This window comes from Pseudopodoces humilis, chromosome 3 (assembly GCF_049639895.1).
Source record: "Pseudopodoces humilis isolate 2021_Gansu_Grassland_sample_001 chromosome 3, ASM4963989v1, whole genome shotgun sequence".
NCBI classification, from domain to species: domain Eukaryota; kingdom Metazoa; phylum Chordata; class Aves; order Passeriformes; family Paridae; genus Pseudopodoces; species Pseudopodoces humilis.
In genome coordinates this window covers 18916957-19061135 of record NC_142202.1, presented here as the reverse complement: position 1 = coordinate 19061135, position 144179 = coordinate 18916957, and the positions used below count along the sequence as shown (strand labels likewise).

Here is a 144179-nt window from a genome sequence, read left to right as displayed (position 1 = left end):
ATTTAAAACATACTGTACTTAGTTAAAATAACAGATAAATGTCAGTTTATCTTTCTGTATAGAAATATCTTTAACCTGCAAAACACTTCAGAAATATTTTGTCTTTAGTATAGGGAACTATATTAACTCTATTTTGTGAAAGGAGAAAAAAAGAGATTTTTAATTAACAGCTGGAAATTTCTTATTAACCTCAAAATAAATTAATTTCTTTATCTGTCCATAGCCCACAACTCTGAGATGGCAATAGTAATTAAAAAACAGACAAACTGTTAAAAAAGTCTATAACTTAATGCACACAGGTAACCTGAGTTGTTAAGTGTGCAGCGATAGAGATATTAAAAACCATCACACTGATAAGATTCTGCTTTAAAGATGAGACCTCATATGCCAACTTTCAACAGAGAGTGATTTCTTAAAGTCAAGCCATAAACCCTAAAACTGGGATTTCATGGCGACACTATAATTTATAATACTTCTGCAGTTTTCAATTATTCAGATGCTCATGGCCCAACAAATTGAATAATGAATGGAGTAATGAATTGAACCCTGACAAGATGATAACAGAGAATATTATGAGTAGTCAATACACAGTGGAAACCACTTACAGAAAGATCCCTCAAAGAAACAACTTGTTTGAAGGACACATTTTCTCTTAAAATACAAAAGACTTGCGGGAAAATGTGTGCAGGAGTTGCCATTAACAAATAACCACTGAAGGCATAAACCTGCAGAACTGTAGTATATTTCTAGTGACCGAACTGTGAATCATAATCATAAATAGACCAGTTATATTTTCTGTGGATGTAGGTTATGCATTTCATTATTGCTTTTTTTTTTTCTTCCCTCTAATGCCACAGAGAGAGAAAAAGAATGGCCATATAAATTCTTAAACACTTTAGCTGCAGGCTTAGCCTTGGAGGTGTGATGATATTCCACAGATGCTAAAGCACACAGGTCTTAACAGCATTTAATACATTTGCATCCACACTGCAAGCCAGAAACATAAATAATAAAAATGATAAATATACTGTTCAGAAATGGCAAAGGTAATGCACGTTTGTATCTCCCAGCTAGTATTTAAAGGAGAAGTGCAGGCAGCCAGCAAATACCATGTAAAAAAAAAATCCCCAGCTTTTAAAAAAATTAAATTAAATAAAATCAACACAACAGAACCCCCCACCCTAAAGCTAGAATCAAAAAAAAGCACTATTCTGCATTAGCAAAGAGATAGGTAGCTTATCCCATGTATTGAAATTTTATGAGATATTGATGGTTTCAAACAAAGGCAAACAACACCACCTTCCAAAAAGTGCCCCCAAACTTCATTCCAAAAAATCAAAATAAGCCTTTTATGGAAGACTGGAAAATACTGGACTAACTATAACAGAAAAAAATACTGACTCCATTTAGAGTTAGGTCCAAGCACAAGGCCAGTTATTTGTGGCATGTTTTGCTTGAATCCCCGCTTGGTCTTCAGTGCTGGGTCAACACTTTTACTGGGCTCACCCACAGACACAAATAGCTGTAAATAAAAGCTGGAAATTATCTTAACAGCTCCAGACCCTTTGTGACTGTACCTGTGTATTACCTAAATTGATTCAGTAAAGAAAACTAGAAGGTTTCAAAACCCTGTGAGCTTAGTTGATTTGGTTTTAAAGAAAGAAAGAAGAAAAAAAAAAGATAAAAAGGAAATTCAGAAGCCTGCATGTTTTATATTCAACACTCAAATATTATAGCGGGGAAAGAGGTGTCCTTATTTCTGTCAAGTAATGGAAGTGCCTATTTCCAACATTCTGAAGAAAAATCCCATAACCCAGGAAACAGTAGCCAGGTGTCACAGCCCACCTTTCAGTAACTCCTCCAGGTGCTGTGTTCCTGTATGGACACCCCTAATGTGCAGTGGCAGGTCATCAAAAAGCTGCATCAATTGGGAAAAATAGATCTACACCTCAGTCTCCAGCATGGGCAGAGCTCCCATCACGTGCAGTTTCCAGCTCACAGCCCTTTCAGAAGCTCCCATGCCCTCACATTTTTATGAACTCACCCCAGACCACCTCGGTCGTGGGTTGTGGCTGGGTTACAGTGTACACTCAGTCCAGACCACACATGCAAACCCATCCCAGCTTATTGACTTAAAAGGAGGATTTAGTCAGCTCTCAGCACCTAGAAGATCCTGTTCTTAGGTCATGGAGAAATCCAGATCTCTGCTGTAATACTGTAAATCCATAATTAACTGCATGGATGGAAGAAATAAGCATATATAAATATGTGAATTGTGTGTATATGATTTTTCTTTATTGTTTTCCTCTCGTAATAGAGGGAAAATCTGTTATATCTGGAAGTTTGGACTAGTGCAAACACTGAAAAGGCAAGCCTGTGTTAAGAATGAATGGGCTTTGAAAATGAGATGCTGTGATGAAATCACTGTAACTATGCTTAAAAAATCACTTACATTCTTATTTCAGAATTTGCAGCACCCTGCTGATATTAAGTGACCTCCAATCATATTATAAACATTAAGTTACACCTTTGCCTTTCCATTTTTCTTCAAAAATTTGTTTTTAACAGGTCTGTCATTGTTCTTTTTCCATGAGCATTTTTTTCCTAGCATTTAACTCATCAGCTGTGGCAGCTTGCATTGCTTATCAAATCCAATATCCCATTATTGAAATCATTACCTAGCCATAAAAACACATTGATTTGTGTTTACTGTTAATATTTTACAGCTTAAAGCACATTTTCCTCGCCAGAAGCATGATTTGCTGGTCAATTCTGTCATCCTAGCTCATCCTGAGCTGCTGCAATGAAGCCAATGGAATGGCAAGACTTAGTGTAGCACAGAGGTACGATTCTTAACCAAAGACAGAAACTTTTGAAGAAGTTTATTTGAATTATTGCTGTCATTCTTAAGCTCAACTGCTACTGAAGGCAGTGGAAACTGCTCTAGAGAAAGCCTAGTAACTAGTTTTATACAGGCTCAAATTGTGCTCACCTTCCTTCATTTTCCTTCCTCACAAGGCAGCTGTGAACAGGAGTGCTACAGGGAAAGACGTGCAGAGCTCTTGCAAAGGATATGGGAAAGCTCTTTGCAAAAAGTCTGATCTGGAAATAGTCTGTCTCACTTTAAAATGAGTCTCCTGAACAGATATTCAGCTGTTCTCAAAGGGATGCTTCAATAAAGATATCTAAATTTCATCCTGGTACCACCAGTATAGTTTTGGTATGGTGGAGCCCTGCCCCCACAAGCTGGAGACTTTTAGGAAAGATTTAAAGTCAGGGACATAACATTTGGAAAATGTCAGCCAGCTACTAACAGAGAAAAATCACCTAAAATATGTATTTCTGAAGCAATTGTACTGCTAGAACTTTTTTACAGTGGTATTTCCTTCAGCTGGGGCTGTGATATTCTTTAGATTCTTTGGCTTTTTTTAATAGATTGCTTTTCTTCCATAGGAAAAACACCTCTATATCTTCATTACTGGTTTTATTCCTCACCCTCTGTCTGGTGTCTTTAAGAAACTAATTTCCTTTATGGAAAAAACACCAGTCCTATGTGGAGGGTGAGGAGCCCTGGGCGAGGCTCTTGTCTTTATTTACTCCGAAACACTGGAGTACCTCCCTTACAGAGACAGGCTAAGAACGCTGGGGCTGTTCAGCCTGGAGAAGAGAAGGTTGTGTGGAAACCTTATAGCAGCCTTCCAGTATCTGAAGGGGCTACAGGGAATCTGGAGAGGGACTCTTGATCTCTAGACATAGGACAAGAGGGAATGGCTTCAAACTGAGGGATAGGAAACTTAGTTTAGATATACAGAAGAAATTCCTTACTGTGAGTGCAGTAAGATATCGGAACAAGTTGCCCAAGGAGGTTGTGGATTCCCCATCCTTGGGAGTGTCCAAGGCCAGGTTGGATGGGGCTTTGAGCAACCTGGTCTAGTGGAAGGTGTTCCTGCCCACAGCAGTGGGCTTGGAACTAGATGTTGTTTAAGGTCCCTCCCAACCCAGACCATTCTATGATTCTACCTGTATAGCCTGTGGTGCCTGGGCTTCCATTAAACAGTTTGAGTTGGAAATTACTCAAAATTTCAATGTAAAGGTAATTTTTCCTATGCCTTAGCCCACACACTAGCAGTAATATGGAAGGCACTAAAACAGGATTAATATTTAAATTCCGTTAAGACCAGAACTCCAATATTCCACAAACATGTTGGGCTCTCCAGACAAAAGACATCTTGTTATAGTTCCAGTACAATAAATCTGTACAACAAATCTTCATCACAAAACCTCAGCTCCTCTAGGGCCTAGCACAACTTGCTGCTTGTGTTTCAGGACACATATCCTGGAGCAACATCAGTTTCTCCAATTGTGCATTGTTCAGTGGTTCTCACCTCCCTACAGAGAAACATTTATGCTAGCAGCTTATGAAGATGCTAATATATGGGTTTTCAGCATAAATCCACTGCTCAGAATGGGAAAAACCTCTAATTCACTTACCAGGTTTCTAAAAGCTCAAAATTGAAACTATTTCTGATATTGCCACCCTATCCAGAAGCTCTGACTTCCCCAAGATCTAAAACATTAGATGAGCCCAACAAATCAGACAAAGGCAGCACTGCTGTCAAATCCTAGCTATGTGAATTCCATGTTTCCCACTTAAAAGCATTGCCTAATCCAGCTAGTTTAGGCATAAAACTCTTCTCAGCTGGCCCCAGGATGCTGCACCATGGAGCCGGGCATAGTTGTGCTGAAAAAGCAAATACCTCCTTCTCTTATTTGATGGGGAAGTGCTGCAAAGCACGTAGGGATCAATGAAAATAAAAGGCTTGTTAAAATCAGATGTTATTTAGCACCCCTTTCAACATGTTGATTTTTAAATTTCTGTGAGGAGAGGTAACAACAGCTGTGCTGAGAAAGGAGGGGTTTGCTGCACGTACTGAAGAAGGATACGTGTCCTTGCTCAGAGCCAAACGCTGAGGGAGCACCAGCGGTGACTCCAGACTTGTGTAGGCAGAGACTAAGGAGCTCACTTTGTTTGGTTGAGCTCAACTTTCCTTTGGCCACTGTTTAATCACCCCTATTAACTATTTTTCTATTACTTCAAGAGCTTCTGAAGATAATCCAAAGGGCATAGGTCATGTTGCTATTCTCTGAACACACACACACATTGATACTCCCACAAGAGATACAAAAAAATCAACAACAGCAACAAACTTTTGATGCAAAACAAGTGGAAACACACAGAGTGACGATTAGACATGAGGTAAAGATTCACTGTCTCTTCTACAGATCCACTCTCAAACCAAGTATGTTCTTTATCCTACGCTTCTCTCTTCCAACAGTCTTCCACACTTACTGTGAATAACAGTTCCAGTAGCCTTCAAAACAACAGTGCTTGTATGGCAAGCCAAATTCACTTATGCAAAAATACTGGATTGTTGGGGCTTTTTTTTTTTGGTTTGGTCTTGGTTTCAGGGGATAGATACAAAAAGATGCTTTCTGTAAATACTGAAAGTGACTCTAAGTAGATTGTTTTTAGCTGTCTACAGACCTAATATGATTCAGCGCACCAAAAGTCCACTTATTGGCCAGACCAGACCTTGGGGTCCTTGCCCTCCAATGGTGAGAAGATATGCCACTGTCCCAGTCTACTCTCCTGGAAGTTGCCTAAACTTCATTCAAGCTTAAATGTCAAATATACCTGCTACTGGTATTTTTTGCACAAATATTAACATCATCAGCATCTAACAACCTGATGTATGTAATTTATCACAAATTTTAAACATTTCTGCAGGAGCTTCTGCTTTATATTATTGACACATCTCTGGCAAAACTTGTTGCTTACACAGTAGAATTAAAAAAATGAAAACTCCAGAAACAAAAAGCAAGCATTACTTAAAACAGAAAAAAATATTAGAAACATTGTGTTAATGCCTTTCTAATAGCTAAGGAAAAATGAAATGCTAAATCATGTTTTATTATACCATAGCTTCTATGATAACTTCTCTTCCATGAGATTGTCTCATATTTTGTTTTACTAACTCTTGAAACACCGCTGGACTTAAATATGAAATAAGAAGCAGTTTGGATTTTTTAAATCATGCTTCACAGTTAAATTTACTAATCCAGTTAAAACTGCACCATTTCAAAGTCTAATGTATAAAACATTTTTATCTCACATGCTAAGAAAGAGCAGGTTGAAGAACACTTTTGACTTAAAGAGCACACTAACTTGATCTACTAAACACAATTCTAATCAGTGACAGCCTGGTTTGGAACAGATTCCTTTATTTTTGGAAATCTACAGTGTCACTCAAAAAATACTTTAAAAGTGTGTACATACCAAGTCAAATGTGTGTATACAGTCCTGCTGGACTCAGTGGAATTCAATGTATTTAAACCACTGCACCTATGGAGCATTTTGCTGGATGAGAGCTGTACAAAAATATCAACATCTGGATTAAACAATAAGAATCCATGAAATTCATATCTAAATCAAAACTTTAGCATGGTTCTAACTGCTTTAAGCACTTAGATAACATTATGCTTGGACAATCATGCATGTGGAACACATACCTAGCATTTAGCAGTATTTGTGGTTGGAATCTGCCTGACTGGGAGGGGGACATGGAAATCTGATGGACAACAAACAGTGTTAGTTTTGGAGACGGGGATCAAAAGGAAATGTGAGTGCCTCCAGGTTCACTGAACACCACATGCAGATTCTGAACACCATCCACAGAATTCTGTCCTCTCTCTGCAAACAGACTATCGAGACAAGGAAAATATCCTGACTGGAGTCTTAAAAGTCACTCTCCTGTAGCCGAAAGCTCTCTGTGTGGCAGAGCAAGTATTTTGCCTTTTGCTCTTTACCTGTCATTTCACACACCTGTGTCCATCAAGGCCTTCTCTTGTCATGGAGACAAAGCCCAGAGCTGAAGGAGTCCAGCTTGAAGAGAGAAACCATCATGATTTCTGTAGGACTTGGTTCTGAACACTTAATATCTTCCCTTGCTGCTCTCCAGGAGGTCAGGCTTCAGGAGAAGTCAACACAACACACAGAAGCGTTTGCATATTTGAGAGGTATTTTTATAATAGTAAAATAAACAAGAAAGGTGGGGGAAAGCAGAGGAAAAGCTTCCTCTCTGATCATTAGTGTAAACCTAGTTCTTGGCACACTGTGGGAAATTAGTAGCTTTTAAGAAAGGGCTTTTAATTGCTTAATCTAAGTAATGTGGACAATGGCATACGTGTTTTATTTTAGGGTCTATCTAGCCCACTCAGAAAATGTAATGGACCTAATTTTCATTTAATATAGGTCTGTGCAGTTCCTAAAACATCTAAATGGCTATTAATTTAATCAGGTAATTTAACTATAGCTCTAGAAAAGGCCACTAGCTAGTTGTCACGCAATGATTATGAGGATGACATTTCTATCCCATGATGCCAGAGGCAGACTTTGATACATCATTTTCTTTTTGAAGGTTAAACTCAGATAACCTGCCTTTGGCATTTAATTAGCTACATATTAAACACTCTTTTAATAATAAAATGATTAAAAATTTTATTGCTTCTCAAATGAGGCCCTTTTAGATAGATTTAATGACTTGGTTAGAGCACTGTAGTTTGTGAACCAAACCTTAGTTAGACCAGTATATAGTATAATGATATGCTTTACAGCTTGCAAAATCTGTATTTTATTCAAATGACTGCCATAATCATTTTGGGTAAAACTTATAATGCATTCTTCTGTATTTTTAAGTCTAACTGTTAAATGTCATTGAAAAGTAACCGAGAACCAACTGATTTCAAGATTTAAAGAAATGATCAAATTCAGGTAGTTACATTAAGCTGCAGCAGGATTAATGTACTGTATTTTATACAGAAATTGTTTATCCTTTTAAAAATCTTTTTTTTCACAGTTCAGTATCTGTAAAAAAAACCCTCATGTTCACCTAGCAATGATAAAAAACAAGCAGGAAGTGGCTGACAGTCTCCACTCTTTATTTGGTATAAAAATGTTAGCAATTTAATGAAAACTGACACAAAAAAAGGATAATATTTTTCCCATTCCTGCATGGTAATAACAGTTCATGACTGCAAAATAGCTGTAAAGATAATAATTCCATGGGCTGTGTCCACAGAGCAAATAGTACTATAAGGCAAAGCAAGTACATGGCATTTAAGAATATATATGTGTATATATATATTTATATATGTTTTATGTCTGTGTGAATATAGATTTCTCTCTATACTTAAACCAAAGAAGCACCTTATCTACAGATTAAGGTAATTATTAAAGCTCAAATTTTTGTGGCCAGAGGTTTGGCCTGCCAAAATCTCATCACCTTCACAGCCAGAACTAGGTCATCTCCTCACAGGCAGTTAGCAACTGGCAGAGACATATAATGTAGGAATCAACCTACCATCCAGTCCCCTTAAAAGTGGTCCCTCAGGGAAGAAGTACATTGTCAGGACAGCTGGACAAAGAGGGAATTTCATCTCCAACTCTGTCAACCTAGCACTTTTCATGGGCATAAAAATGAAGGAGAAAAAACAAGAGCAAACCTAATGAGGAACTGAAAAGTGATACCTTTTAAGCTGTACTGCCTTGTTTCCAAGTCTTTGAAAGATTTCTCATGGTTAAGACTCTGCTGGAAAAAATAGTCTGTACTCAACATCTACTCAACCCTGTCGTGACAAAGCTGGAGCCTTTTTAAACCTGCCCTTTAGAAGCAGGAAGGACAGATTATATCCTTTGCCAAGATCTATTTAAGAAAGGAAAAGTGGAGGCCATTAGGATTGTGGTTATTCCCTTTCCATTTTCAAACTGCCTTTGTCCCCATCCAGATGTAAATTAGGACAAGCTACAAGCTAGTCTGCTTACAGACTCAGCTGAGATGCCACTGGAAGTAGAGATCTACTCCTCCCTGCTCTTCAAAGCTCTCCTGTGCCAGAGCAGGCATGCACCAGTGTCCTTCTCATCACTGACATCCACACAGTTTAACACCTCAGTTTGACAGAAGACACCACAAATCTATAGATCAGGGTGGGTGTTTGTGCCAGGAGCATGAGCACGTCACCAGCACCCCGAGCAGCCTCTCAGGCAGAGGGTACATGCCTTTCTGCCTTGGTGGTGCATTGCCTGTGTGTCCTTGGAATTTGTAACCACCAGCCTGCCTGGGCTGTTGGTTGACCCTGGTTGCTCTTGTTGGACTCCATCTGCTCCTCTTATGTGACTGAGAAATTTCTGCCTGAGCATTTCTCTCTCTGTTTCCCTTGCAGCTGCTGTCATCAGCCCTTGGGAAGCAGCCTGCTACTGCTGCTTCTGAGCAGGTTGCTCGTCAGTACAAAATGTTGGGCTTTGGTTTTGTGGCTTGTTGAGGTTTTTTGGTAGGTTTTGGTGGTGGGTTTTGTTTTGGTTTGTTTTCTTTACATTTGGCCAGTCTGACTCCTGGTAACTGTCAAGAGTTTCTGCCGACAGCTTCATGCTGATGTATGGATATTCACAGCATGCACCCTTACAGCTTTTGTAGGCCAGACCTCATTTCAGTGTTTAAGATGCCTGCATGCCCAAGCATATGAAATCTGTAAAAGTGTAAGAGGTGCTCTGCACCTCACTTTGATGTTTGTAGCACCTAACCCTTGAGATGAGATAAAACTTAAGAAGTGCTGTCCTGATAACCCAAAAGTAGTACTGTATAGTGCATTTACATTTTATAACACAGACAAAAGAGTTGCCACAGAGGACCATCACAGAAATGTTTCTAGTAAAAATCATAGTGGATCAAAGAAATAAGAACAGATTATTTGCTCTTGGGCATCCTTACAAAGGCAAATGGAGAACATGTAAAATACCACCATTTCACTTCACCCACACATTAGTAAAATCCTGTTAAGCCACTGGGAAGCAGAGCCATGTACCAGGTAAAGGTTTTAGAAGCTATTTCTTCTCATACATAGCAGACATGGTGCTTCAAGAGATGGTTTATCACTGGTGAGATGACACTCACGTTGTTGCCTTTGCACCACCCTTTTGTGAAGGGCGGGAGAAAACAATCTCTCAGTTTGCCTTCAAGCAGGTACAGATTCCCACTCCAGGAGAATGACAGGCCAAGGATTTTCTGAAGTACTAGATCTACAAGCATGTCAGGACAAAAAAAATATAGTCTTTCTAGACCTTTTTTCCCAGTATTATCCATTTGAAGCATGCCTTCCAATACTGCTACTCTTTACAAGACGACTTCAGTTTTCTTCGGTTTTTGTTGTGGAAGTTGAATCTTTTCAAACCACCTAACTCTGCAAGTTATTGTTACTTGAAAGCAGAGCAATAAAATAAGCAGCAAATCTGCCTTAAAACGCGAATTCCCTCTTCCAGTCATGCATGTGCCTGCTCTAGGATCATGCCTGCCTTCTGAAAAAATTCCTAGGCATATCAGCTTCTATATTCTCATTTTTCTTTGTGAATAATGGCTATCCCTCTTCTTATGTTACACTTCTGTGCCCAACTATTCAGCTGCTGCTTTTTCACAGGAGAAAAAGATATGATCTTAACATCATAGGATGATACTCCAGTGTATTATTTTGCTATGCATTTATGCTGCAGGTGAACTAGTGAGTGAAGAAGGTTCAGGCAGCAGTCTCTCTTTTTACTCCTGTTTTAAAACTACACAGAATTTTCAGTCTTTGAGTTCTACAAAAGAACTTTCTAATGTAGTGGATTACATGGCCAAGGACTAAATCTATGCTGAAATGCAAATATTTAGCCCTTCTGTGCCTGTTGTAGTGCCCATCAGGAGTAGTCAACATGAAAACTGGTCAGAAGCTGTCCTCCAGCAATGCCACCAAGCAGGTACTTGAGTAAAAGCCTGAGTGCAGGAAAATGTCTCCCTGCAGTGCTGGTCATTTTTCACCCAATTTATTCAAATATATCAGTTATAGCTAAGCCAAATGATTGTATTAAGGGTGCCATATTAATGGGTAAGCCAAGCTAGCCACTTGCAATGAAATAAAACTTTTTGCTTTCTCCTGGGCATGTAATCCCACTCTCCTCTACACCCTACAGAGTCAGTTTGTAACACTAATAAACATCTAACTTGGCAAGGAAGAAGTTTTCTGAGTGCACAATCAGCAGAGTTGGCTCAATCAGGGATCTGACAAACTCCAGAGCTGGCCTAAGGGAACAAAACTGTGGCTGCGACAAGGACGGTCTCCTTCAACAACAGTGAGACTTTTGCTGTCATTAAATGATGTCCTAAACAGGAAATAAAACATAAAAACATCTCTCCAGCACTCCTTCAATAGAAAGATAAAACACAACTGTAATTTGTTGAGAAAAGGCAGTGATCCAACTTCGTAAAAATCATAGGGTCATCACATAACAAGACTAAAAGCACCCCAGCCTCATCACATGATATTTGATGACACAAAGAGATTTGGACCTGTGCCTTATACTTTAACTCCAAGTTACCTGCAAAGTAATAGCAAATACAAAGTGGATCTGAAAATAAAGTATACTGCACTCAGAAACTGCAAGAATTTCAAATATTCAAAACCACATTCCTAATTATTATTTAAAAGCACACATGAAAACAAAATCCAAAGCTCTGCATGTGATGTTATAAGCTCATCCCCTGACTAAGAACTGGCAAATTAACTATTTGTAAGAGAAAGGCACTAATAGCACTGTGCCAACAAGTACAACACTTAAAAAAAGGATGATGAGATGCTTCCATAGAAAAGCTTGATGCAAAATATCATGGCATAAATTAATCTTTCCTTTGACTTCAAATGCCTTTCTGAGAGGAGTGAAGTGTCTGAATTTAAGAGATAGGTTTTTGCTAAGATAATTAGAAACAGAAAATAAAACTATTAGGATTCCAAAAAACATATGAATTTAAGAAACATATGAATTTTAAAAAAAATATTAATTTTTTTAGAAGAAGTAGTCTTTGAAATCTCAGGATTGGTACCCCATCATTTTCAGAAGAGTATCTGGTTTTCTATGGATAGAAATATCCCCTTCCTACTCTCACAACACTTATCAAATTTATATTTGCTTATGTTTTTTTTAAGGAAGTAGAAGGTGGTGAAAGCCACTATGAACTTGATATACCTACTTATGAGGAAGAAGTTCAGTTAATAAATGAATAAAACTATTCATATAGTTTTATTCTTCATTTGGAACCTAAACAAATATGAAACACATAGCTATAAAGAAAATTAGACAATTAAGAAGCCTTTTATATTCAGAAAGATACATGGTTACACCAATAAAAGTTTGACATAATTGTTTTAAAAATATTTATTGTTTAAAAACTTAAAATCACACTATTAGTTTAACATCAATTTTTGTGACTTGAAATACCAGAAGTCAAGAAAAGATAGTACAAATAGGTAGCATTTTCACATTTCAGTATTCTTTAGCCCTGAAACTAACAGTGAAGTTTAGTGGTTTTCAATCTCTGGGCTTTTTTAGGTACATTTTGGTAAGCTGTTTTGCAATTTATTTTGCTTTGCTTTTAGAGAATGGTTTTGTGGCCAGAGTTGGAAAGCAGCTGACTGATAGTTCTGAGATCAGACGACAAATACTAGTTTGGAGTTCCAAATATTTATAGCACTTCTGGCAGAGTGAAAACAAACCCAAGAAAGCATAAGGTTATTAAGCTTTTGTCATTTTTTAACCCCAGCCAGCACTCAAGTCCCACAGAGCTGCTCACTCACTCCCCCGCCAGTGGGATCAGGGAGAAAATCAGAAGGGTAAAAGCTGGAAAATCCATGGGTTGAAATAAAGACAGTTTAAGAGGGAAAGCACACAAGCAAAGAAAAAGCAAGGAATGAATTCACTGCTTCCCATGGGCAGGCCATGTCCAGAAAAGCAGGGCACATCCCATCCCACTCCAAAGGTATCTGAAAAACAGAGCATCCCTTTTATACCAAGTTCTGGTTCAGTCCCTGATGACCACAAGAGCTTCTATGAGTTAAAGGATCACAATGAAGATAGGAATCAGGATATGTTTTCTCGGCATGACTCTATTTAACCCCAAAATTACCTTTTCTCTTCAAACTGGGTGGATAGATTCTACTGAATATTGCTTTATTTCCAAATGAAAACTAATTTCTCCATAAAGATTCATATTTAAATTCATATTACTTTTTCTATTATTCTGTGTATGAACTCAGAATTATGTGTACAATTTGTTCCTGAACCCAAAACCTCCTGACCAGAGACAATGGAGCAATATACTCTTCCAGCATGTGCTTTGGCCTGTGCCAGAAAACATCTGAACCTTTTGTTTTATCCCTGGCTTAATGTTCAAAATAGTAAAGAAGTGTAAGTGTTTTAAATTATTAGGCATATTTTGATCAGTCATTTGTCTCATACAGAGTGATAAAAGACGAAAGTTGACTGCCTTTGCAGCAATAATGACTTGGGAACATCAAAGAAGTGATTCACCTTCTGCTGATAACCCTATTGACCAGTCTTAATATCCCTTTACCTCCAATAGTAACTCCAAAGAGGAAAGCTTTCCTTGCAGGTTACACATTCTCAGTAGGAGTCTACTGCGCTCAGCTGCTGTGTTCAGCCACACCTACAGGATGCAACACTGCACTCTCATTACTGAAAATTCTTTGCCTGTAGGAGTCCCTGCTGCAGAAGAAAAGTTCAGTGTGCTCAGTAGAAGGGAGCATTTGTACCACTGTGGAATAAATTACTGGTGCAGAAGGCCAAAACAGAAATTGCTGCATTTATATATATATATATATATATATATATATATAAACTTCCCACAGACATGTGCAGCTCGTCTTGTGTAGGGTAACATCAAGGATTTTTGCTTTTACAGAAACAAGTAAAATCCAGCTCTGCCTGACAACTACTACCTGCAAAACACAGGAGCTTTCCTTTCCTTATGTGAAGTACATGAAGCGTTACTCCCTGCCCACACAACCCCAAAACCCAAAGCTGTTGTTTCTGTGCACACTTGCTGCTTTGCTGTCTCCCCTCAAGGGCAGAATCTTGGGGGTTTCATGTAATTTGTATGAAAATGTAATGCTTTCCAGCTCTTTCATTTATGTTATGCAAAGTCAGTATTCTCCTTTCCAGAATTTAAAGCATACCCAGTGAAACTTGACAGGTAAGGGAGGGTAGGTGGAGGAAGGTCTTAGAGGTTTGAGAAAGAGAATATAATTTACAATGCCTAAACCCATAAAACCTCATTAAATATGTAAAGGCAGCATACCTACCAGGAGAGGAAACTGGGTAGGGCTGGCCCCAAGCACAGAGGACATGCTCCACAGAGACTCCCCCGTGACCTTCAGTGGGGAGACAACTGTGTGTCAGGGAGCTTTCCTGCACTGTGGCTCAAGTCTTGTGGGATGTTCTCCAGCAAGGCAAGCTGCTGGGAAACCTCTCCACTCACCCTCCCCCTGCATCAGTAGGGGTGAAGTGTGGGGTCTGTGTGTATACTCGTCCATTGTGCCACTCCTCTGCTGGCAGGGATTTCTGAGGTGAATGAGAAATCGTTACACTGCTGCACTACATCTAAAAACCATTTCAGTGAAGTGTCCATGATTTTTTTGGAATTTATGCTATAGATCTGATTATCTAGTGTTTTGAGCATATAGGTAGAGTATAGGAAATTGTCGTGGTTTTAAACCAATAACTAAAAAAATTACTTATTTTTTGCTGTGAGATATGGATTAGAACAAGAGCAAAACAGGCTTAAAACTTAAAAGGAATAAAGACAGTTTATTAACAAACTACAAGAATAAGAACACTAGAACAAACTTCCAGAAAACCCTTTTATCTCCCACCACTTGACCATTTCTTTGTACACATGACAACATAGAGATAAAAAACTTTAGAACTTGGGTGGTCAAAAAAACTATTCCCTGTCATGGGAATGTAGCTGTCCTGTGAACTATGATCCACCACAGCCCAGGAAAGCCCATCACTAGGCAGAATTTACCCTTGTCTCTCATTAAATTCTTCCCCAAGTCTTCTCAAACCAATTATAAGAAGAGCATTATTAAAATGCCAAGTCTAGGAAATGCTCAATATTAACAAATAATTTTTTTCAGACAAACGCCAGTTTGGGACTTTACCAAGTATGTCACAGGCTACAGATGGGGCCCATTTCTATGGTCTCAGTAGGAACAGAGTGTCTTTAGAGACCCCACACAGACAGGTACAGAGCCAGATCCTATACTTCATGTGTTAAGTCATACATCCATTGGTCAAAAAAAGAGAACCATTTCCAAAGATTTTAAAAAATCCAGGGTTCTCTAAAAGGAGGGCTAAACATATTTCATTTACTATGATACCAACTGAAATCCATCATTCTCCTTCTAGTTCCTTACCTTCTTTTTTCCCTTCTCTCTCCTTTTTGTTTCAGTGAAAAAAGTGAAATATTCCATCTTAAGCATGACACTCAGCCACTCAGCTTTACTGTGAATATGAAAAACAAATGCTCAAAAGAAATGTACCTGGCTCTATGCAGGTCTCTAAAACACAAGATGCAGTGAAAGAGCTATCACAAATCTTACTGCAAGTATAAAAAAACTCCAGGGTTTTTCCTTTGCATGCTTCACATCTAATCAATTTACAGCCTGACAGTATTCCTAGAAAACCTTCTTTCTCACTGTATAAAGGCCTGGTATTCAAGCATTTTTGAGTGATAATTCAATAGGATTAAATTACACTCATGTGACAGCTCAACCTCACTAATGAGGTACATTTCAGTAAACTGTTGACAGAACTGTCTGGAAGGCTTCTTTAATTTACCAACATGTAACAACATGGGAAAAGCATTAGTCAACTAGATGAAGATGAATAAGCACTGGGGTCTGGGGGCATTTTGCATTAACACATGACAACCTAAAAGTGTTTTTGTCATTTGCTCTTTTTAGCCCAAGGCAGTCGCTGAATAACTGGTACCTGTTAGTGTGATTGACTTACCAAAGCAACAGAAGGGATTATATTTACAAATGTCTGTACGGAAAACAAGCCAGAGAAATGTCTTTCTTTTTTCTTAAAAGATAACAGTTGTTCTGTGGGAAGATGTCTTACAGCTACAGGCAGGCTGAAAGAACATTTAAATCTCCTCAGCCTGCCAGCGTGCTACATCCATTATTTCATTTCAGAGGTTCTTTTAAGACTAGAATTTTTTTAAACTTGTTTAAAATATATAATTCCACAGAGCTGTTGACTTTCAATAGTATATACAACTTTAACTAAGCAGAAAATGTAAGAGGAAGAGTAAAGGATGAAGAGACAAACTCTATGGCTTCAAGTGATACAAAACTCTTTACGTACATCAGTTTCTGCACATATTCTGCTATTAGCAGGCTTAAATAGAAGCTGGGGGGTACTTAATGAACTGATGACATCGTTAAACTAAGGAGAGACTTAGGGAGACTAAAATGCATGTGAAAGCAAACACAAAACAATGCCAGTAATTTTAAATGTGCAGCCTCCTGTAGGTGTAAATCAGTGCAGGTGATTTTAAAGATGTGATGAAGTCTCTCGTCTGATGCACTCAACTAATGTATCTGCTGCATTTTTAAAACTAGGAAGACTAAATACTTGCAAATAGCATAAGATCTAAGCAAAAAAGGTTGCACCATGACTGATGGGAAGTGGTGCACTGAAAGAAAAGTCTGCATTTCTATTTAACCAGGTTGCATATTGAGCATGTGTGTGCTTGTGTGTATTTTATTCTGTTCTTCCTTGGTATCACCTGGTGCAATGCTCACAGTTCTAGAGGTTTACATCCTCAACAGGGACTGCTTGTTTCAGAAGAATTATTTTTTTTTCTTGATGGAGGGAGAAAAAAAGACAACTGTACCAGAACACAAGTTTTCCAATGTAAAGAGACAAGATAAGCATTCTAAAATAAGACTGTGGTAGAGGAAAGAGGGGCAGCAGGAGATTTTGTAGGCTTACCAAAAGAGAAAAATTCAAACGTCGAATTCACTTGAACAGGAATCAGACCCCAAAACCACACAGCTGTCTGATTGTATTGAATTTGAAGAGTATGAAGAGAAACAAAACAGAATGAATCCTGCCATGAGTAAAGTTGATGAGGTTAAGTGATAGACAACCACTGAGCCTTTTAAAAGATTCATCTTTTCCCATTTGGATTTGTGCTAGTCTGCAGCTGAGTGCCTTAATTTTTTCCATTTGTACTGGCTGTACTACCTGAAGTCACCACTTCTTTCATCTGTTCCTTATTAAAACTAGACTTTATCTCACCAAGGTAGCCCTATTGTCTGTGACCACAAAATGAAAAATCCCAAGTTTTAACACCAGTGAGCAGCCCTCCCCAGTCTCTTCAGCATTTCAGACTGGTAAATATGACTGATGAGAACAAAAAGGGCTACATGGGTAACACCTGGGAGCAACATAACTGCTGTGGTCTCATGCTGAGTGAGGTCCCTGTCACTGACACACCAACACCCCTGCCTCTATACAGCAGCAGGTACACAGAACAACTCAGGCACAATATTAAGGTCAACCTTAAAAGTATGGAGTAACCCACATTTTGGTCTCTTCATACAAGTTACTTCCTACAGGAATAAAAATAGTGAAGGTCTGGTGATGGCAGGTGCTTCCATCTCCTCTGACAGCAATCCTCTGCACTCCTTCCCCTGTGACCCCCTCTATTTCCAGCTGTGGTTCTGGTGTTTTGTACGGGCTGTGCTCTCCTTCACAGCAAGTAGTGGGGAGCTAAGGACTTTTGACAGCATTTGCAAAACTGTTTTGAAAATGTATGGAGAAATGTCTCAGATGACAAATATCCAGAAGAAGGAAGGGGAGAGGGGAAAAGTGATCCTCATATATATAAGAACTCACTTAAAATTGTTTCTGAAGAACCTTGCCCCTTGCAATCCCAGTGATGGCTGATTGAAAGCACTGATGCCACAAAAGAAGAGTAGGAAAATAGATGCGTGCTCTGCCGATAATGTATCTTTTTTAACAGTCTGAGTCTCTGGGGCTAAAAAGGGCTGGTGCGTGACTTTGTCTCTTCCTTTTTTCTTCAACTGAGATGCAAGTGTATTTATTGAGCAGCAAGCTGAAACCTTTTTGTTACAAAAAGTTAACATTTTTTTCCATTGAGTTTTACTATTTACTGGAAAAGGGAAGTACATGCACTGTTTTCATGACAGCAGTGCCAGAGTAGCTCACAGCCCTGGTGCATTCATCGTCACAGAATTACTTGAAGGACACTATTACCTACTCTTTGTGTATGGCAGAACTTGAGCTCAGTGTGTTCAAACTCAGTGACTTGCCCAACATTACATAAACTTCTCTGGCACAACGAGGCCTAGAACTTGGACCACCCAAGGTTGTCTATATGGAAAAATCAGCAATTTAAAGAGTTTTCTTTTCGGACAAAGCAGCTTCTGAAAAAACCCAATTCCCCTCTTAATTGCTTCTTAGGTCTACCAAATGTCTACAGCTACCACATAACACCTTGAATAAAGCTCAGGATGATATGATCAGGCATACTATTAAGTCTGTTGATGGCTTTAAGTGTTTTTTCGTGTTCTGCTATTTTATTATTAATCATTTTTAACTACAGTGTGATTGGTGAGACTGAAAAGGCTGGTGTGCATTGGTGAAACGGAAAGGCTAAGAACCCTAGTATCCAAAATACCAAGAAATGTAATTGTCTCTCTTGTTGGAAACACAGGGATTAATTTTTTTTAAAAAGCACAAAACTTTCCCAGATAGTACCTACGGATACCAGTATCCTTAGGAATAATTTCAACTTGCTTCTAGGGGAAACAGGCAGGAATCTTGTAAGTTTGTTCCTGACCATGAATACCTGACCCCTTACAGAAACAGATCTAAAGTTATAAGGAGCAGTGCTCTTTCAGCCTGGAGGTCATAGGTTACCTCCCTTTTCCCTTCTAGCAAAAACACTCGGAATTAGTAGGACTTTAGAAACCACTCTGATCCTCTGTAATGAAAAGCAGCTTTTTTTGAGTCCATCTCCTGCATTGACAAAAATACGTAAAAAGGAGGGAAAGTTAAAACACTCACTGCACTCTCATTTACTTTTGGATGACAGAGGGTGGCTTCAGAGCATACATGAACCTAAATCATTTCTCTTCCTTCATGAGGCATGAAGACAATCGGGACACCCATGGATTGTGAACTGTGTTTTCTCTCACACCCCATGACTTTCTCAGGCACAGCAGATGATGATGGGGAAGGGAATGTAGCTGAATGAGCACAAAGATCTAATCCCATGTAAGCTCTGGAAGTACAGACAACCACAGAATATTCTGAGCTGGAAGGGATCCACAAGAATCATCAAGTCCAACTCTTAAGTGAATGGCCCATACTAGGATCAAACCCACAACCTTAGCATTATTCACTCTAAGCAGTCACATCACAGACATCCAGCAGAGAATTCACCAGTGGGTCAAATTGACACTCCTCTGGCCCATGTACAGAATGACTGTTTGTACTCAATACAGAGGAAGAAACCTGTCAGTGCAGACCTTGAAATAGGACACTGGGGTGCCATAAAATCTGTTTCCGAGTGCTACTTCCCTAAAAGCACCTACATGCTCATAGCCTGAGCTTGCTTTGCACTGCTCAACTTCCCCAGCACCCTCAGCAAACTCCACAGAGCATGCAGAGCAGAGCTCGGCAGCCTCCCTTGCTCTATCCCATAAGGGAAGGACAGCAAGGCTATCACATCTTCCTGACAGTTTTAATGTGCAGTTCCAGAGCTGGATCTTGGGGCAATTTTCTCTCTGTGTTGAAACATCTCTGAGTTATTAATTTACTGTATTCCCATCACTGACTTCATTCTTTCATTTGGTCAAGAGTGTCGTAAGTCAGTGTCCTTTTTTCAGGACTGTAAGACAAGCACTTTACTGGTGGCAATGCCTCGGGCAGCAGTATCTGCAAATCCTGCACTTTCCAGTTCACAGGCAGTGCAGGCAACTGTCAGAGATGGCAGTCTACTCCATCCTGTCCTCCTTGGCTCCAGTTCCTGGAACACAAGTCCCATTCCTATCTCTGCTGACCAAAGGTAACCTCTGGGGCGGGATGGGCTGGGCTGGAGATGCAGCATCTGTGCATGAGTCCACAGCCCAGGGTAGCTCCTGCCTGCAGGTGTGGGCCTGAACAGCAGTGGAGTAATGACCACAGGTAATACCCACCTGGAGGCATCTCACAGCCAGCAAACAACTGAGCAAATAGCTCAGGTCCCACCTTCTCCTTCAAAACATGTCCTTATTCATGTTTGTGCAGCACCACCTAACACAAGACAGAAAAGAGGCACCATCCCCAAAAACTGTAGTTGTTCTAACGAGTACAGCACCTGTCCCAAAAAATCCACATAGCTTTTTTGCAATCCATGGCCTTGAGCTGTCCCAAGAGAGTAGTTGGGTGGGCAGTGTGGATATCCTGCTCAGTCTTTTCAGCTCAGGGAGAAAAGCACACCCTAAGCTGCTACTGCTGCTATCACTCTGCTCCTGCAGCTTGGAGCACTGACAATTCCAGGTCTGCTGCCCTTTATCTGCTACAAGATCTGCCAGCCAAAAGATGACACACATGTCTTGTTATGACAAATTGCTTAATTACAAGTTTGGCAATATGTAATACTTTGTATTTGCTGCTATCGTTAAAGCCGAAGAAAATGAAAAAAAACATCCATTACCCTGAGAAAAAAAGTCCACTCTTACCATAAATTTCTGATAAAGAAATGAAGTAGGTTCAAGTTTAATCACACCAGCAGTAAATCAAATATCAAATTTAAAACAACGAATTACAAAGAGCCTCCTCACAGTCACTTAGCATTGATAAATTAGTAATGTAATATTAAATTATTCATATCTTTTTTTTTTCCTTAGGACTATAATGATATACTGTACACAGCACTGATAATTTACTTAGACTGAGTCCATTCATTTAATTATGCTGCTAAACTTGGTAGGCCAATTGGTCATCATGAGAGTTTCCAGGCAAGCTAATCACAAATATATAGAACATGTCCCTTATTGTCCCCAGCGGCTAAGTGCTAAAATGCTATTTAGTGCTCAGAAGGTTAATGTCCTGCTTATGTAAATTGTCCAATTTAACATTCAGCAGCAGTATCATAAATTCTGGCTCCAGGATTTCATTAAACGTATGTTCAAACTAGTTGACCTTAAAGGTTAACAAGCACAAGTTAAACAGGACAATTATTTAACTCGCTTCTTATCAAGAGACTGAAGTGCTCTAGCCATTTAATAGTTATGCATACTTCACAATTAGAATTCTTAAAAGGTCTCTGATAAAGCAGCAGGTCATGAATTTTCATAAGGATGTCAGATAATAACTATTTATCTGCACTTGTTTTTCTTTCTTATAAACTTAAACTTTGATCTTAACATTCAATTAGAAATGATTCCACCAAGAAAGACTAGGTGACTCAAGGAGCTTGTCTTCACATTAATTTGAATCTAAATTAAGCTTTAAAAACATTGCATCCATATTGTCTCCTACAGAAATTAATTCAGAAGTTAGCAACCTATTCTTCATGCAAAAACCACTTCAGCCTTTCAGTGTTAGGCGATTCAAAACCACTGAATGCCAAATTATTACATCAGGTTAACAGCCACATTTTAATGCAAATCATAGGAAGAAAACTCTCCCTATACATCATGAAATAATTTGTATCATACACAATCAACTTGCCTCGTACTATGTTAACCAAAGATGAAGACAGATTAGCTGAGATCATTCCTTTTTTATGCTGCACAATTTCTCACACAGCCTCTTTTCCGGAGGCTTTGGTGAAATATGAACAGCAGCAGCTCCTGGAAGTGACTGCCACAGCCACCACTACCTATGGCAGTGGTGATGCATTGAGAGCAGCTCCTCTGCTGACATTTCAAATCCCAAACTCAAGTTCTAAATGCAACAGGATCAAGTCATAGCTTCAGGGATGCATTAAAACAGTAAACATACATGGGAAATCTCTGGGGCTGACAGTAACTATATCCAAGGAAGTCATAAGAAACCTTTTTTATTTTTTTCCAAGCTCAAAGGTAAAGGTGATTTCACTTTCAGATAAAACAGTAGTTTTATACAGTTCTACATTTAAAAATCATGCAATTACCACAGTATTTTAGAAAGAAAGGAAATGCAAGAGAAATTGAATGTTTACTTGAGAGGGAAAATGTATTTTCCCTTTTCAATATGATTATGCTTTCATCCAGCTCCTGAAGATCTTTTTAGAATAAAATTTTGTTCCTGAGAGTGTCTGCTAAAAACAGGACCACAGGACATTTTAGAGCTAGGGCCTAATTTTTTTTTCAGTAATACATATAAAAAATGCAAGTCAGCTGGAGTAAGTCCATGAAGATGGGAAGTTGGCTACCCATTTTCCAGTATTCTACTTTAAAAGTTTTCTATCCTAAAAAAGATCAGAAAGCTACACACTTTGGTAGTCAGGACAGATAGTCAAGAATAGTTATATCATCTAAGCCCTGAAGGGAAAAGACTAAGACTCTTAGAGAGCTGCTACCTGCAGTGCATTTAAACAGCCCAAAGAAGTGCGATATATTCTAATATTGTGAAATTAGCAGATTACTTTGGCTTGCTTTGCCAGAGTTTTGTTTCCTAAAAGCACTGTAATTTAATGATGGCAAAGCAGTAAATGATGAATACTCATTTGTCTTTCTAAAGGTTATTGAAAACCTTGCAGAAAGAAAAGGGTTTTCTAGCATCCTGAAAGTGACAGCTTTTTATGACCTCATGTGTGGCTCCTTTTCCAAACTTCATCTTTTGAATTCTGGCTTCAAATTCTTCCTGAAAGAGGACATAAATAAAACTGAATGGCTAATGGACTAAAAACACTTATGATCAGGTTTTCATAACGAACATTATTAATGGCTTCCTTTGCACATGCACTGACATATAATGCCATACTCATTTCTAAAGTAAGATTTAGAGCCCTATTTGCAATAAAAAGCTAACAGATGAAAATAAAAAATGAGAGATTCCATTACATAGCTACATACAATGGATTTCTATTAAAGATAAACAGAAACATTTTCTTCTAAAGGCAGAAAGAGCTTTATTAGAAACTCACACATGTATGTAGGATTCACATTTATCTTCTAAGACATGGGTATGTTTCTTTTATTGTTATCAACAGTTCCAAAACCTTGGGTCTGGTTTTGAGTAGCAATGGACACACACATCTTTTTTTGCACTTCCTAGAGTTGTGAATCATCATACCTGAAAAATCAGATTGACAGAACCCAGATTATCTCCAAACAATGCAAAAAAACCCCCACCAAACTCAACAAAAAAACCCCAAACCAATCCCCCCCAAAATCCACAGAAACAACCCCAAATAAATGTATATCCTTCTGCCAGATTTCTAGTCTTTCTCCAACATCACACCACCAACACCTTTTTCTTTCCAAAGGGAGATAACGAGACAGAATTAAATCCAGAAATGAAGACAGGCAACTTCAAGAGTTACTATTATATAAAACTCCGCAGTCTGTCCAATTACTGGTTAGGACCACCACAAATCCTCTGCTTTGGCTCTTCACAAATCCAGGATTTAGGTAAACATTTTTGTCCCTACATAGAAAGGCAAGTCATTTTTCCTGCTGCCATCATGAGACCCCAGGCAGCCCCATTCCTGCAGAGCAGATGAAGATCCTCCCAGCATGCAGAGGTTCACTCAGGCAAGGAGGCTCAGCAGCCCCACGAGCCTGATTTATTCCACAGGACTTACTCTCACAACAAACCCAAGAACATTTACAGAACTAACTGCTTTCAAATTTTAAAGTAAAGCTTCTTTATCTGACTCAATTCTTTCAATAATTTCCATAGATCCATTCCAAACATCCAAACTCATTGCATCAAAAGAAATACAGAGATTTCACTTGCAATTTCTGTTGGGGTTGCAATAAAAAAGAACAATTTGAGTCTAACTAATGTCAGCATCCAGATGAATGCTGAAAGAGTACTTCTCTAATAGGTTTGTCCATTAGCAATTCCATCATTAAGGTACATTACTAGAAGTGTATGGGAAAGAAAATGAACTTAACAAACAATGACTAGTAATTATGGTTTTGTACATAAATGTAAAATACAAAGCATACATACATACAGAAATACATATGTAAGTTTATTTTGCCTGAACACAGTGAAGGATCTGCTACTGAATTTTGGGGGAATCAGGAATTTATTCACTTGTCTTTTACTAAAGATGAAAGACTCCTAAAACACTTTGAAAAATAATCCCAATGTAATTTGGGAGGTTGCCTGTTGTTAGAACACAGGAAAACTTGATGAAGACAGATTGGATGATGAATCTCTCCAGCAAGTTTCTTAACAGAATGGGCTTCTGTCTTGATAGAGCCACCTCTTCCTTTAATTTTAATTCAACATGTCTAAACATACATTTACTGAAGAGTTTAGGTCCCTAAATATGCCCCAGGCCTGGTAAGACTCTTGATAGATATCACCTCATTTAAATGAGTCTTAACTACTACTGTTGGCCAAGTTCTCATTCAGCTGAAGAAGTATTAATTGAATTCACTGATTTGTAGATGATTTTCACTGTGAGAAGAGAGTGGAGGAGGACGAGGAATTGATTTTTAGGAATAAATTACTTTGCAGCAATACATCTGAATACAAAATTTAATTTTGTACATTTAAAGTGTTCTTGTGACCTTACTTCTAGGAAAGTTTGGCTTCCCAAAAGCATACTACTACTTGAAAATCTGAGCTAGGAGACCAATTCCTATTGTGCTTCAGTTGTCAGGAGGGAAAAAAGTAAAATGTAATAATTTTACAGAATATTTGCTGATATAAGAATTAAGGCTTTTCATCAGCAATTGGGTGCAAGTAGCGCACCCCAGTAACAGCTCTTGTGCCTGCACCTCGTGTATTCAAGCTTCATCAAGGTAATTACACATAGGCTCAGTAAGCACGCTTTAAGAACTCATGGAGAAATTTTATATGCTGAGAGGTCACAGGTATGGAAGTCTTGCTGAAGAGGGGTTTAGAAGCTTTTTGAAGCTGGATTTTACTTGGTTGTTTCGGGTTTTTTTTACTATTGGTGTAGGATAACTTATGTGTCAGGTGGTATTGAAGGGAGGTGTATCAAAATCTGGTATTAAGTGAAGTGCAAGAACTCATGCACTTGCTGATCTTGTGCAAACAAGTTTGAAGTAAAAGTCAAGTCCAGCTAAAACCCAGAATTTTCCTGCCTTAGGGTTTAAAAAAATATATCATGAAAACTTTAAGCTAGTTTAACACAATTTTTCCTTGGCTCTTACACCATTGCACAACAGTATTATCTCATCCTCCTCAATTCTCCCAGTACAGATTTTGCTTTGCAGTTACAATACTGTTTTTGGCAAACCCTTCTGCATTTCTATTTTATAATGACTTTTATGGCCAATGTGAAATCACTGCAGTGAGCTTTCAAGTGGTTTTGTGAAGATTGTTATAATAATGAACAAAGTAGATCTGGAAAATTTTACTATTTGAAGTAATAATTAAGCATAATATAAAAATATTTAGGTGACAAATATATAAACCTTTTGACTAAAAATATAAACTTCCCTGAGATTATTCTGCAGTAGGAAATGACTCATAATTAGTCACCTTACAGAATTATCCTTCTCTGCAGTTTGTTGCTTTATAACTTGTGTCCCTGCACAATCCTCAGTGCATACAAGCTAAGTCACTATTCTGGCACCCTTGTCCCACTTGGAGGTTTAATTACAACTTGGGCATTAGGCATTTGGATTTTCTTCTACTACAGACAAGCTCAAGCCACAATCTCTTCTGCAATTCCTCAGAGCAGGACATTGAGCTTCTGAGTTTACCTAAGCTTTTCTGAGTTTTCATACATGCAAGTTTGTTCTTCTCTTTAATAATGATTACTGAGAAATCTTAAAAATTATCAGCTATGATGAACATAGCTGACAATAATTAAAATGTAAAAAAACCCATCCCATCCCTAAAGCCTTAAAGATTTGGATACAATATTCATTGACCATTTTGTTGTCCCATCTGCACTCCTTGACAAGTCCTTAAACATTTAAAATCTAACCAGGACATAAATCCACATTTTTGGGGACAAGCTCTTTTTCTCAGCTGCTCATTGTAGCTTCAGCCAACTCTTGCAATGCAGTTATTGATAAAATGGAAAAAATATAACATGAATTCCTGAAATTCCAGTCAGTTCATGTTCTGAACTTGATGATGTCAGGTAATACATCACTACCATAATTCATTCCTGTGAAATATAGGAATAAGAATGATTATTGAGTGTGAATAAATGAATGAATGGAGTTAGGGAAGAAGAAACACAGAAAAATTTAAGATTTAGGTACATATTAGGTAAATTAAGTTCTTTTATCTCTTCTTCATTTTCTCATATTGATGAGGGAGAAAATAGTAATTTCTCCTCAACGTGACACATAAACTTACATATCTCTTAAACCAGGAAGCTGTTTTTCAACTGGCACCGTGGTATTGGTTGAAAGCTGATATATAATAATCAACAAGTACATGCAGAATAAATTGTGTCAAATAATAGGGATAGCTTCAAATTCAAGCACTTTAAGTTGGAAAACACAGATTTAAGATTATCCAGCTTCGGTGCAAACCCATTGCATTCAGTGCGCAAGATTTCACAATGTTTTTTTAGAATCATTTTTCAGACCATGATTCTGAGCTTGGGTTTTTTTATGTACATGAGAGGTCTTGTCTTTCCTATGTTTCTCATTGCTGAGGTAGCTAAAGTTGCACAAGTATTCGGATAAGTCCATGATCATGGACTTATCTGAATGAACATGAACATGGTTTATGTTAAAACTACAGGCGTAAAGGTTTGCGAATGTTGTATTTACCACTCTGTGTCTCCCTCCTAAAAACATTAAGATCTACTGCACTGGTGTTTGTGAGGCTCAGGCATCAAATTAATTCATGTGGAAAGAAATAGAAAGTTTCCACCTGACCTTGCTGGGAGCTGGACTAGAACTTTCATGAGGTAAAACATTTGTGGAGGACCAGGTAGTACTTTATTATGATTTATTAAATGTCAGTTTATATGAGCTTTATTGAATATGAGATTAGAGCAGTAGTTATTATATGACAGCACAGTATTCTGTGATTTACTTATGAACTGCTCTTTTTTTCTTCATCTGCGAATACCCTGCTGAGCTGAGGGGAAAACATGGCATCAGCTAAACCAAAGAAATGGAAATGAGAATAAACATGTTTAAATCTTGGGGCACTGGAGAGCTTTATCATGCTCATCTCCTACCTGGTATTATTGATCTCTCTCAGTGCAGGAATCAGGCTATGAATATGACCTACAAAAGTGCAAAGATTTTAAACTTTATTATACTGGCTTGGAATTCAGTCTTCATTGGAACAGAAAGGGCAATTATTCGGGGGATATGTGCGAGTCAAGGCAATTTGTTCTTCCCAGGAAAGGGAAGAGGAAGAGAGTGGTAGCAGCCATAGGAGAAAGCTGGAAAAGAAAAAACAGCTGGAAATATCCGAAACACTTAGTCTTCAGCTGGGATAATATGGGCTCAGATCTTGGGAAGCTGCAGATAATGGCACATGAACAAGTGAGGGTTGCTACAATTCTCCATTTTCACAGATGCCACTAAGAATTTCTTGTCACCCTGAGAATTAAACCTTCTGATCTTGTTTTCATAGTTTCTAGCCACTTTCCCAGGAAAGTAACTATAAACATAGATGTTTATACATTCCATTAAAGAAATGTCTTTTGATGGACATTTCTCATGACCAGTGTGTTTGGGAAGGTGGTAACCTAACTATCCAGTCCCTGGTCATTGTCAAGAATCTATAAATACTGAAAGGACAGAATAAATCACTCTCTTTTTCTATCACACATTGGGCTGTTTCTGTGTGAATCATTTCATGTCCAACAGTGACAATTTCTAGCACAGAACAAGGGGCTACATTTTTAATTATCATATTTTTTCATTTCTATTCTACTGAGATTTAAACATGAAGAATTTGATCCAGAGGCTACTGGAGGCAGCAGGTATCTACATTTACTTCCACACCAATCCAATTAAGCCAAAACTGGAGTCCTGTCTTAAAGGCTTTTGGTGGCCTGCACCCAGGGTACTGAGAGGCTCCACTCTGAGATGAAGACCACAGCCAAGAACTACAGCATGACTGAACATTTTTAGGAAAGGTAACCCTGTTTGCCTAGGCAAGAGTTCCTTTGCACAGAATGAGACAAGTCTGTGGAGACTTTCCCACAAGAACTAAGGGTAGTGCAGAACTTTTACTGCCTTTTTTAAGCACAAGGTACATTACTCTGACCTTGTTCCCTTTTCACATTTCCTTGTTCACATTTCCTTGCTCTGAAATGTGCATAAACCCACTACACATTTCCCTGTGAGTCTGTGCCTGTATATAGAAGAACAGCCTGCAAACTTCTTTCCTAGAGACAAGCTGACACCAAAGCAGAAATTAGTCACTTTGTTGCTGGGATCTACCAATTCATTGTAACTCTAGAACACACCAGGACGCTGGAATTGTACTACTCCAAAGAGAAACAGAAGGGAAGTCTTGTCTTTATTTGTGTTCTATTACAAAGATAGACCAAGAGAGCTGGGGTTATTCAGCCTGGAAAAGAGAAGGCTCTGAGGAGACCTCATAGGACCTCTCAGTACCTAAAACGGTTTAGAAGAGAGTTGGAGAGGGACTTTTCACAAGGGCATGTAGCGATCGGACAAGAAATAGTGGCTTCAAATAGGCACAGGGCAGATTTAGAGGAGATATTAGGAAAACATTCTGTACTGTGAGGGTGGTGAGGCACTGGCACACATTTCCCAGAGAAGCGGTGGATGCCCCATCCCTGGAAATGTTCAAGGCCAGGTTGGATGGAGCTCTCAGCAATGTGGTCAAGTGGAAGGTGTCCCTGCCCATGGCAGGGATCTGGAACTGGATTAAGATTCCCTCTCAACCAAACCATTCTATGATTCTATGAATTTGCTATTGCTATTTTTGCAATGAGGAATATGCAGTAACTGCTACAACTGAGCTTCATTTATAATTTAGTATTTATATTTAATTTAGTATTTATATTTAAACTTTCAGGCAAAAAAAATGAATTAACATATTTAAAATCTTAGGAAAAAAAAATTAGGATTGCAATTTCCTGTGCCATCCTTTTTACACTATTGGCTTGGATTTTGTCCTGATGTTTGCCCTGGTGCACCCACAGGTCAAAGTTTTGTGCACTGTTTCTTTAGCCAAAGTTTAACTACAGACCTGTACACACAGAATGCCAGCTTGTCCCTCTGCTGCTCTTCAGCCACAGTTCATAATGATAAACTGGGATGTAACTGCTGCTTTGTATGGTTTGGAATGATTCTGCAGTCTGGTTATATCTCCAACATTCCTCAGTCCACAATTTCAACACAGAAAACATTCAGACCAGAGTGATGGGAGACAATGACAGTCATTTGAAATGAGGTTTGGCAACAAATTTTCTGACAAATGCTCTGTGATAATGCTGGTGGAAAGAATAGTACTCTCGGAGATGTGACTTGTTAATTCAGTCTGAGGGAAGAAGATTCAGAGCCATCATTTATTGGAACCTATTACAGGACTTAATCTGAAGATTTTGACATACTTCCAAGACAAATAGGCTACCACGAGTGAGACATGTTCAATAAGGTGTGTATTGTAGGAAATGAGGGCTGTAATTGCCATGCTGAGAGAGCTTGTTTTCTATGCAATTTAACGACCTCCTTCTCGCAGTGTCCCTTCTGACACAATGTGATTCTGAGATGAATCACGCCAAGCACATGGAAAGGGTCTTTATCATCACACAGCAGACTTGACCAAATGGTTACTGCTTATTATAGGTGGGTACTGTAGGATTTGAGCCCCACAGAGTAAAATATTAGGAATTACATCTCCTGTAATGCCTGGGCCTCTTCATTAAACATCATGGGGGTGTTTATAGTTTCCTTGTTACTCTGCAAATCACAGCAGTGCCCCCAGTTTTTCAGCACAAGGTTTCTCTTTGCTTGTAACAATGAGTTAGACTGAAATTTGTACCAGATAGCTCCACTCAGCAGCACAGATTATGATAGATAAAAGTCCAATCCTGTTTGTCCTTAGCATTTAACCAAGACATATTTACTTAGTCTTTTCAAACTTTCCTTGTGAAACAGTTTCCCCAGTCATGTCAGAATATCTGTCACCATTTTCTGACCTCTCTCCAACTGCTGATTTTTCCACCTGATACTAAAGCAGGAAAAGAAATTTGCCATCTTGGCTGCAATCCACATCATTGAGGAAAAATGTGGAATGACAGAAGTGTAAAGATGAGGGTTGCTTATTGTGCAGGGTTGCAACAACAAAATAAATACTTACAAAAATATAGGGTGTAGAAATTAAACAACCTTTTTAAGATTTTAAAACCTGACAAATACTGAAGACTACACTACATGCAACAATTTCTCCCTATGTTATCTATATTCATATATGTACTTGGAAATGTCTGTGGTTATTTCTACGGCACTGCTTTGGGGCTCCAAGGAATCCTGGAGCTTCTGCCCCCCAGAACATTTTATTGCTACAAGAACAGCAGTTCTTGATAACTAACTTTCGTTTGTTTAGCTTAGAGTGCCTGAATGTAACGAGTTGCCCAAGATTTGCTTCTTTTACAGTTCTGGTGTTCTAGGTGGTGCTGTTTTCAAGATGTGCTTTTTGCAGATGCATCGAATAATTGGATGACTGGCAGCGTTACAGTCTGCCCTTAAAATCTGAGTGCCTGTTTAGTGGTTGTGAAGTGACAGAAGATTAGTATTACTAAAATTTCTCCCACCCAAATTAGGAGAAATGTTGTTTCCCTAAACACGGTGGATGTTCTGCTCTTCAGACCAGCCAGTGCTAACAAATACCACCACTAAGAGAAAGTTATTTCAGTACGTCAGCTGGAGTTTGCAAGTTTTCCCAGCCCATCCTTGTGGGCTTTAAGCAATGTTTAAGAGCATGGCTAAGTTTTCTCGGGGACACCGCACTGCAATGGAGCCTTCAAATTCCTTTTCGCACCAGGCACCCAATACACATACAGCATTAATTCATTTTTATCGTTGCCACGTCCATCCACAGCGGCTCCCCATGGTGGAAGCGAACAATCAGCCCGAGCTTTGCTGTGCTGGGGCGTTTCCCAGGATACTTTCCAGGCTCTAGGTGAGCGCAGCTTTCCCGGCACAGGCAGCCCCGGGAGGCCGCGGCCGGGGCCTGCGTGGGGGTGACCCCACCACGGCGCCTCCGAAGGCTCTGCCCAGGGTTGGACGGAGCAGCAGCCAGGGCCTGTGGGGCAGGAGGGCTCCGGGCAGCCCTGCTGGTTTTATCCAGGGGCCCACTTCTGCCCGGCCCGAGTCCCCCGACCCCGCCGATCCCGCCCCGGAAGCGCCGACCGGCTGCCCGGAACCTCTGGAGCCGGAACGCAGGTTGGCGGCCTGGGGGCCGGGCCGGAGCGCTGCACCGGGTGGACCTTGGGCAAGATGGCGGCGGCCGTGGCGGGCCCACATGGGCGCGGGGCCGCAGACACGGACGCAGACACGGACAGCGGTAACGCCAGCGGGAACGGGGTGGGCCCCTCTCTTCTTCTGAAGCATGGCCGGCCGCCGCTGTGGGCCATCTCTGACCTTGAAGGCCTTTCCTCTCTGCCCCGTCTGAGCCCCCCGGTGGCTCCGTGGCCCTTCATCCCCCCCCCCGCTCCGGGCCTTGGGTCTTGGGCCGGCGCCGGTCTGCGTGGGGATCAGGGGCTCCGGCCCCCGCCCGGTCACCTGCTGAGGCCGCTCCCCAGCGCCCTGTCCCATGGCTGGGACTGCCTGGTGCTGTGGCTGCTCCTGCCCCCCTGCGCTGGCCCTTTGGGCTTTTTCCTCGCAGCCCGGGGAGTACCGCCAACAACTCCTTAATTCCCTAGGTAACCCAAAATAGCTTTCGCTGCCCTCTTTCTCGGGGGAGGGAGGGAATGACTCTGCAGAGCTGCACGAGTTCTGTGTCTGTGCGAGACTGGGATCTGCTTCTCTCCGAAGGAAACCCCTGGGACTCTGTCGTTCCAGTGATTTACCCTTAACGCACTGTTCTCCACTCGTTGTCGCCTCCTTGCGCGTTTTGAGGGCGTACCTAACCAGTTGTGATGACTTCTTAATTCTGTCCTGTAATGGGATCTTTTTTTTTTTTTTTTTTCTTTATTCTCGGAGAATTCAGGGTTGTGGCCCTTTGGCTCGCCTTGGTTCTGCTTGGTTTGAGCGTCAAAATTGAACTCAAAGGGAAGCGTTGTGTGGGAACTTCAAGAGCTCATTGCTGAATGTTTGCTGTATTTTACTTGTGTGCCTACACCTTGATCACTGAGCGAGTTCGAAAAAGTTAAGCAGAGAGATGTGTATGTGTATTTCACACACAACACACACTCACACACACAGAAACAATTTGAACTTTTTATATTAAATCTATGCCAGATATCAGTCTTTTCAATTCAGAATAGGGCCCCAGGTCCTACATCTGATTAAGTTAATCTGGTTTAAATTCATTTGAAATACCTCTTACTTATCTCATGTTGTTGACTGATACTGTGATGTATTAAAGAATAAATTATGGCTGGTAGTGGACACCTTGTTAATTTTTCTATAATTGTTGAAAGTAAAATTGCGTTGGTATTATTCTCCTATTTTATTGGCAGAAGATGTTGTGTGAAGGAAATGATACATACTTTTGCAAACTTCCTTTTTATAAGTCTGATCTGTTTTTTATGGCTGACTGCAAAAGTTGGTCCTAAGCAGTGTGGGGCATTCAAGTTTGGACTTATTGTAGTTGTTAGCTTTTGTGTGTGCAAATAAAAAACCCACAAGCAGGGGTTGATTCCTTGTTTAAAAGCTTAATAGCAACATCCTAGCATGGACAAAGCCCATGGGTGAAAACCTGACATATAGCAGCCAGGATGTGGTGATGCACTTAATTCTTCACAGGCAATAGTTTGAATTTTTTTTTTTTTTTTATTTGCAACTCAGGATGTGGAGACATACCAATATAGAAAAGGATGCCTTTAAGTAGTTACTGAATGTCTTGAGAAAATTTGCCACTCCTAAATTTCCAGTTTATAATAAGGACTGTTGGAAAACAGCCCCATTATTTATTTTGAGTGGAGCATGACATACCACTGTGTTTACCTTGGTGGTAGTAGAAGTCATACTGGTAGAGATAATGACCAAGTATTCAGTAATTATTTCTCTTCCACGTTTGTTTTGTAACCATAGACTTCTTACTGCTGTCCATCAGGATAACTAAATGCTCCCCAAGACTCCAAACATGCGTGGGCACTAGAGGTTTTGTTTTAAATTGCTCAATGCCACTGTTTTGCTGCGTTCTTTGTTCGGTTTTTTTCTGGTTTAAACAGGCACATGGAGAAGGCAGAATAATGAATTAGTGTGGCAACAGAGTGTATGTTTATGTTTGCTTAATAATTAAATAGACAGTTGATTAATGGGGAATACCATTAATAGCTGCCTGCATGGTTTTATGGAGTGCTTGTAAAGCACTCCTGGCTTCATTTTCTTAATGGTTTGGTTGATAGAAGTGTACTGCATGGGATATTGGAATGCTATAGTAAAAGTAAAACACTTGGCTCAGTAGGACTGTGGTTTAAAATTCAAATTTTCTTTTTTTAGGAGTTTGAGAGTGGTAGATGGATGAAAGTGAGTTAAGTGGGGAATCAGTCCCTTGCTGGTGGGGTTGGGTGGGATCAGAAACAAGCCTCCTTCTGTTCAGCACTTGATTTTGCAGCCTTGAAAGCTGTATATAATATAATTAATTTAAAATTTAATGTGGCATAAATATTAGTGGAGTAGTAGTTAATGGTGGCAGGATCTTGTGTATGCTCTGCTCTTGATTATGTGGTGAAATGAAATAACCAAGCGTATTTTAGCACACCCTAAGCCTGCAGCCCATTTCATTCTAGTTAATCATCTGCACTATTAAAGACTTCTATTTTTGCAGTTTGACCCACTGAACAGAGTAATGAGGACTAAGTCTTCATGTATTTGTTTTGCCATCAATTTGGCTGTTTTCAGTAGAATTAATGTTGCTTAATTTTGAACTTCGGTGTTGTAACTTCCTTCTTTTTGAAGGGCTCATAGGGGTAAGGAAATGGGGGTGTTTTGTTTGTGTAACTTGAGCAGTTACTTATCCCAGAAAAGCTCAGTGCCTCTGCTTTCTTTTGAGCTTCCTGATTACTGTCTTGATGCTGTATTTCATAAAGCAGTCTCCCCTGGGTTCATTATGCTTAGGTAATTGTACTTTTGCTAGTGGTGTTCTCTCTGAGCAGGTTTTGCTGTTATGTGAGAAATGCCCCCCAGCTTCAATTTAATTCCTGTGGCTGTTCACATAATTCCTGTGGCTGTTTGCACTCAAACACCAGATGTCACTGTTGCAGTTTCTCTGTGAGTGTGTACGTATATACACACATATTTGTGTGGATAGTTATTCATAAGTTACACTTTTTAAACTGGAAAATAGACAGGTTGTACCCCCATAATTACCAGCCCTAAGCATAAAAATATTCAATAATCTAATAATAAATATCTAAGGCTGCCTTTTCCCTTTAGCCCGGCCTCTTATAATAATTTTAAATCATCACTGATGTGCAGAAGCACTTACGCTGCATAGTCTCTAATAAATTCAGTATAATGGTGTGTGCCTGCTTGAGGAACTAATTGTAACAGCATATGTACAGTAATTCCTCGCTCTGAACTTGGATAACATTTACATGTGGAGCAAATGACATTACTGATTGATTCTTACTAGAAACAATTCTTGATTTTTTTTTTCCCCCTTCTTTTCTTTCTTTCTTTTTTTATCCCTAGGTTCTGAGTTAAGCTCAGACCTTCCAGAAGACAGCTACTCTTCAGGAGGTGAAGCTCTGGATGGTGATGATGAAGATGAAGCAGCAGGCCCTGGCAACGTGGCTGAAGAGGCAACAAGCTCCAAAGGTGGTCCAAGTTCAGGATGGGCAGATGCCATGGCAAAAGTGCTCAACAAAAAGATTCCACAGAATAAGTCCACCATCTTGGCCAAGAATAAAAGCCTGGAGAAGGAGAGAGAGAAAAAAAAACAAGAAAGGCAAGAAAAGAAGATGAGGGTGAGAAAAAAATGCAGTATTCCATGTGCAGTAACTGTCAGATGGGCTAAATGCAGGACAGTCTCAGAGCACTGTCCCAAATCTCTACTGAGGCTCAGTTTTGGAGTCTCTCCTTCACAGTGATCTTGAGTAGCTTAATTTTTTTACTTTTCAGTCATGCTGTGTAAGGTTTTTTTTCTCTTACTGCTTCTTCTGGGTCGTCAGGCAGGCTGAACTTTGGCAGCAGGAGTGTTCCAGTCTGTCAGCTTAAGGCGTTTTCTTTTTTGAAGGGGTGAAAGCAGCTACTTTAAGCTTGATTTTTCTAATTGGTGTTGTTAATTTGGGGTGAAATTCACTTTGTTGGCATTACAAATTGAAATAGTTCTCCACCACAAAAAATAAGAGGGAGAAAGAGAAGAAAACTGCTTCAATTTATATTGTGCTGTGACTTCCAAAATCAAGGCCTCTAGGTTGAGACTGCAGTAACCAATTATGTGGTTGTGCATTTTTGTTTGCTCCCCTCAATCATTTTCCTGATTGGAGTTTTTTATTACCATGTTAGTGATCTAAATTACTTCTGATTCTGAAGCTGGTATGAAGAAAACAAAGCCATGTTGGCAAGTAATTTGTTTATGCCTTGAGTGGAACTTTTAATTCCAGGCTCTGACTGATTTACCTTCAGGCTAGAAATACGTTAGTAATTCTAATGTCTTATCCTACCAGTTCTGTTTCAGTGGGATAACCAGGTTATTCACCTGACAGTTTGGGACATGCTGCTGTTGGGCCATGGCTTGCCTTTTAAATACAGAGAGCTTTAGTACAGCATCTTCACAGTTATGGTTGTCCTAAATACCTGTTCTCAGCCAGTAAATACGTAAGAATACTGCAAAACAGAGATGGGCCACAGGCCCCCAAAGTGACTTGTTTACTTTAGTAAAACTTGAAAGCAATTTGCCTTTCATTGATTTCTTGCTGATGGAAGGTAGGATAGGGCAGTTCTTTTGATCAAAGGCCAAAACATGGTCATAAACTGAGAAATTCATAGTAGTCTGCCTGGAATTATAAACATAAGGACTCTGAAATTCCATTAGAGACTTCTTGCATAAAACAGATTTAATGGAACTTCACCAGGCCTAAAACGCTGTTAAGTTATTCAGAGGGGAAGAAAAAAATATCACTACCTTAGTCCTAAAGAAGAGGTCATGAAATACTGTGGTCTCCTATTGCAGCAGAAACAAAGCTGGTGGTATTGTGTCTGTTGGTAATGGAAAAGTAGATCAATTTGGTTTTGAAACAGCCTCCAAAAATTACAAGAACCAATACTGTACACATGACTTGTTGTCTGGTGGATACTTGGTGCTTTTCCTGTGTTAGAGTTCTGCCTGTTGCACTCTTTGCTGAGTATCACTTTGGTCACAAAGCCATACTGGGACCAATTCTGTAGGAGGAAGTCAAATTCCCAAGGCTCAAAATGTGACATGCCTGTCTTGATGGATCCAGGATTTTACTATGTATAAATCTCTCTGATTAGCTTGTGAAGTCTGCGATTTGAAGGCTGTCTTTGAATTCCCTTGCTCAAGGCAGTCAGTGTGAAGGCACCTTTCTCATAGACTTTTGTTACTGGAAGCAGTGACTTTCTGAGATTTGAGTGTGGCTCTTGTGTCAGTGCAAGAGATTTGCTCAGACCTGTTGTCCAGCCCTATATTGGAGCTCCCCTTACTTTCAGCCAAACTGAGCTTTGTAGATACTTTTTTTTTCTCCTGCTATGTACTCTATCAGATCATGCTGCATTCTCAAATGTCGATGTTGTTTCACATAACAATATTTATAATGCAGCTCGATAAAAAGCGGGAATGGGAAATGATGTGCCGAGTGAAGCCAGATGTTGTCAAAGACCGAGAGAAGGAAAGAAATCTTCAGAGAATTGCCACAAGGTAAAAGTTTTCCTGAATGCTTTCCTTAAATATATGTATATCAAGAAGAGGAGGAAAAGGCCTGTGCAGGTGATCTGTTTCCAATCAGATTGAACTCTTAAGAAGTGACTAGCAGGAGCCAAGAGATTTATAGATGGCTCTGCATTGTACAGTATCAAGTTCAACAAAAGATTTCAGAAGCTTTATGAAAGAGTAAAAATTTAGATGGGAATCTAATGTTTGCTTAACAGAAGTGCTATGTTGTATCCCCTCATTTTGTTAATTTTATGCCTTAAAAATACAGAACAGTTGTTTCTACTGTTCCAGTTTTTTGCTTCTCCGCAGAGGATTCACCAGATTCATGGCTGTGAAGTTCAGCTGCCATTAAGAAGCTTGCCTGAGTAATTTAATAACTGATTTTAGGACAAATAGCATGCTCCCAAGGATGAAACCTGCTCAAGAGTGAAACTGATCTCAGTGCCATGTTACCATGCTTACTTCAGAGTCTGAGTAGTTTTATGTTGATTTTTTTTTTTTGTTACTGGTTCCTAGCAATAAGTATGAAGGAGGAGTAAAAATTGGAAGTCTTTTATGTTGTAGTAAATGTTACTTCTTAACCTAATTGAGATTCCAGGTAACCATTTTGGGGAGCTAGAAGCATCTGCATTGATTACCTTTAGCAGGGGGTTCATTTCTGTGAGAGGAACTTGAGTTAAAAAATTTGCTTTGTTGTTTTTTTCCTGTCCCAGAGGTGTTGTACAATTATTCAATGCTGTCAGGATGCACCAGAAGAAAATGGAAGAGAAGGTGAAGAACGTTGGGAGCTCTGAGAGGAAGCGTGCTAAACTGATGTCTTCTGTTTCAAAGAGAGATTTCATTGATGTTCTAAGAAACATGGAGGGGGCTAAAGGAGGCAAGAATCCAGCTGGAAAGGCCACAAAAAGTAAACAGGTGAGCTTCATCTGTGAGAAAAAAACACTTACAAGGTACCTTCTCAATGTACTCTCTGTTAATGTGCCTGTTTTTCATAAACCTATGACCCAAATGGCTGGGATATTTTGACACTTCTGGAAGGGAACAAGTAGCTCTTAGCCTGTTTTCCCTGTCTTTTGACTATCAAAAGTACAAAATGCTGGAAGCTCTTCTGCTAAGACATCAAGCGTTTTATGCAAATAACTTGGTTTAGCTGTGTGTTTAAAAAAAGATTATGAAACTTTGGATTTTATCTTGGATTTTGCACCAGGCATGGAACGAAGTGCTAGATTACGGTGGATTGTGACATTTGGAGTTTGTTCAATTATAGTTAGCTGCTTGAAATTGTTAAAGAGATGGGGGCTGTTCACCTTACATGATGTATTAGACTGTACTACTTGTGTGTCCCCATAGTTTGGTCATGTCAAACTTGCTTTCTTTGGGTGATTATGGTGTCTGAAATGGAAGGATTTGCCATACAAAGTGAATACCACAAGAGAGAGAAATAGAGATGTATTAAACATTATATGTAGGCTTTTCTTTCCCTGATTTTCTGTGTGTGTTGGGCTGGTGTGCCTTCCTTGCTTTTGGGATGTTTTGGAAAGAAATACATTCCCCTTTTTCCAAATGTGTTTGTGACACGGTGTAGTTGGACTCATCCAACTCTTCATCAGTTCTTTCAGCTCACCAAGTAGCTCAGGGTTGAAAACAAGTTGCTCAGGCACACTCTTTCTCGTATTTCAGAAGCTGCACGTTCTTGAAGCGTATTTGTGTTCAGGTTTGAACTCTGTGCTTGGTGGTGGGTGGAATACTGCAGCTGGTGCAGACACACACTGCAGTTAACTAAGTGCTTTTCCGTGCCAGGAAGAAATACTTTAATCAGTTGGGAGACAGCAGTTTGTCATATGTTTTTTGTTTGTGTGCACTTTGGGAACATGCTGAAACACTGCCTGGCATGGAGTGCTCATACAATTTTCATGCAAGTGCAATATTGAAGTATTTTTTAAATTCTTTGGATAATGAGAACAATTTAGCTTGGTGCTGACACTTTATTTCTCCTTAAATAATTCCAGCTTGCTTCTTTGGGTGGGGGGGGATGTACATATGTGTGGTTCTTTTTTTGGTTTGTTTGTTTGTTTTTCCTCCCTTGGAATAGCAGAATATTGGAACAATGGCAGTGCCAATTACTGTTGTAGTCAGCAATGAATCAATAGCTGAGCAAGAACTAGGACCTTTGTTTTGTGTCACATTGTAGCAGGGCGATTTTTGAATTACTAGGTCAGGAAACACAGATTGCAAATGTTTCTATACTTAAAAAAAAAAAAAAAGTTTTATTTTGGCAGCATGGGTAACAGTATATTTCCATTCAAGACCTCTGGAGATGCTTTAGATGCTGGCTGGTTACTGTTGGGTTTGAGTATTAATGTAGGTGCTGCTTTCACATTGCTTGTGCACAAAAGCTGAGGTAAGGATCAGGGTTTTTGCTTGGTTTTTTTAATTGCACGTCTGCCTAGACAGACCACCCCCCTTCCTCTCTCCCATGTTGCCTTTGCTTCAGTGACTCTCCATTCAATTTAATACTGAACCAAACTCTTCAATAACTCCTTTTCAAGCTGTTCCTATTCTGCCTTATTTTCTCTTGAGAACATATCTTACTCATTTAGCAAGCTTCCCTCCTGGTAGTTGTTGAGGCTTGAGGTTGAGGCCAAAATCTGCTCTTCGTTCTCCTTCTCAGAGTTACACAAATATTTAGCCACTGAACAGTTCTGCTGGCCTCTACCACCGTATCTCTGCTTCTTGGTCTTTGAGAGTGTTTCAGAGGGTAGGAAGCCTGGATGAGGTTTTTCAGTAGTAAATTCCTTGCAGCAGGATTTCAGCAGATTGTTTGTGCCATCCGAAAGCTTTTGTTTGTTTGTTTTGTGGGTTTGTTTTTAGCAGTCAAGAGTATAGAGTGTATTCATTTTTAAAAAAAAGGGGAGGGGGAAGATACATTTATTTATCTCAGCAAAAACAATGGAAGAGATGCCAATCCCAAAATCCAGGCACTCTGCCATCAATTAAAAGGCAGTCCAGAACAATAAAAACACTACCCCACCCACATAAAACAAGCAGTCAGCAGGAAAAATAGCAGAAGAAAGTTTTACCAGTGAAAGCAAACCTTTTTTGACTCAAGCCTTGTGCTGTGACATGAGACTTGACTGTATTTTGGGAATGGGTGAAAGAATTTTCTTGCTCTGCCGCAGTTTTTGAATGCAAAATTTGCTTCATATTTTTCAAAGTTTGGCAATTTCTTTCAAATGTCAGGGGTTGAAGAAAACTCTTGTAAGGCTCTGTTGATTGACTATTTAGCCAAGTATATGTATGTGTGAAAGAAAGAAATTAAATGCTCTATAAAGGCCTATCTGCAGTAGTATGATTTCAGAGTAGCATGACCACTTTTTAAATTTTTTTCTCTGTTTCCATCAGCTTCATGCATTCCTGGGAAGGACAGGTAACCTGTACCCCACTAGAACATTGTTCATAGTCTTGTTTACTTTTAGCCATTGGCCTAAATGTTACTTGGCATATATCTACCAACATAACTGTGAAGGAAAGACTGTGCCCTTCTTGTGAAACCGTAGTCCTTCTTGTAGTTCTGTGTGCCCAGCTGGGAGTAATTACTTTTCTGAGCTGGAGCCAAAAGCTTTGCCTTTCATATCATTTGCTGTTTATCAAGGTATTTCTTAATCCTTGCTGAGCCAGCTGACTTGTGTAATATTTTTTCCTGTTTTTTTTCCAAGTTACTGTGCATGATGCTTGCCTCTGGGTAAGATCATCTAATTTCTCTCCCCTCACCACCTTGTCTGAAGCCTTGCAATGTGGGAGAAAAATGTAGTAATTTTAAAAAAATAGTAAAATCCCACTCTTTTGTGTTCAGATAGGCTTTTTTTTTTTAAGTTTTGGGGTGGGTTTTTCTAGGAATCTTTTACTGGCAGATATGAGAGCTTTCAATTTTGTTCAACACAATCCTTACACACCAGCTTTTCATTTCAGAATGTGTTGGTCATATCTGCCTGTAAGACACTACAAGAAACATTATTAAACTATAGGTTTAGAAAGGGAACATATTAGAAACTCTGTTCTTTCAGGCCTGGAGGTTGAAGTCATTTTTACGTCTGTAGAATGAGTACAAAAGTACATAGCGGCAGTAAAAGATTCCTTGTAGGAATCTTTTGTTTTCTTTAGGTCCTTAATAAATTTCAGGGTGCTTTTAGGAAGTACCTTTGCTTCCAGGGTTGAGTGAAGTTTCTGTTCTTTTAGAGTTGCAGATAGGTTGGCTAATGTAGTGAACTATGTGAGGTCTTGAAATCTTAATTGTAAGAAAACAAGGAAATTCAAAAGAAATTCAGAGTTATCCTCCTTGCTTGCTATGTGCCAGTGACAATTGCATCTTGACTTTTCTCTTATCATTTGTGCTGCTCCCTGTAAAGAATTTTACTGTGTGGTAAACCATTTTTTGGTGACACATAAACAAGTGGCATGAAGGTTACAGATACACTTCATGACAAGCATAATCATGAACCTTTCATTTTTAATTAGGACTTTGTAGAATGATTTTGCTTCAACTTGTAAACTTTTTTGTACCAGATCTGTTGCAGAGCATTTCAGTGGTGAAAGTAAGAGCAGGATTTCCTGGTCTAGTTCAGTAACCATGATCCAAATTCTTCAAGATAATCTTTCTGGAAGCTAGGCTGACTACATGACCTACAATTTGCTTCCTATGTTGTGATGGCACCTGGAAAAAAATTGGTGTGTTTGTCTCAAAATAGTAGCTATTCTAAAATCATTGATTGATGGGAAGGAAAGTGAGAAGAATACAAGTTCTATTTTGTAGCAGCTATTGGTCATATGAGACTTGAAGTGCTTTTCCAGAAAAGTTCCTTCTACCTCAAGCATATTTTATAAATGCTCCAAGTATCTGGTAAATAATTTGTAAGGACAGTGATTAGAGTCAGGCTTACTATAGATTTTTCTTCTGTTCATAAGACTTTATTTTAAGCAGTAGTTTGAAGATTGTTCAAGGGCAGGAGGAATACTATGCTTCCGACTTTGACTGCTGTTCTTGCTGGGATACAAGGAGTGGCATGGGGACTTCCATTTTTTTAAGCTACATGGGGCTATTAATTGTGCTTTCCAGCTTAAAAGTCACGTCAGTTTAAAAACTGAGAGTGACTGTCATCTTTTCCTTGCAGCTTCTTGAGAACTGGCCATCAGCATGGTATGTTTCTTTCCACTTCTTTCACAGTGTAGGAATGGGGAGGGTGAAAAAAAATTCTTTTCATTCATATACCTCTTTGGAGTGACAATGGTCTGAACAATTGCTTCAGCCTGTGTTAGGAAATTGTTTCTGAACTGTGGATGAAGGCAGAGATGACTTCTGGAAATTTGGTAAGGTGTATCGACACCTCCTTTAATCTTATCAGGAAACTTCCTTAGAGGTGATAATGGCATTGCAGAGTAGTGGAAGTTTATTACTACAGCTGTTGTGTGCTGGTTTTACAAACCTAATTGAAGGAGTAACCAGGCATGCATGTATTCCAGCACATTTGAGGGGGCAGCCAAGTATTAATTTAGTTCAGCTGTAGCCAGAGTAGATGTATTCTCCCAGTTTTAATAAATGTCTTCCCATCACATGCACAAAAACTTTTAATTTAGATTCCTTTGGATCCTGCATTTGTATCTGTTTTTCCCAACTGTGTGTACATTCTCTTTAAGGTCACCCCATATATGTTTGGAGCTGATGTTTTTAATGAAGTTTTTTGGTTTTGTACCAGAAAGTTGCTGACAACTAATTGTATGTTGTATTCTTAGGAATATCCTTAGGGATAAATGCAGTGCAGCCTGCCACAGGTTTGCTATAGCCTATATTCCTTATGTTCTTTAAGTAAAGTAGTGTTGTGCAGTATTAGAGGTTGTTTGATGCTGACATTTTTACTTTAAATCTCTTTAGAAGTTGTATTAACTTACAGAATTTGGGTCATCAACTGGATTGGGTTTTTAAGATGTGCAAACTCAGTTCCCTGATAGTTGTCATAGCAGGTAATGCACATCTCTGTTAACTTGGGAATGTAGAACTTTGTCAATATTTAAATGTCAATTTAAATGTCAATGTTTCAATATTTAAATTTGATTGATTAGATGTTAAGAACTTGGCACTGTAAATTCAACTCCACAAAAGACAATTAAGGATCTTGTGAAGAGCAGTATTTCACTAGGTTTACCCTTTTTCCTATGGTTTAATATTCAGATATCTCTTTCTGTCGTCTTTTTCAGATATCTGATCAGAAATCAGGCAGAGAAAAGGCTGTGATTTTTCACTTTGTTCCCATCTACCTTTTTTTTTATCCTCTTCCTGTTCTATGTTCCTGGCAGGTTTTTTCCCTCTGCATCTGGGGCCCAAGCAAGTATCCTGTGCCTAATGCAGGAGCAGCCCTGACAGCTGTTCACACAGAAAGGCCAGTTCCCTGTGTGTCATCATGAGTCACTCATAGTTCAGCTGAATGCTGCCTGCTAAGATGCAGATAGTGTGTGATCAGTGAGGACAGATATCTTAAGAGAATTTGGATGGTAAATGCCTATTGCATCTACTGAGGTGATGACCTGAGGTTTGGGGAGGGCAATCTTCCAGATGCTTGTAACTTGTCCAGATCCAGGCAAATGTTCATGGAGATAGCAAAAGATACATTGCCAGCTCCAAAACACATCCTTAACTGATTTTTAAGTTTAAAATGAATGAATGTTGCAAGGTTTTAATGGGTTCCTTTAGAAAATGTCTCTTTCTTCCTTAGAGCTGAAGACAAAATATTTTAAGTTTGTCTTTCTGTGAAAAGGAGTGGAATGGTTATATTTGAAACATTGCAAAATCCTTCAACATGAAGCAGTTGAAGTTTGGCAAATTTTTAAGTGAATATAAACAGCGAGTTGTGATTGAAATGTCAGGCAATGCTGAGACAGCTCCATCTGTCATATTTGAGAGTAACTTGCCTTGTTATTTGTTTATTAGTGCACAGGATACTGTGATGGTGTTCTGTTTTCCCAGAAGATGTTGCAAGGCGCTTTTTTTTTCAGTAAAACTATGTCTAAAACAACCACATTTGAAAAACTTGTGGCATGCATCTTCTTTTGATCTTCCTGTGATTATACAAAGCACAAAGAGTCAAAACCTATTAGACTTTTATCTGATAAATCAAGTTGGAAGCCTTATAAAAGCAGCTCTCCACTTTTGGCTTTGTTCATAACTCTTATAGGCAGGGCAGTGTACTTAGAAAAAAATACATCTAAACATTTCATAAAGTTTTATAGAAAAATGTTCTCTGGAAACAAGGTTTGGGATCTTGTCTATCTGAAGAAGTTTATTCCCCCCCCACAAACATTTGCTGTTGGAAATTAACATGAAAAGTGATTCCTTTACTTTGAAGTTTTATTAAGGTATAAAACGTTGTGATTTCCAGAGTGTGTTATAAATGACCTTTGTGGGTACCTACTCATCTGTTTATCTTGGTAGATAGACTTCAGGAGTGGTGGGTCAAACTGCTTCCAGCTTGCAGTGGTTAGAGGGTTGCTGAGTTCAGTAAATTTTTTTTTCAGTACTATGGGAAATCCCAGCCAATTTTTAATGAGTGTTTCTGAAATTTACTGAAATATTAGAAAATGTACTTTTTTAAAACCTGGTAGTATTACAAATTATACTAAAACTGCCTCCTGGAAAGGTCTGACCTCTTTTTGGTTTGCTGCTAAACTTTGGCCAGTGTTCTGCAGGTGGTCTGTGTCATTTCTGCTCCACCTGCAGCTGTTGGGAAAGCCCATACAGAAACACAGAGGGAGATGGAAAGGTCAGAAATGCAGAGAAAGGGTAGCCAGATGTTTAAGATATGGGATTAGGATCCTGGGCAGTTTACATCTTCCTTCATCAGGTTTAAACTGCTTTTAGAAAGCAGCCTAGGAGTGTTGAGGGGTATGATCTGTTCCTTAATGAGCTTGCCACTCACACATGGCAATATAAGGGGAAATTACAGAAATATAAAGTCAGAGAAATCTGTATTTGGAGACCTCTAAGATATCTAAGGTTGCAAAAAACATTTAGGTAAAAGCAAGGGTAGTGACTGTAGGGAGGTGAAATCAGACAAGCTGCTTAGCAGGCATGAAAATGTCCTTATTTCAAATTTAGTAATAAAATTGCACAAAGGTTGGTTCCTTGTAGACTCTGTTTTGGTGGGTTTTTTTCCTCATCCTCTTAGAGTTTTTTGGATCCTTATATTTCTTCTGAGACTCAAAAGTGGAAATCTTGAGTCAGGAAGAGGAGGCTTTTCTCTCACCCCTCTTCTTTCTCATCAGCTGTTCTGTGAGATGATTTCTTAAGTGCTGGAAGGGATGGGCATGATCATTACTGTAGCCTTTATTTTTTGAAGCAACCTTTTGGGTACTCACTCCATTATGCCTCTTGCTGAATCATAATGAAAAATAGTGGATGATTTTAGCATCATTGGTTGGAAATAATTTGAGTGGCATTCATATTATTCAAATTTTTTCAAGCTCCTAATTTATTGTAAGGAAAAAAAAAAAAGAAAAAAATCAGAAATACTCTAAACAACTGCAGGTCTGCATGTTTCCTCACTGGGCCAACAGGCAAGCTTTTCTAACAACTTGCAGAAAATTTTAGGTACCCAGCTGAAATAGTGCATAAGTGCTTTTTGTAAATGGGTGACATCTGAGAAAAATCTGTTGTGACTGGAAAATGTTTGTCTAAAGTAGACTGTTGAAAGACACGAGGATGTAACTTCTGAGGGATAGCACAGCGGAGGCCTTAATCTCGACTACATGCTTTTTTACTAGGCACTCTTGCCATATCTGTGTATTTTCCAGGTACAGCTTGGTGGTTCAGGAACTGTTCAGCTGGTAACAAAGATGTTTTCGATCTGAGGTGATGTTTAGGTTCATCTTTGAACTCTGTCATGTCCTCATTCTGTGGGAAAAACATACTAGGAAATGAAGGACCAGCTGATGGAGAGTATTTTTATTACTTTGGAGAAGTTGTGTGGCCTTTATTTCAGGGTTGAAATGCTGCACATCTAGAAAAGTTCTTTATTCCTTCATTTTGAATCCCATCCAAATGGAAGAATTCTCAGTTCATTATCTTCCTTTTAGTTATAATGATGGAAACAAGTAGGGAGTTGTCCATGTAAGATTGTTCTTAGTAATTAACCAGTATGCTTTTAATATAAAATGAACAATATTTTGCCTCAGACCTGAAGCTCATGACTAGCTAGCAAAAGTTGGTTTTTCTCGTGGACAGCACCATCTTTTTCCAAGTCAGAACTACGATTCAGCTCGTTTGGTTACCATAACTGGCCATACAGATTCTCATCTGATAAGCAATGAAAATGTAACACATTGCTTTAAAATTGATGCTGATGCTGTGGAGTGCCACGTACATGAAGCATGAAAGCTGTGTGGAGATTTAGAGGTGAATAAAGGGTAGGAGTAACAGGTGAATACAGGCATAGGAATGGGCAGTCTGGTAGGCAGCAATTTCACTGTCAATAGTATGACTGCTGATAAACAGGCATTCAGATGTGAAGGTATACACGTATAGATGAGGGTGTTGAAGAGTTTTATTCTTAGAGGAGACAAAACCCAGCAGGACTGAAAATGAGTAGCAGTGGCACATAGAAAGACTTCCTGCTGTGATGTGTTGCATGACAATCTCATACAGGGAATGTATGAGTCTATTCCTGTCTTTCCAGATACCTTTTCTGTAGTAACTTGCAATCTACTCTGAACTAATCTTTACCTGATACCTACGTAAAAATGCTTATTTGTGGACCTTTTTTTCTTTTTGTTAGTGGAGTGTTTTGGCCTGGCAGTTGGAAAGACAGTGTCATTACTTCATATTTACAACATTGTTGTTTTGCCTTGTATTTTAAATGACATGAATTACAAATTACAGAGTGTATTCCACAAGGGGAACTTACCAGCATGGGTAAAGGTAACAGTTCGTGCCTATAGGATTGTTTTGTTGGGCAAGTCTTGTTTTCAGGTGAGTTTTTATTGTCTGTGAGCAGCTCCTGGTGTAGCATGCCCATGCTATACATCATGCTCATTAAAACATGGGAAGAGAGTCTTGATGCCAGTATGGCCAAACATGTCTTGCAGTAACATGTGGTGGAATTCCTTGTGCGGCACAGGGGTTTCTGAGATGGCTGCTGTCGATGGCTGGAGTACAGTGCAGGCTGAGGAGTTCCAGAGCATCCTGTGTGCAGAAGGGCCTTGTGTTAAGCTTGAATTCTTAAAATATTTTTGCTTTTCCTGACAGAAATAATAATTTATGAGGTTTCTGGTGAACCCAGCCTCAGGAAATCTGTTCTCTCGTAAGCTTTTCCTAAGATTCCTCTTTGCAACTGAGCGTTTAATAATGATGCTTATGAATTTTCTTCTTTACTTAGGATTAATGCTTGTTTTGAGAAATTCTGTAATTGATTTCTGACCCCTCTAAAGTTGGGCCATGTTTAAGCCTCTGCATGCCAACCCAAAGCATTCCTTCTTATTCACACATCCCCAGTTGTAGTAAACCCTAGAGGAGGATATGAGGATGGGGAGATTCCTCATGCAGGTCGTTAAGCTCTGGGTGGTCTTCTGGCTGTGCTCAAAAGGAAAATCACTATTTGTTGTGCTTGTAGTAATAATTCCAGTGTGTTACTTTCAGAGAAGCTTGAGCAGGAACAGCAGGTCTCAAAACACACCGTAAAAAAATTTCATTCTTAGGTTTATTTACTAGAATTGCCAGAGCAGATTCTGGTGTCTGTGAGAGTTTTTGATCTGAGTAAATCCCCTGTGCCACTGTTGATACCCACAGTATGGTGTCACTTCAAGTAAACCAGGGCAGTTTAGTTCAGTTGATGTAATTTCTCAGAGAGAGAATGTAAATGGGTGTTGAATAACTTCTCACCCTAAGGAATAAATGATTGTGCAGAATTATACTGCAGTAGAATGGATTTCTATTGTGCAGCTCAGACGTTCTGCAAGCTTGAAAATGCTTCCCAGAGAGAGTTGCTGTGAGAATTCACTTCAGAAATTCAAGAGAATAGCGGTGCAGGTTGGATTCTCAGTTTGCATATTTGTGGTATTTTGGCTGTTTGGGATCAGGCTTATGTAGGAACCTTTCTTAGAGTCAAGATCTTGCTGCAACTCAAATCAGATAAAGTTGCAGGCAGCATTAATGATCAAACCCAAGTATCATTTTCCTCTTAAAAATCATTACAGTTTATTTTCTGCTTCTCTTTCTGCTTTAGATACTTCAGCTGCAGTTTTTTTCATTTCTTCTCAGCCTGAAGGAAATTTATTTTCTTATCCTGTGAGCTCGCATATTGCTGAAAATGAATTTAGGAGACATGATTATGCTGGTGTTCTTTGTTTTTCATTCCTTCCCCCTCTTTTGCCAAGGGGGGTTATTATTACTACTACTATTACTATTATTATTATTAATTGATATTTAACACACCTCAGTGTATGCCTGTGCTTTGTTTGGGGTTTCTGGAGCTCAGTTTATGCTGACTTGCTTGGGGATGAGAACCAGAATAGCAGCAGTCATTCAGAGCAAGATGCAGGCTGACAGGGAAGGTAACTGTCAGATGTATGTGAGAATGTGTTCTGGCAGTTAAGCTTTTTAACTTCTTCATCATGACAAAAGCTTCACTGTGTCTCAAGGTCTTAAATATTTGTATTGAGCAAAACAGGGGAACCTGGGGAGGCAGTTCAGATTAATTAGACACGTTAAAATTGTTTTCTCAGTGCTTAAAGTTGTTGCTTGGGAGATATTTATGTTAGAAATTCCTTCCTTGACAGGTACAAATAAACATTTATTGTAGGTGATGGTAGAGAGAGATGCCCCTGCAAGCTCTGGCATTTTATCTTACACAAAGGCATGGGGGTCCAGTGTGCTGACTGTAATCCCTAGGTCTGAAAAATGTTCCTTTGTTAAAACCCTGGAGTTCCTGTCTTCTGGACACAGCTCTCAGGGAATCTCCACAGTGCTGTAGTGTGTTTGTTTTGTTGTGTGTGTGCTGCTTTGCAGATGCAGAAGTGTGCTTCTGGAGTGTGCTCAAGTGACACAAGTTGGTGGACAGTGGAGTAAAATGCTGTCTTTTGTCTGATTTCAAGGCACATCTTTTAATGCCATTACTTACCAATAAGTACTATGGACCCGGGTCTGCTTGAGCCTAAGGTTCTGAAGACTCCGTCAGGTATCCTGCTTCAGAAGTGGCAGAGAGGAGTGATCCCACGGCTCGGTGTCAGTGCTGTCTGCTGCAGCTCCAGTGTTGAGTTTGGTAGGCCTCAGTTGAAGATACTGTCTTGTCATTTACTAAGAGCAAATTTTGTAGCTCCATTTTTTTGTGATGGTGAAGAAATGAACAAAAACGGGGAGATTTCTAACTTGATCATATAGCTGCTGCTGCTACCACAAGGCTTTCACAGACCAATTACTTTAAAAGCATCCAGGACGCAGGTCCAGCCTGGATCCTGCCAGGGCTAGCTGCTTGTTCTAAGTGGCAGAACTAAGCTTTGTTGGAGCTTTGTTTGGTGTTTTTTTAGGACTTGGCCAAGAATTTCAGTTTATCTTGTCCTAGTGCAGATTTTAAGAGAGTATGTCTTCAAAGTAGGATTAGTCCAGGAGGTATGTTCCCACTACAGAGCCCTACTTGTGTGAGACTTCAGGTAATGCTGTGATAGTCTAGCAAGTAGGCAAATTTTTTTTTTTTTTTTTTAATTTATATGAACTCTCTTCAACTGTACCAAGAGTCCATCAGAGCAAGTATCAGCACTAGAGTAACCACAGTGTGGTCTGTCTTATTTCAGCTCATGATAACATGTTCATCACCAGCAATTAGTAAAAGACCAGTGATTCTTCAGGTATTTTACTAATTGCTGCCTCTCAGACCTTTTGAAATGGGTTGCCACACCCTTCTGGCAAAGAAAACCCAATTCCAATGTAAAAAAGAGGAGAGGAAAAAAAGCAACGCGAGAATTTTTCACTCTTTGCCTTACTGAAGGATTCACATTGTGTATCATTACACTCCGTTGTTTATATAGTCTGCTTTGTTTTCATTTGGGAATGTTCAAAGGGGACTTCAGTGTTGTAGTGAGATGTGCATGAACAGCTGACTGGGAGTTCAAAAGCATTTGTGTAGATTGAAAGCTGGTTTATTTTCCACGTGCCAAGAATCAGTTTTGTTTTATTTAGATGAAACTAGATTATGGCATTGAAAACCCAACTGTATTAACATTCTTACATAAAGCAAGTTGGGAAGTGATGTTACAGTTCAACTAATTGTTAATTATACAAATATTCTTGCTGCGTATTTTCTTAAGACTTTGGGAATGTTTTGTGATGCAGTAGATTTGGAGAGTTTTTATTCTGAGGGAAAAATGGAGTAGTAAATGAGTTAGGAATGAAGATACTAAACAAGGAATTTTCTTCACTTGGAAGCATGCTTAAAATTGATTAAATATTTGCTTTCAAGCATTTAATCTTCATCTTTGAGGCATGAACATGCTACTTCTGTCGTTCTCCTTTGGGCTTGTTGTAAAACTCTATTCAGGCCTTTGTGGAGCCTTACATAATGGGTAATGCTATGGAGGATCAGCATCCCTCTTTTGTTAAAGTCCTGCTTTTGTCCTGTTGTTCACTTGACATAGCCAGAAAGAAGGGCTAATGGTTGCTGAATAATAGCTTGTGATGAATTTGAGGACTGAGCTTTTCAAACCCTGAGCCTGCAACTGTCATTGCTGATAATAATCTACTCCTTCTGTGCTGTTTAAAAACCAAAACAAAATAAAAAAAAAAAATCCCTGTTCTGCACATCTGGGAAAAAAAAGGAATTCTGTTTGGTTTATTATTGAAAACAAAAAATGTAGATGGTTTTGTAAGAAATATTGGATGTTTCCATTTAAACATTTCAGATTCAACTCTCTCAAATTTCACTGTTCAAATAGTGACTTATCAAAGATCTGGGATTAAAAAATAAATAATTTGGTGATTTTTGTGGGGGTTTTTTTGTTCATTTTTTAAACTATTCTCCACTCTGCAAAAGCAAACATGTACAACTGCAATGCAGTTAAAAAGGAGGAAAACAATAGTTACCCTCTCCTTGCATACCAAAACAGACTACCCATGTTTGCACTATTGTAACAATATTGTAACAATTCCCATGTGAAAAGTTTAAGATCTGCCTAGGAACCTTATCTGTAGCTCTTTAATGCCAGGTAAACGATTGCCCTTTCTGAGATGATTTTAGGTTTACTGGGTATAGCACTTGAAGCAAATTGTTGCAAGAGTGGAAAGTGGTTAGGAGGCACTACCCTTGGGAAAAAGGGAATTGTTGGATGGGAGTAGCCATTAATGAGAGCATCTGTGAAGGCACAAAAGCAAACCCTAAACAGAAACCCAGTGCAAACATCTTAAGGAACAGCTGTAGAGTTTCTATGTTTTTGAGCTGGGCCCTGGGAAATTCCTTTTGGGAAGGAAAGTGTTAAGACTTGTTATCCTATTCTTGTGAGGACAGTGTTTCATAAAGAACTGCAGAAATCACATGTAGCATTTCTGCTTTGATTACCTATTAAAAACACATACCTTGTTTGGCAAACTTTTTGGACTCAGATAACTTCTGATGGTGTGATAGGATGTGTTTATTTACAGTAACATACAGCATTCTTCATTTCTCTTTTCTTCTGCTATCAAATTCTATATGCTGCTCTATCCCAAATATTGATTCCCACAGGCTTCAGCTTAAATATGCAGTGGTATCACATTCCTAGATGCGTGACAGAGAAGAGGCATGGACAGATGTGTATGGTAATCATACATTTAATGCAGGTTTTGCATCCACTAGGCAAATCTTGTCCACAGAGGACGCTGAAGTCCCTTCTTTGGAGCAGGGGAGTGGGGAAAGCCTACCTGGCATACCAGTGTTAACTTTACTTTCAAAGACCCTGCAGAACTGAATGAGTGTTTTCACTGCCCCTAATTCTCCTTTGGTAGGACGACTTTTTTGCTTGCGTGATGGATCCTGAGCCATGTTGTTCCTCAGAAGTGTTTTGATGCTAAGGCATAAAAGCTGAAATAAATCTTTCCTCAGTACATCGAGCAGCTTTCGGTGTTTTCGTCCTGTAAAGGATGTAAGCATAGCTTCCAGCTGTTGTTGGAAAGTGTTGCCACAGGATGGGGCTGTTGCACTGCCCAAATGTGATGTGTTACCTCTGGGAGCCGCAACCGAGCGCCGTTTTCAGTGCTAACCTGAAACTACACTCCTGACCCTTTTCTTTATTGCTCGCTAGTCCGTGTAGTGGGCCTCTTCCACTTCCAAGAGGTAGGAAATTTGGAGTAAGGTGTTGTTGGCTTGCTAAGAGTGGATCAACTTTGTTTCTGTTAGAGGCAGTTTATGTACCATATTGACAAGCCCAGGTAGTGAGGTAATAATTCACATAAAGGGGATTTGGTTCACGTATCACCAAATATGTTAAATATTAAATTTGGGGGGGGGGTTAAGCCTTTATTAAATCCATATTTGTGTTTTAGAAATGTGCCAAGAAGTGTTCTAATGAAGCAGCATCTGGGGGTTAATAAATGATATCACGAATCCGTTCTGATTGCCAAGAAAGATTTTAATAAAGGAAGCCATGCCCAGGGTTGACTATTTCATCCATGAAGAATAATTGTTTTGTTTCCATATTTCTTTTACTGGTTGGTTAAAACAAGTTTGCATTTTAGCATCAAGTAATTTTTGTTTGTTCTTCCTGTTTCTGTACCATTTGCACAAAGAGCTGGCCCTCAGTCCGCTGATTGTAGGAGGTGTTACTTTGATTGCATGGAGACCTTGCATCTTTTACTGCCTTTCACCTTTATCTCATGTTCCTCTGGTTTTTCTTCTCATCCCCTCAAAAATTCAGGGTGAAGTGAAATCCGAAGAGGGGCCAGAATGGAATATCCTCCGTGATGACTTCATGATGGGAGCATCTATGAAGGACTGGGACAAGGAAAGTGATGGAGAAGGCAACAGTGAAGAAGGAGGTGGTCTGAAACAAGAAGATGACAGTGACTGAATGAAACTGAAAACCATTCAAGATAATTTTTTATCTTCTTAAGTTTGTTTGGATAAAAAGCCAGCATTCTATGAATGTACAACACTTGGAGGATACCTCTTTTAAAAGGAAAAAAAAAAGACTTACACAACCTTGGAGTGTTTTCTCCTCCGTGTCAAACTTTTATTTAAAATATAGCTCCATTTGCTATACTGAAATCCTGAAATATTTTCCAAAACAAGTATAATTTTCAACATATTTCCAAAACATTTTGTACAGTCAAAATAGTGGCACTTGCCCAATGAAAGATAGATTTTGCCAAGGTCATTAAAAGTTTATACATTAGTCATGGCAATTGATGTATTAGTGTGCCTGCATTTCCAAATCACTGCTGTACTTTGAGAAGTTGTTGCAATTTGCAATAGAAATGGCTTACAATAAACACAGAAATGCCGTCACCTTGTAAAGTTATCGGACTCCTATAGAGTCTTTACTACTTTGGCCAGAAAAGGTTCTGTAGATAATAAAGGAAAGTAACCATTAATGTGATAGCTCTGGTCTTGGAGCATAGTTCGATTGGAGACAACTCTGGAAACAGAATTGTAAAAAGAGAGACTTGACCCTACTGATGGGGTTTAGTATTTATATATGTATGAATATATATATATATATATATATATATATATATATATATATGTATGTATGTGTGTGTAGATATATATATAGATATATATATATATGTATATGGTTTTTCCGTTGCAACTCTGAGATTGTATAAGCTAAGAGTCTGGTAGGAGAGGAAAAGACATTGCCATTGGTTTCATTGGGGAGGGAGAGCTTTTCTAGCAACACCACAGAAAATTGTGTTCAGTGTTGCTTCATTTGCAATTGTGGCATTCTGGTCTTTTTCAATGAGTAGCTGGAGCTCTGAGATTCGTGCTGTGGGGTTTAGTCAGCTCTAATGCTAATTCTTCAGGTCTGCAACGGGTCAAACCAGAGCCCTTCCTCTTACGTGTGGGCCATAGTAGTAACAAATTTGGAAGTCATCTGTCAGGGTAACACAGTTGCCTTTTTTTAAGCAACAGCAATTTCTCCTCAGTAGCTGTTGGTTGTAGAGGTGCAGAAGCTAACACACATAATAAGAATATATTTTATGTAAGCATATGCATAAGAAGGAATTGTGTGGTGGTAAGGGTGTTCTAAATGAGAGGCTGGGGTTGAATTCTGCTGCCTTTGCTGTTCCAGACTGACTGTCTGATGCTGTGTCATTTGTTTAACTTTGCTATCACATTTCCCCATTTGCTATGTAAAATAAAATCCTTGGGGCCTGTGAATTGATACTTAAAATACATGGTACTGTTCTGTCTATTTCTATAGATGCCTTACAGACAAACCTTTCTTTGTACCTGCTTATAGGCAAGATATGATTAGGAGCAACTTTGAAATTTTCAGTCTTCAGCATGGAAATGTGCAGTAGGATTTAGATTTTCCTAACAAAGGCATTGCTTGAACTTTGTGTGTACTGCAGGATAAAAAAATATGGGTACAAAATGGCACAGAAACCCATCCCAACAACTGGCAGTCATTGTCTTATCCATAGCCTATTCATCTGGTATATATTGTAGCATAATTCTTCTAGGAGAACTCAAAGCTAACAGCAGAAATGTTTAGATTTTCAAGCTGTTTTGAGTGTTAAACATATTAGATATCTGAGGAGACATTAGTTTGTGGCCTGATATTTATTATCACAAATGAAGGCTTACACCCAAAGTACCAAGTGGCAAAACCACAGAAGTTTGACACATGGTTATCCTGGCTTCTGAAGGCTCGACATCTGTACAGCTGTGCAGTGAGAGTCACCATCTCATTAGTGTAGTGTAAAAACATGCTGCAATGGGGTTTGGGTCCATGAAGCAGCATAATGTTCTAACCTGACACTGCTTTCTCTCTACAGAGTTCAGCTGCTTTCTGTGGAAAAATTACATCAGCGCCCTTAAATCTACAGTTGTTCTCTAGTTTCATATCAGCAGTTTCTTTCCATAATCAAACTTCTGGAAAATAATCTAAGTTTTCCTTAGGAACTGTGACATCCTGAGGTGATTATTAAAAATTTCAGAATGCTTTCCAAATACTTTTAGAATACTTGGGTGTTTATTTGTGCATTCTTGGAGTAATGTTTTGATTAAAGCACTGAAATATCTCTTGTGTATTTAAGAAAAATGTTGAATCTGTCAATATTGCTAAAGGTATTTTGAACTTCCATTTCATTTAGAGTGCATAGCCTATATGTGGAGAGTATTTCTTGCCTTTTAGAAAGCATAATACTTATATTTTTATGTATATTGAGTAGTTATTTAAGTTTTATACTGTACCTCGTCTTTCCCTTGTCCTTTTTTTTGTGCCATATGCTGAGAGGCTCTGAGAATTGCTAAAATTGCTAGCTACATATTTCGATTTTAGGCTGCTTTATTTCACAAGTTTTGTTTTTGTTGACTAGCAGTTCAAAAGATTTTGTTTGGCCCAGGCACCTCCCAGTCTCTTCTCTGGGCTGCCCTTCCCCCTTTTTCAGTAATGTTCTTCCTCTTCAAAAGCTACCAAGAACAACCTTCAGCAGCTTTTCCCAGCAGTCAGAGTGCTCACTCTGTTTTTCCCGCTCCCATGAATATCTCTGCTCAAGCAAAGCTGTGCTGCTGCCCTTCATTCCAGAGAGCATGAATCATCTCAACTTTGTATATTTCTGTACCTATCTATATAAAGCCAATAAGGATGGGGTGGTTCCAGTTTTGTTAGGCTTCAAGCCAATTCCAGAGTATGTAAAGTTTAATATTCTATGGATTGCACGCAAAGCAAGGGTTTTGTTTAATAAGAGAAGGCACAGGGTCAACTCTTCCCCATGTCTTGTGCCCCCTGTTCTAATTTCTCTTCACATTAATTGTGCTAACTTTTTTCAGCAAGGAAAGCATGAGTTGGCCTGTGGAAAAAAATGTCTTGTCCCTGCTTTTCTTCAGCCTCCTGTTAGGGAAACACCTTGGGAGTGGTGATGGAATATCCTTGTTGTGCCTGATGCCACTGTACCACAGCATCTTCTCTGCTAAAACCTGGAGGGAAGAGCTCCCACTTCTGCAACTGTGAGGCAGGTTCTCCTGGGTTCACATGCTGAGCAGAACAAAAGAGCTGGAAGCCGCTTTCTAGTGAAGATAGGGCTTTTTTTGGTCCAATTTATTTTAAAGAGAGAAATTAATTGTTTGGAGGCCATAAAAGTTTTTTGACTATCTGATGCTTCCAGAAGAAGGTGGTCTGTAGAGCTGCATCTGTTCAGAGCTGGCTCAGTAGCGGTCTCCAGGGAGGAAGGCAGAAGTCATCTGGCACAAAACACTCTGCACAACTGAAAATGACAAACTTCTCATTCTTATGAAATGAGTCCTGGCACAGTTAATATACACACAGAGCAGTCATCAGTGTTGTTCACTTCCAATCCCTGCAAATTGCTCAATGATTTCTTCAAGACTTGCTGAGGTAAGGAGTGAGAGGGCCAGGAGAAGGCTTGAGGTAGTGGAGACTCAGGATCATGTTACACAGATTGTGTCCCTGTGCTAAATAAGATGTTAAACTCGGGAGTCTAAGACCTCAGACACTGGAGACTGAACAAGTTCTTGATTAACAGATGGTGGAAGACTGTACATCTCATTTACTGCTGTTCTAAAGCAGTGGCTTCTAACCTCTTGCAGCATGTAAAACTCAAATGTTTCACCTGTTTAAGTGATCTAGCAGATACGGGCTTTTTTCTTTATCATTCTTCAGACTTTTAGCAATGGCTGATGCTTCTTAGACAAAACATTGTTTTCAAATGCATCTTTTCAATAGCTTTTCTGTTTTAAGGGTCATATTAAAAATGAAACTCCAGTCAAACTGAATACCTTCAGTGTGAAAGATCCTTGTGTTTGTGTAATGCTCCATCCCTTATTTTTGTTTAAACTTATTTTTGTTTAAATCCATGTGTTTCACCTGTTGGATACGAAACGGTTAAATGAAATATGGCACTTTCATCAAGCTTCTGGATGTGAACTCATGAGCACAAGGAGTGTTTCCAAGAGGCACTTTGGAAGGTTATTTTAGGAATACTCATAAAAATCATTATTTCTTCACAGTGCCACAGTTGCTTCAATAGCCCATTCTTTCATGCCAGTGCATGAACTTCTGGAGCATCATTTTACAGCATTTTCTTAGTGTTTCTTCACTGTGTTTTCAGTAAATGTGGTGGTGTTAATAGTGAACTGCTAACCAGGATCACACTTGCATTAAGGTTTTCATCCCACTAGGATTTCTTATAGACATAATGTTCTCAGAAGTAGCTGAATAATTAATAGAAAGCGTTCACTTACAAGATAAACTGGTTACACTTCTTATCAGAAACTCCATGCTGTAATTAAGGAATGGTTAAATATAAAACCTGCTGATGTTATGTTAATAGTTCGTAAAGTCATGTGTTGTAGGCATGTGTGATTTTAAGTAGAAGGTAACAGGGTTATTTGCCATAGTTCAATCATAAAATCTGACGTACTTAAAGATTCCACTAGCTATTTGTGAGCCCTTTATTAAGTGGATTATGAATATAATGGTGGAGATTGTGACTTAAGACCCATGGCTATTAAATCACTCTTGCTTTGAACTTTGCTTTTCTATCCTGATAAAGCAGGACATTCTCATATTGTTCAGGACAGAAAAGCTTAAGTGTTGCTTGATTCAAGCAACAAGATAGTGAAAAGCTTTCCTGATTATGCGGATTTTGCATTGACTTTCAGGTTGAGTACAGTTTATCTCAAGAGGATTTTCTGTGGTTTCTAAGTGATCCATAAATTGTGAGTTTTGTGGGCAGTGAAGCAGCCTTTTACTTAGGATACCCTATGTCCAGGGACAAGAACTGGCCTATGTCCTTTTCAGGAAGGGTGCCTGAAGTCAGGCAGCTGAATGAAAACTGGAGAGCTGAGTCCCTGAGCTGTTGGTAATTGAGCCTTTGACATACCTGCCCATAGCACCTTCCCAGTCACACCTCCCAGGGCTGCTTGGAGGCAAAGGGCAATCAAACACACACTGTCAGTCTTTCTACCATGGGGTACTGTGCATCCTCACTTATTATCCTGAGTTTCGAAAGAGGCTCACATTGCACAGTAGTGCAATATTGTGCAGTATAGTTTTGCACAAAAGGTAACAACAGTGTGGTTTTGTATATAGTGGCTTTTTAGAGGAGTGAAGTATTTGACAGTACCTGCTGAAATTTGGTACAACCTTATGAAAGAAATGCTCATTAATTAAGGAAAGACTTCATAAAATTCTGAAATGTCTGTTCATGATTAACAGAAAAAGACTGAAGATTTTTCAGAACAAGAAATTTTCTGACAAGATCCTCAGTTTAAGGATGCATTACTCAGCCCAAACAATGTATTAGACCCAAGTATAAATATACTTCCACAGTGAACATTGATCATATTGGAAGGATGATATATTGGTATTCTTGTGGATTTTTTTGTGTTAGAAAGGGACTGGTCAAGCCTTGGAAGATGCTAAATATCTTTCTGATGTTGTAGCACTGCAACCAGCAGGTCAGACCAGGATTGCCAGTGCCACTTCTGTTCTCTCCATCTGCTATGTTTTGCCTTTTTTTTTTTTTTTTTAACTACTGGAGTATTCTTTTATTTTAAATTTTGGTATCATTGTCTAGAATTAAAGAAGTGGAACAGATTTTATGTGAAGAAGATTGTTCAAGTAAGAAGGGAAATGCGTGTCTCTCTATGTCAATATTGTGCCTCCCAGACACAGGCTGTTGCCTTTGATTCTCATTCACTTCACTTGCTGCTGAAGTACATTGCTAGACTATTTGTCTCATGATGAATTAATTGCTTTTAATTTCATAGGATTGCAGTGATGAGCTCATGGACTCGGGTCCTTTATGTGAGACACTGCTGGTTCTGATGCACATTTGCAGCCAATTTGTAGGCATTTTTACACTCTGATTTAATTGTTGATCAGGTGAATGTTCAAATGACACTGGAATTTGTGAGAGGAGTCATTTCAGCTGTCAGTCTATATCCATGATGGGGAAGTTTAAAGACTGGTCCATAGAGCCCAGCTAAAACCAGGGGAGTAGGTTACTTTAATTGCAATCCCATCTAAAAGGTCAGTGATTCAGGGGAAGCAAATGCTGAACATCTTTGCCACTCCACAGAGGTGACCTGTTCAAGATCCAGCTCTAAAATAATCTGGATATAGATCAAAATATAGATTAGTGATACAGAAATTAATCTTTCCGTTTAATTCTAGGAGTCACCAAGCTCAAACCATCTATCTAGGAGGATGTAGTTTGATCAGCCATTCAGGAATACTGCATTCATTGATTTCAGTAGTGAGGCATAGAAAATGGGTTTAAAAATGTGTAAGGCTGAGAGGCAAAGACCTCTGCGCTGATCTGGTGAGTGCAGCACAGAAGCTTGGTACTGCATGAAGTCTGGTTTGGTTTTGTTTCGTGCAGTAATATGAAAACGCATTGCTTTCTGCAAGCTTTCTAGGATATTCTTGAACACATGTTGCTTAAAAACCATTAGGAAAAAAGCATTTCTGAAGCTGTGTTAGCTTATTAGAGCTTTTCAGTTGTGCAGACTGCATAGGCAGTTTGTGAAGAAGTCAGGATGCCAGACACAGAGCTGTTTGTTTTATGTAGCTGCAGAATATGATTTAAATGTGGCGTTACTGGCTGGCCCATTTTTGAAGTTGCTGCTAGTTAATCTTGCTATACACGTAATTTTCTTAAAATTTCAACAGCTCAGTCTGGGTGCATATTCTAACTTGAGTTACATGGTTTTAATTTGTTGAATAAACTCCAGTGGATGCTCTGTTAGGAATCCAATATTTACAGATATCATTTGTGTGTTACTTAATGAGGTATAACTGAAATCATCACCATGCAGTTCAGAAATAGAAGGCAACAGCTGTAATACTGAGAAGGAGATGCAGGTCACGAGTTCAAACCTTGAGATTAAAGGGATGACTTTTACCCTACTGTCTTTACTTTGTCATGCTTGCTATAAGTAGATGTCAAGGCCCTTTGGTTTATAAACCACTGAGCTTATATTTCTCTGTCTTATTTTATTTTTATTTTTAGTTAGTGAATCTGATCATTTTCCTTTGCTGATATTTAAGTCTTACTGACTTAAGTGGAAACAGGATTTCCTGTGGTGATTAAAACCACAGGTGCTAGGATTAAGGAAGGCCTTTTTTTCAGCGGCATATAGACTAAAACTGGAATGATACATAGAAGATTAGTGTGGCATCCTCAAGGCTGACAAGCAGATTTGGGAAAGCACATGAGGGGATCAAACTCCGGGAGGTGTAACCATGGGGAAACTTCTCTGGCAAAGTTTTTATGAGGACTTGAATCTTAACTGATTCAAGTCCTGGAACTGAGCTGCTGGAAGCAGAAACCTCTTTGGATGCAGCGCTGATGTGTGCAGCCTTTATGGGAAATGTGTGTGTTTTTAGGATAACGGGTTTAGGCTATTGGTGCTTCCCTAGACCCCTAACGTCTGGCTGTACTCTGTGGAGACAGGGTGCAACTTCACTGGAGAGAAGCTATTTTAGGAGTTGTTTTAGGATGTAAATGCCATGTAAAATGTGAAGAATAACCTAGCACTGAAATACAGACTAAAGTGATGTTTCTTTCCATTCTCTTTTTCCTCTTATCCATAAGAATTTTTTTCCCCTTCAGATTTTAGTCATTCTGGCTTGAGGTGTCCTGTCTAAAGTTCCAGTGTTGTTGTTGTTGTTTTTGAGATTTTTTGGTGGTCTTTGGTAACAGTTTTTTTGGGGTTAATTGCATTCTAGATGGCTTTTATTAAGCCGCAGTTTTAGACACAGACTATACGCTGCTGTGTGGACATTAAAGCTTTGTGTTCTTACTTGATGGTGGGAGATGATGCCATTCCATAAGTTCTCAGGGATGACGCATGAATGGCTTTTTGCATCAGATCCTGTTGACTTCTCTTGTGACTGTTTCCACTGAAATTATTAAATCTATTTGTAGGAATGAGAACTTTTTTTATGTATATAGGTATGTATGTATGAATACATGTAAGTACACAAAAATGTGTGTGTCTATAAATGTATATAAAAGCAGAAGTTCTTATTCCTGTTATATGTTTTATATTTGTTTTATATATATTTAAAAGAAGTTCTGGTTCACACAGATTATCTCTCTCTCTCTCTCTCTATATATATATATATCAGAAACATACCTTTGATTTGCAAGTTGACAAGAAGTTACATATGTATATATGGGTAGCAGTCTTGCGTGTCAAACAGCATGTTCTATAAAATAGCCTTTATCTTCTGGAACATGAGTGCTGCAGGAATGGGCTGTGGTTGTGTGAAATGCAATCCTGGAGCAGGGGGCCTGCTTGTGTTAGTAAGGTCAGCAGGGTTTGCTCTCAAATTCATCCAGGCGTTACAGCACACACTAATGAAATGTGCAGCACAGAGGTATGGACTTCTACTTCACTAAGGATAATAAACAGTAAAATCTAAGGTTTTATTGTAGTATATATTACAATTTTCCATTATTTGTCATCTCCTCTTTGCCTCACCTTTATTAGGTGCCACCTTGGCTCTCCAAGTTGAACCTTTATACGTGTATTTTTATAAAAAGGAGAATTCAAAAGTTTTTTTCCCTAGCACCCTGCATCAGAATGGCTGAGATTCTACACAACCACAGTTATGGCTGCAGATTTCTGTGCGTCTCACAAAGAATTAATTGTGCAATCATCCTACACTCGTCATCAGTGTGAGAATTTACAAAAGTCACCTCTTAACTTTTAAAAGTTATTCCTCTTCCAACAATGTTCTTTAGTTTATGAAATGTGACCAGCCACCTTACTTAATGACCTGGTCGTCAGCAGTTTTAGAAAGATTATTGCCTTTGTATTTTGCACAGCGCATTTGCGTATAACCAAAACAATCTAAAAAGAAACCACAAATTGTAAAATCTTGACCACGTAATTTTTAACTTAATAGGAAACATGAAACCTTAACATTTAGTGAAGTAACTTTCCAGGTGTCCCTGTTTTTCTAATAAACAGTTAGTGTTTATTAAAAAAAAAAAAAAGAATAAGTAAAAAAGACAGTATTGTATTGAATTAAAAGCACCAAAACAGATAAGTTCTGTTCTTTCCCCATATGCACGCTAAGGGCCCATTCCCACTTTCTGACTTACAAAGCTTCCACTGACAGCAGCCCCACAGGACAAGGCCATTTCATAGAGGCTCAGGGAAGAGATAAATGTCAGATGAGTTAAACTTCAGTGGCAGATAATCCCAGCAGCTTTTGAAACTAACAGGTAGTCATCAATAAAAGCTATTGTGGAATGAATAAAAGCTAAAAACCTTTGCAAGATAAAACAGAAAGTTGTAATTGGGATAATAGTCACAAAAATTAACAGTAGAATGTAGAAGTAGAATTACCTTTGTAAAAAGTAATCTTCTTGTTGAATTCTGTGGTATAAAACTTTATCCAGCTTTGTCGAGTGCCTGCAGTTTGGTTTTGCCATTTCTGACAATTTTTGATTGCCTTCTCTATGTGTTCCTCGCTTTAGCAAAGTAAAAATGACACCTGTTTGAGTCTAGTTCGCAGGACTTTGGTGGCAAAAAAAGCCTCCTTAAATGTGCCAGGGGAAGATTTTAGAACTAAAACCAGATCTATCATGATGCATATGTTCCAGGTATTTTCCATTTAGATTACATAATGGAAAATAGACGTTTATGAATATGGATGTGTATTTGAATGATATGGCTAGCAGGTAGGTGTCCCTTCCTGGAACAAACTGGAGCAGCTCAGGTGTGTGTGGTGGGCTTCTACAGTTGCTGGGGATTTAGCCCAAGTGGCCAGGACTTTTGGAATGGAGTATGCATGCTCAGGAAGTTCTGCATGGCAAAAACACCACCATGGTGACATCAGGAAGTATAAAGGAATCCAGCTTTGTTGCAGTCATAAGGCAAAATGGAGACATGCGCTTGGCTAACCTTGATGCCTTGTGTCACAATAAAAGGGTCAGAAGAGAAGAAAAGGGTTTTTCTTCTCTTCTGAAAAAGAACAAACCCAAGATTTATCTTAATTATTTTCTATTTTTTTTCTTTTATTTTTTTTTTTCCCCTAGATGGTCTAAAAGACATTGAGGAATCATTGCCAAATCAGAAGGAATCTCAGCAACTTTCAAAATCAAGTTGAACTGGTTTGCTGTCAGCCTGGCTGGATCTCTGTAAGGTTACATGGAGGGTTTCTCTGAATCTTGGACCTCCTGCAGCTCTGTGGGCAGCGTGGCCAGCTGGGCACTGAACACATGGGGGTTGGTGGCCTCCAGTGGGGCATCCCTAGGGCTTCAGGATTTGTAAAAGTCACTGCAGTTAGGGTTGGTTGGGTTTTTGTTTTTTCTCCCAGCAATAATAAACTTTCAAGGATCAAAACACTTTGTAGTCCGGCGGGTTGTGTCTACAGAACGATCCTGAGAGATGGGGGTAAGTTCCGCGCCTGAGGAGGGTGTCCAGCACTGTCCCAATCACTGCTCTGAAGCCCTTGAGGTGAGTGGTACACAGAGTCAAGTGTTACAGGGCTGTAGTTGCTGTATAAGGAATTCCTTCATGGTTTCAGCTGTAGCTTTTGGAGGAAATAATTTAATAACCCTTTTCTTTAGAAGTATTTGCGGTTGAGGTACCTCGTGTAACAGAGCTGATTCCTCAGCTGGCTAGCAGTGGAGCTGTGAGATGTAACAGCTCAAGGAACTGTCCCTTTGGTTTTGTACAGGTGTGCTGCAGAAGTGAAACCAGCTGAGTCTACATGTTGAGCTTGCTTGTTTATTTGAGTAATTTTGGAAACGTTGCCATTCCTGACACTGCAGCTGTGTTTTTGAGGTCAGTAGGAGCAGGACATTGACATGTACAGCAGTAAAAGAGTGATGTTGTGGCAGAGAGGTTTAATCTGGCCTTGCAGGAATTCATGGATTTAAGTGGAAAGCACTATTAACTCTTGCATCTTGAGGATGCAGTCTTGCTTGTGTGTAGGGCTGTACATACCCACATGCTGGTAAAGAATGAAGTTTACTTTTAGAGCCTGTGTGTGTACACATACCTGTCAAAAATATATTTTCATAGCTCCTCCATCTCTCGCAGAACGTCATCGTTGCTGGTACCCACAGCAGTCCGAGGTTAGCTCCGTGTTGGCGCAAGATTCCCCTGCAGCAGAGCCCTGCCAAGGCAAACAGTGTGTGGCAGCTCCGTGCTGCTGGGTGCCTCCATCACCCCAGCACACAGCCACAGCTGCTCAGAGGAAGCACTTTTCCTCACTGGGAAGGAAAAACTCGCGTTTAATTTGGGGACTGGCGTTCTCCAGCTTTGGAAAACATTTGAAAATTTTGCAGAAAGAAGATGGTTCCTGAGGTGTGGTCAGCTGAAGGAAGCCTTCAGTGGTGTTTGGCTGGTTTGTGTCTTACACGATTCTCAGTGTGCTTCCAGGTGCCAGTTGTGCTACCTCCTTTCTCTTGTGTGTGATTACCCACTGGCAATGGCTGAGCTGTTCTTGGGAACACCTATGGCCCTTCAAGTACCTCTTCTACATCTTTCTTCATCTCTGAAAATAGAGGGTCTTCAAAAACAGCCTTGCCCCACTTTGGATGATGTTGTTGGAAAGTTCTGGCAAGTAAAACCTGTGATAACTTAATTCAGAAGGGAATGAAGAGCTAAAATGGGTGAGAGTAAAGAAAAAAGCTACTTGATCACTTTTTAAAGTTAATATACAGTGGTGATAAATGAACTGTAAAATAAAAGCTTTATGGCAATAAGTAGAGGGATGCCTAGTAGACCGTGGAGTGATTTCCCTGGGGCAGAGTAGGGTATGGATGGAGCCTGTGATGTTTGTTGTAGCCAAAAGAGGCAGCGGAAAAATTGAATTACAGGCATAGCCAAAGCATTTGGGGCTTGAGAGTTTCTGTCAAGTGCAGATGAGGATGTATTTGCACGCTTCTGACAGGAGTGGAGACCTCGGCGAAGGAGCAAATCCTCCTCGTCTGTTGTCTCTCCCTCTTTGGCCGGTAGTACCGATTACCAAGGTATCCGGGGAACAGCGAGAATCGCCCAAAACACACTTGGAAGTGAAACTCAGGGGCAGCGCCGAGGAGCGTTCTGCGACAGAGCAGCGGGCAGAGCTGCCCCGCAGCCTTGAACAGGAACGCGTCTGAGCGGTGTCCAAGAGGCGTGTTATTCTTCCTCTAACGCCAGAGTGCTATTTGGCCCAATTACTTTAATAAAAGGTGAAAGAAGCACTAAAGCCTTTATTTAAACAAGAAGTAAAATAAAAGCCTGGCCGAACTTGCTTTTTCTTCTGGGCTCCGAGCTGCCTGTCCTCTCCTTGCCCCGGGGTGAGGCACCTCTGCAGCGGCCGGGCTGCGGCGAGTCCCCCGCCGGTGGCGCGGAGGGGAATAAATAGCCGGGCGGCGGCGCGGAGCCCTCCGCTCCCGCAGCCCCTCCACGTCACTTCGCAGCGAGCCGAGCACGTGGGGCGGGGAGATCGTATAAATCTCCCTCTCCCTGCGCGGCCGTGATGTTATCTGCTGGCACCCGTCCCCTCCGCGCAGGGAGAGCCGAGGGGCCGGGGGCGGCAGGCGGGGGGCGCCGGGCGGAGCGCTAGAGCCGCCGGGGACGGGGCCAGCCCCAGCCCCGCGGGGGAGGCCGGCGGGGGGGGGGGTGGAGAGCGGCGCTGCGCTGCGGCCAGCCCGGGGCGGCCGGCCCCGCGCCTGCGACCCGCGGGAGGCTGCCGGGGCGCGGCGGCGCTGCCTCGCCGACTGCGGCGCGGGCTTGGCGTTTCGGAAGGAGGAGGAAGAGGAGGGAGCTGGGAAGAGCTGTGCGGCGCGCAGCGGCCCGGGCGGGGGTGGGTCGGTGCATGCGGCGCGGGGCGCACGCAGCAGCCTGCGGGGCGCGGCCGGACGGGGGATCGCCGCTCGCCGCGGGCGCCGGGCGCCGCCGCGGGGCCGCCGCCTGCCGCTGCCGCTGCCGCTGCGCCCGGGCCGGGCGCGGGGGCCGGGGCTCGGCGCTGCCGGGCGCACACGTGCGCGGCTCTCGGTGCCCGCGCCGCCGCGGGGGCTGAGCGCCGCCGGGCGCGGGGCGGTGCCGCTGCCCGCCGGGAGCCGTCGGGCGCCGCGGGCGCACGGCGGGGCTCAGCGCCGCGCCGGCAGCCTCTCTCTGCCGGCTGCGGCAGCGCCCTGTGATACCCATCACTGCGCCTTCTCGCCCTCCTTTTTCTGGGTTTTTTCCTTCCCCCCCCCCCCTCCCCCCCCCCCTTCAGATTTTTGTTTTACAGCGCGCTGAGAGCAGCCTCTCTGCCATTTACTTGATTTGCAGGTTTGTTGTATCTATCTGGGGGCTTTTTTCCTTCTCCTTTTTTGCTGTCCAGCTCACTCTACCCCCCGAATTTTATCTAGTTGTAGCAACTTGCTTTTTCTTCTTTTTATTTTTTTTGGTTTTTTTCAATTATTATTATTACTGGTGTTTTTTATTTTTTTTTCACTGGCGCCTCCCGTGCGTTTTCCGATTGCGAACGGCCCTCGCAAGCCGGTTTTTAAGAGCATTTTTTCTGCAGATCTCCCCTTTGTTTGCAGAGATCCCCTTTTTAATTTTTGAATTTTTTTTTCTTGTTGTCGTTCGTTGTTTGTCACTTTTTTTTTTTTTTTTTTTTTTTGGTGGGGGGGGCGCTGTATTTAAACACTTAAAATGCACTGCTATCTCCTGAGCGTGCTCCTCACCGTGGATCTGGCCACCGTGGCTCTCAGCCTGTCTACCTGCAGCACCCTCGACATGGATCAGTTTATGCGCAAGAGGATCGAGGCAATCCGGGGCCAGATCTTGAGCAAACTGAAGCTCACCAGCCCCCCGGACGAGTACCCCGAGCCCGAGGAGGTGCCCCCGGAGGTCATCTCCATCTACAACAGCACCAGGGACCTGCTGCAGGAAAAAGCCAACCACAGAGCCGCCACTTGCGAGAGGGAGAGGAGCGACGAGGAGTATTATGCCAAAGAAGTTTACAAAATAGACATGCAGCCTTTTTACCCCGAAAGTAAGTCCTCCGTGTTTGTGCATGTGTGCGTAATTTCGCCCCCGAGGCTTAGCGGTGCTCAGCACCTTTTAATAGCACCCCCAAGCACCATAATCTGCCTTCTCTGCTCGGCTCGCTTGTCATCCTCGGCATCGCTTAGGTGAAGGCTTCTAGGGTTTAATTTAGGTGACGGGGTATCCATATGACTGGGTGGGTATGTTGGGGGAGTCACCTGTTGCCCCGGACTCGCGAGGTTTTCAGACCCCTTTGAAGTCACCCAGGAATCCCTCGGGGTGCCTCTGCAGCACCTCGTACCTGAGCAGAGCTCCCCCGCTCCCGGGATCCCCCACTCCCTCGCCAGCAGCGGCTTTAGTTCCCCGGCAGCCCCGTGTACAGCCTCCAGAAAGAGCCAATATCTTTCCACTGCTCTTGTTTCCCTTGGAGTGTCTGGAACGGGCAGGTTTCCATCTCTACATAACTGAAAAGGAGGTCTTTAAAAAAAAAAAACAACAAAAAGTCGCCAGCTCGTCTTGTCTGTGTCCCTGTAGAACATTGTCCCGCAGACTGCTGTCCACGTTGGTGCTCAGAGAGGACAGAGACGTCCTTCCTCCTCTTCCCACTTTAACTAGCCTCCCCTTTTGGTTCGTGGGCACTTTTCATTTCAGGTACAGAAAAACTTTTCCCTTCTGGGTAGCCTCGGTTCTTGGAACCTGTCTCAGCCCGTCTGCCTTTTGCTGTTTTTAACGACCTTCTGGTGATCCATGCCACGTTTTGCACAAAAAAAAAAAAAAAAAAAAAAAAAAAGAACAGAAAAAAAAAAAGGTACAAATGCTCTGTGCAGACCAAATCCACTTAGAGTGATTAATAATCATAACGATGTGCCTCTTTGTTTTGGTAGCAAAGCCTAAGTGCATAGGAAAAAAAAGAAAAAGCACCGCGCTGCCTTAAAAGAATCTAGATCATCATCATACCAGGGAAAGTGAAATACCAGAAGCAGAAAATAACTTCACCGTTCACATAACCAAACCCTAGTCCCTAGTCATTTCATTTAGCTCTCTTCCCTCCCCCACCACCTGATGCCCTATATACTTGCTCTCTGTTTCTCAAAAGCACATAGCTCTTGCTTAAATAGATAATTCAGCCATTTTGGTAACTTTATCCTAGAGTTTCTAATTGCATTTTCCTCTTATTTATTTTTAGTTTAGCAAGTTGTAGCTTTGGGGCTTGCTCTGTCTTGCATGGGATAGTCCTAGGATGCCAGCCAAGGTATCTGAACCCCGCGCTCCGTGCAGCTGCCTCCCTTTCTTCCTTTGGTCTTAAATGACAACATCAGGTACAGGACATCCTGGCAGTCAGAGCCATTTTATTATTGTAATTATGGCACCATCCTTAATAGCCATGATAAATACACTCCACCCTTATTACCCTTGGGGAAGAAATACTTTCTTTTTTAAAAAAACCCCACATATTTGGAGCCAAGTGGGTATGAGCAGAGTGGTTCAGTATAATTCATAGCTGTAGCAAGAGCACAGAAGTCATGCTTGTTTTCCACGTTGACGTACTGTATTATTTTGCTGGTGGTTTTGGTAGAAGTCAGCACTTCCTTTTGAGACCTATTAGATCGTACCCAGGGCAGAGGAGCACCTATGGGCAAAGGTTGGGAAGACCTGTAGCAGTGCCTTGGCTTGGGGAGTTGACCCTGTAGCAGAGAGTCTCTGAGAATTGTAAAGTGCATCCGTCCTGAGCACCTCTGTCCTCTGTCCTTGCCTCAGCGAACTTCAAAGCACCCATAGTCCAAACTGCAGCTGCATACTTTCCAGAAAATTAAAATCTCTGTGCTGTGTGACTTGGATGGTATTGACAATAGAGGATCTATTTTTAAAACGTTGTCAGAGGCCAGATTTGGTCTGAAGTATCGATAGAGGCTTTGGAAGAGCAAAGGAGATTGCAGGTATCTACCAACAGAGTGCATCAGACGTTTGGGATCCGAGGGTCAGCTAGCAGCAGATCCAGCACTACTGTGCGAGGGCTGTCGCTAACATCAGAGTAAGTAGGTTAACTGTTTTTCCACTGCTCTCTAGTTATGCTGGATGGAGCGAACCTTTCCAAAAAAGACAGTAAGGAAGAAATCACTCCACCATATTTTAAAGGAAGAAATTGAAAGCGCAGCTCTGGCGGCCACAGGCGCTTTCTCCTAGGCATTTCAGAGTGGATTTTTTTAACTCTGCAGTGTCTGCTGTGTTGGAAAGGCAGGAGGGAGAGGGGGATCAGTGTGAATGCACTGGAGGTCAAAAGCTGCTATAAGGCAGGCATGGGAAAGATCAGTGGTTCAGTTTTTACCACAAGTTGTTAGCATCCAGTAACTGACTATAACCCAAGTATTACAAATATGCTCTAATTATACTCATAGTCAGCAATATATCACTACAGATCGCTGATAGGTCTTCGTGGGGCATTTTGTAAAGTTCAGACTAAATATTTTTAGCAATGAGGAGATTTAAAAGGAAAACTATAAGAGATATTGTATATACCCTAAGGCATATTTTGTCTTAAATATTATCCTTGGCCAACTGTACTGTATAAATACAGTAAATATGAATAGAACTGGCAAGATGCCAATCTCCTGGGATGAATTTTAGTCAAGAAGGTATTTATGGGATATAAATAATACTGTGTCAACATTTAAAGAAGGGATCTGATTAGTTTTGAAATTATTCATATTAATCTTTTCACATGCTGTTAATTTAAGGCTCAAACTAAAGTTGTGCTAAGGTTTACTGATGGTTTACACTGAGGAAGTAAGGGGGCATCTGGCTTGAGGGTCCGGTTGAGGTTAAGGACACATCGGGATATAGGTGGAAATTAAGCAAGTCAGGGACTTGCCTGACCCAAAAGCAACAGATGTGAAAGAAGTGTCAGAAAAAATAGTACAAAGACATTTGGAAAAAACAGAAAGCTTTTGTCTGTCAAGCATGCCTTGTGCTCAGGACAGTATGCATCTGTGTGAGTCTGAATCTCTTCTAAGTCCAGGTGGCAGTCAGAATTCGAGGTTTTTTTCAGAGCAGTTTAAAGAGGAAGGTTGGATATGGTGTTCTCTGAGCACAATATCAGAGAGTTCTTGGGAATTTTTTGCCTAGGCAAAGTTACCTGAGTAAATGCTGAGTAAAACTGGTTACTGTGAATTCTGGATCACATTGGAAGCTTATTACTTCTGAGTTCTTCGTTGAATATCTAGGCCATGATACTTAAGCTAAGTGATGATTGCCACTGCACTGAAGGTAAACAGAAATTTAATGCAAACACAATTAGGGGTGGTGAATTGTAATGATAATGAAAAATGGGCAGACTTGAGAAAAACAGGCAACACATGTACCTGGAGGCGAAGTCCCATTCTGTCATCTTCATTCAAAGCAGTTTTTACCATAGCCTGTGAACTGGTTTGTAGTGACAGATTAAGGCCAATGCAGGTAAATGTTAAAGTTTTCTGCATTCCTGAAGATAGGTTTAGAAGTACTCATTAGCCTAAGAAAACACAGTTTTTTCTGGGTTTGGGCCTGGGTTTCATGAGTTTTAAGCTACCTTAGTGTGAAGGAGTCTCCCTGGGTTCTATCCTGCCCAAGCGGTTAGGATTACTCTTCTCAGGAGCTCTGTCCCATGAATATTGCTTTACATAGGCAGGCCATCATTCTGCTGAATATTTGCCCCATGAAAGACAACATTATAAGCTGGGAGGGCACAGTGACATGCTTCTACTTTATCAACAAGGACTCAATTTACCAGCAATGTTACACATATGTGTGTTCCTTGTCTTCAGGGTACCGGAACTGCTCCTGCAGACGGCTCCCAGCACTGACTGCATCATTAGCACGACGTTAACAGCTCACCTGTGTTCACATTTAGCACAACACAGAGTCTAATCTGTCAGGTTTTCTCCTGTTATTAATGATATGGAAACAGACTCAGGAGGAACAACTAATTTTAAAGCTTTCTAGCTATTCTGGACCTATGGTTGTGCTCTGGAGCACCTCATAGGAGGAGGTGTTTGCCAGGCATACTGTCTCTGCATTACAGAGAGCACCTGAAGCAATGTGAAGGTTTTCCCAAGGAAAGACATGGTGGGGGAACAGTTCCTTATTCCTTAAGGAATGACATTTAACGCAACCTTCGTAGGTGGAAAACCCCAGGAAATTGCAAATGGCATTAGAAAGGCACAGGGTAATTTTCTAGACAGTAGTCCTCTACATACTGAGAGGCATAATAAAATAACATGCTCTGGTGCACTAATGAAGGGCAGCACCACATGTGCTTCCTGCCTGGCTTCTGAATCACCAGCCACTTTTACTGTAAGCAGGGTGCCAAGCTGGGAAGCACGGGGGGAAGGTCCAAGAGCCAGTCTGGAATGAGGCATGGTCCTTGAGTTTCTTCCAGAGGATGAAGCCTGCAGAAAAGCTAAATACCCATGACCCCCCCGCTTTAACACTGCATGGTCAGATGAGCTACAAGACAGGGCTATATTCCCAAGTCCTTTCCATAACCCTCCTGGAGCTTCTTTCTTGTGTTTATTCCAGAGAGGCACTTTTCACTCTAGTTTGGTGAGTGAGAAGGTTTGACAGAATCATGGGATCATTTAGGTTGGAAAAGACTGTTAAATGTCATCTGAGTACAGCTGTTAACCTGTCACTGTGAAGTTCACCACTAAGCCTTGTCCCTGTGTGCCACATCTGTACTTGTAAATACCTCCAGGGATGGTGACTCAACCACTTCCCTGGGCAGACTGTTCCTGTGCGTAAAAGCCCTTGTGGTGAACATGCAGCAGTGCCCCTGCTGCTCCCCACCCTCCAGCCATTGACAGTGTGAATGTTTTATAGTCCCGGAGACCTTTCTGGAAATGTGCTCTTCTGCTCGTGGCTGGAGATGTGCAGGGAGTGCCCAGAGCTTGTGCTGCTCTTTCTGGCTCTACTTGCAGTACTAGTGTGAGTAGGTGACTGAGTGAAGAAAGCAGAGCATCATCTTCATTAGGTACTGGTTTTAGCCTTGCTCCTCTCTGGTACTCTGCATGAGAACTGTAGTAGCCATCAGGATGGCTGTGTAACTTTGAAGTTATTACTTCTAGCATTTTGCTGTCAGCTTGAGACTCCTGTCCGCACCAGAGCTGAGCAAAAGGATGAATGAGAGAACTGGCTGTCATTCTCAGTGAGCTTCTTCAGCAGAGCCCTGAAATGCACACGGAGCTTCACACACACGAACAGACTCATTGCATTAAGGCTCTGTGTATGCCTAATTAGCTTCCTGAGCTGCAGCCCGGTTTATGGCGCATTTGCAGGGATGAACAAAGCCAGACAGTTGAAATCCCTCTCACTGTGATGAAATCTGTCATTTGGGCATGGGAGCCCAGTGAGAAGGAAATGCTTTACAGCATGTTTTAGAGAGGAAAGAAGAAACTCTTCAGTGATCCTGAAGAAGGCTGACCCTGTTGGGCAGCTGGCTTCCTTTGCCTTTGCACTGATGTGCTAGACTGCTCCTGTATTACAGATAAAGGGAGGAACCCCAGGGTATGGTGACAAAACGAGTCATGAGTGAAGACACACAAATGTTTTTGTTCCTGTTGTGAAACCACATGCAGCATGTTTTCAAGCAGGCAGTTTTAGCTTGAGGATGATATGCTCCCCAGGTATTATTTAATGTAATAATGTGTTACGGATGTTTCTGGTGGTTTGTTTAGATTAAAAGGATTGGTTTGGTCGTTTGTTTAGGGAAAGCTTGCACCCTGCCTTCCACCACAGGCTGTTGCTTGCTTCCCCTTCAGTCTGTGCTGTTGATAGTTGGTGCCTAGCTCCAGCATCACTGTTGGTTGGCTTCCTGTAGTAGTCAATCTGAAGCAGCAATGTTTCTTCTTAAAACATTTCCCCCGTGCTTGTCCTTGCTGTCTGTGCTGTGTTAAATGATTGCAGCTGGGCACCCGACTGTACAAGACATACAGCTGCAGGGTATAGAGGAGAAACTCAAAGATTTGTCTGTACAAGACAATAAAATGTTGGGGAAAAACCCCTTAGTGTCAAGGGTTGTGTTTTATCTCCTTCCAGTGTGACCAGTTGTGTTTGGATTTATGAATTGCTCATGAGGCTGTTCACTGCTGTGGTTCTTTTAGCTCGAATGGCACAGGACAGGCTTTGCAGAAATGAGGGGCTAGACCTGGCTTTGTTAGACCTGTCTGGTCTTTATAGTTTTTTCACATGTGTTTGGTGCTCTGCAAATTGGTCCACAGTAGAGAAGTTGCTTCTTTGGGTAAAAGCATTCTTTAAAACAAACAGGTTTTCCAAAGAGAACATGGCAGTTCATGCCACTGGGAAAGCTTCTGGCTGCTTGTGGTGGAGGTTGGATGGAGGTTGGATGAGTTGAGGCAGCCGTGCAGAGAGATTGCTCACTCGCTGTGAAGAGACAGGCTCTGCTGAAACATGCGTAGTTTTTTGGGCTCTCTGGCATCCGTGTTTGGTTTTCAGGAGATGCTGGACCTCACAGGCACCTCTGCAGCAGATACGTGGCAGAAGAGTGTGGAGAGGATCTTCAGAACATCTTTCCCTTGTTCAGGTTTTAATTTGGACAGTGTCTGAGGAATGCTTCTCATTTCAGGTGTGATGCTCGTTGACATTCAGGCTCTTCATTCTAGAGCTGAGCTTTTCCCCTCTTAGGGAGGGAGCCTCTTTTTGTTGTTATGTAATACTTGGTGCAGTGTGGTGCTGACTTCAGGTTATTAAAAATAACTGTATAATTTGTAAAACATAAGTTGACCTCATAGCTGACCCTGCTTTGAGCTGAAGTTTGGACTTCCAACATGAATTAACCTGTAATCCTTGTAATACTGCATTTTAGTACAAGGAAAACAATGCACTGTATTTCAGCTTCTACAGGGTGGTCTTGATTCAGTATCATTACGGATGTGATGTTTTCTGCAGTCTTGGATTTGTCCCTCTGCTGTAGCTTTCCTGCACCAAAATGTTCCTGTTCCTCTCTCCCTCTGCGCACAGTTTTATTTTGCTTCTCTTGCTTGAATGTTGCTTTTCAAATAAGCATGGTAACTTGCATGAAAATAGACTACTGTATTGGACTTCAGCAAAAGCTGTGGCATAGTTTTAGGCAAACTGAGGAGGGGCGGGGAAGGAAAATGTTGTGATACTGACCTTTCACTTTGCTTGTTTGGCTCCTTCCCATCGTATCTAATCCACGCTGCACTGACAAATACCGCATCTGTCTTGACAGGCAAGTTCACAAATAACCATTCATTCATAACTTGGAGCTGCTGTAAGACTCCTTATGGATTGCTTAATCTGACAGTTGTGCATTTGAGCAGAGACTTTGAAGCAAAGACTTTGTAGAATGACCGTGAGTTCAGTCTGACTTTGTGCAAGCTAAGAGGGAGGTCTTGCGTGAAAGAGGATACTGTACTTGAGGGTGTGTTGCGTGTGTGCATGCGTGCACACACGCGCGTGCATACATTTTAGAGTATTAAAACATCTGTTGTTGCCAAAGCGCAAATTGGAATGTTCTGGGAAAGATAATTTAATTTTTAGCTTCTGGATTCATTTCAGTGATGGTAATTTCAACACTTCCTGGGGAGAGTCTATCGGTGGTTATGTGCATCAAATGCAGCAGTAAATCTGTCATTCTTTCCATTTCAGTTTTTCAGGCTTACAACTTCGTTATTTTTCCCTGTTTGGCTGGTGTTAGTATCCAATGTTTTCCCTGGCTTCATCTCTTTTAAACCCCTGCTTTGAATTTTAAAAGGCAAGCTAAGCCTGTTGAAGTTCCTTCTCTTACTTGTTTTTGTTTACTTACAGCATTTGCAATTCAGCAGCTAGCTCAGCTGAAATAGTGATGGTAATATATCTTTACCATGGTGATGATTGAAAGATAGGAATCAGAACATGTTGGTTTTCATTCCTTGGGGTGGAAAAAAACCCAATCCACAAAATCCCCCAACCCTGTGGGTGAACTTTGTACTCACAAGGCTGAAAAACTTAATAGGTGTTAGCAGCACTGAGTCTTTTGAAGTGGTCAGAGAGCACCTCACAATCACATATTTGATGAAGGCTTCTGCACTATACTTATTTATCCTGAGCCCTCAGTTGTGTTTGCAGCTGATCTCCAGTACCCCAAATTGAGAGAACGGTCCTTGCTTATTTGAGTGGGCATTGTCCAATATGAATAAAATTACTTCTCTGGGGCTTTGGGCAAACGGTCATAAAGATCTCTAGGACTGCCAGGATGTACACTTGGAAGAACACCTGCGAAACTTTACATCTTCCAAACAGTGTGTAAAAACAATGCTGCAAGTTTGGCCTCTTCTGATGCAGCAGTGGGTTGAAACAAAGGCACAAGTGGTGGTCAGGGCCTGGTGTTCACCAGAGCCTTCTGGGACAGGCTGCTGCTCCTTGTCCCATCTCTGCTTGGTCTCATGGGTGGTCCACACTAGCAAAGGGAGAGACATCTCTGTTCTTCCTGACTATAGAGGGGCAGCTCTGCCCTTGGCATCACAGTTCCTGGCCTTTGTGCTTTGAGGCTTTGGTGCAAGACTTGATCCAGCTGATTGGAGAATAGTTTTACAGAGCCCTTAGTGACTGCCTAGTAAGCAAGGTCTATGGATGCCAAGGTTCAGGTCCACTGGCAGTTCATTTCTGCTTTCAAATGCCTGCAGGGGATATAAGGGATATTTGCCTTCAGGGAAGGATAAATGATATATTGTATTCTCCAACATGATAGGACATTGTAAACAGTCTGGAGATGTGTTGGATCTATGCAGATCATTGATGTTCTCATTCTCGCCCAATCTTCAAGAGATCCAACCCAGTTTTCTTGGCTGTTGCAGTTGGCTCTGGGCCTCCCTGGCAGAGCGAGGGCTTGTATGTCTTGTGCCAATCACTGCTTTATGCTCAGATTTTCCTTGTTGCACACTTTGGAAGTGAAGTAGCCGCATTTCAACATTGAGGTTTGCTGAAAGATGTCTGTACGTTTCACTTGTTGTGCTCGTTGCGTGTTTATCCAGCCTACGATGGCAGGCTCTTGCAGCAGACACACATCTCTTGGTCTGTGAGTGGGGAACAAGTTCCAGCTTTCTTGAAAATCAATCTGTTGTTCTGATCTGGTGGTGTGATAGGAACTGAGAGGCTCCCTGCCAGGATAAACAGTTTGCAAATCAAGGGAGCTAAGTGAGCAGCTTTGGCCCAGTTTGGATGGACTCAGAACGGATTGTTGGGGGCCTGACCTTTCCCTCTTTGAACCTGAATTCCCCCCTTCCAGTTTGCATTTCTCCCTGATGTTAGGAGCCATGTATTTGGAAGTTTCACATTCCCTTTGCTAATCAGGGAAGAAAAGACTCCCAGAAGAATCTAGAAAAAGAGATCTTTATGAATGTGGCCATAGTCCGAGTTACAGCAATATCATGTATCTGAAGGAACTTGCCTTCTTCCAAGCTGCAGTCCCATTATTTACCACACTTTATTGGGAAACCTAATTTTCTCTGGCTAGAAGTGTATTTGTTGAGGTAGAATCTGGAAAGGAATCTGCCTCATGCACACTTACTGCCACTGGGCCAGCTATACATGTGATACAGTCAAACTTTTCCACTTCTCTGCCTTCTGAGAGTATGTTCCCCAGATTAAGGGCCCTGGTTCAAAGCCTGCTGAAAAGGCTGGAAGTCTTTCCACTGTCTGGAGAAGTCTTTGGTCAGGTATTAAGTGTCATTCCTTTGTTTCAGGGAGTGGCCACATCTCCAGTATATATTGAGGTGTGTTACTGTAATGTGGTGCTTTCCCCTTTATTGAATTTCCACTGGAGACATTCTTCTGCTTAAGGCCCTGAAAAACAAAGACCACGTTTGAAAACAAACACCTTAGTTAGCTTTATTGGTGGACTCATTTGTTGGCAGATGTCATCTGGGATCAGCATATGGTGACAATATGGCAAGAGTTGCAGAATGCAGAGAAGGAGGAATAAGTTAAAGCCCTGTACTTCTTAGGTATTCCACATCTTCCCTTGTCTAAAATAAATGACCATCTGACTGCAAAGGTCTTGGCAAATAAACATACCATAATATATCTTTATCGTCCTCCCTACAGCGCGTTTTTGTCTAGAAGTTCATCATTCCACATCCAGAGGCTTCTTAGAAACATATGCAAAATCAAACCTCAGCACCCAGAGCAGGGAAGAATTTAAAGGCTTTGACTAAGAATGTGGCAAATCTCTGTGCAGTGGACTGTAAAGAAAGGTCAGGGCTAAGCCAACAAGGTGTTTTTATGTTATCAATAAAATCTTAAAAGTCAGTTCTGCATAGAGCTGGAGCCAGGAGGACCATTTCTGAAAGTCAGTTTGCTACATGATATATGCTGAGTTTACAAGCTGGAAAGCCAAGGAGTTTGGAAACAGGAGCTGTGCTTATAGCATGAAGGTGCATGTGGTTTTACATAAAACCTCTCTGACTTGATGTGTCTCTAAGCTCACAGACTTTTGAAATACATTTTTTTGCATGGATGAAGAGCTGGAGCAATTTAATTTGAGTCGGTAAAGTCACTCCAGATTTTCCCCTGTGATGTTGAAACGATTCTGTGCAGCAGTTGTTTCGGCAAGCAGAACAGTCATTGTGGCCAGGACTTAGAGCAGCACCTAAAGGAGTGGTTTCTTTGTAGCCTTTGAGAATTCCAGGCTTTTGTTCAGATGAAGACTGAGGCAGTTAAATCTGCTTTGCTGATAAGAAATGTCCTGAATGCTGTTCTATATCATATTTGTACTTCTACTCTATACTTCTCAAACCCTGAAGGGACTCAACGTCCACCACAGGTTGTTGGGGTTTGTCTGTGTTTTTTTTTTCAAAAAAGCAGAGCAAAAAGCTTGGTTTGTATTCTATCTATGTGGTACTTCCTGTGTCCTGGTGGGATGAGTTTTCATTTGATTCAGGATATGAAACCAAGTGGTTTAGTTCTTGTTTAATAAAAGGGAATATTTTAATGTCACAGGATATAAAGTGCCTTAATGTAAGGTCAGCAAGACCTGCAGGCAGCTTTCTGATTGAGCCTGTATGCTGCCTGGCAACTGAAGGAGATGCTCATCTCAGCAAGGATGAGATGTTCTTCTCAGGGTGTAACATTTCCACATTTGTTCACACTCCTGGCTAATCAACAGTTGGTATCATACTTTAGAAAGGATGAGACTGATACTGCTTTAGGAAGCTTTGAGCTGTGATGGAATGGACAGGTTAAAAAAGCTGGAAGTTCTCATTATGATCTTCTGATCTCTTTACCTGCATATTCCAGGCTATTGAGTTTTGAATTAATTCCTTTTTGAAAGGGAGTTCACAGCACACTTTGTAAATTATTCCAGTGATTAATTAAAGGGACTAAAAATGGGTATCTTCATGGCTTATGTTGTTTAGCTTGAAGTTCTAGCATTTGAATCTGGTTTAAACCTTCACTTGCTATTTTGAAGACCCACTGTCAGATCTGTGGGTTTTCTGTAGGTACCCACAGGAAATGGAAGTTTTGGAGAGGGGAACAGATCTGGCTAAGAGTAAGCTGGTGTGGCTGCTGGAAGACCCTGCAATAAGCTCCTCCAGGAGCTTGGCACAGGCTGCTTTATCCAGTTTCAAGTGTCTTTCAGATCTGTAGTCTGTGATCAAGCCACATCTCTTTAAAGTGTGCTGTAATCCATGGGATACCTCCTAACCTTTTCAGTTACTCTCATGGCTCCCCTCTGAAACTCCTTTGCTTTGTTGATGCTCTGCTGAGACTCTGGGCAATCGTATTGGACACAGTGTTTCAAGAGTGGCTGTGCCATTATCTAGTTACATGCATGTTGCAAACTCCTATAATTCAATACTACACAGTTCATGCAGCTAACTTAGGCAGTAACTTTGCCAGGAGCTCTGTAAAGAGAAGTTAAAATTCATGCTTGGGTAATTACCCACCAGGGTCTGTTCCAAGTTCTTTTCAGAGGTGCTGACCATCAGATGGAATTGCCTTCTTTGGAAGTATGGTCCAATTTCTCTGTCCTGCCGCTGTATTTCCACACTGAAAAACGTGTACACCTTGAAAATTCAGGATTCAAGTCACTCTATTTTTGGTGCATCTTCTTCATTATTTAACACATCCATATCATTATTGAATCTGCAGTTGATTAGTAATGGTTTGGTTTCCTTCCAGCTGGTGGATAAAAATATTAGATAGTAGAGTACAGTAAAATGTGACCTTTGTAGATGCTTTCCTCTCAATAATGGTTTGCTGTTTACCATTGCATTTTTAGTCTCACAAAAGTGCAGGGCTTTGATTCATTTACTGCCTGGTTGTGTCTTCTCATTCCTGTTTCCTAATGAAGCCATCATGTAGCACCAGCTTAAATGTCTTGCAGCTACCCAAGTACGTTATATTAAAACAGTTGTCTTACCTACCCGTGTCACTCACTAAGGTACAGACCAGTGGGACCTCTTTTCCTGGAGCTGCTGTGGATTATACTTCCTTAGTTCCTCTGAGCTCTTTCTTATTCCCACACTTCACGTATTTTTTCTGGGATCAGTATAAGGCTGACTGTGAAAGTGCGATATCATGGATTGCCTGTTTTAGGATTGTGTATGAACAATTATGTTCTGCCTCAAAATCTTTAAGGTATTTTTCAGTGTTTAGGATTTATTGAAAGCTAGTTTTAATAATTTACATTCTTCCCTGGACAGCTCTTTAAAAAGTTATCCGGTCTTACTTGTTTTACAGTGTTGTTTTAAGACCTTCTGAGTTGATGCTGGAATAAAAAAAAATCTGTTCATCTTATCCTTGCCTGGCTTTTTTATCTACCAAAGTATATTTCATATTTCTGTACTGCTACTTCAGCAGTTTTTATGTAATGGAGGAATATCACTGTTAAGCTTCCTTAGTACTTAAGTAAATTTCATCTCTAAGATTCATCGCCATAGAGTTGGTCTGCCCATTTGTTTTTTCTTGCCTGTTACCTGCAGTTCTTATTTTCTGATGTTATAGTAGTTCTCAGCAGGTATTAGTTTTAGTTGTAGGTTTGTTTTTTTGGTTACAATTTTTTAATTTATCTTCTTGGGGTGGCGTTTTTATGTTTTCATTATGGTTCACAGACAGTTTTCCAACCCAAGTGGTCTTACTTGTTGATTGTGTATCATTTCTACTTGTCCAGCAAGCTAAGTGTCAGTCCATTATCCTGTCCAGTTTTCTCTGTAAACGCTTCTGTCCAGTTGATTCAGTTCATTATTTTATCACCTTTGTATGACTGTTTCCTTCCTAATACTAAACCCATACATTCAGTTCTTTGGGACTTCCTGGTTTTGTGCAGAACACAAGGTAGTATCCTCTACCTGGGCTTTGAATCTTGCCTGTCAAGCAGCTCGCTTCCATCTTAAAAATAAATCGGTACTTGAGTCTGGCTCTTTGAAGCTGCTTAGTTGTTGAAGTGCCGGCAACCTGAAGTCAGGGTTCTGTAGAGACCAGCTCATCAGAGAGTCACCGTATTTCCTCAGGAACCAGGTGTAAAGACGTGGCCTGGCAGCATATGGTGGCACTCATGCTGACGAAAGTGGTGCCACCCACCACTCCAAACTGCAGACTGGGTGGTGACGGGTTATCTGGGGCTTGTACCATTGGCAGCTCTTCCTTCAGAGAAGCAAGGGGCCAGACACTCCAGCTGTGAGGTTAGTTCTCTTGCCAGAAACCATAATTTTGGAAGGCAAATAATATTTTTGGGTTTCTTTTCCATGTTCAATAGCACAAGACATGGGAGACCTCCAAGTCACCGACTCAGCTGGTGACTCCATGTGCAAAGTAGTTAGTGGATGTGTTCTTCCTTCCCCACCCTGAGGTCTGAGCCCTTAACCTGTAAAGAAATTCCACTTGTGCTAAAAATAGTGTAGAGGGCATAATGGATAGTAAGTCATCCTAGTAATTGCAGCTTAGTAAATGGACCTTGGCATTAGGGTTATCTGTACTTAAATAGTAGGAGTTGATATGTTTGTTAGCACGAAAATTGGAGCTGACTCTAGCAAGTATCTTCATGGAGCAATCTGGGTTTGTTTGTTTTTTTACAAGTTACTATGTCAGAGAGAGTGACCAGTTACTCTGCATTAATCCTCTCCGTGTTAGCCATGATTCCATGGTAGCAGGATTTGTGGCTAGCTGAACATGAAGCTCTGCAGATGAGTTTTCTCAAGTTTTGTTCTACTGTTCTGTCCTGTCTGTGCTGCAACTTCTAATCCTTCCATGTCCATCTCTGTAGCTGTTTCTGGGCTCAGTGGGCAGACACATTTCCCATGCAGAACATGAAGCATTTTAGGGATTTTCAGAAGTGGCCTGGGAGCTTTCTGGGCCAGCTGCAGTGAAGAAGCAAAGGAAGGAGCTGAAAGCTGAGCACCTTTGGATGGGCAGACAGGTGTGTGTTCCCTGAATGCAGGCAGCTAGTGGCATTTCTAGTGGCTGCAGAGATTTCCTGAGAGAGGCTTAAAATCTCTGTGCTTTTCTGTTCCTGATTTGCACTGCACCAGAGTGTAAATCATTTTAATTGTAATTACTGTTACAAAGCAGGAAAGATTGAACAGTTTTAATGTGGTTTAAAACTTTCACTTCCCTCTGTCTCTAGCATTCATCTGTTGTCTGCTCTCTTTATCTTAATCATTTAAAGATGTGTTGCCTATGCTTTGAGTCTGTGAATCTTGACTTCTCTGCAATGAAAAAAAAACTCAACTTAGTTTTCTTTCACTTTTCCCTCTTCATTATACTTTTACTTCTTGTATAATTTTTTTTTTTTTTTTTTTTCCCTCCCCAGAGTGAAAGGGTTGAACAATCCGATCTGCTTTTCTTGAAAATAACTTGCTTTCATTTCCTCCTCCAGCCAGGGAATAGTTTGGAAAGGCTGTTCTCTGGACCCTTGGCGGAGCAGGAGAAGGCAGCCAGCTGTGCTGCTTGCCAGGGGAACAGGAGCGCTTCCTGGCAGAGGTGGGGCGAGAGGAATGGAGCCTGTGCCGTGGGACTTTGCTTTCATCTCCTCCACTCTCTGCAAGGCACTCCTGAAATTTCCTGACCACTGCTGGATCTTCCAGTTAGAGTAGCTAACTAGTGAGGCACACTTGTGTAGAAAAACAGCTATAGAGGAAGAAGATGCAGCTTGCTCTCACAAACAGCAGTAGATTAAAACTACTAATAAGGGAAGATGGGTGCTCCCATGTGTCTGGTCATCATCACTATTCACCTGGTGTGAGTGCCCTTTTGGTATAATCATCCACATGTTTCTTCGGTTAAAAAGAAGTCTATAGTTTATCCTAGTCCATTTTATTTAGCATATTTAGGTTTGGATGTGCTGGAATGTTCTGATTCCTTTTTTTTTTTTTTTTCCAAATTTCTTGATATATTTGGATTTGTGGGTTTGCTTTTGGGGGCCCTGAGTGCTGCAGTACCTGAGCCCTGTTGCTGAGATGAAGTCTTGGGCAGGAAGAGTGCATTGCATTCTGGCTTTGGACTCCTGCAGACAAGTTGCTGTCAGCAACACTGCAAATGCTTTACTTCTTGGAGTATTCTCTGAAGTGAAATCTTGCAGGTTTCCTGGTAAAATCTAATTAAACTTAATTCCTTGGTCTTCATTGCAGGGGCCTTTATCAGAAATATACAAGCAAGGAGGCTTCTCTTTTAAGCCTCTGGGAAAAAGTTTGGAAGTATCTATCCCCTTTTACGATTTCATCACAGACATGTTTCAGAAGAGGTCCCAGTTGGAAATGACTCCCCTGGAGAAGCCTTTCTTTTAATTGTCTCCAAGTCTGACTCGCCTAAATTTGTAACTTTTTGCTTGCCTTCTTCCTAAGGCACTTCAGTGATACCTGGAGATGCCGTGGATTCTCATGCCACGTTTTTAAGTGATACATTCCTCTATATCTGTACTGGTTCAGCATTTACCATGAACCTTAAGTGAAGCCAGCAAATGGTGAGAGGTTTGTGGCTTGGCTTCAAGTCACAACTGACCTACCACTGGTGACAAAGCTCCTCACACGAGGAGCTGGTTCCTGCACTTGCACCAACAAAGTCTTTAAGCGGTAGGAAGCCTCAGCATCACGGGGAAGCTTCGCACGTGCTCCCATGTGTTTTCAAAGGTGGAAGAAACAATTTGAGCCTTTGTTTTATCCACTTTCCTGAAAGTCTGGTTACAGTGAGGTGAGCTTTACAAACTTCTAGTTTGGATTGTTGCAATTCATGATCCTGCCATTGGATGCAGAAACTGCTGATGGCTGACTTGACAAAAAGCAGCCAACGCCATCAAAAGCAAATACATCTTGTGTGCTGTGCAAATGGCGTTTGCTCCGCCAAAATCTTCCTGGTAAAAATTTGTGTCACTGACTGGAATTTGGAAACCCCATGAGAGGTTGGGATCTGTCTGTCCTAGAAATTTTGTTAACCTCAAGTAAATACAAAAATATCCATCTTACTTTTAGCATTATGAAGCAGTGGTAGTGTTTTTGGGTACTGACAGCTAAGCAGGTGGGCAATGAGCACTCTTAGTTCAAGGGCATTGGCAGCCATTCTGTGTTGTTTGTAATCTTTTTTTGCTTCTGACAAGGAGCTTTAAACTTTTATTGATGCCACCAAAGGAAAAAAAAAAAATCTACGTGAAAGCAGTCTTGTTCTTCTGTGCCGGAAAAAGTGAAAAATAGAGAAAGAAGTTCACTATGGATATTACTTCTTTTTTTTCCCCTTTGGTGTTATTGAGAGGTGCTAAGTAAAACATCTATGGGTAGGAACGGTCCAGCTGGGGAGGCTGTTACTGCCCATGTTTAGTGAGTCAGGGCTCTCCACAGCTCCTGTAACAGAGATCCTTTTCTTTGCTCCCATTCTGGTCCTTCTAGTGCATCAGCCAACTTTCACCCCATATTGCAGCTGCTGACAGAGAGGTTTTCTGATGTGTGGAGCCAAGGGCCAACCACAATTTGTCCATGTATTTACAGGGATCATTTCACTCCTCTAGAAGCGCAGCCAAGTATTTCTTGATAGAAACATGCTGCATCCATCTAACAACACTATCCAATTGAGGCAAAGTGGAGAATGCTGTAATACTTGTATTACAGTAGTTGCTGGAGTCCCAGTGAGAGATCAGGGCCCTGGTGCGTGAGGCACTGTTGATCTCACAGTACTCTTCCCATTGAAGCTGACAAGTCAGATAATGATGCTCTGTGGTATTATCAGTCATGCTGTAAAGGGCACGTGTGCTTGAAACCAGAGATTTTCATGTGATCTTAAATATTTCTTCATGTGAGAGTATTCATCATCTCATCCAGATTGCTTATCTAGGAAGTGATCGCACATGAGAAATGGAGAAACTTCATGTGTTCATTCACTGCTACTGGTCATTCTTTTGTTTTGTTTTGGAGTTGTTGGGTTTTTTTCTTCAGGGCCAGACATTAATCTTGGCCTTACAGCTCCAATAACTATTATTTCTCATCAGCAGCATGGTGAGTCTGAAATAAGAAATTAGAGTCAAGAGGATATTTTCCCAGAAGATTACAGCAGTTGTAATGGAGGTCAAACTTTTGGCTTCAGCTATTGGACTGTTTCGCTTTAAACTTGAAATGCACATCAGTGAAAGGAGCAAGTTCAAAGTTTAGCATGAAATAATGCCAAAGACTAAGGGGAAAAAAAAGCATATCATAGTAATTTTACAAAAATTCACCATCACTCTTCACACTGAATATAACTTTTCAAGCAATATAACAAGCAATCCCAAAATAATGAATCACCACTGGAGGAAAGTGTCATACTACATAGCATCCTAGTTTGGGGAATTCACAGTCAGGGAATAGAGTATCAGTTATAATTATTTACTGTATTGTTTTAAGCACAAACTTGGTTTTAATACCACAGAGAATTTATTCATTATACTTGCATCATTATACATGTCAAGTATCCTGGTATAAATTCATTTAACACAAGGCTTATCTCTTTAACTTAAGGAGCTGTTATGATTTATTATTAGTTAGTCCAGGATAGTTGCAGCAGACTTCCAAGTGCACTGCCCAGGAAACAGAATGCTTTGAAGAAATATTGTTAAATTTTTAAGTTATCTGGTCTCTATGTGTGTAATTGGTGTCCTGTAAAAATCCTTCCCTTAAACAGGAAAGGTTTTAGAAGCCTGCCACTCATTCTGGATGCAGTGGCAGCCTTCTGTGCAAGGCCCATGTTGTCTTTTCATGATGCCTAGAATAAATCTTCCATGCTGCAGCTCAGAGCTACTCAGGATTTATCCCTCAGGAACGTGGAAAATGGATCATTCCCCTGCTTTCTGTGGCAGCTGCTTAGATAGCTGGGGGCTGTTTTTACGTAACACCCTCAGTAGTCTCTTTCTGGCTGAGCAACCCAACCCATTAGTCCGTGTTTGATACTCAGTAGTAATCTCATTCCTCTGCAGCACCTAGGTGGGTAGAGCTTTTGTTATACCTAGGAAACACTGATAACTGCTGGCTCAGGGCAGTTTTCCAGCCTTGCAGACTGCCTACTGTCTGTTTTTGTCTAGACTCCATTTCCCTCCTTTGCTAACAGGCATGTCAGTGTCCAAACGTACTGAAGTCAATATATATGTCATCCATGGTTTCTCCTCTATTTGTGAAGTTTGTTATCCAGTCCTGAAGGCACTTCAGTTTGTTTGGACACTAATTGCTTCTGACAAGGCCATGTGAGCAGTTACTCAACTCCTTGTTTTCTTCCAGGTGCTAACAAATCTTTTGTTTGAATATTTTTCCACTCTCGTTCTGCCTTTAATTTCTCTCCACCCCTTATTTCCCTCACCTCCCCTTTTCTTTTATTTTTTTAATAGATTGCTTAGATTGCTCCATTCCAGTCTTCTTCTGATGCTTGACACTGTACTTGAAATTATCTTAATTGTAAGAATAGTGTGCTAATTTGTGGCAGGTATTTTCAGAAGGTTAGGTAATTGTAGAAAAATGTGCAGGTGTCCATAGTCCCCTGCACACGAGGCTGTGCACTAGAACTGCATTTCTTGTATAAGAAAGGTAGAAAAAAGAGGGACTGAATGTGTGTGTCAGAGAGACTGCCTGGATCCCTGCCTGAGATCATGGTCTGTGTCTGGGGTTTTTCACACTGTGCTGTGGCCCTGGTTCATCAACTGGTCTTTTAATTGGTTTGTAGCTTACTATGTACTTGGAGAAGCAAAACAAAGTTTGGGAATCCTCTTGAAATATATTGTAAACAGCCAGCTGAGTTGCTGGTTGTATGTTAAAGTCACTTGTCAAATTTGAACAGTGTCATGATCATCGTGCTCTTTTTGTTTTCAAAATCAACCTGAGGAATGATGAGTAGTATCTGTAGTATGTGCAGTAGCATTCTGTAGTATCTTTTACTCAACTGCCTACAGAAGGCTGTCAGCTGAGAAGAATAGAGCTCAGCTGTGACTCTCTCCATCTCACATTATTATTATTTTGATTCCTTTTTTCAGATGGAATTAGGATTTGATGCCCTTTCCAAAAAATGGAAGCTATGAAAAGAATGGAGAAAACAACTTTGAATAATTTTCTCCCAGGCCTCTCTTTTGAAATAACTGAATGAATTGAGAAGTAATTTTTCCATACTCTTTTCAAGAAATCAAAATAAGGCTGTATCATCTTTCTGACTCAGTGTACAATGTTGGCTAGGTTTGGTATCCCAGAGCACACAATTGGTATTTATGAGAAATATAATTTTCTACATTCCTGAGCTTTTGTTCTTTGGATAGGGACTACTCAAGTTTCATGCTAGCATGGTACCTTTCCCTGGTCTTCAGGAGAGTGGTATTTCATCTCTTATGATTAGTAGAGATTTTCAAGCACTATTTTTTTCCAGTGGCCTGTATCTGATGCCATCGATTATGTTACTTTGCACATAAGTTTACCCTTTTTTACATTTCCTCTCTTTTTTTTTTGCTTCAAGTAAGTCTCAGTGGCTGCCTTGCTGTATCCAGGTGCCCTTCTCTCCACCCTTGGGCTAGCTGACAAGGAGGAAGGAGTTATTATGTATTTGCAGTGCTTTAGGCAACTGGTGCCACAGATTAACTAGAGATGTGGTTTATCACATGTAGGTGCTATTCCACTAATCCTTAGATTAGCACTTTCATAATTTACTTGAAAATTAACTATTCAGTCTTTGTTTTCTTTCATTGCACTCTGGAGCCGTTGGATCTCCTTCCTTAGCTCTGCCTTCTCTCCATTTTGACACTATCCTATTGGGAAGAGATGTGCAGTGCTGGAAGGAAATAATTTGTGTGTGTGTGATCCCACTTAATTTCTGTAGTAAAAGACTTCACTTTTCCTTGCAGTCTGAGAGCACATTACTTTTGCTGCACTGATGCATTGAGAACTTGTTTATCTGCAGTACACCATCACCCCTTCTCTTGCTGTATCCTTGCAGTTGAATAATTTTTTTTAAACTTCTTTCCGCAGTGATTTTAGCATTTATGATTATTTTGTGTGTTCTAGTAATACTTTTGTGTACGTAAAATAACTATTGTTGTGTAAATTTGAAAATGGCAAAAAATTGTTCTTTGTTGCTTGGTATGACTGTAGGGTGGTTAGCTGGTGTCCCATACTTCTCATTTGTATCTGTGATCCTGAGGTGCTGGTGTACCAAGAATGCAGAGCCAGGACAAAGGTGTCACCTCATTATTGATGTACTTCATGGGCATTTTGTAGACAAATTCCTTCTGAAGTTTCACCTCTGAAATGTAGAACTTTTCCTTTTGTATGGAGGGTCAGATTGAGGAGACACAGAATAGTCCTGAAGCGTTCTATGTTTGGTATAAACAGGTGTGATATTTCACTGCCACCTGTTCTTTTGTGTCGGTGTTGAGGAGGACTCTGCCTCCAGGGTACACAACCAGTACTTCAGACAGAACACCCAACTCAACAACAAACTCTTCAGACAGTTCCCTGTTTCACAGCCACTGGCCAGTGCTCATTCCCTCTGAATATGATCCTTAAGTATCATGTGTAATTAGTGTCAGTGTCATATGACTGGAGCAGTAAAGACTTATTTCTGGAGCCCTGCTTCTGTGGGCACAGATCAGCTGAATACCTGCAGAGCCCCACCAGTAGGAAGTATGACTAACAATGCATGTAGAGCAGAAAATTCAAAACTTGCCGTGAAGAGACACCATGGTTTTCATGCTCCTTTGAACTAATGTGTTTTCAAATCATTCTTTAGCTTCTATTCCAAGAAGCTGCTGAGGCGTTCCTCGTCTGTTTTGATCCTTAAGAAATGCAGACATTGACCCTGTAGTTGCTATCCATATTCATTATCGCAGTCATGGTGTTGTATGATGCAATTTGTGGAACTCTTTCACTGAATGTGATCTCTGTCTGGAGTCTGCGTTAGTTTTGGATTCTTCTGAATCATAAATGGTCAGAACATCTTTTTCTAATATTTAGTTGGATGTCATTTGGTTAGTCTGAAACATATTCTTTTATATTTTTTGTTTCTTCATGTGCATATAAGTGTGTCTGTTTGTATTTCTATGTATTTCTCTAGAGAATTTTGTATCAAACATTTATGTGTGCCCAAAAAAGCAGAAAGTAAAGTAGCTTGCCAATGTAAAGCAAATTTTGGGGGGTATTATTGTAAAAGTTTAAAAGAAAATAGGTGAAACTTCAGGTGGAGGTGAAGAGTTGAAATTAGTTGAGCAAAACCTGTCTTTAAAATAGGAGGCAATAAGCCTCGTTGAGCTGGGGTGTAGTTCCATTGTCTTGGTGATACCACAGACCTGCTGGAGGTGTGTGTCCCTAGCCCTGCCACTTGGGTACCTCTGGTGCACAACTGTCCTGCAGCACGGTTCTGTTATCATGGTGTCTCCTCCAGGGTGTGAGGAAGCTCACCAAGGAAAAAGGAATCAGGAACTCAGCTGTGGCAATGTCTGTCCAAAAGCCAGTTCTCTGCAGATGAATCTTGGGCAGGTGGTGGCACTCAGAGTGATTGATATTTGTAGTATTTCAGGGAAAGACGTTTATCTTGCCTTTTGGAAAATCCAACTGGATCAATTTAGCTGTTTTATTTGGACACAGGAAAGCCAGTCTAGCCTTGTAAACTTGAATTCTCAGCTATGAATAGCACAGACAAGAGCTGAGTGCCCACTATGATACTAACTTCTGCCCTTTCCTCGTGTGTTAACCTGTCACAAGGAGGGGCCACGCCATCAAATGACATTTTCATGTCTGTAGTGCCCATTGTTACCTTGTGTAATGCAAAAAAGAGTCCATACCTGCAACAGCCCTTGCAGTGAACCTTACCCTTCCCCATCCTCCTTATTCCCAGCTCTCCCAATTCTCTTCCATCTCAGACACTAGAAGGTTAAAATATAAAAGCTGTATAAATTGTAACAAAAAAAACTTAATCCTTTTTCAATCTGTATATGATTTTACTCCAGACAAGGCAGCTTTCCAGATTTACATAAACCAACATTTGAAATGGAATGGTTTTAAGACTAAGAAAACTGTCTAGGATATCTTACTATGTTAACTTGAAATTATTCAGAAAAACAATCTCTTTTCTTCATCTTTTCTTTTCCTCTTTATTTTTCCTTCTTTTTTGTTTCCTCTTTTTTTTCCTTGCTTTTCTGGCAATAAATTTTTTAGGTTTTTTTTTTTTTTTTATTGTATTGCTGTTCAGGAGTGATCTGGGGGGGCTCTCACTTGCTCAGAAAGGCCATTGTTTACTCACTCTTACTGTGCTTGGACCAATAGAGATTGGAGGCCACAGTTTAAATCAGACTGGAAAGAGGTGGGTTTGTGTAAAAAGTAGACTTGTTGGAATAAAAAATTTTTACTCATCAGTTCTAGAACATTTCCAGCATTGGATAAAATAAAAAATTCAAGTTGGAACAAAAGGGTCTGAGAAGCACCTGAGGGTCTTCCCACACCTTGCTACTAGTCAGAGGTCCTTGCATGGACATCTGTGATGAATATGGGTGCCTTTTCAGATTCAAAGACATTTTGTTTATTTCAGCTTCAGATTTTGAAAGGCATTTTGGTACAAGGCTTCTGAGGATTAGGTTAGCAATATAACTTTCTGCCACAGTGTCAAGCAGACCCGTAGCCTGTATGTAAATTAGTCAAATTTTACCATTCAGAGCTTGTGCCTGTTGGGTTGGCCAGCCCTTGCATTCCCATGGGAGAGAAGCTGGGAATGCTTTCTCTTTCTGACTTGTGCTGACACAAAGTATCTAATCCATACAGGTAATTAGTAGAAGCAAATGTTAAATTCAGAAGAGCTCTTCCAGCCCTAGGGGGTCCTGCAGTTCTGAACAGAGCGCTTGGAAGTTAGCATTAGTCAAGACTGAGCCTGGGTGGACACAGCCCTAGGTTAGAAGGTGAGAAATGCTTGGAGTTTATCCTTGCCAAGCTATGCTGCATGATGCCAATCAATAAGGCTTGATTATAAAGAGGGTTTGAACTTAGTTGTTGCTTTATGACTGTTCTTACTCTTCAATATCACCTGGCTGTCAGTATTATTCTGTAAACTCAGTTTTGGAATGACAGAAATTTGCCCATGTTGGTCCTTGCTGTTGTGCAGTTCCTTGTGACAGACAAGGATCCTGTATGACAAAGTATGACAAACTGGCTATTTTCTTCTTTCTCTTGTCTTTAATTTGTGAAGGACAATAGCAAAAATGTAAGTGTATATTCCAGATAGAAAGGTCTTTTTGAGATGCTGCTCTTTTCAGGGACTCTAAAAAGGAATGTAGCGCTCTCATCTTCTCTTAGTGGCATTTTGTAAAAGGCATTTCTTAGGGAACATTTCTCTTGACTATAGTTTAGATTTTTAAGAGGTTTGTACAGTCATGGCATTCAGTATCTTTATTTGAAATTAATAAAGCCAGTCAAATACTGTTTGGCACTAGGCAGCAAGGTACATGTGAGACACCAAGAAGGGACTCTGCTGAGCTCTAGATGCTACACATTCCAGACCTGTTACCTTGCAAGTGTAATATTTACAGCATTTCATTTCAGCTGGAGATGAAGAGCAAGCCTGTGAAGGAGAAAGGAGTTGGGGGGATTTTAAGCTTGCGGCAGAAAAGCTTGACTGAACTGGTACAGCAGCCAAATTCTCCCTGGGTAATTGACTTACATGAAAACGTGTGAAGAACAGTCACTCATGGGCAGTTTGTTCACGCTATGATCAGCGTGCGCCGCAGTAAGAGGAAAACAAGAAAAAGAAGGAAGGAAAAAAGAAAGGCTCACTCTAGCTGTGAATGAAAAGCACCAAGTCTTTGTGTTAGCAAACATGAGTGGATTCTTGGAAGGGCACAAGAGTGGTTCCAACACTTCTGCTCCTCTGCACACTTCAATTGATTTCCAGATGACTTTATTAACTCAGAGGATTTCTGTAGAGGGGGGTCGTGGTCCATGGTTCAATTGGTGCTTGAAATCTAGTTTAGAAACAGAATTAGTAAATGAGGAAAGCTGAAAAACTGGAAGTAATAGATGTTTTTAATGGGTGCAAATAATAAAATCCAAAGCCTGAGTATAAGTGAGGCAGCTTTGCAAAATCACCTTGATATTACATGTTTCGTTCCCAAAGGAGTGCTGCTGGAGAATTATTTCAGATTTTTGTCTACCAAACTAAGTATCAAGGAGAAATTGGATCAGTTTGGACTTTATTGGATTATGCCTTCATGGTATTGTAGCTGAAAAAAAAAGGCTGTGATTCCAAATATGATGTGTAACAATTGTGCAAATTCCTTAATCCTGTTTTCCATTCATTTATGTAGCAATTAAAACCATAAACCTGGAAACCATTTTCACAGGCAACTTTCATTTGCAGAGACCTATTTAATTTCCTATAGTTTATGGCTGTATATTCAATTTTACCCTCTTCCTCTTCTAGAAGAGGGTGAAACCTGATGGTGTTACCTTCATTATCAGTCTGTGCCTTGGCTTGGTTTCTTACAAGTTGCTCAGAACATTACAGTGTAATTTTGGAGAGAAGGAGGTTTATTTCATTTTGTTCTCCTTAGAGAGTTCCACAAAATGCACTAATGAAAGAATAATCATAAGCTTAAAGAGGAAGGAGAGTTTTAAGGGACTAATTGAAGAGGGAAAATGCCTGAGTGGTTTAAAGGAATGAAATGGTGGGAGAGCTCCAAGTGAGATGAGGCAGCAAAAGAGCTACCACCAACCGTGATGAATGACAGATGTGCACCTAAAAACCGTGGTGGTGGGGCTGCATAAGTACTCAGATAGAAGGAGGAAAAAGAGAGTTCACAGTTTCAAAGGTACATTGTCTTACCTGCAGTAACCTGCAGCCATAGGTAATGGGCAGGACTTGGTGCTCCAGACCTTTGGCAGTGGGACACTACTCTTTTCAGGTCCATCTTAAAAGGAAAAGTAATTTAGGAAAACTTGGTTTATGGTATACTCTTACTCAGTAGTCATCCATGACTGAGCAAAGATTGCTGTCCTGATGGGTTCTGTGGGATGCACTGTTTAAATTAATCTCTGTGCAAGGGACCTGCCTTGACCAACTTCTGTCAGTTGAAATTGTACTCTCTTCCCATGGTAAAAAAACAAAGAAACAAAAAAAAAAAGAGGTGGGGAGACTGGATGACTCTATCTAGCCTGGAATGTAATCCAGCCTGAGAGGGGCCTGAAGGGTGTTAGTAGGAGGTGACTGTCCACAGGCCAGTTTGAGAAGAGTGGAATGAGCAATCTCTGCAGGGGGTTGATGCTCATTTTCATCTTTCTCACCAGGAGTGTGAACTTCAAGGCCACTAACAGCATAGGCAGGAAAGCTGTTACCTCCTCCTGCTCCTGCTCAGAGGAGGCCTCTCCTAAACACAGGTTGGGTAGGTTGGGAAAACAGTAACAAAAAACACATTCCAAGTGTAAGCTGCATGGAGGATTTGGTCCTGTAGGCTCTCCTCAGTCTGAGGAGCATCATGAGGACTAGGTTCAACCTGTGCACCCTCGCTGCTGTGGGCTCTGAGGGAGGAAATCCTTTAAGCATGTGGCAGCATAAAAAGCCCACAGAATGACTCTGAGAGGACTTCATTCAAAGGGAAGCCAGTGCTGTGCTTTTTATCTGAAGGAGAGTGGTAGGCTTCTTGCCCTGTTACTGTGCTAAATATTCAGAGTGGTTTTACCACTTATATCACATACATTGAATTCCAGCTGATTGAATCGCCCTGCAGATGTATAAGAGAAGAAATAAAACGTTGGACTTGAGGACCAGAGAAGTGATATTTGAATTATTCTGTGCTAAGGTAGAGAGGCACATAAACACAGCAGCTTAAACTGAATTGTGAAATAGCCTGAGAATGTATTTTTGCTGCCATTTCCTTGATTTCAACACCACTGAGTTTGTCATGTATGACGGCTTTGTGGTTGTTGTGACACTGTTGGAGAAAATTGGATTTGGGGAAAGTTTTCTTAGTTCTTTAAATAATTCAGAATGGTTTCCAGTTCTGTTTTTTTCTCTCCAGTGCAGCTTGGTTCTGCAGTGCTACATTTTTTGTAAAGCAGATTTCTGTATAGTTGCATTGCCCTGGCATAATATAATCCTTAGGACATACCCAAGAGATTTCCAGACATCCTTGTGGATTTCGTAACAAAGCTTGTGATTAGAAGCCCTTCTATGCAGAAGATTAAAATGGAGATGGAAGGCAGCTCAAGTCATCCAGCACTAAAGGCACAGGTCAGAGCCTGTGAGGAGCATGTTTGCTGTCAGAACGCAGCATCCTGATTTTACAGACAGAGACAGACGATGGATAACCACAGCTCGCCTTAAAGGCAGTACTGAGTCCATCTCCTTAGAGAATTCAGTCTTGTAAACCCTGGTTTCTAGCACTGAGAGGATATGCTTGTGCTTCTGTCCAAGAATCAGGCTTAAACACTGATCCTCCTCACTGGAGCTGCTTTCAGGGGTCCTCAAAAGACCACCCCAGTCCCCAGGTCTGGGGGCACCTGAGTGGGCTGGCCCTGTAGGACCAATGTTCAGTGGCTCTTGTGAGCATCCTGACCCTCAGGGCTGGTTGACTTCTCTGCCTTGGGTGCTGCTGAGGGAGTGCAGCTTTCTTACTTTGCCATGGATGGCAGGTCCCCCAGGGCAGCAGGATGCTGCTGCCTTGGCCTCATGCCTGTGGAAACCCTGGAGCTGAGAGGAGGGAGAGATGCAGAGTGTGCAGAGCCGCGTGCAGGCATGCCAAGCTCCTCTTGCAGACTGACAGGGAAGATAGATTTATAACAGAAGCAATTTTTTGTGTGAATCTGTGGGATTCAATAAAAATATGTCTGAACAAAGGGTATTTTTTTAAATGTACTTCATTAGTAAAATGGCACTCTGGTAACATGGTGAAGCCAGTTTGAATCCTGCTAGCTGGGGATGTGGGTGCGAGTGCAGTTCATCAGATGGCTGCCAGGAAGAGGAAGGATTTTAAAAGAATAATAAATATATATAGACTTTCTCAAACACACACACATAAATCTAATCTTACACGTAATCTGCCATTGAGAAGGTAAAATGTTTTTCTTAGATTAAAATTATTTAAGGTGATTGGGGTATGGGGGGGAGATTGGAGCACTGATGGCTGCTTGGGGAGTTTCAGGCACTGCAGTCAGCATCCCAAGGTCTGTGTAAAGCAGTGGGATACACACCAGTGCAGCTGGGCTTGTGATCATGTCTATCTCTTCAGCCTGCCAGAGGAGAGGTGTCTTTTTACAGAAGTTATCACTTCAGTACCATGCAAGCAGAAGGAGATTGGGAAATGGAGGAGAAAAAAGGTCTTTGTTACAGGGAAGACTGTTGGTCAGTCTTGTGAACAGCAGAAAGTTGGTTTGCTCTGTTTTCACTTGCTGAGGTCACTGCAGCCATAAAACCTCAGCTGAGCTGTGCCAGCAAGTCAAGTCTTACTCTGCCTGTGAAAAAGGTTTGCGTTCCCTAGTGAGCTTTTTCTTCTTGCCCCACCTTTTTTTTTTCTCTTTCTTCTTTTTTTTTTTTTTTTAAGATGAGATAGGCAATTGTACTTGCTATTCTTCCTTATGATTCCTAGCTGAAAGAGGATCAGCCTTTCATGGAGAGAGATGAAAGACACTAGGACTATTTTTCTTACATTCCAATGTAAGTAGAATAGCGAAGTACATACCTGAGACATTTCCAAACACAACACACATCTATTTACATATTTGATTTCAGTGGTGATACATGATAACCTGGGATTTCATTCAAAGGATCCTGATGGGGGTTTGAAAGGAGTTGTTCTTCCCTGAATGTTCACAAAATAACTGCTGAAAGCTGAAGGGCCTTTTGTTAGCAGATAGATTCACAGAGAGGCTGGAGACAGTTTCCTTGTGATGAAAATCTTCTCTCTGTGTGCAGTTGCGGGGGTGAATTCCTGGCCCTTTTGAAAGTGTTGGGAATGTTTGGTCAGTGGGACCAAAACTTTACTCAGGTTTTGGAGAGGCTGTGGCATCTTTATAACATGTTCTAATGCCTGTTGACAGACACAGCAGCTTTCCTGTTGGCTTGTCGTGCACCTTCCCTGCAGAAAAGGATCAGCTTCTCTTGGGAATGCATGGTCATGGGATTCTTGTGCTGGCATCCAGTGCAGGAGTGAGGGACACATCTGAAGATGTGTTTTTCTCTCTCACTATTAAAATTGCAGTGTTGCATACACAGCAGTGAGATTAGAGGGGGTTTATGTGTGAGAGAGCGAGCGGTTGTGCTGTACCTTTACCCCTTATGTTTTAACCTGAAGCCAGATTAAGACTTTGGTGAGAAACAAAGATAGCAGTAGGGTTTTGTGTTTACATTCCCTCTCTGGCTGCTTTGTATGACAGGTGATGTGTAAAGAGGACTTGGAGAAGAGGAGAATTGAGGTCAGACCTTTCAGACTTCCTAAAACTCCTGGAGATTTATATATGGAATAGACGGTCTGGAATGGAAGATTCAGCATTTGCTGCTCTCCAAATCCCAAGTGATTAAGTTACCCCAATTAAGCATTGCTCAAATGGCTCAAAATGTAGACCAGAGAACAGCTCTCATGTCAGTGTTGCTCGCATTACCCAGCCCCTGTATTTCAGCATGGACAAGCCAACAGCCCAGAAAGGTTTGAGGGCAGGCAGAGAGAGGAGGGTCTGGTGAGATCACATGGTGGAATTTCTCTTCAGGAAATTCACATTCATAAAGGCAGGGCAGAAAGTGACTGTTGAACACAGTGCAGGTGCTGTCATATGAGGTTCTGGTTTACCCATTTCCATCTACTCCAGTTTTTGCAAATAGGGAAAAGAAACATCAGGCGAGGGGCAGTACTATGTGTGCTACTTTGTCTCCAGAGGGTCTGTCCCCTAGGAGGGATTCCATGCTCCTTTTTGAGAAATAGGAGTATTTGGGAGTGGTCACACCAAGTATACCTGGGTTGGAGTTCTTGTTTTGTGCTCCTGAAAGGGATCAGACAGTTTCCCCTTTCATCTTAGCCAGAGGTTTCAGTGATTTCAACAAGTTTTTGAGTCTCCTCCATCTTCAGAAGTTTATATCAGTGGTTGATTTGAGAGGCTCAGTGTTTATTCAGATTCTTCTAAAAGTTAATGCTCAGAGAGTTTTGTTTTATAGCAGAAGTGGTCTTCTGGGCAGCCTTTGCTTTTGCAGAAGAAAAGTGCCCTTTCCTAAAGGAATTCACCCAACAGAACACATTCTCAGAACAGGAGACCCTTTAAAGGACCAGGATTCTGCCTTGTAGTTGTCTCAGGACTGCTCTCTGGGGGTAAAATAGTTACCAGCTTTTGCAGTCTCTGTGCTGTTTTACCTTACCATACATCTGAAGATGTTAACTCATACATGCAGTCTGTAGTCCTTTGTTCCAGGTGTCTTCCTGTGTATGCAACAGATGTTACCTTTTTGCTCCAGACACCCCACACAAACAGCTGATTTCCTCCAAAGTAAATTATGTAGCTTGTCTGGAAGGACTATGTATGTTTTCCTCCAGTGTTTTTCTGCCATTGCTGAAACACAGTGGGATTTTCTAATCTTCCCTGCAATGAGCAGTGATGGGGGACAGGTTTTTTTCTGTGGCAGGTTGCACCCACCTGGAATCTCTGTCCCCTTGCAGCAGAAGTGTGTGAGGCAGCAGTGCCTCCCTGTCCTTCACAGGACCCTGGAGACTTTTTCTGATGCTTTTGGTCATCTCTGACAAAGCAGAATGCTCCTGCAGCTTTTCTCTTTGGTAATTAATTTGACTCTCCTTTGCCTTTTGGGTGATGGAAGATCTGGGAACCTCTTTCAAAAGGGGTCCATTTGGGGCATATGCTGTAGCCCAGACTCCTGGTGTTGCACCTCACAGGAGGTGAGCAAACACATGTGATGTTGGTCTGGCTTTTTATTTTCTTAAGGAACCCATAAGAGAGGGAGATGAGAAGAAGCCACCACTGGCTGTTCAGGATAGATACTTTCTCTTCCTTCTTTCTGGCTGGTGTGAGTAGCATGGGTTTTTTCATGCTAAATGCTGTTTTGGACTGAGTGTACAAAGACTAGTAGCTTGAAAATAATTATGAAAGGATGGCAGACAGAGGAGGTCCAGTGGAAAAAAAGATCTAAATGAGGGCTTTCTGACTGATAAGATTCACTTAAATCAGACAATTCAGTGATAAAGTGAAATTACAGCTCTTCTTACAGTGGTCTGTATACCAAATTAACATCCAAAGCAGTCAGTTTCAGCTACAGCATTTAAATGCAGTTAATACAACTGAGGTTAAACTTGCAAGATTATTTGACCCAGGCCAAGGAGAGCAACTACAAAAAACAAAATGAAACTAAAAAACCCCAACAAAAATAAAGGATTAAAATGTGTTGAATTGTTACAGCCTTAAAATAGTTATTGCAGCTTTTTTTTAGGCAAGATTTGTTGCCCACTGTAAGACTCACATCCAGTTCCAATGTGCTAATAGGGATGAAGTGACAGAAATTAAGGGAGCATGTAATAGAATGCCCTTCTCTTTGCATCTTTATGGTGACCCACAAAGCCAGGACTTAAACCCTTTTTGTACAAGAATCCTTTGCAGCAGCTTTGCTACACCACTAACAATCACTTGAGTTTATTTTGCTACTTTGTGAGAACTTTAAACCTAAACTTAAACTTAATCCTGTGACTCTCCAGGAGATAATTACAATGTCTCAGAATCCTTACTGTGCCAGTTACATTTTGACCCAAAGACGACTGCAGGGTGTTTTTCACCATCACAGAATTTGAAAGTACAAAAGAAAATTATGCAAAGGTGTTTTCAGAGTTCATCAGACTCCAGAGCAATAGGAGTACCTTGAGGGAATGAATTATTTGGATAACTGGAAACCTGACTACCAGAGCTGTTTGTGGTTGAAGTCATTGTTTTGGCCAGTCATCTTTTGATTCAGGCTTGGTGAAGCAATGAGAAGTAGCAGGCTCTTGTCAGATTTTAAGTAAGGAACACATAATTTCATAAACTGTCCTCTGAAAATTCCCTCTTTGCTTCATTGTGCCAGTTTTTCAATCTGGATTGTCCTGGGGTTGTTTACTTTTCATATATTGTCATATATATTGATCTTAAATGTGTTTCAGAAGAGAAATAGCAAGTGGCTTGACAGTGAAAAATATGTCACAAAATCTGGTAATTAGGTAGTTACTCTTTCTCAACCTGCTGTGTTCCCAGTGGGTTTTTCTCAGACTTTCAGTGCACAGTCCCTCCTCAGTAGCAAATGGCTGATGACAGATAAAGGTAATACCTCAGAGGCAACTTTGTAGATAAAAACTGGAGTATTGGAGTAAGTCTCTTACACTACTTTTGTACTGTCTGACTTTGAAGCCTTGCTGCAAGAGCCCAGAAGCAATGCCTGAGGAAGAATGGCACAAGTGTTCTGTCCAAGATCAGCTAATGGACGTGCTCATAGCTTAATGTCATAGTGGGACAGAGTTTCAGAGCTAACGGGGAGGTGATGCATGACTGATTTACCCTTGAGGGCCTGTCCCAATTCCTGGATATGACCTGTGGCTTCCATTATTTGGTCTTCTTTGATTGCAGAGAGGCAGTTTCCAGCAGGATTTTGCAGTCACATCAGGGTCAGGAGGGGTGAGCAGAGTGATTATTTTGGGCTTTGGGAGCCCAGATGCATTAAACAAGCTTCTAATTTCTTGGAGAGACTTTCCCTGGAAAAGAGGAGAGGATTTGTGACCCAAGTGTGCCTGACAGGAAGGATGGGATCCTGCTGGAAAGATGTGTCGTCACAGCTGACAAGATGTTCATCCTTCCAGCGCATGCTGCTTCACTTACCGTGTCTGCATGTCTTTGGAGGCAGCCTGACCCAGCTCCTGGCAGGGACCCCAGTGCTGAGCAGGGAGAGAAATTCACACAGAGGGAGGAACGATGTCACGTTACGCTGCTTGTTAGGAAAAAAAAACCCACAGAATTTGCTATCAGTGAGCTGAAATCTAAACAGCCTAAATGGTCCTAATAGTTAGAGAGGTTAGGGAAGCTTGCCAGAGCATGGAAAGCATAACAACTGCATTTAATAACAATCAAGCTACTCTTATAAATATTTGCATGTGCTGCTTCAAAGCCTACTACACGGTCATTCATGTACTGCAGTTAGAAAGATGAGGAGGGGAAAAAAAGAGAGCGAGAAGAAAAGGGCACTCCGTGTTTTGTAGCTGCCATAATAAAGAATGGGCAGAGCACCAGAAAGAAAAGAAAAAGGAAAAGAAACCCTCCAAAGTTTAATAAACACAAAAGAGAATAAAAATAAATCTTTGGATCATTTATTACGAGCCCTTGATGGAAGGATTAGATTGAAGCTCTCAGCCTTTCCAGGGTGGATGTATGTGGGTGTATGTGTGAAGGCAGCCTGTCTGGCCTCTTCCAACGAGAAAAGAAAAGTTGTTTACATTTCCTAACTTGGGCTGTGCATGTAATTGATTTCTTTTTGTTTCAATAGCAGAAATGAAAATTCAGAGGGGGGAAAAAAAAGCCTCATTTGGATACAATTGAATTTAGGTCTTTTTCCTTGCCAGAATGAAAGCTCAAGTCTCAGAAGAGCTGTGTCAAACAGAGTGTTTTGTTTCTCCTGAAATGTCAGTACATGCAGTACTTGTGAGGAAAGCTGTGGAAATGCAGGGCTTAGTTCATCAAACACAACTGCGCAAGGCAGAAGTGTCATCCTTTTATGCAGGTTATTCCTGATTTGGGGAATATCTTCAGCATGAAACAAACTTCCTATTCCCACTTTCAGGGTGCTTGACTACACCTTGCTCTGCTCCCAGGTGCTCCTGGGGGCCTGTGTGCTGTTCCGGATGGTTGGTCAGAGAATGTGTTGAGTCTCTCCCATTTGCAGTGTTCCAACCTGGAGCAATACTGAGGACTGTGTTGGGATGGGTCTCCTGCACCCCTCCCATTGGTGCTTTTCTGCTGTGTCAGAGCAGGGCTGCTTTCTGTCCAGGTTGCTGGCACAGAAGCCTGGAGGATGCTGGACACTGCAAAAAGACAGTAAGAGGCACAGAAACCACAGTGTCCTTATGCACTTAATCACTCACATACCAGAGTACATTTTAACCTGGCAGTTTGGACTGTGCTGTGTAAAACAGCTGATGAAGTTTCAGCTTGTTCAAGACAGAAAAAAAAAAAACAAAATAAAAAGAGTAAACTTGTGGTGCTCAGTGTTTAGCAGCCTGAAGGGAGGAGGAGGATGGATGCTGCTTTCACCTTCTCCAACAGTGTTGAGTAACTCATCTTAACTTTGATGATTGTGATTATTACAGCTGGAAGTCTTCAGGTTTTTTTGAGGGTTGATTTAATGAGTAATTTAAAAAATATAAAAATGGAACCTTTCATTGCATTTACTATTCTCTCTCCCACCAAAACAAAAGAAATCTGTGTTTTCCTAGCTGCAGGAAACATATTGATTTAATTCCACTCATTAATGATAATAGTTCAAAGAATACTTCAGAAGTCCAGTCTGCAGCAGGGTAGACTGCCTTGGTCAGAGTCATCCTGGTGTCTGCTGGAGTCATGGGGCCAAAACCAGAGGGGAGTGCAGAGGTATCCAACTGAATCTGAATTGATACAACTGTCAGGTTAAGGTGGAGTCACAAAGAGAGATAAATTGCAGCATCTGAGATCACTTAAAGGCTAATCCAAAACCTTGTAGACTCCACAGGGTTCTTACTGTTCCTTTAAAGAGAGTTGCAGGTCTCATTTGTCAGTCTTCATGTTGATGAATTTTCACATAAACCCCAATTGTGCAGTCAGCCATTCCTTCTTTTTTTCATTTGTCCATGAATAATGCCTTTTCCTCAGTTGACTTCCTGTGGATACTGTCATGAATGATAGAGTAAAGAAATCAAATTTCTTATGTGAGGTTTTGCATATAGAGATATAAAACTATCTTACAAGAGAGATGAAACTTCTGTAAGACAAGAATTTGTGCTTACTCATAGAGGGTGTCCCATGCCTGCCTTCCAGTGGAAGGTGAATACTTGTTTGCAGTGTATACAAATGCACATATGCAAACACAAAAACAGGCACACTGAAAGACTATTTATTCTCTGTTTTCCTTATATATGAAAGAGAGAAAAAATGCAAATGCAGGAATGGCTCAGGAATATCCACTCAGATACATATTTAGAGATTCGTAATATACAGTATCTAAAACAAACTGGAAGGCCTGCAAATATAGCACAAGAAAGTTCTAGGAATAAGAAGCTAAATATAAATCAAACTGACAGTTAAATAGGGCTTTTCAATCTAAAATAAAGTCAAGATGGACAGGGTTTGTCTGTGCCAGGGCAAGTGAATGGCTGCTAGTTTGGCTTGTCCACAGTGAACAAAATGCTAGGTTGATGCCTCAAACAAATGACAGGGAAGGACAACTTACAACTCATCCTGGAAGCATCAATCTTATATATACATATTATTATGCCAAATTATATTCCTAGTAGGATTAGGTTTGGCTGAAGAGCAAGTAGTAGTCTCGGAGTTTCCTACAGCAGGAAAAATAAACTGGAGATACTATTTCTCTCTTAAAGGAGGATGTAATCTCTGAACCAAGTAGCTTTTATAAGAATTTGCAATATGTATCAAGATCATAGTTGCAAACAGTTAAGCGTTTCTCAGAAGCCCTTTGGTGTTTTGAGAGAGTCTAGCACTGATGTGTTGCTGATGGGAGAGAGGAGCAGCTTTGGTGTAGGAGTAATTTGCATCCGTTTGCCTTTGAGTTCTCACTGTGAGATTGCACCAGTTTCCTGTCAATAAGCATGGTAGCCAAGAATAGTGATTATGATGCCTGGGGGGTTATTTTCAAGCACTGCAGATGTGAAAATCTGAGAACCTTTTTTTTTTTTTTATTGGTTTTTTTAATTAAATGGAATCATAAGGAAGTCTGGGGCTTCCTGTTCATAGTTGTACCTGTTTGATCATACTGAGGGTCTGCTTTGGGAAGCACTCTTTCAGAGGATTTTTTTTTGAAGTGTTTTGAGAACTTGTCATCTCTCACTTATAATGAATCCACAGTTGAGGCTGTGATTATTTCTTTATCATCAAAGATTTTCTCATAGTTACATTTATTAAGCAGTCAGTTTGAACTTAAAGAGCTACAACAAGTGAGTTATTAAATGTGTAACTGTGAGAACACCTGTGCTTCCTCAGCTGAAAATGCCTCCCCAGCCCCCAAACGCAATTTTCCTTTTTCCTTTTCATTTAATTTATCCACTTCAGTTTTCCCATTTAAAGAGAAGAAGAAACCGTTCCCTCCATTCGAACAGAGATTTTCATCAGGCCTTAAAGTAATTTCATCTCCTCTCTGAGGTGTGTGAGCTTGTCTCCTTCCACTCCCTTCCCCTCCTCTGCAAGGAGTTTGGGTGTCAGGCAGGTGTGCTGCAGGCAAATCTTTCCTGGTGCTGCTGCTCTTGACAGTGTGGAAGATGATGGCTGAACCCCTTAGGGTTACCTGATTTGTGCAAAACTGCCTTTCTGCTTACCCTTAGTTAGGGTTTACCACTGGGAAGGAGAAGTCGTTTTGAAACCTAAACTGAGATATCTAACACTGCTGTTGAAGACTTGAGACCATTTTTCTGGGTTTTTTTTCTGCTTTTCCCCAATATATAGTAAGGGGTGGTTATGTTTATGGCTTTTACTGCTTCCAAGCGGTCAAAATTCATGTAATCCGGTTTATGGTGTCTACTGTCTGCTTGCCTTTTCCCTTTGTTTTTTCCTTCCTCTTCTCTTCCAGCCCACATCACTATAATCAGAATGACTATTTTGTTCCAAAAATATCCTTTAATAACTAGGTATGGAATAACATCTGAAGCTGGCTAATTCATCCTCCATATTCTGGGGGGAAGTGGGTTTCAGAGAACATATAGATCAGATGAGCTGCTGTTACTTGTTGTCTTAGCAGATCCCTGTGAACTCTCTGTAAGCCTGAAGGCATTTACCATGTACCAACTGCTATGTTTTTTTTCTCAGTTCATAAGTATTCAGGATTTTCCACCAGTAGGTTGAAAGAGGGGAGGTTTAAATGCATGACCTGAAATAGAGTTGAAAGTAGTTGTTAATCTCTATTAATATGGCAGTCTTATAAAAAACACATGGGGTAGATTTTCTTAATTTTTATTAAACTGTTAATAGTACTAAATTGACCAGTGGAAACTGAACCATGCTTCAGATATTTCCCTGACTGAGCCTGTCTTGTATTAAAATGTTTGAAGGAGCAACGTATTTTATCATCAAGAAAAGTAATAAAATCCCACTGCTTTCTTGCAGACGCCATCCCGCCGAACTATTACAGCCTCTACTTCCGAATCGTCAGGTTTGACGTCTCAGCGATGGAAAAGAACGCCTCCAACTTGGTGAAGGCTGAGTTCAGGGTCTTCCGCCTGCAGAACTCCAAGGCCCGCGTCTCGGAGCAGCGGATAGAGCTGTACCAGGTATGGAGGCACCTCACACACCTCAGCTCCCCACCTTGCTGCTGCTGCAAACCCATCTAGCAGGCAGAACAAACCGCGGGGAGAAGCAGTTGAGTTCCCTCTCTCCAAAACAGCCTCTTATTTCAGTGCCTTCCCTGGAAAGGACTTCACTCAAAACCATACAAAGCTGAAATGTGCAAACTTTTTCTAGCAGTTAAGCCTGAGGACTCCAGAGTTTTGAGTCAGCAGTGTGTCCAGGTGGCCCAGAGGGTCAGTGACATCCTGGCTTGTATCAGCAATAGTGTGGCAGGAGCAGGGCAGTGATTTTCCCTCTCTATTCAGCCCTTGTGAGGTCGCATCTCAAATCCTGTGTCCAGTTTCAGGCTCTTCACTGCAAGAAAGACATTGAGGTGCTAGATCATGTCCAGAGAAGGGCAGCAAAACTGGGCAAGGGTTTAGAGAGGGAGTCCTATGAGGAGTGCCTGAGGGACCTGGGGGTATATAACCTGGAGAAAAGGAGGCTCAGGGGTGACCTTATCACTCTACAACTCACTAAAAGGAGGGTGTAGCCATGTGGGGGTTGGCTTCTGTGCAACCAGCAAGAGGAAATGGTCTCGAGCTGCAGAACAGGAGGTTTGGGTTGGACATCAGGAGGAATTCCTTCACTGAAAGGGTTGTCAAGTATTGGAACAGGCTGCCCACGGAGGTGGTGCAGTCACCATCCCTGGAAGAGCTCAAGGAATGACTGGACATGGCATTTAGTGCCATGATCCAGTTGACATGGTGGTGTTTGGTCAAAGGTTGGACTACGTGATCTTTGAGGTCTTTTCCAACCTTAGTGAAAAAACGAGTGAGAGAACAAGACATGAAAAAAGTTATTCCCAGGATATCTGTCTCCCAACACCTGGCCTGAACTGTAGTTTACATAGAGGTCAAATTCATCTCTCTGGCCCGTGTTCAGGAGAAGCTTTTTAAGCCTTTCTTGTAGAAATTGAATTAAAACTGAGTTGCAGAGCTTAGGAGTTTCAAACCTGGCTTCTATATAGTCATCCAGGGGTTGAGGCAAGGGAGTGGACAATTCAGGGATTGTGGAATGAGTAAGAAAATGCTCCATGGCTCTTTCACTCCTGAGTGTTGACAAGATTTATGTCATTTAATCTTTAAGGACTTTAGAGCCTTTAACCTCATTTAACATAAGAGTCTGTGCATTTGTGCAAATACTGTCTAGAGCATATTTCATCTAAAGCATAGTTCTCTTCACTGAGAAATACAGCAACTTAAAGGGGCCCAGCTCCCAGAAGTTTATACTGAGTAAAAATCATGGTTGTTTCAGCAACCTGTGACATGCTCTGCTGAAAACCCTGATGCATAGGATACCACCTTGTAAAAGTGTATGGAGACCCTTCTTAGCTCTGTTCTTGCTGCCTGCATTGGTTATGCTTGGGCACTGCACTGGGCTTGCAGCACAGTGAAGTCCGGCTCAGTTGGATCCCGTGTGTGTTTAAGTGTTCACTTTTTCCTGCCTGGTGTGGTCAAGTGGAAGCCAAACTTGAAGCAGAGAGAGGGGGCAGTTTGGGTTCACAGGCTTGCTGAAGTGACAGTAAAAGCCAGTCATGGAGGCTGACAGCAGGAAAAGGGCATTAGTCTGTAGATGTTGTTTAAATGTAGGAAAAGCTTAATTCTCATTTGAATGTGGTTCAGGTCCACAGGTGGTTACTGGGGGCTGCCATCTGACTGCCATCCTTTCCAAGAACAGGATGGCAGAAAAGTTGAGCAAATAACGTGTTATTTGTTAAAAGGGAAAACTAAGAATGTCTATTGAGAATCACTGGTGTTGCCTGTATAGAGCAGCCATCCCAGAGAATGAAACTCAGAATACACTGAGTCCCAGTGATGCTGCCACAGCAGCCTGCTGAAACAATTGTGCATTCTGGCTTGACCTCACTGTTCAGACATCCTAAAAGGAGTTGATGGCATCGCTGGGCTTTCTGTTGTTCTACTTTTGAGAGCTGTTAGTCAGCCACCTGAAAAGAATACAGCTGTGGTTGCCTGAGCTCAGTTCATTGCCTTTCTGTGTTTGAGGAACATGGGACACAAAGAGTTCAGCAGAGGTATGGAAGACAGGGCCTTTGCTTGGCTGGGATTTTGCCTTGTGATGAGAAACAGCTGGGGCTTGCTTGAAAGAGCCTGACTCCAGCAAGCCTGTGCCCATAGAAATGACTGACACCTGCATCCAGGGCAGGTACTTGGGTCCCTGGATAAATACATGGCTGGTGAGTAAGGCAGTTTCTTTTTTAGCTTGGGTGGAGCAAACTAAGTGAAGTGTTAGGTGAGTAATGAGTGCAGGTTATTGTAGGATTAGATCTTTTCTCCACCAAGTAACAGGCAAGCCAAAGGCAGCATGCCCTGTGTGTTTATGCCAGGCATATTTTAGGCATGTTACTTTGTTCCTTTGCTTGTAGAGAGGCAAGCTGTCTCTGGATCATTTCCCTTTGGTCATGTTTATTTCTTGAAATCTAGTATGCAGCTCTTCCTAAAACCTTGTATGACAGGGATATTACAGCTCTGTGGTGGGCAGTCTGAACTGCGTGGGCTCCTTGGCAGAAGCTCTTCTGCCAGGAGCATGGGAATCCCTAAATGTTGCTGCAACTGATGTCCATCACAGCACATGAGGTTAGGATGCAGTGTTTAACAGGAAAAGCAAAAGAAGGGAGAAATTGGAGACAAGGGACCCAAGAAGCTTTTGGGTCCCTTCCAACTTGAGATATTCTATGATTCTATGGTGTATTTTAGAACAGTGCTACAGAAAGCGTTCTAAAACTTACTGTATGAATTCTAGAGATCAGAAATAAGAAAATCTATGCAGATGAAGGAGAAGAAGAATTGATAGGAGGTATTGGTGCCCCAGTGGTGCTGGAGGAGCTTGGGGCTGTATATTAATGTACTGAGAATGCAGATAGAGTTGTCTAGTGGTGAACATGGTACAAACATGGGAGATAGAAGGGGAGCCTGAGGAAGATCCTCATTTCAGTGGAAATGGGAGAGGCAGCTATCTTCTGTAAGGGCTGAAGACTTAGCCAGAGATCTGACTCCAGCATGAAAAGCCATGCATGGAGAGTGAGCCTTGCAGAGGGGATTGCCGGTGGAGTTGGCATGAGCAGCTGCTGCTCCTCCTCTGTGCATGAGCTTTGCTTCCTGTCTTGTGACATACATGCTGGGCTTGCCAGGGCTGTTGTGCCCAGAAGGAACAGTGTGGTTTTTCATCTTGCATAAGCAACATTTAATTATTAGGGTTTTTTTTTTTCTCCTCCAACCAAGTTTCAGGTTGCTTAGTGTTTTGCTTTGTTGTGGAGTTCTTCTTGATGAGGGTTTTTGAAATTCCTCTCATACCTTCAGTTTCAAGGAATGGTTGTTCCTTTGTCCCCTTGTCTTTCTCAGTCAAGCAGGAGGAGAGGCGCAGAAGCCTTCTGGGGAGAATCCGAGCCCTGAGCATGTGCACATCTTCTAATTGCCCTCCAAGAGCTTTCTGATTTAGTCCAGTGGCAGTTTAGTAGTAGCATATGCAGTGGCACTGATGCAGAAGGGACAGCGTTATTCTAAAGGACTATTTTAGGAACAGCTAGAGACAGATGTGCAGGGTAAATTGAAAAAATAAGCAAGCAGAATATAAATATTTTGTTTCTCTGCCTGATTATTTCTTTGTGTGGTCCTCTGACCTTAGAGATCTACCCCTTAAAATGAAAGAAGAAATGCAAAACTGCACCTTTTCAGCTAAGCTTTCCTCAGGCTGTACTTGGCTCCCTTTTCCAAACCACATCAGAGAGGGACTTTGTGTTTTCCTACAGCCCTTGTTTGCACTGACTCTGGGAAGTCAGTCTGGGGCTGCTTGGCATGGTGAGCCAGGGCTGTGGCCCCTTGTTCCCGGCCCCTGGCCCAGCAGCAGGACCCTGTTCCCACCTCAGAGGCTGAGTAGGAGCAGAGAGCACCCCACTCTATTTATGCTGGGAGTGAGTGGTTATGAATCTGCTTGCCAGGTTTTCTGCCATCTGTATTTCTCCAGGCAGTGAATGCTAGAGATTAATTCTCATGGAGGTGCCCTGGGTGCATCCACAAAGCCAATGGGCAAGTAGTAATCCCTGTGTGCAGAAAATGTCTGTTTTCACCCAGAACACTTCTCTTGGTATTTAAGGATTAGTCAGTCACATCTGTGTGTTCCTGCACAGATGGGAAGTGCAGTGCACATAGTAAGTAGTCTTAGGATGGAAAATAATAAAACTCAAAGAAGTAGGAATTAAGTTACTTTTATAAGGCTGGTATGAAAGCTCCTGTCTCTTCTTGGCTCTGGTTAAGTGAAGCCACAGAGAATTAAATTCTTTAAAGGCACTACCTTTTCTGTTGTTTCTTCTGCCCGAAAGGGAGGCTTAATCTGATGGTTATCCTGCTGATCATCAGCACGTTGGAGAGTGGGAAGCCAAAGGGAAGGAAGGAAGGAAGCGGCATGACCTCGGACAAGGCACGCTTCTCCCTTCCACTGCGCCATGCTCGCTCAATGCACTTCCCAACGTGCACCAAGACTTCAGAAAATATTAAGAGGATAAAGTGCTTTTGGGGAAGGGAGGAGGAATAATATTAAACAAACAAGTTTTAGCATCCTCCAGTGGCCCTTGCTATGTTTTTAAAGATTTATGCCAAATGCAGGCTTTATTGGAATTTGATCAGATAAAGCTCAGTTGTTATGGGAATGTCTTTGTTCATCAGTTTTCTTGCCTGCTTTGAAGACTTCATCACATCTTTCTTTTATTAAGGTGCTTCTGTATTTATGAACAAAGTCCCTGTACCTTTCAAAAAAAGCCTTGTCTTTTACGAATAAGCATTCCAAACAACAAATAGGCACCACTGCAAAGCAGAACTAGTGGAAACCCTTACAGGGTGAAAAGACATCCTTCAGAGAGTGCTGTGGTATTGGGTTTAAGGTATTTTTATTATGTACAGGCAGTCAAACAATAACAAGTAATAATTACTTCCTGTGGAAGCGGTGCCATGTTTTGTTAACACATCATAAAGCGTCACAAAAACTGCAGCTGAAGCGCTGTGTTTTATTGTCGTCGTTATCTGAGGCTGCTGTGGGTGGGATTACCTGAGAGGCTGTGGATGGGAGGGATGTATCCACAGGATATATCAGAGCGAGGGTTGGGGCAAATGAACAGTGGCAGGTTACAGCTGGGGGCGACACATCAGATTGCAGAGAAGAATTTGAAGCAAACAGGAGCAGACCTTTGGTCTTTCCATGATGGGGAGAGCCCAGTCCATGTCAAGAGCTTCTGTGGAGCTTGCTCAGGGTCTAGGAAGAACTGTCTGTTCTCTAGGCGGTGGTAACCCCCATTTCTCCCAGGGCCTCTCTCCCTGCTTGGAGTTACGAGGAGGAAGATGCTGTGGAACATATTACCCCATTATGAGTCAGATTTAAGTTGAAACCACAGTCGGTTGTTCAAATACTTTCAATTCAGACAGTGTTTTGTCTTGTTTTTCAGTTGGGGAATACGTTTAGAGTGAGCTACTATAGATTTGGGCCAAATCTCCATGGTGCAAATCTGAGGCAATTTACACTGACTGCAACAGAGATCCTTCAGGCTGATCTCCGTATAATCAGGAGCAGAGGGGCCTTGCTCTCTTTTCTTGCCAAAAAGTGCTGTCTCTAAGAAAATACCATGAAGCAGGATTTGTGGCTGTGAGCTGGCACAGGATGTCTGTATTACAGATATCACCTGGGGCACTTGGTATGAAAGAATTGACTGCCATCGCTATGACCCACATCTAAAGTAGTGCATTTGGATCTCACAGTTTATGTATTGCTATCCTGAAACCAGACTCTTTTATTCTGAAAGGTTACGAGGTTATGTTGAATGGCAAATGCACAGTATTCTTTGAAGTGTCAAACCCAGTATATAGTGTGGATGTAACAACTTTCTACTCCACCAAGCTCCTCTTTCCCCCAGCAACAGCTCAGGACCAGAGGAGGTTAATTTGCAGTATACTTCAGCTGAATTGCAGTTTTCTCCTTGTTCCAGAATTCCCTTTTTCTGGTTCCAGATACTGTATGCCCTACAAAAAGATGTCAGTGCATTGGAGACCATGTCTAGGATACCTTCTCAAATACTCTGCGAGTGTGAGGGGAAGTATTTATGGCTGCATCATCTGCACTGTAATTTGAGAGCATATCTCGGATGCACCCGCCTCTTGCCAGGAATAGAGTAGTTACTGAAGACAACTTGAAGAAATATATAATATTTCCATCAGCTCCTGGCAAGGGCCAGCATGTGCTTCCCAGCTGGACACTGCCATGTGTAGAAGAGCGGGCCATGGATGGCTATATTGCCATTTATGGTGCCTGCACATTATTGGAGGTGTGGGAGTGCAGGCCATGGGTCTGAAAACAACAGCTAGGTTTGGGTTCCTGCTCTTTGGGCCAGGGTTTGTGGGGTAGCCAAGCCTGTATTACGCTGGGACATGATCAAGTTTGAAGGAAGCAGCTGAGCGTGATAGTGACTGAGCTAAGGAACATCGGGTTGGCTTGATGGCCATGTGCTAGAGGGCCTGTTGGAGGGGGAATGGTGGTGTTCCTGTTCTGGGGAAGTGTAGGAAACAATGTGGAGCTTTTTTCTGGGTTTTTTTGAGGAGCTTTTTTTGGAGGTATTTGTTGGAGAGAAGCCTGCCTGAAGAAGAATAGATGATGGGAGAAAATGGAGGAGGATGGGAATGATTTGGGTGGAAACCTGTAGGTGGTGGGAAGAGAAAACCACAAGGAGAACTGTGAGTTATAGGGAGCAAGGCAGGCAAGAGGAAGGGAAGAAAGAGGAGGGACTTGTGGAAGAAGACAACATCTTGAAGGAAGTACTATGTCCAAACACTCATTTAGCCAAGAAAGCTGGATGCCAAAATGTAGTAAAATGCACATGAAGATGAGATATAACTGTCAGGGACAGGACCAAGGAAGAGAAAAGGGCTTAGGAGACCTGTGCATAAAGGGGAGATGAACACAGGAGTACCCTGCAGGATCTGGGAGATTTGGCTAGAAGACAGGGGAACCCACTCTGTTTCTGTTGACTTTGGCTCCTCTTTGTTGATATTTTAATAAAACATAATGTGCCTTTGGCAAGTTAAAGCTAAAGGCTAGATAAGTTTACGGGATTTTTTTGTTTTGCTTCATTTTATATAAAATCTTTCTTTGGAGCTATCTTGAAATCTCCCAAATGGCAGGAAATTGCCCTCAATATTTCAGAATCTTCCAGGAGGAGGACCCCAGACCCTGCATTCGTTTTTATTGCTTATACAATGCAGAGTCTTCCTGCCTGCTTAAACATAAATCAGGCTGGATGGCCTCGGGGCTCTGTCCCCAGCTTACACTGCACATGTATCTTCAGTATCAGGAGGAAGGCCCTGCTTGGGGAACAAATTGAGACAAAGTCCCTTCCCAGGATCTATTCTCTTCCCAAAGCTCATCTCCTTACCACAGGGTGATGCAATGAGTCTGTCACAGTGATTCCATGACATACTTGACTTCCCCTCCCTTTCTGACATGCTTAAGTCCTCATCTCTTTACCCACCTCACACTTCACCTTCTTTTACCTTTAAGTGAGCATCAGCCAGCACTGTAAGAGAATCCTTCTGCAGCTGTAGCCCATCCAGATATAAAAGAGTTTGGGTTATGTGTGCAATATGTTCTTTTTATTTGCAAGTTTGCATGAAGAACGTGTCTGGCAAGTTCTGAGCAGATGGATCAGAGAGCTATGGGTTTTTTACAAACTTTGGCAAGTACTCCATACCTTTCTTTGTATTTTGGCAGGAACTCTGCATCTCATATACTAGTCTCTAAAGATTCTGCCCTCAGTTTGAGCCTGATTCGGAGACCATTGCAAGTAATGGAAAGACTTCATTGATAAGCAGGGGGACTGTAAAGCCCCTTTAACTCCATAGCACTGAAGGCAGAGTCTGAATTACTCCTTTGCAGGAGTGGCTACAAGAAGAGCTTGAAAACTCACACTGACATTTTTTAAAAAGCCAGTCTCTTGCACTTAGAGGCAGCTAAGGTTTTGATAGCCAGTAGATTCCCGATTATCTGGCAAAAGGTACTATATGGAAGCTTTGCACTTCATACCATATGTTTCCACATGTAATGAGTAAGAAACTGGAGAGGTTTGCAGCAGAATCAAGGATTTGCCTTCCCTTATGTCCAGGACAGGATCAAAGACCTCAGATTTAACCAGGGAGTGAGAAAGGATTGATAATTAGCATGGCCATTTTTTAACTGTAGGTTTCAGAAAGAGCTGGCTGAAGTCCCTGAGAGCTGTCCGAGGAGACCTTTGAAATCTGGAACCAGGCAGTGAGTGAATCTTTCAGTAGGGTGACTAGTATGTAAGAATTTGGAAACGCCAAGCATCTGACCTTGGGAATCTGGTCATTCCAGTGAGAGTTACAGAGAGTTACACTGCAGTCCCCTGCAGTTTCTTCTAGTTCAGAAAAGGTCATCCTAAATGGCAGTTTTCAGCCATGGTGTGCATTGCTGAACTTATCTCTGCCCTCATGTTAACCAGCACAAGCACATCATTTACCACTGGATCTCATTGTTTGGGCTTATTTACTTTAAGTACATGTCAGGTTATTTCCATTATTTTTAAAAGGGCCGTGAAGTTCCAATGGAAATCATGGATAATGGCTGATAAGTAAAAGAAAGAGTAGTGAGCCTGCCAAGATGTTGTAATACACAAGAACATCACAGGAGTCTGAAATGACAGAGAAGGGAAGGGAAGGAAGGAAGTTATCAGGGGGCCAACAGCATCTGGAGGGAGGAGATCAGACAGTCCAGAATGAATGGAGAGGAAGGACAGATTAATAACAGGTTTTCACAAGATAATGCCATATTTACTGCTGTTCAGTGACTGCAGAACCCACACTGGCTGATAGCAGTGACCGTTTCAAGTTCCAAGGCAATGCAGGAAACAGGATATTTTTAAGTGGCCATATGATCTTATTACTATGTTTGGAAAGTTCATCAACTTGTTTTAAGAAACTGTAAGTCACCAAAAATATTTCCAAAGAGTCGGTGACCATAATTCTCAAACCCAGCTATAAAATGCTCTTGGTTTTCTTGGCTGCAGCAGATGTATGTCATTGATGCATCAGCCTGTGTATCATCACTGCTGAACCACATTCAGTTTTTTGTTTGTTTTCTGGCTGAGGAGGTGGTGAATTTATTTGCCAAAACTATTCCACTGTAAATTATACTTAATTGCAATTTTCCTATTCTTCCGCATCTGACTGTGGTGACAATAGAAGAGCAGAAGTAGTTATTGGCCAGAATACCAAATCTGAAATGAACTAAACAAGTTGCTGTTCTGGAGCTCTAGTTATTTAAAAGAACCAGTGTATCTTCATGTCAAATTTTTTCCTTTTAGCTGTGTAATGAGTCACAAAGACAGGCTGTTCTGGCGTCTGCTGTCAGTGGTTATTGTCTAGAATACATACACTAATGTGTTGATTCAGTTATCCCCTGCTTTAGCTGCCTAAATACATGAGCGGGGGAGTAGGCAAAGGAAACTTTGAGCAAAATAATTATGTTTCTTTTAACAGTCTTGGGCTTAGGAGTTTTTTCGAGTTTGTTTTTGAACCAGTTTAATTACACTGACGCCGAGTGCTGCTGCTCTGCTCATGTCAACTTCTGATATGCCGCATTCTTTAAAGTAGTCATGTTTCTGCTAATTTTGCAAGCATCCTGCTTTGTCTGTTATCATGAATTATGTAGTATTCTCAGTGTACTTTACAGTTTATAAAATACAGACTAAGATAATCCTTATCCTTACTTTTATACTCAGAACTGTGTGATAGTTTCTTGAGGTGTGTGCCTGTAAATAAACAGTTTCATCCTCCAGTATTTTAATGAAGATTTCAGCTATTTGATACTTAAATTGTTTAAAAATGTATCTGCTAATGCTTCCCAGATAGTCTGAAAAACAAGCATAGCAAGTGACAGAAGTAATTTACAAATCAGTATTTTCTGGAAACTCCTCATTCTCCTGAAACCAGTTTGTGACAAAACTAAACTTTTTTACTGCTGAATGCCCTGGTCATGGCAATTTGGGATATGCTTTCAAGATAACATCATGTGTCAGCCTCCTCTAATGGATGAAGAGGAGCACAGACAAGTCCCTGCCAGCTGAGCAGAGGTTCTCCCCCCAGAAGACTGAGCAGAATGAAGAGTAGATTTCAACAAGATTTGTAAAATACCAGAAATCTGGCAGGCCTGATGAGGGTGGCATGTGAGTGCTGTCATCACCAAGATCCCCGGCTGGGCTTCCTAAACATATGGAGCTGTACAAACAAGAGCAGTGCTTTGTTTGCATCTGGCGTCTTCATGAGCCATTTCCTGCCATTAACTGCATTATTCATTTATTTGTGTGTTTGTTTCACCTTGATCTGCTGGCTTTAGCTGCATGTATGTGATATCCAAAGACCCTTCATGGTATTTGTAAGATTATTTTTTTACCAGGTGTTTACATGAAGCCTCAGAATTGAAAAAAAGTGTATGAGAGGTAGGTTAGCAGTGGGCATAGAAAAAGGTAGGTAGAAGGCAGTGTACAAGACACAAGGTCACGATAAGATTAAAAAGCTATTTTAGTTGGTGGTTTTCCTGTGAAAGGGATGAATCACATGCAAAAATGGGGTAGAAAAACCCTTGAAATTGTTCTTAGAATGTAGAGCATTGCCACTGAATGAAGATTACTCTGTATACTGGTCTAGAAGTCTGGTGGATCACCTTCTGGTAACACTTCTTCCAGTTCAGCTCATCCCCACAGCATGCGATCATATGCGATTGTTCCCTGTGCAATCAATTTATTAAAACAGGCAGTGCTGCGTTGTCACTCTGTTGGAAGCAAGAGCAAATAAGCAGATATCCCTGGACAGACATGCCCATATCCAGAACCCGGGCTTGTTGGCTTTGAGCTTTCTCTGAGGCGTGTGTGAAGGTGTGCGTGCTCGCAGCCGTCAGCGCGCAGCTGTCGTGCATCACCAGCTGTTTGTACATGTGGGTGTTGGGATGTGTCCCTCCTCAGTGAGGCAGGTGGGGCTGCCTGTGTGGAAACTCTGTCTCCTGCTCATGCAAATGATGGGATCTGTGTCTCTGCATGCAGTGGGTGATGCACAGGATTCCCCCACTGGAAAACCTTAGCCTCCCACGTTACGGCCTTTAGTCAGACCAAACTCTTTCTACCTCTTTAAGAGGGAGTGTTTGGATAAGGTGCCAGAAGGAAGTAAGAAAGGATTAAAGGAGAAGTTTAACTCAGGTGATTTTTCTCTTCTGTGAATTTTCTTTTTTCCCCTTGCCTTCTGTTAATATTTTTAGTGCACTGAAAACTTTTGCACAAAGCTTTCGTTTAGCTCCTGCAGGTATAAGCTGTGCAGCAGCACTTCTGATAACAGTGTTTGATGTGGTTTTGGTGGGCTGAGCATGAGGATGAGGTGCTGTTTATAGGTAAGGCAAGGCAATGTTTATAGGTGAAAGCAATATCTCTTCTAAGACCAATCGGTGTGGTTGGAAGAAGTAGACAAGCTTTCAAGCACAAAAGCTGCAAGGCACAGAAAAGGCTTTTATTCTTCTTTTTGAAACTAAATTAGTTGATGTAGTAGGAAGAAGGGACTGGAAACAATGAAAGAGAAGTTTTTCATTGAGGATATAGGCTTGAGGGTGTATTGGAAGGAAAAGGTGTGTTGCTGATGGGGAAGGTTAAAACCAGAAATGTAGGGCAAAGTAAAAAGAAGCAAACCAAAGCGGGAAAATGGCAGAGAGAACCTAAAATGCTTATTTCATGTAGTAATATCTGGAAGAATCATTTGAAGAGTATTTTGTAGCTGTAAAAGTTTCTGAGAGATTCCTACAAAAAGGCCCCTTTGTTTACCACCATATAGAGTGCAGTTGCTTCAGTGTGGATGGAAATAGAAAGCAGTGTAGGAAAAGAAACTTAATCAGATTACTTTGTGGGAGAAAATGGACTCTTAGGATCCGGCCTAGGATTTTATCTCCATTAGCTTTCCACATCTGCAACAGTGTCAGAGAAAAAGAAGGGAAAATGGAAATGGTGGGGCTAGAAGATCATTCTTGCTTACAAGTACTCGGGGTTTTAAGGTCATACATCACCCTAACACTATAAAGATATTTCACCCAAGAAAAGGAGATTGAAGTTAATTTCACTAAGTGTAACACTCTTCTCACTTAATAGCCTTTTGCTTAAGAACTGCCTGTGCCTGTTGAACCCATGGTGTCAATTGTGGAAATTCTCTCGTACTTAGTTTGTGACTTTTTACCTCATTCTTTATAATTTTCTTCCTGAACATGCTGCATAAACAACATGGGGAGAAACTTTACTTTCAGATATTGTAGGTACCATAGGGTGGATAATATCCAGCTGTTTTAGTCCACTTTCCATCCTGTCCCACAGTGCCATACAGTTCAGAAACCTGCCAACACTTTTCTTGACATTCAGCTCAGCAGTGGGGATGGATTTTCCTTGTACCATTGGATATGTGCAATGAGGATTTCTTATATTTTACAAATGCCTTTTTTTTCAGGTACACACTGACAGGCCTTGACTCTGTCTTTTGGTAGCAATTTGGATAAAGACTGGGATAAATACGTTTATTTTTGATACCAAGGCACAGCTGTGTCTTCAGAATATGTCTAAGACCAATTATAGTTAACATCAGGAGATTGCTTTTGGCACATTACTTGCTTTTAGTCCTTACATCACTGCCAAAACTGAGGTATGCAGTTTCTGGAGTCTTTGGAAAGATATGACTGTGCAGAAAGGAAGAGAAATAAGCCAAGTTCTTGTGTCCCATTTGCCTCAACCCCCTCCAGCCCCAACACATCCTTGCAGAATGACAGCTGCATTACATCCTCAGAAACACTTGACCTGATAAAGACCAAAGGGAAGGCAAAGTTATATTTGTACTTCTCTGGGACTTTCCCAGCATTGATTACTGATTCTCTCATCCCTCTGGCACTTCTGAGCAGTGGTAGTCCCCTTGCTGCTGCCAGACTCTGTAAACAGTTGTTCAGACACTTTGTTTGAAGGTTACCTCATAAAAAGGAGTCCCAATGTTCACTGTTTTGAGTGTCTTAGTTTCTACTGGGGAGCTCGGCATCGCCTACCAGGGGCCCTTAGTAATCTTCTGGACTTGAACCAACACCTTCTCACGCCTTTTTGCTAAATGTGTTGATCAGAAAGAAGACAAAAGAGCTTGTCATATTGCTCTTCTTTTCATAAGACAAATGTTATTGTAGGAGCCACGCTGTTGGCCTATGAGAGATCCAGCACTGCGTTGCAATAAATAGGAATAGGGAGCCTCTACATGCTGTCTCCACATGCTGGACAGAATCTGAGCTTTTCAAGCCTGTTTAATTACGAAAAGCCTGATTTTATCACGATTACATAGTTTCACACCTCTTTTGAAATATTTTTCTTTACATGTTTTATGCAGTTTCACCATGATTTTATTACAGCAGTTCTTGCTAGATGTCAGGTTGTTCTGGGCTGAGAAAATAGGAGGAAACAATGAGACGTTGTCAGTTACTCATTTGGAGATGGACTTGGGTGCTTAAAGAAGGGAAAAACACAAAACAATGTATGAAGTCGCGCAGCTGGCATGCCAAAAGTTACAAAGTGATGTTATCGTGTGGTATCTTGATTGGAGCTGACTTAATGTTGCATGGCATTCCAGCTCCCTGCATCACAAAACTATCAACAGAGTAATAACTAGAAAACCAGAAACCTGTGAACAGCCAAAAGACCAATTGTTTTGTCCTAGAGTTAGGGTAAATTATAGCAGGCTCTGCTTGTATATGGGAAGGCACTCACTGAATTGTGCCTGGGATGAGGGGGACTGTGGGCACTTGAAATTCTGGTCATGTGGAGCCTGGGTTTCTTTTGTTCAGGTATTTTTTATTCCTTGGTCAGTAGAAGCTTTGCTGAAACATTTGACACAAATGCAAATAAAGCCTGCATCAAAGTTAGGACGGAAGCAGCCTCACCTGTTGCATAAATCCATGCAAGGCCATCTGTTTAATGTATGATTAGTACTTGAAATCGGGGGGAAGGCTTTAAAAGCATGAATAAGGCAAAACCATAGGTTAATTATAGGGGAGAAATGTAATATCTTCAGTGTACAGACTACATTGTACAGCCTGGACTTTGGCATCTTATGCTCTAGCCAGTGTAAATATTACTGAAGAAGGTAAAATAGTGTATTTTGATGATTACTGTGATCTCTTCAGTGCCTGTATTACAGGATAAGTTTTCAGAGCAGTTCTTTCTGTTCTGATCTCTCTCACAAAGGAATATGTGATGGTGTGTTTTGCTTGGGAGCCTAAGCTGATTTCATTAGGGTGTTTTTATATTGTTCTTCTCCTTACACACCCTAAGAAGATTCTTTCTGAAAATGTGCCTGAATGTTCATCTGCTGCATAGAGGTTTCAGCTGTAATAGTTTCTTGTGCTATTTTCTAGTGATAGTGGTCCATTTTAAAAGCAACCAGGTAAATGTTAACCTGTAGGCAATCTTATTTGTTGTTTCTTGCAGGTTTTAAAATCTAAAGAATTATCGTCACCAGGACAGCGCTATATCGACAGCAAAGTAGTTAAAACAAGAGCTGAAGGAGAGTGGTTGTCTTTTGATGTCACTGAGGCTGTACATGAGTGGCTCCATCACAGAGGTGACAAAAAGTGCTCTCCTGCCCCAGCTGCTCCTCCATTAATTCAGGAGTATTTCAGAATCATTCCACGTGTAAAAACCAACTCCACTCAATTTTATGTTTTGCAGACAGGAATCTTGGATTTAAGATAAGCTTACATTGTCCATGCTGTACCTTCGTGCCTTCCAATAATTATATCATCCCAAATAAAAGTGAGGAGCTCGAAGCAAGATTTGCAGGTAATGAAAGGAAAAAAACTCCAACTTTTAAAAATGCTGTGGTATGTACTAATTGAGGAGGGAAACAAAAAGCTGTTTCTGCCTCCTAAATGGCATTCAGATTCATTTGAGAATCATGATTCTCAGCTGGTAGGAAATGGTACTAAAGTCACAAGGGTAGAACCATATCACCTGAACAATTCTAAAATCAGAAGGCATGATAAAGCTGTCTCATTCATGCAGCTTTGATGTCCTTAAGAGTCTGTTATTACAGTTTTCAGCATGCTCACAGGATATACATACAATTTTGGGTTTAGTGAAGATTCCTGCACAGTTTGCCATCCACTATTGGATAGTAATAAGAAAACAGCTCAATATTTTCAAAATAAACCATTTGCTCTCCATCCTAGTACTGTAATGAGTCAGACTCAGTTGAAAAGATTAGAACAAGTGGGAATTAAAATATAAAAAAAAACTGTGTAGTGAGGGTTAGGAATAAATGTGCTGTTTATGGACAGCAGGCAAGGTGACATGGAGTAAATATACCAAGGTCATATATGCTCTCTTGTGTTTTTAAGCCATTAAACTTTCAGTTTCACAAAGAGAAATTATATTTAATTTACTGTACTACAGTTACCATCCACCAGTACATATGAATCTATAGCTATATTAGAACCAATTTCAACCTAAGTTCTGTTCATGAAGTTCTCATTTATTGAAATGTGTCATGATTTGGTTCACTTGCGATCCAAATATTTGGCTATATTCATTGTCAAGTGCTAAGTTTTTCTAACCATTGTTTCACTGAATTGGAATTTTTTCCTGTAAGTAAGTACATGTACTGTACATATGATTAAAGCCATTGTGTGCATTTGAAAAATTGTTAGTATGATGTTTGGTCACTATAATTGCATATGTTAAGAAAAGAATAGTGTATCTTTTTCTGTTTAGATGGTAGGGGGTTAATTTTCTAAAGGATCTTAACAAAAGGCATAACATGACTCCTATGAAAGGCCAATAGCTTGAGTTTCTTGTCTGTGCTATTGCCATGATAAGAAGGTAGTGAGGCAGTTAGTGTAAAAAGAGAATACAGAATGTGAGGCCATGGATTGCCATTTCAAGAAGAAATACTTTGATCAGTGTCTTTGCCATGCCCATATAAAGGAAGAGAATAAAATAACTGACTTTCTGGGGAAAATTAGCATATTTAAATAAACTGGCAGTGAAAGACAGGGAATTTACAAGTATCAGAAAGGAATGAATGTGATGGAGGAAATTAATGGGATAGAAGTAAGAGTGGGAAATGAAGGTGAAGTATCCAGAACAGCTTTAAGTGTTTTAAAAGGTACGTACCTGTTGAAAGTTGGGAGTACTGCTCTAACTGAAGCAACAAAAGAATCACTGGGGTGTTTGAAGCGAAGACAGCAGATGCAGTGACTGAAATTGCCTCCTCTGTTACTCATTTAAATGTTTCTGGTAAATGTACTGAAATGCCATTAAACAGATGTGAATGTGGGAGGGTTGATACAATAGCTAACAGTGAATATCTTAGGCATTTTGGGTCAAGATTTGTCCCCCCCTTCCCCGGTAAACATGCCCAGCTGACACCATCATGGCCCAGTTTCTGAGAGATTTTTTTTTAAGAGATGGTTTATTTAATTTGTGAAGAAAAAGCAACACAATGTTTATCACCAAAATGTATTTTTTGAAGGTATTGATGACTACACATATTCCAGTGGTGATGTGAAAGCTTTAAAGTCCAATAGGAAAAAATACAGTGGGAAGACCCCACATCTTCTGCTAATGTTGTTACCCTCCTACAGACTTGAGTCGCAACAGCCCAGTCGGCGGAAGAAGCGTGCTCTAGATGCTGCCTATTGTTTTAGGTAACTATGCCTGCACATCCAGTATTCTTACACAGTCTTGGGAGGTGTCATGCAGTTTTTATCATGTTTCTTTACAGTTGGCATTTATACAGAATATACTCTCCTTCTCAGACCCACGGTCTGTGTGTAGCAGGTCTCTGCCTGGCAGTCTTCAGTCCCACAGAGAGAGGGGCAGATTGTTGTGACCCTAGACAGCAGAAGCTCAGTTCCATGTGGGATGATTCCCAGATGCATTAACCCCGTAGTCAGAGCCAAATTATTACATTCCCTTTGTTCACCTAGTCAATCTCCTCTGTAGGACATGGAGAAAAACATTTGAGTAGTCCTCCAGGGGAGCCATTAGCTTTGTCTGTATGAGCAAGTCCTGCCATGTCTAAGCATCTTGTAATAACTGTAATTTTAGTTACAGCATAAGCTACTATTGGTTTGATTTAGTTGAGAATTTTTGTGATTCAGACTTGTCTGCCTGTAAAGGATCATTCAGGGAGCAAGCAACTGTATTATTTTTACTCCTGGTGTTGTCCTTGTTGTGACGTATGTGTTTATATTTTATTTCCCAGGAATGTGCAGGATAATTGCTGTCTGCGTCCACTTTATATAGACTTCAAGAGGGATCTTGGCTGGAAATGGATTCATGAACCTAAAGGATACCATGCTAATTTCTGTGCAGGAGCCTGCCCATACTTATGGAGCTCAGATACTCAGCATAGCAGAGTAAGTAATAGATTTGCTAATTTTCAGCTTCTGTTTTGTAACTGCAGATTGAGCTATGTTTCTGGGATTGACATCAGCACCAGTGTCCAGAGCTAGTCTGAGTAACTAAGGATGATGAAGTGTGGCCCTATAGAGAAACTCACATATGGCCTTAAGCCTGGTGTTGAAGCAGGAGAAATGTATTGGCCCAAAGATTTACTTCTTTTTTTAATATGTTCATTGATACGAACACATGGTTGGATTGAATACTTTCTGTGAGCATGTAGCCTTTGGAGGTGGCTTGGAAAAGGTTTGTCATTATAGACTTGAGTGGAAGATGGCACAATGAGTTTGGTCAGTAAAGACACTGAGGGAGGCACTTCAAAGTAACTAAAGGGCAGAGTTGTACTGCCTGGTCACCGCCTACTTTTATGACCTGCCATTTCAAGGTTAGCACCTGCCATGCTGAATTTCATGAAAATCTACTGATAGCTGTCTTTCTTTTACTTCAAGAGACATATTCTTTCTTACATTTTGAAAATTTCTAAGGGGAGGAGGGGCTTTGTACCGAATAAGAGTTGTCTGATATGGGACTTTTTATTTTAGGGATTAGATGTAGTATTTTAGCCAACTGCCTTAGTATGAGTAGTATTCTGCTGTGAAGTGCTAATTTCCTCTCAACTATCACTGAGGATGTCTAGACAGTAAATGCTAGAGACAGACATTTGCATCATAGTTTTGTAAAGCGAGAATTTCACCCTCAGCTCCATACTAAGAATGATGTCTCTCCTTTTTCAAGCCTTCCTTAAAATGACAGATCAGTGACAGCCAGCAGGGAGAAATTGCCGTGTCCAAGGGACAGCTTGAGTTCCTTTTGGTTGGTAAAACCATGATATCATGTTCTTCCTGAGCTTACAGACTCCTCTGTAGCTGTCACTGTCTGTGACATTGTACTGTTAGCAACATCAGCAGGCAGAGGTATAAATAAGGCGAGGATGTTTCCGTGCTGATGTGGAGTAGTGGTGTACACGTTTTGGAACTGCACTTGTTTTTAAAGGAAAGAGGAAGAGTAACTGTCATGGTCACAAATATGTGGTTTGGATAATTGCCCAAGAAGCCAGAAGTTGCCTAATGAAGTAGCTAGTGTTGCTGTCCTGAACAGAACTTCTGTCTCTCTACGCTGCAAATGTTGTGTAGAAGTTCTAGGAAAAGGTCACTTGGTGTTTGGCTAAGGCATTAATGGCATCCTCAGGAGCACCTATGCATCATCAGTGGCTAGCCCTATATACTTCCCTTAAAAAGAACCATGCATAGGAATCCAGGGTGACATAGGTGATAACTCCATGTATCTGGCTCTCAGCAAGAGTAACTGCAACTTCAGTCCTGGTGCTGGCATGGTGGCATTAAGGGACTTAATTAACATGGCCAGAGGGTAAGAGAAGAGGAGTGCCTGTGCTCTGAAGAGGTCTCTACTCTTTGGTCACTTGAAAATCCAAAATCCTGTAAACAGAAAATAGCAAATTGAGGAAACAGATAAAAACCTTTCCATTTCCTCTGTATTCATAAATATAGTGTGCCTGTTGATTCAAAGTGCAACACTTTAGAGGTGGACTCCAGCTATGTACCTGCTTTGAGACTTGAGACTGTATGGATAAAAGTTTAGGAAATTCAGGTATATTGTGAGGACCAGATTGAAGTGAAAAAGCATAAAAACCCCCTAAAATCCAGGAATCTTCATACCGCATTCAGTGGGCGTTCTCTCAGGTGCTGTGGGAGGAAGTGATGCAGAAAATGGTTCTCTCGTTAGAGGTAGCTGCCTTAATCTGGTTTTTTTTGGTTTCTCCTTCTAGGTACTCAGCTTGTATAACACCATAAATCCAGAAGCTTCAGCCTCTCCGTGCTGTGTGTCCCAGGATTTGGAACCCCTCACCATCCTCTATTACATTGGAAAAACACCCAAAATTGAACAGCTGTCCAACATGATTGTAAAGTCTTGCAAGTGCAGCTAAAGGATATCCCTGAAACAGCATGACATGTGTTTATAAAAAGAAAAGATAACCAAGGAAAAAAAAGAGAGAGTGAGAAGGAAAGAAAGAAAAATAAAAACCCAGGTTCAACAGTGTTAAAAGAAAAAAAAAAGAAGAAAAAAAAGCGGTACTAGTCTGAACTGTTTGAAAGTTTGTTTTGTTTTTTGTTTTGTTTTTTTTTTCAACTGGCATCTGAAGCAAAACATTGAAGGCTTTTTCCTACATTTCACCTACACATAGTGTGAGATAGACAAGAAGCAAAGTTAAAGAAAAAAGAAACCTTTTGAAAAATAAACACTGGAAGAAAATTGTTAGTGTTAACTATGTGAAAGGAAAAAAACAGGAAAATCCCATGAAGTGGAGTTGCTGTATCTGTCCCGTGCCTTACTTGATCTCTCTGTATTGTTATGCAATAGGCATCCTACCCATTCCTCTTAGCTATAGAGTTAACAGTGCGTTATTTATTTGTGTGTAAAAACTATCAAATGAACATTTCTGTATCACCATTGGAAAAATGAAAACCAGCCAATGTGGACAAAGTGGAGACCAAATAAGCTGCCAGAAATGCTTATAAAGCCTAAAGGAACACAAGTTCAAAAGAATCAGAAAAGTAATGGTTAGTTAAGTTTGATTAAAATAGGAATCGGTTATTATATTACTGACAAACACTGCCTTTAAAATACCTTATTTTTCATGCCAGCTGCCTAGAGAGACTTCTTGTAAGGTCTCAAACCCTTGTTTTAAATACTGAATAATTTACTAATAAAAGACACTCTGTTTCAGTCTCAAAGACAAGTCTATAAGATTTTTTTTTTACTGTAAATGATTTAAAATGTCAGTTTAGTAAACCAGTGAAATATTTAACATGTACTGGTCTAATCTTCAGACCTTAATATGTTGCTGTATAGCTATGCTATGGGAATTTTTTTTGTTCTTTTGGTATATGTAACCATACCTAGAGTATTACAATAGGTGGGTAGTAAAAGCCAGCTTAATTGGAAACATATCTGTAGATCTCTATTTGTAAACTATTAAAAAATTATGTACTTTATGTGTAATGTGTAAATTTTCACCATATTTTTGTACTCTGTAATACTGTCAGCTCTCATGACTTTGAATTTGAATTTGGGGCTCTTTTGATCACTCAGAATCATGTGTTTCCCTCTAGCTGGCCAGTATGAGTAGAGTCCCTATATTTTGACTTGCACTACAAATACATGTTTTATAATAATTGCTATACATGTGCTTTGTATATTGTTCATCATTATGACATAAGCTACCTGACTCCATTTGTTTTTCTGTTTTATAAAAAAGGATTAAAGCAGTCTCCCCCCCCCGCTCCTCCCCTCCTCCTCCAGTTGTCCCGGTTCATAACACTTGGATCGCAGTGTGGTTTGGATTCCTGGGCCTTCCCGTTTTCTTTCAGCTGTAAGCATTCAAACAGATGGGCAGGGAGCGAGGTGTTGAGAGAAGAGATGTCCCAGCCTGGCTGAGGCGAGGCAAAGCCTTGCAGAGAATGGCATTCACCACTGTGCAGAAGGCTGTAGGGAGCGGCCGCGGCGGCGATGCCCGCGTGGGGCAGGAGTGGGATCGCAGCGCCCTGGGATGCACGGCCCGGCACACGGGAACTCTGCAGCTCCTCTGCGGGGCTGCTCCTGCTGCAGGTAACACAGGTTTGCCTTTGACTTCCTCAGTGGCACAGCAGGGCCCCTTAGGCTTCTGGGGTATGTGTGAGGATGATTGGCAGGATCAGACCCTTGATTTTTGGAAGTTTACCAAATTTTTTTTCTCAGTCAAGTTCACATGAAAGCTTCTTTTACAAAAATGAAAAAGGAACGTGGGGGTTCCTAGGATTTTGTTGTTAACACGTTTTCATGTTGTAGAGGGAGTAAGTAAAAAGATCACATCACACACATACTTCATTTTTAAAAAGCCCCAACCTAAATAAGAGTAAAAAGAATTCTGAAGAAGGCAGAATCGTTTCATTTCACGTGATGAATGCTGCTGCAGAGCAAAGCTGGAGACCTGCAATGTGAGCATTCTACTTGGATGAGAAGGACATTTTCTGCCGTTGTCCTGAGCGGCGTTGGGAGGACACTCCTGAGCTTGGTGTTGCCAGCACTGGTTTTAAGAAGTTCAGTTTCTTTGGCTTCAGCCGAATGCTGGTGCAAAATTGAGGTGCTGACACGGTGGCTTGCACAGGCAGCTCCTCAGGACTTCTGTGGAGCCTGTTTATTGCCTAGATGGGAACATAGCCCCAGAGCTGATCCAATCCCACCCACTGGCTCAGGAGGGGAAGGTATGTTAAGACTTCTGATTTATTTAGTGAGCTGAGGTGAACAGGTGAAGAATCTGTCCTGCTAACACTTGCTTGAGCCAGACTAACGCCAGTGAGAAGATGCACTGAACTCAGTGAAACTCCTCAGGGTAATACATACTCTGGATTTTGCTGTATAGCAACAGCAAAATTGGTTTTATCAGGTTCAGTATGAGAACTGTATTTTTGTTGGACAGGAGAGAAGACAAGGGTGAGCACATTTTACAAAACTTAAAAATATTTTTGCAGTTCTCTGATACAGGAATGCTGCTCAAAACCACTTTTGAAAAAGTGGAATGGGAGATAGCATAGTTGTCCAACTATACTCACTGTGTGCTGGATGCAGCTGAAAATTTGGAACTTGGATTTAGAGTTTTTCTCTAAGCATAAAACACTATTTCTGTAAGTCATTGCCCCAAGATCGATTTTTTTTTTAAATTTCTAGTGTTCCTCAAAATGCACTGATAATATTTTAAATTCTCTATTTTAAATCTGCAATTTTTTTTCTTGGTCATTAGGCATGTATTTCCCTTTAATTACCAAGGATGTTAGGCCTGATCCTACAATATGCAGAACTCATGGGTGAAATTTTCCACTCTAGAGTGAGGTAATGTGAGTCCTTAGCACTTCTCAGGTCTCATGTAAATACTCCTCGAATTATCTTTAGATGGGTCTGCAACAGCTCAAGGACTTTGTGCTATGGGGCCTTATTTTGGCAAGGTCATTGCCACTGTCTGAGCAAAGTCCCTGAGAGCTGATGGGAAATGTTCAGCATCTTGAACCATCAGACCCAAGGGGCTGACTGGGGCTGAGGGGGAATCATAGCACTTAGCTGGGTGGGGTAGGACAGCACTTCTTATGTGTTTAGCATCAATACAACTGTATGGTTGGCATGGTTTAAAGGAGAAAAAAAAAGGAACTTAAAGAACAGCTGTGTTGTACTTTGGTGATTGATTACTCTGTACTTTAACACATTGTATGTCTGTTTTTGTGGTGCTCTAGTGGTAAATAAATTATTTCAATTATATGCTGGTGTTGCTTTCATATGGCCGTGTTCCTCTGGCACAGGCAATTCCCCAGCTCTGGAATGTTAAATCCCTGCAAAGCTTGATTTGGTGTGGGATTTTGTCATGTGTGACCTTGATATGGTCCACCGCAGGCTGAGGTGAAGAACATCCTTCCAGGGTGAGGGTGGATCGTATCTGCTTTGGGGGTTGCTCTCACCTCAGCCACTGTAGTGGATGTCTTGGCCTCAGTTATATCAGTTTACCAGGAGCAGCCATGTGGCACATGGAAGTGGATTTTTGACACAGGATTCCTTAGTTTGTTGTCTATTTCCACACACTCTGCAATATGCAATTGCATTATCTTGGCAAATAAAAATTAAGGGGCCTGGAACTGCAAGCCTGAAAAGCGTTTCATCAGCTCTAGTCACTTAAATAAAACTGATGGGAGGAAGGACTTCAGGACTGAATCATTGCTTTTAAAGTTAATAAAATTATATATGAAAATGCTTACAGAACTGGGACTGATGAGCAGACGAGGGACTGCTCTTCCTGGTGCTTCTCTGGCATCTAAGGAGTGCATAGCATTTTTTGGGTTGAATGAAAGAGCATATTTATGCCAGATTGTTTAGGGTTATTGTGATAAATTACAACAAATGGACTCTGTGGTCTGTCAATATGTTTAAGAATGTAACTTGGGATAAACATTAAAAACAATCTTAGGGGCGATTCCAGCATAGTTACACTCCAGCCTTAATCGATTTCAGTGAGTTTACACAGGCATAAAACGATATGTCTTCAAAATTTTCCACATGCCAATTTTTATCCTGTCTATTTTTAGCTACCCAGCTATGTACTTTGACATGAAAGTAGTCCACCAGCCTCATTTTTATCCAAAGAAGCCCTCACCCTGCCTTGAGGTGAGAATACCTTTGCAGCCCTGTCTGCTGGATTCGTAAAGTCAAGAGTCAGGAACAGGAGGGTTTGAGGAGGAATGCTGTTTGGAAATTGTAAGTGAGAAAGTGGCCATGGTGCCTGTAACTAAAGAGGAGCAAAGTGGAGGGAACACTGTGTGCTAAATGAGATTTTATAGCATGAGGCTGAAAAGGTGGAGGATCTCCCATGGTAATGAGATTTATGCAGAGTATTTTGATGCTGGGCTTGTCTTTTTTTTGTTAACACAGCCTCTCTAGACTGTATCAGTGAAGCCCTTACTGTGCTTGAATCAAGTTGTGGTTAATAAATATGGAATATTCAATGTAGGAAAAAAAACAAACCATGTAAATGTCTTGAAAACTGTTTTTTAGGCCAAAATCTGCCTCTTAGTTCAGACAGAACAGTTTCTATGAGGAGCCATGAGTTCTGGAAGAAAATAAACCAAGAGGTTATGTAATTATATGTGGTTATAAAGTAGATGTGAAGTAATGTAGTTGGCTTGTCAGTGGGTATGGGTGTAACAGTAATTTCTTCATCTGTATAAAAATAAAATTAAATGGAACAGAAAGTTGATGAGAACTTCCAATCAAATTTGATATGCTCATTTAATGAAGTAACCTGCTGGAATCTAATACAGAACCCCTGGGGTATAAAACTTTCTTCAGCCATATGGTGGTCCAAGAAACAAATATTTCCTATAAATGGGGTATTTAGTGCCAAACCAAGATGATTGCAGGAGGAAGGGTCAATGATCATTGGTCTTTGGGTCTCAGCACTGTTTGCACATACTATAGACAGGTCCTGGTTTAATGATTCACAAACTTATTCCAAAAACATTTGCTACAAGAAAGGGGACAAGGAAGATAAAAATGGCAAAGGGGACCAGTCTCTTGTTGTTCAGTGAATTACACCATGAGCTCCCACATACTGTTTGATCCAGCTAATTAGAGATGGATGCAACCAAAATGTTAACATGTGAGTACATATTTGATCAAAAATCAAGTGGCTGGGGCTCTGAAGTAGCATTCAAACCTGAATCACTTTTATGAAATTCAGTTAAGTCCAATCTCTGCAACTGGTTTGTAACCAAACCTTAATCACCAAAGTTGTTGCTGGGGTGTGTAAGGCTTTGAGCTCAGTATATCAGAAGTTCTTGCACTGGAGCTGCTCTGAGTGTGCCAGATGCAGGTCTCGCAGCCCAGTCTTCTATTTTTTCTTCCAAGAACAAAGGCACATAAATATAATCGCCACTCATACGAATGACAGTTGGAAACAGTCAAAATGTCTCTACGCATCAAGGTGTTTCCCAGAGAGCCTGGAGTGTTATGGGTCACCTCATTTCTTCAGTGATTTAAAGATCAGCATTATAGGGCTGTGTGATGGGTTTTTGCCATCTGATGGAACCCACATGAAATGAATTGATGGCTTCATTCCAGTTCTTAGTGTAAACTTGTTGGCAGTCTCCAAGGATATGCAGACTAATTTCATCCATCAAGAGCAGAAAATATCTTTATCCAGAAAAAAATGTATTTTTTTTTTCCCCTTTGGAAAAATGTAAATACAAGACAAAATATGCAGCAGTTCATGAGCAAGTTATGCATTCCTCAGCAGTGTGTAACCTGTTCTCAAAGAGGTGGTCTGGATCAATTTGTGAACAGTTAGGAGGGAAAGCTGCATTTGGAGATACTCTGAAATATATTGTTTCCTCTGCATCTTCCATGAAATCCTCAGTTACCATAACAAAAAAGGAAAATAAAAAAAAAAAAAGCCAGAAGACTGTCAATAAGCAAATGAACTGACATTTTTCACCATGATGCCCAGCTATGATGTGTAACACAGAAGGTGAATCACTGCACATCCTGGCTGTCAGCTACAGCCAGCTGATGTACACCACAAGGTCAGGTCACAGAAAGCAGAGCAGGAAAGATGAACACAACAGAAGGTTTTTGTCAGCATAAGTATAGGCCCTACGTAACACCGCAGGGAAACTGGACTAGTTTTTGTTGTACTTTTTGCTTTGGACTGCTTCCATAGCACAATGGGCTATTCCCATTTCTCGTGCTTTGAGAAAAGGGGTATCTTTAGGGAGGTAGGAATTTACCTAGGAATAACTGAAAGTCACTGATACATTTTGAGATCATTAGCAGTCAGGAGACATAATTTAAATGAGATGTTAACAAAACCTTAATTAACTTTTCCTGTAGCTAAGCACCCCTTGCTGTTCTCCTGGCCTCTATCTCTTATTTTAGTGTTAAAAGTTCCTCCACAGCCTTGCGGCAACAGATGGTGTCTATCAAATAGTCAAAATCTCAGCAAGTATCCCAAGGACTGAGGAGGAGATCTCAAGCATTAAATCCCCAGGTTTCTCTAGTTCCTGGTCCCTTAAAGCAGCACGGTAACACACCAGATCATCTGCAGGCTGTGCACAACGCAGGAGCTCAAATGCACTCTCAACAGTGGGCTATCCATGCAAATGCAAAAATACTGTGTTTTGATATCCACAAAATACTCATGGACTCATTCAAACAACTGATCAGACATCCTCCCCCACTGTAAGCCTTGTGAGCAGTGTAGGAGGAATCCATGACTCTCACCCATGCCAGGGGAAATTTTTTCTCAGAAGCCAATAAATATGTGCATGCAAAAATATGTGTCATGGGTTGCAGAGAGGAAAACCCCATCATCCTGGATTTTAGCTTGAGTAAATTTCTTCTCAGTAGCTGTTAAAGTGTGGTGTTTTGGGTTCAGAATGAGCATGGTGTTGATGACTCACTGATGCTTTGGGCTTTTTGCTAAGTCCTTTGCTAGAGCAAGGACTATTTTCTCCCCCTTGTCTCATGCCCTTTCAGTGAGGAGGTGAGCAAAAGAAGCTAAGAGGGAGCACAGCTAGGACAGGGGACCTGAACTGACCAGAGGGACATTCCATACCATAGAACACCATTCCCAGTGCATAAACTGGGGGGAGTTACCTGGAAGAGTAGCCAGTCTGAGTTCAGGAAAGGGGTCTGGAATCGGTCAGTGGGTGGTGAACAGTTGTATTGTGCATTACTTGTTATTTTCCTTCTATTGCCAGTATTATTATTTGCCATTGTTATTGTATTTTACTTCATTTTCAATCATTAAACTGTTCTTATCTCAACATACAAGTGTCACTTGGATTCTCCCCCCCATTCCACCGGGGTGAGGGGGGTTGAGTGAGCAGTTGTGTGATGCCTTATCTCCAGCTGGGTTTAAACCCACAGTACACTTGCAAACAAGAATGTACATAGTGAAAATGGAAAGAAGAATGAATCAAGTCATGCTTGATCCATTTCTGTGGATACATAGATTAAATTAGTATATATAAATTTAAAGACCTCTTTAAAATTTACATTGGTCTGCAATGTTTATATGTGTATATATATATATTTCTAATGTATTTGTAAGCCACTCCCTCTATTTGCTAAGTAACTTTGCACTTTCTGGACAGTTTCACTACATGTATTCCTAGCAGTATTGCTGTATGGCCCCAGGGAAGAAAAGAGGAAATTTCAGAGGGTGATTCTCTTCTGGGTTACTCCACGATAGCAGTTTGGGTTTGTAACTTGCGTTGCTGGATGCAGGAAATTACTTTTGGAGGCAACAGAGTTGAACTGACTGGTCTTATTCCCAGCTCTCTTACTTCAGTTTTACTACAGCACAGCTTTTTCTACAGGGGACAAACCAGGCTTTAAAGTCATTTGTATAAGAATAGTCAGGCTCAGTTTGCTGTTTTATTAGAGCCTTCACACAAAGCATATGTGTTTGTCAAGTGTTTGAACACTGATAGCCACAGTAGCCTGAAAGAAGGAATTTCTATTTCACATCTGAGCTTATATTTGAAATCTAGAAAGATGATGAACATGGCAGTCTTCTGGAGAAGGAAATTGATCTTATTATCATTTAAATTGGTATATTTTGCACCATTTGGTGTTGCTGCCATTTTTATCTCATCCAGCAGCATTGAAAATAACATTCTCTAATGCTGGAATCAATTCTTGGGCTGTATTTATTGCATGGGTGTAATATATAACTTTAGCCTGGGGAAAACTATCCTTTTCAGTTGCTTATAGTGCTCTCAAATACTTTTCAGTCTGACCTTTTGATACTGGAATCCAGCCCAGAGATAAATTTGTCTACAGTTTTATCAGGCTTTATCTTTGACTTCTGAGAGTAACAGGTAAGTATATTTGCCTTACACTTTTCAAACATGCACAGCTCAGCTTGAGAGCAGAATTCAGTCATTTGCACTCTAGTTTGTCGGGGTCACAGTCAGATGAGTATATCAGCCTTCATTTCAAACATGAAAGCAGATTTCCAGTGTTCCTGACTGTAAAGAAATACATGGAACCAGGAGCTGTGTTGAACTAACACAGCAACATCTACTTCAGTCTGCAGAATTACCAAATCAGACCGTGGAGAGAAGTTTTGTTCTCTATAGCTTTTCAATGGAGAATATGCTCTTTTCAGAGGAAAGGCCTTTCCCCCATGCTTCTGGCATACAGCAACAATGTCTCACACGTGAAACAATTGTCATCTTTTTTCTTTGGAATTGAAGAATGGAAACATAAGGATTTCAGGTTCTTGTTGAGGAAAAAAAAAAATAGGAAAAAGAAATAGTTAATCATCAAAAGTGTTTTCAGCCTTGACAATATTCTTCCCAGAAAAAAAATTGCAGCCCGAGCTGGTCCACCTGTGTAAGTGTCCTAGTGAGAAGTCTCTCTGGAAACAGCCCTGCCCCTTCCTATCTGTATCAAGAGGACAAACACCTCAGTGCCAATACTCTCCACCAGCTAATGGAAAGGGATGACAGACACCTCTTAAAACTGCTTTTAGCTGCACTTCTCTCTTGCAGTTGGGTCTTTATTCACTGCTGAGCAGTGGCAACTTGACAAGAGAATAAAGCTGTAATGGCCCTTTGAAATAAGGTAGATGCAGAAGACAAACTGTGTTCAGGTACGTCTTGACGTCCAGCTCTGTCTGAAGTAAGAAAAAATGTAAGCGTGAAGGAATCTCATTCAGCAAATAATGAGCAAGAATGGTACCCTGCAGCTCCAGAGAGAAACAGGCAGAAGGAGAAGGTTTTTCACCAAAGACCTGCTGAGGAAAGTGCAAGAGCAGTGACTCTCTCTCTCAAGGCACTACAAAAAATGATGACACATCCCTAGGCTGGCCAGGCACTGCGTGGGAGTAGCTTCATCGCAGTCTAGTTTCAGCTTCCTCATGCACTTGGGTTGTTTGGTGGTATGTGTCTGTCTCTGAATCCTAATTTATTCCTTTGAAATATTTTCAAGAGTAATCTGCCACAGAATATGTTTGTATAAAGGGATGAAAGTAGCAAATGTCCACATGAAAAATAAAGGTCAGTCAGACACTTTTTATGTGAATCATCATTACACCCATACTTCCTGCTGGAATAATTAGGAGATTTGTTTAGAACACTGTGCTTCTTTTGATTTATTCCAAATCTGTTGTAAATTACTGACTAGAGATTACATGCTGAGCAACTTTGTACTAAAATAATTCTTAATCCATACCAAAAATTTTCAATTTGCTTTAAGGGAACTGCTTCCAGAGGCTAAAGGACAAATCTGTTTCTTTTATCTCTTCATTCTGCAGCCTGTCTCCTGAAGTTTCTCTGTATCAATGCCATGAGTTTGTGGTGTTGATTTTCTTGTATTTTATGTTGACATCTCTTGAAAAAGTGTATGGCACAGAAGTTTGTCCATCAGTTCGCCACACAGACCATTGATAGCTAGGTGGCTTTGAAGCTGAGTTCCTAAAAGTGAAAGAAGCCTCCCAATTTCCTAGTCTTGGAGCCCACATTCCAAGGTGTTTTTTTGGATCCCAGTCACAGTCATCCCTCTTCAAGTCTGCTTCCAGAAACTCAAGATTTCTAAACAGAAGGTACCTTTCATGATGGAAACAGAACAGGAAGGCCAGAAAGCTCTTTAGATCTGTTTATAGGCTTGGAAACCTAAATATATTCCTAGCTAAGGAATATTTACGTGAATACAACTAGCCATATGCAATGATGAAATACAGCCAAATTCTTCTTGTCTCAAAAAAGCAAAGGAAACTTCTCTGCACACCCCATAGTGAAAAGGGCTGGTTAAAATGGGGATGTCCCTAGAGGTGTTCAAGGCCAGGCTGGATGGTCTCAGGGCAACCTGATCTAGTGGGTGGCATCCCTGCTCATGGCAGGGAGGTTGGAACTCCAAAATCTCTAAGGTTCCTGCCAAGCCAAACCATTTTGTGATTCTATGATTAGCTCCAAGTAAATCATGAAATTGACACTGCTGAATAGCCACTGGATTTCCAGTATTCAATTAACATATTATTTGTTTGACTGGTGTCTTTTTGGAGGGTTTAAGACAAAATTTGGTGCATTCACTCAGCCTTCAAATCCAGCATTTTTTAACTGCTTAAATGAGAAATATTGTGTTTTTGTGTTGCTATTTTAATGCAGCAAGCAAACAGAGATCAAAGTATCTTGAGAACTACATTTAATTATAATCTCCGCCACAAATGCCAGAGCAAGATGTGGCTCTGTCATAAAAGAAAACACAGTAAAACAATCTTATGCAGTTTACAAATTCCATCAAACCACTGTACAAATAAACAATGCTACTGAATCACACAACAAATCATCTTACAATTAGGCCACACAAGACCATCTGGTTTGCAAACCAGCCTACAAGCCAAAGAGGAAAACTTTGAAGATAAATATTGCCATATGTGGAAGCCCAGGAAAAATATTGCTTACTAGCACGGAGCATCATTTTGAAATGTAATTCTCCGTGGGAATTGAAGATTTCTTACTGAGGCTAATATGTTTTGCAAGAAACCTCACAAAATGGAAGCATAAGGTATTACAGACAGGCCCAGAGACTGCAAAGGAATGAAAACCCTTCTAAAGCAGCTGGATTTAGCCTGACTGCCGCTTGAGTACCTAAGTTAAATTGGAAGTTGTAACATTTTGTCTGTCCAGGACATTTGTCTGGTTGCATGAAGGAAACATCCTGTTCTTTCTCAAAGTGTACTGATAATGGAAAAAAGTAGAATTTGGTCTACATGAGCTTTAAATGGCTAAAGTAGTGTTATTCAACCACTCATTATACTGATAATCAGAGATTCTTAGCATTCTGATGGAACAGTTTTGCAAAACTCAAGGTCTAAGGATCAAGATTTACCAAAGCAAACAGATACTTGGAAAGTCTGTCTTCAAGTCACATAATGGTTGTGCAGTTCAGGAGACTGGAATTCAGCATTCTTAAACACCAAGACACCTAAAGACAGACACCAACAATAAAGATGTCTATAATCTTCTCTCAAAGATGCTGGCAAAGGAACATGTTTTTTCCTAAAGTCAGAGGTATGTTCCTCCTTAATATTTGTGATTCAGGGTCAGGTCCTGAAGCATAATGGTCAGTAAAGGAGAATATTAAAACAGAAGCAAATAATAAAAAACACAAAATCAGCCACTCATCCATCTGAACAATTTTTGATTAATATAAAAAATGCAGAAGTGTTTCATTTGCTTGAAATTTACAATCTCTGTGCTGTTCTGCTGGTTTGTTCCAAATTTGTTTTGCTTTTTACCATGAAAGACCGTGAACATTTGAAAAGGGTTTATCTTTCATGCTTTGAAAAAAAAAAGTTGAAATATTAAAAAGGATAGTTAAGGACATTTATAGAATGATAAAATACACTTTAAACTGCATTGGTTTATATGCATTATACAGGGTATAAAATTGCTTGAAAGCTTATAATTGACATCTCTGGCTCATTAAATGTTTTCTTTCTGTCACAGGTATTTCTCATAAAGTTGATCAAAGGTTTGGATTCTCCAGAAAATGGCTCATATGTTAAGAATAACTCAGAAGTGCTGAAGTCACATTTTCATTCTTGCAGGGTTACTAATGAAATCTTTACTCTTGGTACTGAGGTTTTAGAGATGGGTTTAAGCAAAATTTTTACAATCTAAGAAAATACCTTTAAAAAGGCAGCCTCCACTCCCAGTTTTCAGCCTCATGGCAAATGTAATATCCCTACAGTTGTCCTGATTTAATTTTTTTCCCAACTGTGGTGTCCAGCCCATCATCTTTTAAAGAGGTGTTATAGAACTAATTGCAGTTGTGGAGCTTTTTTTTTTTCACTAAGGTGTGAAGTTACATACATGTGTCACATCTCCAGCTGGCCCAAGGCACACTGAGCCTGGGCTCCATTTGCTGCATTAGTTCAGTCCAGTGATTTTGGGGGAGGTCTGATTTGTGTCAGCACATGCCTTGATAAAACGCAAAGAGAAGCAAAAGTGTTGTTGGCCTGACTTTATGTGTTTGTAGGTTTGGGCCATCAGAGTGTTTCATCACATATTCAGTGGATTCTGCATGTCACAGGGAGCACTGCTGTGCTTTATGTATATTCCCAGCTCATGAGAGTGTTTCACTCTCTGAAGTTTCTCCTAAAGCTCCTTAGATCACAGGGTAGAAAAAAATGGCCTGCTCTAATCCAGCTATAGCAATTGAGCCTTTTCTCAGGTTTTCTGGCTGATGTCTTACATGGTTTGAGGTGCAGTCCCTGCTTTAGGACAGTGCAGAATGGAAGATCTCTCCTTTTGGCACCACAGGGCAGCAATTTTCATGGAGGTTCAGAAGGTGATATGCAAAGGTCTGGCAGTTTACATCATATATAGATCCCAATTTTTTCAGAGTTATGCTGGCGGTTAAAATAGTGAGCAAGCAGGCTGTGCAGGCCTCAGTTTATGATTTGCATTACTTACTGCTTTTTTTATTTCAGACACCAGCAGTCAGATTGCCAGCATTGACAGCAGGCCTAGCCCTACCTGGAGCAAGAGGAAGACCTGATCTTTGCTCTTTCACTGGGGCATAGATAGCTAAAGCTGTGGAGAAAATCATGACAAGTCCTACCACTCAAAAGGATTTTCTCCTCAAATGACTATGGTCTCAAGCTTTGACAGAGCAGTGCCAACTTCTCCTGGCTGGAGATGTGCTCATGGTTAGGCATCAGCACTACCCAAGAGATGGCTCAAAACATGTGTGAGTCACAGAAGGGAGAGTTTCAGATGGCAAATTTGGAAAAGATGTGCTGGGGTAGGGCAGGGAGGGGCAGGGAAGGGCAATAAGAGTGCCCATGGCTGGGAAAAAAGGGCGCTTACGGTCACTTTATCTCTATTTCTTGCTCTGTTGTCTGCCTGTCTCCTGGTATTTCTACCACAGCACAGGCTGCAGCCCTTAGTGTGCAAACAAACAGTCAGAAAGAAAGACGCCTCCTTCCAAGTGCCTGGATTTTGTCTGAAATGTGAGCAGGAGATGCAGGAGATGAAATCTCCCTCATCTTTGCTGAGGCCTGTCTCTGCAGCTGATTTTGAACAGCACTGAGTAATGGCAAAAGACATCAGGAACTCCCTGAAGCCAAATAAACCCTTGCCAGCATCCCAAAGGGGATTCCCAGCCACCTCACTCATGTGCAGTGCCTCTGGCATCCAGTGACTTGCCCAGAATTATTTATTTGTTTTATTCACCTCTGTTTTGTCTGGAAAAGACTTATCTGTTTCTCCTCCTGCGGCTCAGGTCTTTCTTTCAGCTCCTGCCAAATCCAAGGGCCACTAGTTTTGCAAGGTTCTTTGGAGGAGGAGCCATCCCTCCTCCTCCTCGTCAGGCTGGCCAGCAGCCAGCTCCTGGGAGGTGACCAGGACCTGCGAGGAGAGGGATGCGGTGCCACGGCTGGAGGGAGAGACGCCAGGTAGGAGATGTGGTGTTTGGCACCCTGCAAAGGCTGTGGGGCTCAAGTATCATCCTGGGACATAGCTTTAGCCCTGGGCTGAGCTTCCAGTGGGGACACAGCCCCCTCGCACACAGGGGTGATGGCAAAGGCAAATTGGATGGAGAGAGGAGGAAAAGCGATGCTCTGTGGCACCGGGAAACTTTGCCGGGCTATGAATACGGCCCTTAGCTCCTGGCATGTGTAGGATTAGCTCTGCCACAGAAAGCCTCTTTCTCCCTTGCCAGCGAGACCCATTCTGGCTGGGACAAGGCTCTCAGCTGCTGCCACAGCCAGGCCACTGTCATCCATGGAAACACACCGGTTTGATTCATCCTTGTATTTTCATCTGTGCCTTGCTTGGGGAGCTGCCCAACCAGCGTCTCCAAGGAGAGGGGCTGATGGGTGGCAAACCCCAGCAGTCAGACCGCACCAGGGGGAAGGAGTGGACCCCTCCCCAACTTTTGGGGTGTCTCAGGTTGGCATGGGCCTGGTTGTGCTCCCACCACAGGCTCAGACCCACCGGCTGCAAGGGAGAGCATCGTCAGCACCGCCGAGATCCAACGCCCTTCACTGCGCTGCACACACAGCACTGTCCTGACATTAAATAAATAGTAAAAAAAGGGAGATGGAGAGAGAGAGTGAAACGTACACCCTCTGTTTCACACAGTGTCCAGAAAGCCTGGCTGTCAGCATCCCGCTGGACTCCCTCCAGACAGGTATTCATTACATAGATTTGACTTTTTAAATACGATAGAAATGAGAACTGCAAATTTAATATGTTTTTCTTCTTGGGAGATGAGGGGGCAGGAGGGAGGGGAATAGCATTTACCTCATAATTTCCCTTTCTCTTCCCCCCCTGTGTAAGCCACATTATTCTTTCTGCAAAGGTACTTGGGGAAACTTGCTAAAATTTTCCCTCATGCTTGAAATTTACTTACCCTGGGTAACAGGAAATGTGGTGTCTTGTGATGTAGATTGTTATACCAGATGGTAATCTTAGCACATGCTATTTGTGTAGATCTGCGGTGCAAGTGAGTCATCATTCGTAGCTGACCTTCACTGCTGTGAAAATACTTCTTTCAATAATAACAACAACAATGACAATAACAATAACAAACAACCTTTCGACAGGGTTCGCCTCTGCCTGGCGTGAGGACAAGGGCCTGCTGTGCAGCCGGTGAAGGTGGGTCCTGGGCTCTCCGCAGAGCACAGTTACAATCCCTCTGGAGCAGGATCCAGGACTCGTTACGAGTCTTTCCATTGGCTCTGCTGAGCTCTGGATCAGGCCCAGGTCGTGTTGCATCACATTTCTTTACAGCCTCCTTACGTTCCCCTCTCTGCACTCCTCTGTTGACAGAAAGCACTTGCCCTTTTTCTGCCATGTAGGAAGAGGCTCAGCCCCTTAATCAGACCTAAATAATGGGACCAGCTTGCTGCTGTTTTCTAGGTCCCCGCAGCATGCTGAATTTAGCAGAAAGAGAAGACTGTGAGAGGAATTACCCCTGAATCAAAATTATGCTTGCAATTTCCTCACCTTAAAAAGGGGCATTTTTACCTGAGAAAGGTAACAAAACCCTTTGATATTTCAATGGTTTTGCTGGAGCCTCCCACAACACCAGTGGCAGCCTCAGCCTTATCCCTTTCTGATGTCTGCACAGATAATTCTGAACACAGGTTCCTGCTTCAGCAAATCTGCAGATCTAAGCTCAGATCCTGCAAGGGCTCTCTGGGTGCAGGACTGAGCTCATAAATTGAAATTACATTTGTTATTAGTAGTGCCATTGCAGTCCTGTAGAAATCCAGACATAGTATTTGACTCCAGTGTTTCCTGCAGCAGTGAATTCCACTCTGGGAAGAAGCATTTCCTTTCATTTTCCTGAAGTTGTCCTTCTGCTGTGGGATTTAAGACAAAGATTCATTTTTCTTTCCATTAAAATTAAAATACTGGATGCTAGCGGAAAGTGGTTTCTGGCTCTTTGTAAATATCAAAACCTCAGACCTTACTAGCTGTGATAACTTTCCAAAGCTATTCTTCCAGGCATTTCAGCATCTATTTCACTGTGTCCTAGGAAAGAGGGTGAGAGTTTCAGAACAGGGTACATATTCTGCTTAGAAAGTTGTTTGATAAAATAAATAAAGCATTTAAGTAAGGAGAACCCAGAAGCCTATCATATGTCAAACTTTTCAAAACCAATTACAACTCACATCTGATAGAGTGAAAATCACACTGGCAATTAGATCAAGAATGGCTGATTAAATTCCTCAGGCTCCCCAAATCACAACGCCAGTATTTGTTTCAAAGACCTTATAATTACTGTATTTAAAAGGCTGTTATTCAATACTCTAACTCTAAATTGCTCCTGATGTCAGCTCGAGGTACATGAAATCCTGCCTATGGCATGTGCTATGGCTGATCAGTGCACATGACCCTGCATATCTTTTGCTTTGTACTAATCTTCTCTAAGATCAGAAGAGATGGATATTGCAGAAGAGGCAGTAGGTCTGACTAAAAGCCTATTAAATCAGTGGAAAAACTGGATGTTAATGGACTTTAGATCAGGTCCTTTGTGACTGATTTTGCTGGATCACTGTTGCAGTAAAAATGCCTCTTTTTTCATGCTGAACTGTACTTATCTAGCAGCCAGGGGAGTACAAGTGACACATACATTCATCTTAACCTACTCCACATTTTTCAGCTGCTTTTATGAGTGGATTGACCAAGCAGGAGCTAGTTGCTAAATAAAATAAATAAAAAAAATTACTTTGGAGTGCTGTGAAATCATGTATGTATTCTACGGCCTGTCTTGTTCAGGAGTGTGTCATGTTTGTTACACTGTCCTGCCGGTAGCATTGATAAAGTGTTATAAAATTGAAGTCCATTTTCTTGCACTCACATCCAGGATATTCAGTCCTTGTAAAAGACAGAAAAATTCCTGATGTTTGAAAAAGTTACTTCTGGTGCCAAAGCAGACAGAAAACGTCTATGCTCCTGTAGAAATGCAAGGGGAATAAAGCTGTTTCTAAGGGGATAAATGTCTCTCCTATTTCCTATTCCCTGTTACTTTGGTTACTATTACTTTTAAACATTCCTAGCATTTTGCACATAATAAAAAAATGGCAAAATCCCTGTTCATTCCTAGACACTATTTTCAAACCAATGCTCCTTGTGTCAAAGAAAAGTGAAAAGACCAAACTCGATCCCACTCTAGTGTAGCAACCCATCCTAGATGAAGCTCTTGCTACTCTGCTTTTTGAAGGAAGGAGATATAAAAATGAAAAAAAAAAGTAAAAACAAGGATAGAAATTGCGCAAGAAGGAGGACTTGAAAAACATAATCATGAGACCCAGTGACCTGCCTATTATCTTTGGTCTTATGATCACCATCAACTGCATTTCTTCCTTCTGTGGTTTGGTCCAGGATGCAGATGCTGTATATGGCCATGGTAAGACATAACAAAGAGTGCTCAGCTGTGAATAAATGTGACTGTCATAGCAGCTATTCCTTGCACCCAGCCATCATCGCCTCCTCCCCTCTACTGCCACTCTTTCCCCCAAAACTGTTCTTCAGGGGAAGCAGACCAGCAGGCAGCCCCTGTCACCATTCCATTACCAGAGCCACAAACCAGTGTGTCCACATCAGGACAAAGAGCTCACCACTAGGAACATTTCCTGCTGGAAGCTTCCATAGCTGTTCTGCAGCTTGTGTTTCTTTTATTTATTTAGGGATCTATTTTCAGCTTCTATTGTGCTATCTATTTGTGCTCTACCTAGGGCAGAAGGGTTTACTGGCCATCTGAAATATTTTTGTTCCATGAGCATTGCCCACCAGTGCTCCTAGGTTTGTGTTTTTCATGATAGACTGCATGGGATTTCATTTGTACTTTAATAACCTATTAAAATGACTGAGAGCTGCCACTATAGGTTTGCTCCTCCTGAAAGCATTTTAGCTTTCATTGAACAGTAGCATCTGTATTTGCACTGTGGCTTTGATTTTTTTTTTTTCTTAATTCTTAAAAGTGTAAAAAACTCATTAATTTTTTTCCTCAAAGTGTTATACAGGAAACACTCTTGTCTGAAGTATCTACAAATATGGCATTCTCTGATGTTCCTCGTTTGTCTGTCATTAGTAATACCCTCTAGTAACCTCTGGCTAAGGCATTTTTCAGATATGCAGTTCTTCTGGTAACTTATTTACTCAGGACAGTTTAATTCAGAGGCAACATCTGGATTTCCATGGAAGCCAGTCTTACAGCTTAGCTGACTGAGGTACCACAGAGGTCAGGAGAACTGCCTGTGGTGATACTTTAGCTGCTATTGAACTTAGGACCTTCCTGCCTTCAAAACACTGTGTTGTAACTGTCAGACTCTCTCATCAAAAATCATATTCCTGGGGATGATCTTCTTTCCTTGGGCCCTGATTACATCCTTCCTTTTCCATGGTCATTTTTAGGCCAATTTTATCTGTTCACTATATCAGCCCTGCAGTACTGTCTTAAGAAATATTGCTTTGCTCTGCATTTGCTTCCAAATCACATTTCAGTGTTTTCTTCAGATGACAGACAAGTGAAAAAAGTTTGAAAGTGTCCTTTTGGCCCTTGAAAAATGATTTTCTATTCCTTACAAATTTCTAAGGTGCACAGGTGACCTTCATCTTCATCTTCATCTTCATCTTCATCTTCATCTTCATCTTCGTCTTCGTCTTCATCTTCATCTATGATCATCTTGTGAAATTATGTCTTGTTCAGAGCGTTTTGAAGCCATAAAAAATCCATACAAAACAAAACTGTATTGTCTTCAACTATTGTTTGTGTGCTAATTAAACATCTCTTTGAACAAATGGTGTAAACTCTCTAATAAACTTGTAATGAAAGAAATATTCAAAGCCTCTGTGATTAATGAGCAGATGTTAACAGGCAGTGCAAGCTTATGGGAAACCATTTCTAATAGTGATGTCAACAGAGAACAATTCACAGACATAATTACTAAAAAATTATCAGAGACTTCCTTGTCAAGTATTTTGTATGTTTATAAAGCTGTTGGTGACTCATTTTAAGCAGTCTGGGAGACTTATTTGATTTGGAATCAGGGTTTTATTATAGCTTAGCTGTTATGTAATAGTTTACTCAGACAGAATGGTCAGCTATTCTTCCATCTCAGCATAGTCCTTATGTGTGCTCTGAGATTCCTTGTAATTCTTTCAGCAAATCGTATCTAAATACTTTTCCATACTCTGGAAATACGGTTCTCGTTAAAGCTGAGTAGTAGAACAGCTCTTTGCTTAATTACCCATTAGATTGTCTGCCATCCACTATAAAGTTCAAATGCTGCAGTATTAGCCACCCTGTGCTGCTCAGTTCCCTGTTTCATGTGCAGCAGCTCTCTCTGACATGCAAGCAGCCTCAGTAAATTTTGTCTGTGTTTGTTTTAGAGGCAATTTCACAGCAGACAGAGTGCTGCCATTTATGAAAGGCAGGTGCAATCACTAATTACTTAGGTTACAGCACAAACTGCAATTAATGTTGCCTGTCTCTCCAGTATCATTAATGTTGAAGCAAAGTAATCTGGATGTAATTTTCACACTGGCACTAAAATGACATTTCAGTGAATCCAAGAGTTTCTTTTTCCAAGACATTCCAGTACAATCAGTTATAGAATTACCTATCTTTTTCTTTGATTGCTTACTGTCATTCCTTCAGATGAACTCCAAAACCCAAACTTGGAATGTTGAAAAAGGCAAGCACAGCTGTCCTCCATTCCTGGCCCTTCTCCGGGAGACTTTGAGGATTTTATATAGCTGAGATGTAGCTGGTATTTGTAGAAAGCACTGAGATTTTTGGATGTTAATACAGACTTGTTTTGATTTCTGTGTATCATGGTAGTGACAAGCTGTGGCAGATGAATAATGCCCATCAATATCATATTTAGACTTGCACTACCAACTTGCCAACAAACCAAGATAGTTTTGGGCAACTGCTCTGCAAACTCTCCGTAGCAGACTGTTGCATACTTTCTTTGCATACTTCATGTTTTCTGATCCGCAAATATTATTTAAATGAAATTAAAATTGTCAGCTGCAGTCAAACCTGACACAATTTCCTGGAGAATTTCTTTGCTGCACAAACACAAAAGCTTATCAGTACAAACAGGTTTTGTAAGCAGCTCAGAGCATAATCATTTTGGGGCAGAAATAACATATATTTTTTAATATGCATAGCCAGCCAGCTGCTTTTGGTACAGATGAGGTCCTAGTGCACATTCTCAGCCCACAAGGAGCTTTAGAAATATTTGTAGAAAAAGACACCTTCCTAGAGATGGCACTGGTGGTACTGCA

The 144179-nt window shown here is 41.0% G+C and overlaps 2 protein-coding genes across 3 annotated transcripts; both read left to right on the top strand.

Annotated features, from left to right (window-relative positions):
- Positions 1-31499: 31499 nt before the first annotated feature.
- RRP15 (ribosomal RNA processing 15 homolog) lies at positions 31500-54507 on the top strand. Of its 2 annotated transcripts, none has more exons than XM_005523325.3 (5): positions 31500-31624; positions 34921-35195; positions 37011-37108; positions 37837-38038; positions 53042-54507. In XM_005523325.3, exons 1-5 carry the CDS (start codon positions 31558-31560, stop codon positions 53192-53194), a joined length of 795 nt encoding a protein of 264 aa, XP_005523382.1. In that variant the 5' UTR covers positions 31500-31557; the 3' UTR covers positions 53195-54507. The 2 variants fall into 2 exon arrangements, with proteins under 2 accessions (XP_005523382.1, XP_014108308.1); XM_014252833.2 differs by lacking the exon at positions 31500-31624 and adding an exon at positions 31689-31982.
- Positions 54508-66538: 12031 nt separating this feature from the next.
- On the top strand, positions 66539-125026 carry TGFB2 (transforming growth factor beta 2). The gene is made up of 7 exons (XM_005523324.3): positions 66539-67315; positions 104079-104242; positions 118852-118984; positions 119092-119202; positions 120893-121067; positions 121628-121781; positions 123611-125026. Exons 1-7 carry the CDS (start codon positions 66973-66975, stop codon positions 123767-123769), a joined length of 1239 nt encoding a protein of 412 aa, XP_005523381.1. The 5' UTR covers positions 66539-66972; the 3' UTR covers positions 123770-125026.
- Positions 125027-144179: the final 19153 nt, after the last annotated feature.

What these genes read in the sequence shown, in the direction of transcription:
- RRP15 (XM_014252833.2), top strand. Translation starts at nt 31,874, where the DNA reads ATGGCTGGGACTGCCTGGTGCTGTGGCTGCTCCTGCCCCCCTGCGCTG. An exon ending in ACAACTCCTTAATTCCCTAG is followed by an intron (nt 31,983 to 34,920) that starts GTAACCCAAAAT and finishes TTTTATCCCTAG; the next exon opens with GTTCTGAGTTAAGCTCAGAC. An exon ending in AGGCCACAAAAAGTAAACAG is followed by an intron (nt 38,039 to 53,041) that starts GTGAGCTTCATC and finishes TCAAAAATTCAG; the next exon opens with GGTGAAGTGAAATCCGAAGA.
- TGFB2 (XM_005523324.3), top strand. Translation starts at nt 66,973, where the DNA reads ATGCACTGCTATCTCCTGAGCGTGCTCCTCACCGTGGATCTGGCCACC. An exon ending in AGCGGATAGAGCTGTACCAG is followed by an intron (nt 104,243 to 118,851) that starts GTATGGAGGCAC and finishes TGTTTCTTGCAG; the next exon opens with GTTTTAAAATCTAAAGAATT. An exon ending in TGAGTGGCTCCATCACAGAG is followed by an intron (nt 118,985 to 119,091) that starts GTGACAAAAAGT and finishes TATGTTTTGCAG; the next exon opens with ACAGGAATCTTGGATTTAAG.